The sequence below is a fragment of the Ictidomys tridecemlineatus genome, chromosome 2, assembly GCF_052094955.1.
Source record: "Ictidomys tridecemlineatus isolate mIctTri1 chromosome 2, mIctTri1.hap1, whole genome shotgun sequence".
NCBI lineage: Eukaryota > Metazoa > Chordata > Mammalia > Rodentia > Sciuridae > Ictidomys > Ictidomys tridecemlineatus.
In genome coordinates, this window is record NC_135478.1 from 63,274,627 (window position 1) to 63,418,805 (window position 144,179).

The window sequence follows — 144,179 nt, forward strand, 5'->3', positions numbered from 1 at the left end:
TTATCTCTGTTCCCTTTAGCTAGACTCCCTAGCTGCCGAGACAGTGTCCCCAGCTCCTCCTCCTCAGCGTCTTCTACCTCTTACCCACTTCCGCATGGGGGCGTGCACAGCACACTGAGATCTGGATACAGTCGTCTCCTCCCATTCTCCATGCCCCGCACACTCCCCTCCTCCTGAGACACTTCACTCTCTGTCGTTTCTGACTTTTCTTCATGCAATATTTCTAAAACTTCTTGTCCTTTAGCAAGCGCTTCCCGGCATCTGCCATCTGTAAGGCAACTACGGACCATCTTCCAGAGGGGTATCACTCCACCCTCTAGCATGCCCTGCTCACAAGCAAAATCAAGATCTTTGCCTAATTTATCCCAGCTGGGTGTAGTGAGGCTGCCCGAAAATGCGAACCACAGTACAGCAGTATCCACCCTCTGTAAAAATTTCTCTAAAGTGCTACGTTTCACGTCCAGGCCCTTGGAACGAAAAAGGCCAACTAGGGCCAGAAGAAGTGGACTTGAAGTCACGGCACCCATGACGCAACACAAGAAAACACAGAAAACGAAAGTGAAAATACACAAAAAACAAAACAAAAATACACAGAAAACAAAACGAAAATGGAGAGTGCAATTGCTATGAGATGTAATGCCCTCTCTTTATTTGCAGAGGAGCAATTACCTGTAACGCTCCCTCTTTATTTACAGAGGAGCTTCCGCTTTTTAAGAGCGGGTCCCACCTTACCTGGGACTTACCGGCACGCCTCTCAGGCCCTTGATATTTTTCTAATAATCCTAGGAATCATCCTCAGATGCATCTCCAGGCCTTAATAAAGCACCACGAACCCCAATGCGAAGCTGCCACGTGGACCCTTCTTACAGGGTGCTAGAAAACAACACGCCAACTCTCTCTGATAAGGAGTTGAAAACACGCCAACACTATCTGATACGGCGATGTCCTTCACAGACTACAGCGGAGCCAAGGCATCATGTAATGGCGACCACAGTCCACAGGAACGGCTTACCACAACAAACCATAAAGATAGAACTTGAAACTGCTTTATCGTGTCAAGTTTCAAAGAGCTAGCAAAAACCATGTTTGACTTAGAGTTCCAAATACATATATCTGTATAGGAGAAAACAGAGTGAAACCTAAAAATGAAAACTGTTACTGCAAACGAATGGTTTAACCTGGGAGAACAAAATTTGGTGAGCCAAGTGGGATTGGTTTACTGATCATTACCTGAAAGTATCATTAGGATTGGGTGAAAAAATGTTTGCTGAGATTTCAGGCAACTCGTAGTTTTTTGGAAGCTTGGCAACCACTTTCCATGAAAGTGATGTTCGCAAGTCTCTGCTTAGGACTACATCAACAGGAAACAAACCATAAAGATAGAACTTGAAACTGCTTTATTGTGTCAAGTTTCAAAGAGCTAGCACAAACAGTGTTTGATTTAGAGTTCCAAACACATGTATCCCTATAGGAGAAAACAGAGTGAAACCTAAAAATGAAAACGGTTACTGCAAACCAACAGGTTAACCTACGAGAACAAAATTTGGTGAGCCAAGTGAGATTGGAGTACTGATCATTATCTGAAAGTATCATCAAGATTGGGTGAAAAAAGGATTGCTGGTATTTAAGGCAACTCGTAGTTTTTTAGAAGCTTGGCAAACTTTTTCCATGAAAGTGATTTTCACCAGTCTCTGCTTAGGGCTACATCAACAGAAAACAAACCATAGAGATAGACCTTGAAACTACTCTATTGTGTCAAGTTTCAAAGAGCTAGTACAAACCGTGTTTGACTTAGAGTTCCAAATACATGTATCTGTATAGGAGAAAACAGAGTGAAACCTAAAAATAAAAACGGTTACTGCAAAAGAACGGTTTAACTTGAGAGAATGAAATTTGGTGAACCAAGTGAGATTGGTGTACTGATCATTACCTGAAAGTATCATCAGGATTGGGTGAAAAAATGTTTGCCGAGATTTCAGGAAACTGGTAGTTTTTTGGAAGCTTGGAAACCTCTTTCCATGAAAGTGATTTTCGCCAGTCTCTGCATAGGGCTACATCAACAGGAAAAAAACCAAAACCGTAAAGATAAAACTTGAAACTGCTTTATTGTGTCAAGTTGCAAAGAGATAGCACAAACCGTGTTTGATTTAGAGTTCCAAATACATGTATCCCTATAGGAGAAAACAGAGTGAAACCTAAAAATGAAAACGGTTACTGCAAACGAACGGTTTTACCTAGGAGAACAAAATTTGGTGAGCCAAGTGGGATTGGTGTACTGGTCATTACCTGAAAGTATCATCAAGATTGGTAGAAAAAATGTTTGCCGAGATTTCACACAACTCTAAATTTTTTGGAAGCTTGGCAACCCCTTTTCATGAAAGTGATTTTTGCCAGTCTCTGCGTAGGGCTACATCAACAAGAAACAAACCATAGAGATAGAACTTGAAACTAGTTTATTGTGTCAAGTTTCAAACAGCTAGCACAAACCGTGTTTGATTTAGAGTTCCAAATACATGTATCCATATAGGAGAAAACAGAGTGAAACCTAAAAATTTAAACAGTTACTGCAAACGAATGGTTTAAACTAGGAGAACGAAATTACGTGAGCCAAGTGGGATTGGTGAACTGATCATTATCTGAAAGTATCATCAAGATTTGGTTAAAAAATGTTTGCTGAGATTTCTGGCAACTCATAGTTTTTTAGAAGCTTGGGAACCCCTTTCCATGAAAGTGATTTTCGCCAGTCTCTAGTTGGGGCTACATCTACAGGAAACAAACCATAGAGATAGAACTTGAAACTGCTTTATTGTGTCAAGTTTCAAAGAGCTAGAACAAACCGTGTTTGACTTATAGCTCCAAATACATGTATCTGTATAGGAGAAAACAGAGTGAAACCTAAAAATGAAAACGGTTACTGAAAACTAACGGTTTAACCGGGGAGAACGAAATTTGGTTAGCCAAGTGGGATCGGTGTATTGATCATTACCTGAAAGTATCATCAATATTGGGTAAAAAAATGTTTGCTGAGATTTCAGGCAACTCGTAGTTTTTTGATAGCTTGGCAACCCCTTTTCATGAAAGTGATTTTTGCCAGTTTCTGCTTAGGGCTACATCAACAGAAAACAAACCATAGAGATAGAACTTGAAACTGCTTTATTGTGTCAAGTTTCAAAGAGCTAGAAAATACCGTGTTTGATTTAGAGTTCCAAATGCATGTATCCACATAGGAGAAAACAGAGTAGAACCTAAAAATGAAAACGGTTACTGCAAACGAACAGTTTAACCTAGGAGAACAAAATTTGGTGAGCCAAGTGAGATTGGTGTACTGATCATTACCTGAAAGTTTTATTAAATTTAGTGAAAAAATGTTTGCTGAAATTTCAGGCAACTCGTAGTTTTGGAAGCTTGGCAACCCCTTTCCATGAAAGTCATTTTCGACAGTCTCTGCTTAGGGCTATATCAACAGAAAAGAAACCATAGAGATAGAACTTGAAAGTGCTTTATTGTGTCAAGTTTCCAAGAGCTAGCACAAACCGTGTTTGACTTAGAGTTGCAAAAACATGTATCCGTATAGGAGAAAACAGAGTGAAACTTAAAAATTACAACGGTTACTGCAAACGAACGGTTTAACCTGGGAGAATGAAATTTGGTGAGCCAAGTGGGTTTGGTGTTCTGATCATTACCTGAAAGTATCATCTGGATTGGGTGAAAAAATGTTTGCTGAGATTTCAGGCAACTCGTAGTTTTTTAGAAACTGGCAACCCCTTTTTATGAAAGTGATTTTCCCCAGTCTCTGCTTAGGGCTACATCAACAGGAAACAAACCATAGAGAAAGAACATGAACCTGCTTTATTGCGTCAAGGTTCAAAGAGCTAGCAAAAACCATGTTTGATTTAGAGTTCCAAATACATGTATCCGTATAGGAGAAAACAGAGTGAAACCTAAAAATGAAAACGGTTACTGCAATTGAACGGCTTAACCTAGGAGAGCGAAATTTGGTGAGCCAAGTGGGATTGATATACTGATCATTACCTGAAAGTATCATCAGGATTCGGTGAAAAAATGTTTGCTGAGATTTAAGGCAACTCGTAGTTTTTTGGAAGCTTGGCAACCCTTTTCTATGAAAGTGATTTTCGCAAGTCTCTGCTTAGGGCTACATCAACAAAAAACAAACCATAGAGACTGAACTTGAAACTGCTTTATTGTGTCAAGTTTCAAAGAGCTAGCCCAAACCGTGTTTGATTTAGAGTTCCAAATACATGTATCTCTATAGGAGAAAACAGAGTGAAACGTAAAAATTAAAACGAATACTGCAAACCAACGGTTTAACCTATGAGAACGTAATTTGGTGAGCCAAGTGGGATTGGTGTACTGATCATTCCCTGAAAGTATTATTAAATTTAGTGAAAAAATGTTTGCTGAGATTTCATGCAACTCGTAGTTTTTTGGAAGCTTGGCAACCCTTTTCCATGAAAGTCATTTTTGCCAGTCTCTGCTTAGGGCTATATCGACAGACAACAAACCATAGAGATAGAACTTGAAAGTGATTTATTGTGTCAAGTTTTCAAGAGCTAGCACAAACCGTGTTTGACTTAGAGTTGCAAAAACATGTATCCGTATAGGAGAAAACAGAGTGAAACTTGAAAATTACAACGGTTACTGCAAACGAACGGTTTAACCAGGGAGAATGAAATTTGGTGAGTCAAAAAGGTTTGCTGTTTTGATCATTACCTGAAAGTATCGTAAAGATTGGCTGAAAAAATGTTTGCTGAGATTTCAGGCAACTCGTAGTTTTTTGGAAGCTTGGCAACTCCTTTCCATGTAAGTGATTTTCGCCAGTCTCTGCTTAGGGCTACATCAACAGGAAACCAACCATAGAGATAGAACTTAAAACTGCTTTATTGTGTCAAGTTTCAAAAAGCGAGCACAAACCGTGTTTGATTTAGAGTTCCAAATACATGTATCCATAAGGAGAAAAGTGAGTAAAAACTAAAAATGAAAACGGTTACTGGAAACGAACGGTTTTACCTAGGAGAATGAAATTTGGTGAGCCAAGTGGGTTTGGTGTACTGATCATTACCTGAAAGTATCATCAAGATTGGGTGAAAAAATGTTTGCTGAGATGTCAGGCAACTGGTAGTTTTTTAGAAACTGGCAACCCCTTTCTATGAAAGTGATTTTCCCCAGTCTCTGCTTAGGGCTACATCAACAGGAAACAAACCATAGAGAAAGAACATGAACCTGCTTTATTGTGTCAAGTTTCAAAGAGCTAGCAAAAACCATGTTTGATTTAGAGTTCCAAATACATGTATCCGTATAGGAGAAAACAGAGTGAAACCTAAAAATGAAAACGGTTACTGTAATCGAACGGCTTAACCTAGGAGAGCGAAGTTTGGTGAGCCAAGTGGGATTGATGTGCTGATCATTACCTGAAAGTATCATCAGGATTGGGTGAAAAAATGTTTCCTGAGATTTCAGGCAACTCGTAGTTTTTTTGGAAGCTTGGCAATCTTTTTCTATTAAAGTGATTTTCGCCAGTCTCTGCTTAGGGCTACATCAACAAAAAACAAACCATAGAGACTGAACTTGAAACTGCTTTATTGTGTCAAGTTTCAAAGAGCTAGCCCAAACCGTGTTTGATTTAGAGTTCCAAATACATGTATCTCTATAGGAGAAAACAGAGTGAAACGTAAAAATTAAAAAGGATACTGCAAACCAACGGTTTAACCTATGAGAACATAATTTGGTGAGCCAAGTGGGATTGGTGTACTGATCATTCCCTGAAAGTATCATCAAGATTGGCTGAAAAAATGTTTGCTGAGATTTCATGCAACTCATAGTTTTTTGGAAGCTTGGCAACCCCTTTCCATGAAAGTGATTTTCGCCAGTCTCTGCTTAGGGCTACATCAACAGGAAACAAACCATAGAGCTAGAACTTGAAACTGCTTTATTGTGTCAAGTTTCAAATAGCGAGCACAAACCGTGTTTGATTTAGAGTTCCAAATACATGTATCCGTATAGGAGAAGAGTGAGTAAAACCTAAAAATGAAAACGGCTACTGCAAACGAACGGTTTTACCTAGGAGAACGAAACTTGGTGAGCCAAGTGGGATTGGTGAACTGATCATTATCTGAAAGTATCATCAAGATTTGGTTAAAAAATGTTTGCTGATATTTCTGGCAACTCATAGTTTTTTGGAAGCTTCGGAACCCCTTTCCATTAAAGTGATTTTCGCCATTCTCTGCTTGGGGCTACATATACAGGAAACAATCCATAGAGATAGAACTTGAAACTGCTTTATTGTGTCAAGTTACAAAGAGCTAGCACAACCCGTGTTTGACTTAGAGTTGCAAATACATGTATCTGTATAGGAGAAAACAGAGTGAAACCTAAAAATGACAACGGTTACTGCAAACGAACGGTTTAACCTGGGAGAACGAAATTTGGTTAGCCAAGTGGGATCGGTGTACTGATCATTACCTGAAAGTATCATCAAGATTGGGTGAAAAAATGTTTGCTGAGATTTCAGGCAACTCTCAGTTTTTTGATAGCTTGGCAACCCCTTTTCATGAAAGTGATTTTCACCAGTCTCTGCTTAGGGCTACATCAACAGAAAACAAACCATACAGATAGAACTTGAAACTGCTTTATTGTGTCACGTTTCAAACCGCTAGCAAAAATCGTGTTTGATTTAGAGTTCCAAATTCATGTAACCATATACAAGAAAACAGAGTGGAACCTAAAAATGAAAACAGTTACTGCAAACGAACGGTTTAACCTAGGAGAACGAAATTTGGTGAGCCAAGTGAGATTGGTGTACTGATTATTACCTGAAAGTATTATTAAATTTAGTGAAAAAATGTTTGCTGAGATTTCAGGCAACTCGTATTTTTTTGGAAGCTTGGCAAAGCCTTTCCATGAAAGTGATCTTTGCCAATCTCTGCTTAGGGCTACATTAACAGGAAACAAACCATAGAGATAGAACTTGAAACTGCTTTATTGTGTCAAGTTTCAAAGAGCTAGAACAAACCGTGTTTGATTTACAGTTTCAAATACATGTATCCATATAGAAAACAGAGTGAAACCTAAAAATTTAAAGGGTTACTGCAAACCAACGGTTTAACATAGGAGAACGAAATTTTGTGAGCAAAATTGGAATGGTGTAATGATCATTACCTGAAAGTATCATGAGGATTGGGTGAAAAAATGTTTGCTGAGATTTCAGGCAACTCGTAGTTTTTTGGAAGCTTGGCAACCCCTTGCCAAGAAAGTGATTTTCGCAAATCTCTGCTTAGGGCTACATCAACAGGAAACAAACCATAGAGATAGAACTTGAAACTACTTTATTGTGTCAAGTTTCAAACAGCTAGCATCAACCGTGTTTGATTTAGAGTTCCAAATACGTGTATCTGTATAGGAGAAAACAGAGTGAAACGTAAAAATTAAAACGGATACTGCAAACCAACGGTTTAACCTATGAGAACGAAATTTGGTGAGCCATTTGGGATTGGTGTACTGATCATTCCCTGAAAGTATTATCAAGATTGGGTGAAAAAATGTTTGCTGAGATTTCAGGCAACTCGTAGTTTTTTGGAAGCTTCGCAACCCCTTTCCATGAAAGTGATTTTCGCCAGTCTCTGCTTAGGGCTACATCAACAGGAAACAAACCATAGAGATAGAACTTGAAACTGCTTTATTGTGTCAAGTTTCAAAAAGCGAGCACAAACCGTGTTTGATTTAGAGTTCCAAATACATGTATCCGTATAGGAGAAAAGTTAGTAAAACCTAAAAATGAAAACGGTTGTTGCAAACGAACGGCTTAACCTAGGAGAACAAAATTTTCTGAGCCAAGTGGGTTTGGTGTATTGATCATTACCTGAAAGTATTATCAAGATTGGGTGAAAAAGTTTCCTTAGATTTCAGGCAACTCGTAGTTTTTAAGAAACTGGCAACCCCTTTTTATGAAAGTGATTTTCCCCAGTCTCTGCTTAGGGCTACATCAACAGGAAACAAACCATAGAGAAAGAACATGAACCTGCTTTATTGTGTCAAGTTTCAAAGAGCTAGCAAAAACCGTGTTTGATTTAGAGTTCCAAATACATGTATCCGTATAGGAGAAAACAGAGTGAAACCTCAAAATGAAAACGGTTATTGCAAACGAACGGCTTAACCTAGGAAAATGAAATTGGGTGAGCCAAGTGGGATTGCTGTACTGATCATTACCTGAAAGTATCATCAAGATTGGGTGAAAAAATGTTTGCTGTAATTTCAGGCAACTCGTAGTTTTTTGAAAGCTGGCAACCCCTTTTCATGAAAGTGATTTTTGCCAGTCTCTGCTTAGGGCTACATAAACAAGAAACAAACCGTATACATAGAACTTGAAACTGCTTTATTGTGTCAAGTTTCAAAGAGCTAAAAAACCGTGTTTCATTTAGAGTTTCAAATACATGTATCCACATAGGAGAAAACAGAGTGAAACCTAAAAATAAAAACGGTTACTGCAAACAAATGGCTTAAGCAAGGAGAACAAAATTTGGTGAGCCAAGTGGGATGGGTGTACTGATCATTACCTGAAAGTATCATCAAGATTGGGTGAAAAAATGTTTGTATTAATTTCAGGCAACTCGTAGTTTTTAAGAAGCTGGCAACCCCTTTTCATGAAAGTGATTTTTGCCAGTCTCTACTTAGGGATACATAAACAAGAAACAAACCATAGAGATAGAACTTGAGACTGCTTTATTGTGTCAATTTTCAAACAACCAGCACAAACCGTGTTTCATTTAGAGTTCCAAATACATGTATCTGTATAGGAGAAAACAGAGTGAAACCTAAAAATGACAACGGTTACTACAAACGAACGGTTTCACTTAGAAGAACAAAATTTTGTGAGCCAAGTGAGATTGGTGTACTGATCATTATTTGAATGTATCATCACGATATGGTGAAAAAATGTTTGCTGAGATTTCTTGCAACTCGTAGTATTTTGGAAGCTGGGTAACCTTTTTCTATGAAAGTGATTTTCGCAAGTCTCTGCTTAGGGCTACATCAACAGGAAACAAACCATAGAGTTAGAACTTGAAACTACTTTATTGTGTCAAGTATCAAAGAGCTAGCACAAAGGGTGTTTTACTTAGAGTTCCAAATACATGTATCCATATAGGAGAAAATAGAGTGAAACCTAAAAATGAAAACGGTTACTGCAAACGAACGGTTTACATTGGGAGAACGAAATTTGGTTAGCGAAGTGAGATCAGTGTACTGATCATTACCTGAAAGTATCATCAAGATTGGGTGAAAAAATGTTTGCTGAGATTTCAGGCAACTCGTAGTTTTTTAGAAACTGGCAACCCCTTTCCATGAAAGTGATTTTCGCCAGTCTCTGGTTAGGGCTACATCAACAGGAAACAAACAATATAGAGAAAGAACTTGAACATGCTTTATTGTGTCAAGTTTCAAAGAGCTAGCATAAACCATGTTTTATTTAGAGTTCCAAATACATGTATCCATATAGGAGAAAACAGAGTGAAACCTAAAATAGAAAACGGTTACTGCAAACGAACGGTTTAACCTGGGAGAAGGAAATTTTGTGAGCCAAGTGGGATTTGTGTACTGATCATTACCTGAACGTATCATCAGGATTGGGTGAAAAAATGTTTGCTGAGATTTCAGGCAACTCTTAGTTTTCTGGAAGCTGGTAACCCCTTTTTGTGAAAGTGATTTTTGCAAGTGTCTGCTTAGGGCTACATCAACAATAAACAAACCATAAAGATAGAACTTGAAACTGCTTTATTGTGTCAAGTTTCAAAGAGCTAGCACAAACCGTGTTTGATTTAGAATTCCAAATACATGTATCCATATAGGAGAAAACAGAGTGAAACCTAAAAATGAAAACGGTTTCTACAAACCAACCGTTTAACCTAGGAGAACGAAATTTGGTGAGCCAAGTTGGATTAGAGTACTGATCATTACCTGAAAGTATCATCAAGATTGGGTGAAAAAATGTTCCCTGATGTTTCAGGCATCTCGTAGTTTTTTGGAAGCTTGGAAACCACTTTCCATGGAAGTGATTTTCACCAGTCTCTGCTTAGGGCTACATCAACAGGAAACTAACCTTAGAGACAGAACTTGAAACTGCTTTATTGTGTCAAGTTTCAAAAAGCGAGCACAAACCGTGTTGCATTTAGAGTTCCAAATAAATGTATCCATATAGGAGAAAACAGAGTGAAACCTAAAAATGAAAACGGTTACTGAAAACGAACAGTTTAACCTAGGAGAACGAAATTTGGTCAGCCAAGTGTGATTGGTGTCCTCATTATTACCTGAAAGTATCATCAAGATTGGGTAAAAAAATGTTTGCTGAGATTTCAGGCAAGTCTTAGTTTTTTGGAAGCTGGTAACCCCTTTTTGTGAAAGTGATTTTTGCCAGTGTCTGCTTAGGGCAACATCAACAATAAAAAAAACATAGAGAAAGAACTTGAAACTGCTTTATTGTGTTAAGTTTCAAACAGCTAGCACATACCGTGTTTGATTTAGAGTTCCAAATACATGTATCCATATAGGAGAAAACAGAATGAAACCTAAAAATGAAAATGGTTATTGTAAACCAACGGTTTAACCTAGGAGAACGAAATTTGGAGAGCCAAGTGAGATTGGTGTACTGATCATTACCTGAAAGTATCATCAAGATTGTGTGAAAAAATGTTTGCTGAGATTTCTGGCAACTCGTAGTTTTTTGGAAGCTTGGCAACCTCTTTCCATGAAGTGATTTTTGCCAGTCTCTGCTTAGGGCTACATCAACAGAAAAAAAACGATAGAGATAGAACTTGAAACTGCTTTATTGTGTCAAGGTTCAAAGAGCTAGCACAAACCGTGTTTGATTTAGAGTTCCAAATACATGTATCCATATAGGAGAAAACAGAGTGAAACCTAAAAATGAAAACGGTTACTGCTAACGAATGGTTTAACCTAGGAGAACGAAATTTAGTGAGCCAAGTTGGTTTGGTGTACTGATCGTTACTGAAAGTATCATCAAGACTGGGTGAAAAAATGTTTGCTGAGATTTCTGGCATCTCGTAGATTATTGGAAGCTTGGCAACCCCTTTCCATGAACGTGATTTTCGCCAGTCTCTGCTTTAGGCTAAATCAACAGAAAACAAACCATAGAGATAGAACTTGAAAATGTTATATTGTGTCAATTTTCAAAGAGCTAGCACAAATCTTGTTTGATTTAGAGTTCCAAATACATGTATCCCTATAGGAGAAAACAGAGTGAAACCTAAAAATGAAAACGGTTACTGCAAACGAACAATTTAAACTAGGAGAACGAAATTTGGTGAGACAAGTGGGTTTGGTGAACTGATGGATACCTGAAAGTATCATCAAGACTGGGTTAAAAAAATGTTTCCTGAGATTTCTGGCAACTCGTAGTTTTTTTGAAACTTCGCAACCCCTTTAATTAAAGTGATTTTCGAAAGTCTCTGCTTAGGGCTACATCAAAAGGAAACAAACCATAGAGATAGAACTTAAAGCTGCTTTATTGTGTCAAGTTTCAAAGAGCTAGCACAAACCGTTTTTGATTTAGAGTTCCAAATACATGTATCTCTATAGGGGAAAACAGGGTGAAACCTATAAATGACAACGGTTACTGCAAACAAACGGTTTAACCTAGGAGAATGAAATTTTTGAGCCATGTGCAATTAGTGTACTGATCATTCCCTGAAAGTATCATCAAGATTGGGTGAAAAAATGTTTGCTGAGATTTCAGGCAACTCGTAGTTTTTTGGAAGCCTGGCAACACCTTTCCATGAAAGGGATTTTCACCAGTCTCTGCTTAGGGCTACATCAACAGGAAACAAACCATAGAGACAGAACTTGAAACTTCTTTATTGTGTCAAGTTTCAAAGAACTAGCACAAACCTTGTTTGATTTAGAGTTCCAAATACATGTATCGGTATAGGAGAAAACAAAGTGAAACCTAAAAATGAAAACGGTTACTGCAAACGAACGGTTTAACCTAGAAGAATGAAATTTGGTGAGCCAAGTGGGACTGGTGTACTGATAATTCCCTGAAAGTATAATGAATATTGGGTGAAAAAAATGTTTGCTGAGATTTTAGGCAATTCATAGTTTCTTGGAAACTTGGCAACCCCTTTCCATGAAAGACATTTTCACCATTCTCTGCTAAGGGCTACATCAACAGAAGACAAACCTTAGAGATAGAACTTTAAACTGCTTTATTGTGTCAAGTTTCAAAAAGCTAGCAAAAACCGTGTTTGATTTAGAGTTTCAATATATGTATCCGTTTAGGAGAAAAGAGAGTGAAACCTAAAAATAAAAACGGTTACTGCAAACGAACGGTTTAAACTAGGAAAACGAAATTTGGTGAGCCAAGTGTGATTGGTGTACTAATCATTACTTGAAAGTATCATTAAGATTGGGTGAAAACATGTGTGCTGTGATTTTTGGTAAATCGTAGTTTTCTGGAAGCTTCAAAACCCCTTTCACTGAAAGTGATTTTCGCCAGTCTCAGCTTAGGGCTACATCAACAGGAAACAAACCACAGAGATAGAACATGAAACTGCTTTGTTGTGTCAAGTTTCAAAGAACGAGCCCAAGCAGTATTTGATTTAGATTTCCAAATACATATATCCGTATAGGAGAAAACAGAGTGAAACCTAAAAATAAAAACGGTTCTTGCAAACGAACGGTTTAACCTAGAAGAACGAAATTTGGTGAGCCAAGTGGGATTGGTGTACTTATCATTACCTGAAAGTATCATCAAAATTGGGTAAAAAAATGTTTGCTGAGATATCAGGCAACTCGTAGTTTTTTGGAAGCCTGGCAACCCCTTTCCATGAATGTGATTTTCGCCACTCTCTGCTTAAGGCTACATCAACAGGAAACAAACCATAGAAATAGAAGTTCAAACTTCTTTATTCTGTCAAGTTTCAAAAAGCTAGCACAAACCGTGTTTGATTTAGAGTTCCAAATACATGTATCCATATAGGAGAAAACAGAGTGAAACATAAAAATGAAAACGGTTACTACAAACCAACTATTTAACCTAGGAGAACAAAATTTGGTGTCACAAGTGGCATTGTTGTACTGATCATTACCTGAAAGTATCATCAAAATTGGGTAAAAAAATATTTGCTGAAATTTCTGGCAACTCGTAGTTTTTTGGAAGCTTGGCAACCCCTTTCCATGAAAGTGATTTTCGCAAGTCTCTGCTTAGGGCTATATCAACAGGAAACAAACCATAGTGATAGAACTTGAAACTGCTTTATTGTGTCAAGTTTCAAATAGCTAGCACAAACCGTGTTTGATTTAGTGTTCAAAATACATGTATCCGTATAGGAGAATACAGAGTGAAACCTAAAAATCAAAACGGTAACTGTAAACGAACGGTTTAACCTAGGAGAACGCAATTTGGTGAGCCAAGTTGGATTAGAGTACTGATCATTACCTGAAAGTATCATCAAGAGTGGGTGAAAAAATGTTTGATGTGATTTCAGGCAACTTGTAGTTTTTTAGAAAGTGTCAACCCCTTTCCATGAAAATGATTTTCGCCAGTCTCAGGTTGTGGCTAAGTCCACAAGAAACAAACCATAGAGAAAGAACTTGAACCTGCTTTATTGTGTCAAGTTTAAATGAGCTAGCACAAAACGTGTTTGATTTAGAGTTCCAAATACATGTATCTATATAGGAGAAAACAGAGTGAAACCTAAAAATGAAAACGGTTACTGCAAACAAACGTCTTAACCAAGAAGAAAGAAATTTGGTGAAACAAGTGGGATTGGTGTACTGATCATTACCTGAAAGTATCATCAAGATTGTGTGAAAAAAATGTTTGCTGACATTTCTGGCAACTCGTAGTTTTTTGGAAGCTTGGCAACCCATTTGCATGAAAGTCATTTTCGCCAGTCTCTGCTTAGAGCTATATCAACAGGAAACAAACCATATAGAAAAAACTTGAAACTGCTTTATTGTGTCAAGTTTCAAAAAGCGAGCACAAACAGTGTTTGATTTAGAGTTTCAAATACATGTATCAGTATAGGAGAAAACAGAGTGAAACCTAAAAATGAAAACAGTTACTGCAAAAGAACAGTTTAACCTAGGAGAACGAAATTTGGTGAGCCAAGTGGGTTTGGTGTACTGATCGTTACCTGAAAGTATCATCAAGACTGGGTCAAAAAATATTTTCTGAGATATCAGGGAACTCGTAGTGTTTCGGAAGCTTGGCAATTTCGTTCCATGAAAGTGATTTTTATCAGTCTCTCCTTAGAGCTACATCAACAGGAAACAAACCATAGAGATAGAACTTGAAAGTGCTTTATTGTGTCAAGTTTCAAAGAGCTAGCACGAATTATTTTGACTTAGAGTTCTAATTACATGTATCCGTAAAAGAGAAAAAAGAGTGAAACCTAAAAATGAAAAAGGTTACTGCAAACGAACGGTTTAACCTGGGAAAAAAAAATTTGGTGATCCAGGTGGGATTGGTGTACTGATCATTACCTGAAAGTATCATCAAGATTGGGCGAAAAAATATTTGCTGAGATTTCAGGCAACGCGTAGTTTTTTAGAAGCTTGGCAACCCCTTTCCATGAAAGTGATTTTCTCCAGTCTCTGCTTAGGGCTACATCAACAGGAAACAAACCATAGAGATAGAAATTTAAACTGCTTTATTGTGTCAAGTTTCAAAAAGCTAGCCCAAATCGTATTTGATTTAGAGTTTCAAATACATGTATCCATATAGGAGCAAAAAGAGTGAAACCTAAAAATGAAAACGGTTACTGCAAACCAACGGTTTAACCTAGGAAAACGAAATTTGGTGAGCCAAGTGGGATTGGTGTACTGATCATTACCTGAAAGTATTATCAAGATTGTGTGAAAAAATGTTTGCTGAGATTTCAGGCAACTCAAAGTTTTTTGGAAGCTTGGGAAGCCCTTTTCATGAAAGTTATTTTCGCCAGTCTCTGCTTGGAGCAACATCAACAGAAAACAAACAATAGAGATAGAAATTGAAACTGCTTTATTGTGTCAAGTTTCAGAGAGCTAGCACCAACCGTGTTATATTTAGAGTTCCAAATATATGTATTCGTATATGAGAAAACAGAGTGAAACCTAAAAAAAAAAAAAAAACGGTTACTGCAAACGAACGGTTTGAGCTGGGATAACGAAATTTGGTGAGCCAAGTGGGATTGGTGTACTGATCATTCCCTGAAAGTATCATCAAATTGGGTGAAAAAATGTTTGCTGAAATTTCAGGCAACTCATAGTTTTTTGGAAGCTTGGCAACCCCTTTCCATGAAAGTGATTTTTGCCAGTCTCTGCTTAGGGCTACATCAACAAGAAACAAACCATAGAGATAGAAATTGAAACTTCTTTATTATGTCAAGTTTCAAAGAGCTAGCACAAACCGTGTTTGATTTAAAATTCCAAATACATGTATCTGTATAAGAGAAAACCGAGTTTAACCTAAAATGAAAACGGTTACTGCAAACCAACTGTTTAACCTAGGAGAACGAAATTTGGTGAGCCAAGTGTGATTGGTGTACTGATCATTACCTGAAAGTATAATTAAGATTGGGTGAAAAAATGTTTGCTGAGATTTCAGGAAACTTGTAGTTTATCGAAAACTCGGCATCCCTTATTAATGAAAGTGATTTTCGCCAGTCTCTGCTTATGGCTACATCAACAAGAAACAAACCACAGAGATAGAACTTGAAACTGATTTATTGTGTCAAGTTTCAAAGAGCTAGCACAAACCGTGTTTGATTTAGAGTTCCAAATACATGTATCTGTATAAGAGAAAACAGAGTGGAACCTAAAATGAAAATGATTACTGCAAACGAACGGTTGAACCTAGGAGAACGAAATTTTGTGAGCCAAGTGAAATTGGTGTACTGATCATTCCCTGAAAGTATCATCAAGATTTGGTGAAAAAATGTTTGCTGAGATTTCAGGCAACTCGTAGATTTTTGGAAGCTTGGCAACCCCTTTCCATGAAAGTGATTTTTGCCAGTCTCTGCTTAGGGCTACATAAACAGAAAACAAAACTTAGAGATAGAACTTGAAACTGCTCTATTTTTTCATATTTCAAAGGGCTAGCACAAACCGTGTTTGATTTAGAGTTCCAACTACATGTATCCATATAGGAGAAAACAGAGTGAAACCTAAAAATGTAAACGGTTACTGCAAATGAACAGTTTAGCCTAGGAGAACGAAATTTGGTGAGCCCAGTATGATTGGTGTACTGATCATTACCTGAAAGTATCATCAAGATTGGGTGAAAAAATATTTGCTGAGATTTCAGGCAACTCTTAGTTATTTAGAAGCTGGCAACCCTTTTCCATGAAAGTGATTTTCGCCAGTCTCTGCTTAGGGCTACATCAACAGAAAACAAACCTTAGAGGTAGAATTTGAAACTGCTTTATTGTGTCAAGTTTCAAAGAGCTAGCACAAACCCTGTTTGATTTAGATTTCCAAATACATGTATCCGTATAGGAGAAAATAGAGTGAAACCTAAAAATGAAAACGGTTACTGCAAACCAACGGTTTAACCTAGGAAAACGAAATTTGGTGAGCCAAGTGGGATTGGTGTACTGATCATTACCTGAAAGTATAATTAAGATTGGGTGAAAAAATGTTTGCTGAGATTTCAGGAAACTTGTAGTTTTTTGGAAACTCGGCATCCCTTATTAATGAAAATGATTTTCGCCAGTCTCTGCTTATGGCTATATCAACAGGAAACAAACCACAGAGATAGAACTTGAAACTGATTTATTGTGTCAAGTTTCAAAGAGCTAGCACAAACCGTGTTTGATTTAGAGTTCCAAATACATGTATCCCTATAGGAGAAAACAGAGTGAAACCTAAAAATGAAAACGGTTACTGCAAACGAACGGTTTAACCTAGAAGAACGAAATTTGGTGAGCCATGTGAGATTGGTGTACTGATCATTCCCTGAAAGTATCATCAAATTGGTTGAAGAAATGTTTGCTGAGATTTCAGGCAACTCGTAGTTTTTTGGAAGCTTGGCAACCCCTTTGAATGAAAGTGATTTTTGCCAGTCTCTGCTTAGGGCTACATCAACAAGAAACAAACCATAGAGATAGAAATTGAAACTTCTTTATTGTGTCAAGTTTCAAAGAGCTAGCACAAACCGTGTTTGATTTAGAGTTCCAAATACATGTATCTGTATAAGAGAAAACAGAGTTGAACCTAAAATGAAAACGGTTACTGCAAACCAGCTGTTTAACCTAGGAGAACGAAATTTGGTGAGCCAAGTGTGATTGGTGTACTGATCATTACCTGAAAGTATAATTAAGATTGGGTGAAAAAATGTTTGCTGAGATTTCAGGAAACTTGTAGTTTTTTGGAAACTCGGCATCCCTTATTAATGAAAGTGATTTTCGCCAGTCTCTGCTTACAGCTACATCAACAGGAAACAAACCATAGAGATAGAACTTGAAACTGATTTATTGTGTCAAGTTTCAAAGAGCTAGCACAAACCGTGTTTGATTTAGAGTTCCAAATACATGCATCTGTATAAGAGAAAACAGAGTGGAACCTAAAATGAAAACGGTTACTGCAAATGAACGGTTTAACCTAGGAGAACAAAATTTTTTTGAACCAAGTGGGTTGAGGTACTGATCATTATCTGAAAGTATCATCAAGATTTGGTGAAAAAATGTTTGCTGAGATGTCTTGCAACTCGTAGTTTTTTGGAAGTTCGCAACCTTTTTACATGAAAGTGATTTTCGACTGTCTCTGCTTAGGGCTACATCAAGAGAAAACAAACCATAGAGATAGAACTTGAAACTGCTTTATTGTGTCAGGTTTCAAATAGCTAGCACAAACCGTGTTTGATTTGGAGTTCCAAATAAATGTATCTGTATAGCAGAAAACGGAGTGAAATGAAAAAATGAAAATGGTTACTGCAAACCAACTGTTTAACCTAGGAGAACGAAATTTGGTGAACCAAGTGTGATTGGTGTACTGATCATTACCTGAAAGTATAATTAAGATTGGGTGAAGAAATGTTTGCTGAGATTTCAGGAAACTTATAGTTTTTTGGAAACTCGGCAACCCTTATTAATGAAAGTGATTTTCGCCAGTCTCTGCTTAGGGCTACATCAACAGGAAACAAACCTTAGAGGTAGAATTTGAAACTGCTTTATTGTGTCAAGTTTCAAAGAGCTAGCACAAACCCTGTTTGATTTAGACTTCCAAATAAATGTATCCGTATAGGAGAAAACAGAGTGAAACCTAAAAATTAAAACGTTTACTGCAAACCAACGGTTTAACCTAGGAAAACGAAATTTGGTGAGCCAAGTGGGATTGGTGTACTGATCATTACCTGAAAGTATTATCAAGATTGGGTGAAAAATGTTTGCTGACATTTCTGGCAACTCGTAGTTTTTTGGAAGCTTGGCAACCCCTTTCCATAAAAGTCATTTTCGCCATTCTATGCTTAGGGCTATATCAGCAGGAAACAAACCATAGACATAAAACTTGAAACTGCTTTATTGTGTCAAGTTTCAAAAAGCGAGCACAAACCGTGGTTGATTTAGACTTCCAAATACATGTAACCATATTGGAGAAAACAGAGTAAAAACTAAAAATTAAAACGGTTACTGCAAATGAACAGTTTAACCTTAAGAACGAAATTTGGTGAGCCAAGTAGGTTTTTTGTACTGATCGTTACCTGAAAATATCATCAAGACTGGGTAAAAAATGTTTGGTGAGATTTCTTGCATCTCGTAGTTTTTTGGAAGCTTGGCAATCACTTTCCATGAAAGTGATTTTTGCCAGTCTCTGCTTAGGGCTACATCAACAGAAAACAAACCATAGAGATAGAACTTGAAACTGCTATATTGTGTCTAGTTTCAAAGAGCTGGAACAAATTGTGTTTGATTTAGAGTTCCAAATACATGTATCCGTATAGGAGAAAAGAGAGTGAAACCTAAAAATGAAAACGGTTACTGCAAACGAACAGTTTAACCTAGGAGAACGAAATTTGGTGAGCCAAGTGGGATTGGTGTACTTATCGTTACCTGAAAGTATCATCAAGTTGGGTGAAAAAATGTTTGCTAAGATTCTGGAAACTCGTAGTTTTTTTGAAGCTTGGCAACCCCTTTCCATGAAAGTCATTTTCGCCAGTCTCTGCTTAGGGCTACGTCAACAGGAAACAAACCATAGAGATAGAACTTGAAACTGCTTTATTGTGTCAATTTTCAAAGAGCTAGCACAATCCGTTTTTTATTTAGAGTTCCCAATAAATGTATCCCTATAGGAGAAAACAGAGTGAAACGTAAAAATTAAAACGGTTACTGCAAACGATCGGTTTAACCTAGGAGAACAAAATGTGGTGAGCTAAGTGGGATTAGAGTACTGATCATTACCTGAAAGTATCATCAAGATTGGGTGAAAAAATGATTGCTGAGATTTCAGGCAACTCGTAGTTTTTTGGAAGCTGGTAACCTTTTTGCATGAAAGTGATTTTTGCCAGTGTCTGCTTAGGGCTACATCAACCAGGAACAAACCATAGAGATAGAACTTGAAACTGATTTATTGTGTCAAGTTTCAAAGACCTAGCCAAACCGTGTTTGAATTAGAGTTCCAAATATATGTATCTGTATAAGAGAAAACAGAGTGGAACCTAAAATGAAAATGGTTACTGCAAACGAATGGTTTAACCTAGGAGAACGAAATTTTGTGAGCCACGTGAAATTGGTGTACTGATCATTCTTTGAAAGATTCATCAAGATTGGGTGAAAAAATGTTTGCTGAGATTTCAGGCAACTCGTAGTTTTTTGAAAGCTTGGCAACCCCTTTCCATGAAAGTGATTTTTGCCAGTCTCTGCTAAGGGCTACATAAATAGGAAACAAACCTTAGAGATAGAACTTAAAACTGCTTTATTTTGTCTAGTTTCAAAGAGCTAGCACAAACCGTGTTTGATTTAGAGTTCCAAATACATGTATCCGTATAAGAGAAAACAGAGTGAAACCTAAAAATGAAAACAGTTACTGCAAACGAACGGTTTAACCTAGGAGAACGAAATTTGGTGAACCAAGTGGGATTGAGGTACTGATCATTATCTGAAAGTATCATCAAGATTTGGTGAAAAAATGTTTGCTGAGATGTCTTGCAACTCGTAGTTTTTGGAAGTTCGCATCCTTTTTACATGAAAGTGATTTTCGCCAGTCTCTGCTTAGGGCTACATCAACAGGAAACAAACCATAGAGATAGAATTTGAAAGTGCTTTATTGTGTCAAGTTTCAAAGAGCTAGCACAAATTATGTTTGACTTAGAGTTCTAAATACATGTATCCGTATAGGAGAAAACAAAGTGAAACCTAAAAATGAAAATGGTTACTGCAAACGAACGGTTTATCCTGGGAAACAAAATTTGGTGATCCAAGTGGGATTGGTGTACTGATCATTTCCTGAAACTATCATCAGCATTGGGTGCAAAAAAGTTTGCTGAGATTTCTGGCAACTCGTAGTTTTTTGCAAGCTTGGCAACTCCTTTTAATGACAGTGATTTTCATCAGTCTCTGCTTAGGGCTACAACAAAAGGAAACAAACCATAGAGATAGAACTTGAAAATGCTTTATTGTGTCAAGTTTCAAGGAGCTAGCATAAACCATGTTTGACTTAGAGTTTCAAATACATGTATCCGTATAGGAGAAAACAGAGTGAAACCTAAAAATGAAAATGGTTACTGCAAACGAACGGTTTAACCTGGGAGAATGAAATTTGGTGAGACAACTAGGATTGGTGTACTGATCATTGCCTGAAAGTATTATCAGGATTGGGTGAAAAAATATTTGCTGAGATTTCAGGCAACTGGTAGTTTTTTGGAGGGTTGGCAACCCCTTTTAATGAAAGTGATTTCTGCCAGCCTCTGCTTAGGGCTACATTAACAGGAAACAAACCATAGAGATACAACTTAAAAATGCTTTATTGTGTTAGGTTTCAAAGAGCTAGAACAAACCGTGTTTGATTTAGAGTTCCAAATAAATGTATCTGTATAGGAGAAAACAGAGTGAAATGAAAAAAAGAAAAACGGTTACTGCAAACAAACTGTTTAACCTAGGAGAACGAAATTTGGTGAGCCAAGTGTGATTGGTGTACTGATCATTACCTGAAAGTATGATCATGATTGGGTGAAAAAATGTTTGCTGAGATTTCAGGAAATTTGTAGTTTTTTGGAAACTCAGCATCCCTTATTAATGAAAGTGATTTTCGCCAGTCTCTGATTATGGCTACATCAACAGGAAACAAACCATAGAGATAGAACTTGAAACTGCTTTATTGTGTCAAGTTTCAAAGAGCTAGCACAAACCGTGTTTGATTTAGAGTTCCAAATACATGTATCTGTATAAGAGAAAACACAGTGGAACCTAAAATAAAAACGGTTACTGCAAATGAACGGTTGAACCTAGAAGAACGAAATTTTGTGAGCCAAGTGAAATTGGTGTACTGATGATTCCCTGAAGTATCATCAAGATTTGGTGAAAAAATGTTTGCTGAGATTTCAGGCAACTCATAGATTTTTGGAAGCTTTCCAACCCCTTTTCATGAAAGTGATTTTTGCCAGTCTCTGCTTAGGGCTACATAAACAGGAAACAAACCTTAGCGATAGAACTTTAAACTGCTTTATTTTGTCAAGTTTCAAAGAGCTAGCACAAACCCTGTTTGATTTAGACTTCCAAATAGATGTATCCGTATAGGAGAAAACAGAGTGAAACCTATAAATGAAAACGGTTACTGCAAACCAACGGTTTAACCTAGGAAAACGAAATTTGGTGAGCCAAGTGGGATTGCTGTATTGATCATTACCTGAAAGTATTATCTAGATTGTGTGAAAAAATGTTTGCTGAGATTTCAGGCAACTCATAGTTTTTTGGAAGCTTGGGAACCCCTTTTAATGAAAGTTATTTTCGCCAGTCTCTGCTTGGGGCAACATCAACAGAAAACAAACCATAGAGATAGAACTTGAAACTGCTTTATTGTGTCAAGTTTCAGAGAGCTAGCACCAACCGTGTTATATTTAGAGTTCCAAATATATGTATCCGTATATGAGAAAACAGAGTGAAACCTAAAAATAAAAACGGTTACTGCAAACGAACGGTTTGAGCTGGGATAACGAAATTTGGTGAGCCAAGTGGGATTCGTGTACTGATCATTCCCTGAAAGTATCATCAAATTGGGTGAAAAAATGTTTGCTGAGATTTGAGGCAACTCGTAGTTTTTTGGAAGCTTGGCAACCCCTTTCCATGAAAGTGATTTTTGCCAGTCTCTGCTTAGGGCTACATCAACAAGAAACAAACCATAGAGATAGAAATTGAAACTTCTTTATTGTATCAAGTTTCAAACAGCTAGCACAAACCGTGTTTGATTTAGAGTTCCAAATACATGTATCCGTATAGAAGAAAACAGAGTGAAACCTAAAAAGGAAAACGGTTAGTGCAAACCAACGGTTTAACCAAAAAGAACAAAATTTGGTGAGACAACTGGGATTGGTGTACTGATCATTATCTGAAAGTATCATCAAGATTGTGTGAAAAAATGTTTGCTGACATTTCTGACAACTCGTAGTTTTTTGGAAGCTTGGCAACCCCTTTCCATGAAAGTCATTTTCGCCATTCTCTGCTTTGGGCTATATCAACAGCAAACAAACCATAGAGATATAACTTGAAACTGCTTTATTGTGTCAAGTTTCAAAAAGCGAGCACAAACCGTGTTTGATTTAGACTTCCAAATACATGTATCCATATAGGAGAAAACAGAGTGAAACCTAAAAATGAAAACGGTTACTGCAAATGAACAGTTTAACCTTAAGAACAAAATTTGGTGAGCCAAGTAGGTTTTTTGTACTGATCGTTACCTGAAAATATCATCAAGACTGTGTGAAAAAAATGTTTGATGAGATTTCTTGCATCTCGTAGTTTTTTGGAAGCTTGGCAACCCCTTTCCAGGAAAGTGATTTTCGCCAGTCTCTGCTTAGAGCTACATCAACAGAAAAAAAAACCATAGAGATAGAACTCGAAATGTCTATATTGTGTCAAGTTTCAAAGAGCTAGCACAAATTGTGTTTGATTTAGAGTTCCAAATACATGTATCCGTATAGGAGAAAAGAGAGTGAAACCTAAAAATGAAAACGGTTACTGCAAATGAACGGTTGAACCTAGGAGAACTAAATTTGGTGAGCCAAGTGGGATTGGTGTACTGATCATTTCATCAAAGTATCATCAAGTTGGGTGAAAAAATGTTTGCTAAGATTCTGGAAACTCGTATTTTTTTGGAAGATTGGCAACCACTTTCCATGAAAGTCATTTTCGCCAGTCTCTTCTCAGGGTTACATCTACAGGAAACAAACCATAGAGATAGAACTTGAGACTGCTTTATTGTGTCAATTTTCAAAGAGCTAGCACAAACCGTGTTTTATTTAGAATTCCCAAAAATGTATCCGTATAGGAGAAAACAGAGTGAAACATAAAAATGGAAACGGTTACTGCAAAAGATCCGTTTAACCTAGGAGAACAAAATGTGGTGAGCTAAGTGGGATTAGAATACTGATCATTACCTGAAAGTATCATCAAGATTGGTTGAAAAAATGTTTGCTGAGATTTCAGGAAACTCGTAGTTTTTTGGAAGCTGGTAACCTCTTTCCATGAAAGTGATTTTTGCCAGTGTCTGCTTAGGGCTACATCAACCAGGAACAAACCATAGAGATAGAACTTGAAACTGATTTATTGTGTCAAGTTTCAAAGACCTAGCCAAACCGTGTTTGAATTAAAGTTCCAAATACATGTATCTGTATAAGAGAAAACAGAGTGGAACCTAAAATGAAAACGGTTACTGCAAACGAACGGTTTAACCTAAAAGAACGAAATTTTGTGAGCCAAGTGAAATTGGTGTACTGATCATTCCTTGAAAGTATCATCAAGATTTGGTGAAAAAATGTTTGCTGATATTTCAGGTAACTCGTAGTTTTTTGGAAGCTTTGCAACCCCTTTCCATGAAAGTGATTTTTGCCAGTCTCTGCTTAGGGCTACATAAATAGGAAACAAAGCTTAGAGATAGAACTTAAAACTGCTTTATTTTGTCTAGTTTCAAAGAGCTACCACAAACCGTGTTTGATTTAGAGTTCGAAATACATGTATCCTTATAAGAGAAAACAGAGTGAAACCTAAAAATGACAACGGTTACTGCAAATGAACGGTTTAACCTAGGAGAACGAAATTTTTTTGAACCAAGTGGGATTAAGGTACTGATCATTATCTGAAAGTATCATCAAGATGTGGTGAAAAAATGTTTGCTGAGATGTCTTGCAACTCGTAGTTTTTTGGAAGTTCGCAACCTTTTTACATGAAAGTGATTTTCGACAGTCTCTGCTTAGCGCTACATCAAGAGAAAACAAACAATAGAGATAGAACTTCAAACTGCTTTATTGTGTCATGTTTCAAAGAGCTAGCACAAACCGTGTTTGATTTGGAGTTCCAAATAAATGTATCTGTATAGGAGAAAACAGAGTGAAACGAAAAATTGAAAACGGTTACTGCAAACCAACTGTTTAACCTAGGAGAACGAAATTTGGTGAGCCAAGTGTGATTGGTGTACTGATCATTACCTGAAAGTATAATTAAGATTGGGTGAATAAATGTTTGCTGAGATTCAAGGAAACTTGTAGTTTTTTGGAAACTCGGCATCTCTTATTAATGAAAGTGATTTTCGCCAGTCTCTGCTTACGGCTACATCAACAGGAAACAAACCACAGAGATAGAACTTGAAACTGATTTATTGTGTCTAGTTTCAAAGAGCTAGCACAAACCGTGTTTGATTTAGAGTTCCAAATACATGTATCTGTATAAGAGAAAACAGAGTGGAACCTAAAATGAAAACGGTTACTGCAAATGAACGGTTGAACCTAGGAGAACGAAATTTTGTGAGCCAAGTGAAATTGGTGTACTGATCATTTCCTGAAAGTATCATCAAGATTTGGTGAAAAAATGTTTGCTGAGATTTCAGGCAACTCGTAGATTTTTGGAAGCTTGGCAACCCCTTTCCATGAAAGTGATTTTTGCCAGTCTCTGCTTAGGGCTACATAAACAGGAAACAAACCTTAGAGACAGAACTGGAAACTGCTTTATATTTTCAAGTTTCAAAGAGCTAGCACAATCCGTGTTTGATTTAGAGTTCCAACTACATGTATCCGTATAGGAGAAAACAGAGTGAAACCTAAAAATGAAAACGGTTACTGCAAATGAACGGTTTAGCCTAGGAGAACGAAATTTGTTGAGCCAAGTGTGATTGGTGTACTGATCATTACCTGAAAGTATCATCAAGATTGGGTGAAAAAAATATTTGCTGAGATTTCAGGCAACTCTTAGTTTTTTAGAAGCTGGCAACCCTTTTCCATGAAAGTGATTTTCGCCAGTCTCTGCTTAAGACTACATCAACAGGAAACAAACCTTTGAGGTAGAATTTGAAACTGCTTTATTGTGTCAAGTTTCAAAGAGCTAGCACAAACCGTGTTTGATTTAGAGTTCCAAATACAACTATCCATAGAGGAGAAAACAGAGTGAAACCTAAAGATGAAAACGGTTACTGCAAACGAACGGTTCAACCTAGGAGAACAAAATTTGGTGAGCCAAGTGGGATTGGTGTACTTATCATTACCTGAAAGTATCATCAAGATTGGGTGAAAAACTGTTTGCTGAGATTTCACGTAACTCGTAGTTTTTAGAAAGCTTGGCAACCCCTTTCCATGAAAGTGATTTTCGCCTGTCTCTGCTTAGGGCTACATCAACAGAAAACAACCCATAGAGATAGAATTTGAAACTGCTATACTGTGTCAAGTTTCAAAGAGATAGCACAAACCGTGTTTGATTTAGAGTTCCAAATACATGTATACATATAGGAGCAAAAAGAGTGAAACCTAAAAATGAAAACGTTTAATAAAAACGAACGGTTTAAACTAGAAGAATGAAATTTGGTGAGCCAAGTGGGATTGGTGTACTGATATTCCCTGAAAGTATCAACAAGATTTGGTAAAAAAAAATTTTTGCTGAGATTTCAGGCAACTCGTAGTTTTCTGGAAGCTTGGCAACCCCTTTCTATGAAAGTGATTTTCGCCAGTCTCTGCTTAGTGCTACACCAACAGGAAACAAACCATAGAGATACAACTTGAGACTGCTTTATTCTGTGAAGTTTCAAAAAGCTAGCACAAACCGTGTTTTATTTAGAGTTCCAAATACATGTAATCGTATAGGAAAAAACAGAGTGAAACCTAAAAATGAAAACGGTTACTCCAAACGAACGGTTTAACCTAGAAGAACACAATTTGGTGAGCCAAGTGGGATTGGTGTCCTGTTCATTACCTGAAAGTATCATCAAGATTGGGTAAAAAATCATTTGCTGAGATTTAAGGAGATTTGTAGTTTTTTAGAAGCTGGGCAAGCCTTTCAATTAAAGTGATTTTCAAAAGTCTCTGTATTTGGCTACATCAATAGCAAACAAACGATAGAGATAGAACTTGGAACTACTTTATTGTGCCAAGTTTCAAAGAGCTAGCACAAACCGTATTTGATTTAGAGTTCCAACTACATGTATCCATATAGGAGAAAACAGAGTGAAACCTCAAAATAAAAACAGTTACTGCAAACGAACGGTTTCACCTAGAAGAACGAAATTTGATGAGCCAAGTGTGACTGCTGTACTGATCATGACCTGAAAGTATCATCAAGATTAGGTGAAAAAAATTTGCTGAGATTTCAAGAGATTCGTAGTTTTTTGGAAGGTCGGCAAGCCCATTCAATGAAAGTGATTTTCGCCAGTCTCTGCTTTGGGCTACATCAATAGCAAACAAACAAGATAGAACTTTGAACTACTCTATTGTGCTAAGTTTCAAAGAGCTAGCACAAACCGTGTTTGATTTAGAGTTCCAACTACATGTATCCATATAGGAGAAAACAGAGTGAAACCTCAAAATGAAAACGGTTACTGTAAACGAACGGATTAACCTAGAAAAACGAAATTTGTTGAGCCAAGTGGGACTGGGGTACTGATCATGGCCTGAAACTATCATCAAGATTGGGTGAAAATACATTTGCTGAGATGTAGGAGATTCATTGTTTTTTGGAAGCTGGGCAAGCCGTTTCAATGAAATTGATTTTCGCCAGTCCCTGCTTTGGGTTACATCAATAGCAATGAAACCATAGAGATAGAACTTGGAAGTACTTTATTGTGCCAATTTTCAAAGAGCTAACACAAACCGTGTTATATTTAGAGTTCCAACTACATTTATCCATATAGGAGAAAACAGAGTGAAACCTGGAAATGAAAATGGTTACTGCAAACGAACGGTTTAACCTAGAAGAACGATGTTTGGTGAGCAAAGTGGGATTCTTCTATTGATCATTACCTAAAACTATCATCAAGATTGGGTTAAAAACATTATCTGAGATTTCACAAGATTCGTAGTTTTTTGGAAGCTGGGTAGCCCTTTCAATGAAAGTGATTTTTGCCAGTCTCTGCCTTAGGTACATCAATAGCAAGCAAACCATAGAGATAGAACTTGGAATAACTTTATTGTGCCAAGTTTGAAAGAGCTATGACAAACCGTGTTTGATTTAGAGTTCCAACTACATGTATCCATATAGGAGAAAACAGAGTGAAAGCTCAAAATTGAAACAGTTACTGCAAACGAACGGTTTAACTTGGAAGAACGAAATTTGGTGAGCCAAGTGAAACTGATGTACTGATCATTACCTGAAAGTATCATGAAGATTGGGTGAAAAAATATTTGCTGCAGTTACAGGAGATTCATAGTTTTTTGGAAGCTTGGCAAGCCTTTTCAAAGAAAGTGATTTTCGACAATCTCTGCATTGGGCTACATCAATAGCAAACAAACCATATAGAACTTTGAACTACGCTATTGTGCCAAGTTTCAAAGAACTAGCACAAACCGTGTTTGATTTAGAGTTCCAACTACATGTATCCATATAGGAGAAAACAGAGTGAAACCTCAAAATAAAAACGGTAACTGCTAACGAACGGTTTAACCTAGAAGAACGAAATTTGGTGAGCCAAGTGGAACTGGTGTACTGATCATTATCTGAAAGTATCATGAAAATTGGGTGAAAAAACATTTGCTGAGATTCCAGGAGATTCCTAGTGTTTTTGAAGCTGGGCCAGCCCTTTTAATGAAAGTGATTTTCGCCATTTTCTGCTTTGGGCTACATCAATAGCAAAGAAACCATAGAGATAGAACTTAGAACTACTTTATTTTGCCAAGTTTCAAAGACCTAGCACAAACGGTTTTTGATTTAGAGTTCCAACTACATATATCCATATAGGAGAAAACAGAGTGAAACCTGAAAATTATAACAGTTACTGCAAACGAATGGTTTAACCTAGAAGAACGAAATTAGGTGAGCCAAGTAAAATTTGTGTCTTGATCATTACCTGAAAGTATCATCAAGATTGGGTGAAAAAACATTTGCTGAGATTCCAGGAGATTCGTAGTTTTTTGGAAGCTGGGCAAGCCCTTTCAAAGGAAAGTGATTTTCGCCATTTCTGCTTTGAGCTACATCAATAGCAAACAAAAGATAGAGATAGTACTTTGAACTACTTTATTGTGTTTATATAGGAGAAAACAGAGTGAAACCTCAAAATGAAAACGGTTACTGCAAATGAACGGTTTAACCTAGAAAAACGTCATTTGGTGAGCAAGTGGGACTAGTGTACTGATCATTACCTGAAAGTATCATGAACATTGGGTGAAAAAACATTTGCTGAGATTCCAGGAGATTCGTAGTTTTTTGGAAGCTGGGCAAGTTATTTAAATGAAAGTGAATTTTGCTAGTCTCTGCTTTGGGCTACACCAATAACAAACAAGCCATAAAGATAGAACTTGGAACTTCTTTATTGTGCCAAGTTTCAAAGAGCTAGCACAAACCGTGTTTGATTTAGAGATCCAACTACATGTATCAATATAGGAGAAAACAGAGTGAAACCTCAAAATGAAAACGGTTACTGCAAATGAACGGTTTAACCTAGAAGAACAAAATTTGGTGAGCCAAGTAAGATTGTTGTCCTGATCATTACCTGAAATTATCATCAAGACTGGGTGAAAAAACATTTGCTGAGATTCCGGAAGATTCGTAGTTTTTTGGAAGCTGGGCAAGCCCTTTCAAGGAAAGTGATTTTCGCCAGTCTCTGCTTTGGACTACATCAATAGCAAACAAACCATAGAGACAGAACTCGGAACTGCTTTATTGTGCCAAGTTTAAAAGAGCTAGCACAAACCGTGTTTGATTTAGAGTTCCAACTACATGTATCCATATAGGAGAAAACAGAGTGAAACCTAAAAATGAAAACGGTTACTGCAAATGAACGGATTAACCTAGAAGAACGAAATTTGGTGAGCCATTGGGACTGGTGTACTCATCATTACGTGAAAGTATCATGAAGATTGGGGGAAAAAACATTTGCTGAGATTCCAGGAGATTCGTAGTTTTTTAGAAGCTGGGAAAGCCCTTTCAATGAAAGTGATTTTCGCCAGTCTTTGCCTTTGGCTACATTAATAAAAAAAAAAAAAAACTATAGAGATAGAACTTGGAACTACTTTATTGTGTCAAGTTTCAAAGGCCTAGCACAAACCGTGTTTGGTTTAGAGTTCCAACTACATGTATTCATATAGGAGAAAACAGAGTGAAACCTCAAAATGAAAACGGTTACTGCAAACGAACAGTTTAACCTAGAAGAACGAAATTTGTTGAGCCAAGTGGGACTGGTGTACTGATCATTACCTGAAAGAATCATCAAGATTAGGTGAAAAAACATTTGCTGAGATTCTAGGAGATTCATAGTTTTTTAGAATGTGGGCAAGCCCTTTCAATGAAAGTGATTTTCGCCAGTCTTTGTTTTGGGCCACATCAATAAGAAACAAAGTATAGAGATCGAACTTGGAACTCCTTTATTGTGCCAAGTTTCAAAGAGCTAGCACAAACCGTGTTTGATTTAAAATTTCAACTACATGTATCCATATAGGAAAAAACAGAGTGAAACATCAAAATGAAAACGGTTACTGCAAACGAACAGTTTAACATAGAAGAACGAAATTTGGTGAGCCAAGTGGGACTCGTGTCCCGATCATTACCTGAAAGTATTATCAAGATTGGGTGAAAAAACTTTTGCTGAGATTCCAGGAGATTTGTATTTTTTTGGGAGCTGGGAAGCCCGTTGAATGAAAGTGATTTTTGCCAGTCTCTGCTTTGGGCTACATTAATAGCAAAAAAAAACATAGAGATAGAACTTGGAACGACTTCATGGTCCCAAGTTTCAAAGAGGTAGCACAAACCGTTTTTGTTTTATAGTTCTCACTACATGTATCCATATAGGAGAAAACAGAGTGAAACCTCAAAATGAAAACGGTTATTGCAAACGAATGGTTTAACCTAGAAGAACGAAATTTGGTGAGCCAAGTGTGACTGGTGTACTGATCATTACCTGAAAGTATCATCAACATTAGGTGAAAAAACATTTTTTGAGATTCCAGGAGATTCGTAGTTTTCTAGAATCTGGGCAAGTCCTTTCAATGAAAGTGATTTTAACCAGTCTTTCTTTTGGGCCACATCAATAAGAAACAAACTATAGAGATCGAACTTGGAACTACTTTATTGTTCCAAGTTTCAAAGAGCTGGCACAAACCGTGTTTGATTTAGAATTACAACTACATGTATCCATATAGGAGAAAACAGAGTGAAAAATCAAAATGAAAACGGTTACTGCAAACGAACGGTTTAACCTAGAAGAACGAAATTTGGTTAGCCATGTGAGACTGGTGTACTGAGCATTACCTGAAAGTATCATGAAGTTTGGGTGAAAAAACATTTGATGAGATTCCAAGAAATTCGTAGATTTTGGAAGCTGGGCAAGCCCGTTCAATGTAAGTGATTTTCACCAGTCTCTGCTTTGTGCTACATCAAAAGCAAACAAACCATAGAGATAGAACTTGGAACTACTTTATTGTGCCAAGTTTCAAAGAGCTAGCACAAACCGTGTTTGATTTAGAGTTTCAACTACATGTATCCATATAGAGGAAAACAGAGTTAAACCTCAAAATAAAAACGGTTACTGCAAACGAACGGTTTAATCTAGAAAAACGAAATTTGGTGAGCCAAGTGGGACTGGTGTACTTATCATTACCTGAAAGGGTCATCAAGATTGGGTGAAAAAACATTTGCTGAGATACCAAGAGATTCGTAGTTTTTTGGAATATGGGAAAGCCTTTTCAATGAAAGTGATGTTCACCAGTCTCTGCTTTGGCCTACATAATAACAAACAAACCATAGAGATAGATCTTGGAACTACTTTATTGTGAAAGGTTTCAAAGAGCTAGTACAAACCATGTTTGATTTAGAGTTCCAACTACATGTATCCATATAGGAGAAAACAGATTGAAACCTCAAAATGAAAATGGTTACTGCAAACGAACGGTTTAACCTAGAAGAATGAAATTTAGTGAGCCAAGTGGGAACTGAGTACTGATCATTTCCTGAAAGTATCATTAAGATTGGTTGAAAAAACATTTGCTGAGATTCCAGGAGATTCGTAGTTTTTTGGAAGCTAGGCAAGCCCTTTAAATGAAAGTGATTTTCGCCAATCTCTGCTTTGGCTACATCAATAGCAAAAAAACCATAGAGATAGAACTTAGAACTACTTTATTGTGCCAGGTTTTAAAGAGCTAGCACAAACCGTGTTTGATTTAGAGTTCCAACTAGATGTATCCATATAGGAGAAAACAGAGTGAAACTCAAAAATGAAAAAAATACTGCAAACGAACGGTTTAACCTAGAAGACTGCAATCTGGTGAGCCATGTGGGACTGGTGTACTGATCATTACCTTAAAGTATCATCAAGAATAGGTGAAAAAACATTAGCTGATATTTCTGGAGATTCGTAGTTTTTTGGAAGCTGGAAAAGCCCTTTCAATTAAAGTGATTTTCGCCAGTCTCTGCTTTCGGCTACATCAATATCAAACAAACCATAGAGATAGAACTTGGAATTACTTTATTGTGCCATGTTTAAAACAGCTAGCACAAACCGTGTTTGATTTAGTGTTCCAACTACATGTATTTATATAGGAGTAAACAGAGTGAAACCTCAAAATGAAACGGTTACTGCAAACGAACGGTTTAACCTAGAAGAACGAAATTTCGTGAGCAAAGTGGTATTCTCGTACTGATCAATTTTTGAAAGTATCATGAATATTGGGTGAAAAAACATTTGCTGAGATTCCAGGAGATTCGTAGTTTTTTGGAAGCTGGGCAAGCCCTTTCAATGAAAGTGAATTTTCGCCAGTCTCTGCTTTGGGCTACATCAATAGCAAACAAACTATAGAGAAAGAACTTAAAACTACATTATTGTGCCATGTTTCAAAGAAGTAGCACAAACCATGTTTGATTTAGTGTTTCAACTACATGTATTCATACAGGAGAAAAGAGAGTGAAACCTCAAAATGAAAACGATTACTGCAAACGAACGGTTTAACGTAGAACAACGAAATTTGGTGAGCAAAGTAAGAATCTTGTACTGATCATTGCCTGCAACTATCATCAAGATTGGGTGAAAAACATTAGCTGAGATTCCAGGAGATTCGTGGTTTTTTGAGAGCTGGGCAAGCCCTTTAAATGAAAGTGATTCTCGCCAGTCTCTGCTTAGGGCTACATCAATAACAAACAAACCATAGAGATAGAACTTGGAACTACTTTATTGTGCCAAGTTTCAAATACCTAGCAGAAACCGTGTTTGATTTAGACTTCCAACTTCATGTATCCTTATAGGAGAAAACAGTGTGAAACCTCAAAATGAAAACGGTTACTGAAAACGAACGGTTTAACCCAAAAGAACGAAATTTGGTGAGCCAAGTAAAATTAGTTTCCTGATCATTACCTGAAAGTATCATCAAGATTGGGTAAAAAAACATTTGCTGAGATTCCAGGAGATTCGTAGTTTTTTGGAAGCAGGACAAGCCTTTTCAATGAAAGTGATTTTCGTCAATCTCTCCTTGGCTACATCAATAGCAAAAAAACCATAAAGATAGAACTTGGAACTACTTTATTGTGCCAAGTTTCAAAAGCTAGCACAAACGGTGTTTGATTTAGAGTTCCAACTACATGTATCCATATACGAGAAAACAGAGTGAAACCTCAAAATAAGAACAATTACTGCAAATGAACGGTTTAACCTAGAAGAACGAAATTTGGTGAGCCAAGTGGGTCTGCTGTACTGATCATTACCTGAAAGTATCATCAAGATTGGTTTAAAAAACATTTGCTGAGATTTCAGGAGATTCGTAGTTTTTTGAAAGCTGGGAAAGCCCTTTCAATGAAAGTGATTTTCGCCAGTCTCTGCTTTTGGCTACATCAATAGCAAACAAACCATAGAGATAGAACTTGGAACTACTTTATTGTGAAAGGTTTGAAAGAGCTAGCACAAACCATGTTTGACGTAGAGTTCCAACTACATGTATCCGTATAGGAGAAAACAGAGTGAAACCTAAAAATGAAAACGGTTACTGCAAACGAACAGTGTAACCTAGAAGAACAAAATTTGGTGAGCCAAGTGGGACTGGTGTACTGATCATTACCTGAAAGTATCATCAAGATTGGGTGAAAAAACATTTGCTCAGATTTCAGGAGATTCGTAGTTTTTTGGAAGCTTGAAAAGCCCTTTCAATGAAAGTGATTTTCGCCAGTCTCTGCTTTCGGCTACATCAATAGCAAACAAACCATAGAGATAGAACTTTGAATAACTTTATTGTGCCATGTTTAAAACAGCTAGCACAAACCGTGTTTGATTTAGTGTTCCAACTACATGTATTTATATAGGAGTAAACAGAGTGAAACCTCAAAATGAAAACGGTTACTGCAAACGAACGGTTTTACCTAGAAGAATGAAATTTCGTGAGCAAAGTGGTATTCTCGTACTGATCAATTTCTGAAAGTATCATGAAGATTGGGTGAAAAAACATTAGCTGATATTTTAGGAGATTCGGAGTTTTTTGGAAGCTGGGCAAGCCCTTTCAATGAAAGTGATTTTCGAAAGTCTCTCCTTCGGGCTACATCAATAGCAAACATACCATAGAGATAGAACATGAATCTACTGTATTGTGCCAAGTTTCAAAGCGCTAGAACAAACCATGTTTGATTTAGAGTTCCAACTACATGTATCCATATAGGAGAAAATAGAGTGAAACCTCAAAATTAAAATGGTTACTGCAAACGAACGGTTTAACCTAGAAGAAGTAAATTTCGTGAGCAAAGTGGTATTCTTCTACTGATCAATTTCTAAAAATATCATGAAGATTAGGTGAAAAAATAATAGCTGAGATTTCAGGAGATTTGTAGTTTTTTGGAAGCTGGGCAAGCCCTTTCAATGAAAGTGATTTTCGACAGTCTCTGCATTGGGCTATATCAATAGCAAACAAACCATAGAGAAAGAACTTGGAACTACTTTATTGTGCCAAGTTTAAAAGAGCTAGCACAAACTGTGTTTGGTTTAGAGTTCCAAATACATGTATCCATATAGGAGAAAAGAGAGTGAAACCTCAAAATGAAAACGGTTACTGCAAACGAACGGTTTAACCTAGAAGAACGAAATTTGGTGAGCAAAGTGGGATTCTTGTACTGATCATTATGTGAAACTATCATCAAGATCGGGTGAAAAAACATTAGCTGAGATTTCAGGAGATTCATAGTTTTTTGGAAGCTGGGCAAGCCCTTTCAATGAAAGTTATTTTCACCAGTAGCTGCTTCGGGCTACATCAATAGCAAACAAAATATAGAGAAAGAACTTGGAACTACATTATTGTGCCAAGTTTCAAAGAGCTAGCACAAACCATGTTTGATTTAGAGTTCCAACTGCCTGTATCCATATAGGAGGAAACAGAGTGAAACCTCAAAATGAAAACGGTTACTGACAACGAACGGTTTAACCTAGAATAACGAAATATGGTGAGCCAAGTGGGACTGTTGTACTGATCATTACCTGAAAGTATCATCAAGATTGGGTGAAAAAACATTTGCTGAGATTTCTGGAAATTCCTGGTTTTTGGAAGCTAGGCACGCCCTTTCAATGAAAGTGATTTTCGCCAGTCTCTGCTTTGGGCTACATCAATAGCAAACAAACCATAGAGATAGAACGTGGAACTACTTTATTGTCCTAACTTTTAAAGAGCTACCACAAACCGTGCTTGATTTAGTTTTTCAACTACATGTATCCATATAAGAGAAAAGAGAGTGAAACCTCAAAATGAAAACGCTTACTGCAAACGAACGGTTTAACCTAGAAAAACGTTATTTGTTGAGCAAACTGGGACTCTTGTACTGAACATTACCTGAAACTATCATCAAGATTGGGTGAAAAAACATTAGCTGAGATTTCAGGAGATTCGTAATTTTTTTGGAAGCTGTGCAAGCCCTTTCAATGAAAGTGATTTTTGCGATTCTCTGCTTTGGGCTACATCAATAGCAAAAAAAAAACCACAGAGTTAGAACTTTTAACTACTTTATTGTGCCAAGTTTCAAAGAGCTAGCACAAACCATGTTTGATTTAGAGTTCCAAATACATGTATCCATATAGGAGAAGAGTGAATCCTCAAAATGAAAACGGTTACTGCAAACGAATGGTTTAACCTTGAAAAACGAAATTTAGTGCGCCAAGTGGGACATGTGTACTGATCATTACCTGAAACTATCATCAAGATTGGGTGAAAAAACTTTTGCTGAGATTTCCGGAGATTCGTAGTTTTTTGTTAGCTGGGCAAGCCCTTTCAATGAAAGTGATTCTCGCCAGTCTCTGCTTTGGGCTACATCAATAGCAAACAAACCATAGAGATAGAACTTGGAACTACTTTATTGTGCCATGTTTAAAACAGCTAGCACAAATCATGTTTGAGTTAGTGTTCCAACTACATAAATCCATACAGGAGTAAACAGAGTGAAACTTCAAAATGAAAACGGTTACTGCAAACGAACGGTTTAACCTAGAAGAACTAAATTTCGTGAGCAAAGTGGTATTTTTGTAGTGATTAATTTTTGAAAATATCATGAAGATTGGGTGAAAAAACATTAGATGAGATTTCAGGAGATTTGTAGTTTTTTGGAAGCTGGGCAAGACCTTTCAATGAAAGTGATTTTTGACAGTCTCTGCTTTGGGCTACATCAATAGCAAACAAACCATAGAGATAGAACTTGTAACTACTTTATTTTGCCAAGTTTCAAAGAGCTAGCACAAACCTTTTTTGATTTAGAGTTTCAACTACATGTATCCATATAGGAGAAAAGAGAATGAAACCTCAAAATGAAAAGGGTTACTGCAAATGAACGGTTTAACCAAGAAGAACAAAATTTGGTGAGCAAAGTTGGATTCTTGTCCTGATAATTACCTGAAACTATCATCAAGATTGGGTGAAAAAACATTAGGTGAGATTTCCGGACATTCGTAGTTTTTGGGAAGCTGTGAACGCCCTTTCAATGAAAGTGATTTTCGCCAGTCTCTGCTTTGCGCTACATCAATAGCAAATAAACCATAGAGATAGAACTGGGAACTACTTTATTGTGCCAAGTTTCAAAGAGCTAGCACAAACCGTGTTTGATTTAGAGTTCCAACTATGTGTATCCATATAGGAGCAAACAGAGTGAAACCTCAAAATGAAAACGGGTACTGCAAACGAACGGATTAACCTAGAAGAACGAAATTTGGTGAGCCAAGTTGGATTGGTGTAGTGATCATTACCTGAAAGTATCATCAAGATTGGGTGAAAAAACATTTGCTGTTATTCTTGGAGATTCGTAGTTTTTTTTTTTAAACTGGGCAAGCCCTTTCAATGAAAGTGATTTTCGCCAGTCTCTGCTTTGGGCTACATCAATAGCAAACAAACCATAAAGATACAACTTGGAACTACTTTATTGTTCCAAGTTTCAAAGAGCTAGCACAAATCGTGTTTGATTTAGAGTTCCAACTACATGTATCCATATAGGAGAAAACAGAGTGAAACCTCAAAATGAAAACGGTGACTGCAAACGAACGGAATAACCTAGAAGAACGAACTTTGTTGAGCCAAGTGGGACTTGTGTACTGATCATTACCTGAAAGTATCATCAAGATTGGGTGAAAAAACATTATCTGAGGTTTCAGGAGATTTGTACTTTTTTTGAAGTTGGGCAAGCCCTTTTCATGAAAGTGATTTTTGCCAATCTCTGCTTTGGGCTACAGCAATAGCAAACAAACCATAGAAACAGAACTTGGAACTAATTTATTGTGCCAAGTTTCAAAGAGCTAGCCCAAACTGTGTTTGATTTAGAGTTCCAACTACATGTATCCATATAGGAGAAAACAGAGTGAAACCTCAAAATAAAAACGGTTATTGCAAACCAACAGATTAACCTAGAAGAACGAAATTTCGTGAGCAAAGTGAGATTCTTGTCCTGATCATTACCTGAAACTATCATCAAGATTGGGTTAAAAAAACATTAGCTTAGATTTCAGGAGGTTCGTAGATTTCGGGAAGCTGAGAACGCCCTTTCAATGAAAGTGATTTTCATCAGTCTCTGCTTTGGGCTACTTCAATAACAAACAAACCATAGAGATAGAATTTGGAACTATTTTATTGTGCCAAGTTTCAAAGAGCTAGCACAAACCGTGTTTGATTTAGAGTTCCAACTACATGTATTTATATAGGAGAAAACAGAGTGAAACCTCAAAATGAAAACGGTTACTGCAAACGAACTGATTAACTTAGAAAAACGAAATTTGGTGAGCCAAGTGGGATTGGTGTACTGATCATTACCTGAAAGTATCATCAAGATTGCATGAAAAAACTATTGCTGAGATTCCAGGAGATTCGTAGTTTTTTGGAAGCTGGGCAAGCTCTTTAAATGAAAGTGATTTTTGCCAGTCTCTGCTTTGGGCTACATCAATAGCAAACAAACCAGAGAGGTAGAACTTGAAACTACTTTATGGTGCCAAGTTTAAAAAAGCTAGCACAAGCCGTGTTTTATTTAGAGTTCCAACTACTTGTATCCTTATAGAAGAAAACAAAGTGAAACCTCAAAATGAAAACAGTTATTGCAAACGAACAGATTAACCTAAAAGAACGAAATTTGGTGAGCAAAGTGAGATATTGTCCTGATCATTACCTGAAACTATCATCAAGATTGGGTGAAAAAACATTAGCTGAGATTTCAGGATTTTCGTAGATTTTGGGAAGCTGGGAACGCCCTTTCAATGAAAGAATTTTCACCAGTCTCTGCTTTGGGCTACATCAATAGCAAACAAACATAGAGATAGAACTTGGAACTACTTTATTGTGCCACGTTACAAAGAGCTAGCACAAACTGTGTTTTATTTAGCATTCCAACTACATGTATACATATATGAGAAAACAGAGTGAAACCTCAAAATAAAAACGGTTACTGCAAACGAACGGTTTAACCTAGAATGACAAAATTGGGTGAGCCAAGTGAGACTGGTGTACTGATCATTACCTTAAAGTATCATCAATATTGGGGGAAAATCATTTGCTGAGATTTTAGGAGATTCCTAGTTTTTTGGAAGTTGGGCAAGCTTTTTCAACTAAAGTGATTTTCAAAAGTCCCTACTTTGGGCTACACCAATAGCAAACAAACTATAGATATAGAACTTGGAACTACTTCATTGTGCCAAGTTTCAAAGAGCTAGCACAAACTGTGTTTTATTTAGAGTTCCAACTACATGTATCCATATAGGAGAAAACAGAGTGAAACCTCAAAATGAAAACGGTTATTGCAATCGAACAGATTAACCTAGAAGAACGAAATTTCGTGAGCAAAGTGAGATTCTTGTCCTGATAATTACCTGAAACTCTCATCAAGATTGGGTGAAAAAACATTAGCTGAGATTTCAAGAGATTCGTAGATTTTGGGAAGCTGGGAACGCCCTTTCAATGAAAGTGATTTTCACCAGTCTCTGCTTTGGGCTACATCAAAAGCAAACAAACCATAGAGATAGAATTTGGAACCATTTTATTGTGCCAAGTTTCAAAGAGCTAGCACAAACCGTGTTTGATTTAGAGTTCCAACTACAGTTATCCATATAGGAGAAAACAGAGTGAAACCTCAAAATGAAAACGGTTACTGCAAATGAACTGTTTAATTTTTAGAAGAACGAAATTTGGTGAGCCAAGTGGGATTGGTGTACTGATCATTACCTGAAAGTATCATCAAGATTGCATGAAAAATCTATTGCTGAGATTCCAGGAGATTCCTAGATTTTGGAAGCTTGGCAAGCTTTTTCAATGAAAGTGATTTTTGCCAGTCTCTGCTTTGGGCTACATCAATAGCAAACAAACCAGAGAGGTAGAACTTGGAACTACTTTATTGTGCAAAGTTTAAAAAAGCTACCACAAACCGTGTTTTATTTAGAGTTCTAACTATTTTTATCCTTATAGGAGAAAACAAAGTGAAACCTCAAAATGAAAACAGTTATTGCAAACGAACAGATTAACCTAGAAGAACGAAATTTGGTGAGCAAAGTGAGATCTTGTCCTGATCATTACCTGAAACTATCATCAAGATTGGGTGAAAAAACATTAGCTGAGATTTCAAGAGTTTCGTAGATTTTGGGAAGCTGGGAATGCCCTTTCAATGAAAGTGATTTTCACCAGTCTCTGCTTTGGGCTACATCAATAGCAAACAAAGCATCGAGATAGAACTTTGAACTACTTTATTGTGCCATGTTTCAAAGAGCTAGCACACACCGTGTTTGATTTTGCGTTTCAACTACATGTATCCATATATGAGAAAACAGACAGAAACCTCAAAATAAAAACGGTTACTACAAACGAACGGTTTAACCTAGAAGAACGAAATTTGGTGAGCCAAGTGGGACTGATGTAGGAATCATTACCTGAAAGTATCACCAAGATTGGGTGAAAAAACACATGCTGAGATTTTAGGAGATTCGTAGTTTTTTGGAAGCTGGGCAAGCCCTTTCAATGAAAGTGATTTTTGCCAGTCTCTGCTTTCGGCTATCAATAGCAAAAAAATCATAGAGATAGAACTTGGAACTACTTTATTGTGCCAAGTTTCAAAGAGCTAGCACAAACCGTGTTTGATTTAGAGTTCCAACTACATGTATCCATATAGGAGAAAACTGAGTGAAACCTCAAAATGAAAACGGTTACTGCAAAGAAACGGTTTAACCTAGAAGAACGAAATTTGGTGAGCAAAGTTTAATTCTTGTACTGATCATTACCTGAAAGTATCATCAAGTGTCGGAGACCAGGTCCAACATGGGGTCTCAGGAGACCAACGGATGGTGAGGAGTCGGCGAAAGAGGGGGTGGAGAAACAACACAGACACCAAAGTGAAGGTGTTGATCCCGATCTTTACTTTTGAATTTAATCATATATACTTTTCGTTTTGGCAGGCTTACAGTACTTTGTCGTTACAAAACACGAATCATTATTCAAACAAAACAAAATATTACATAGCTACAATTAGAATAGAAGAATGTATCTTGGCTTATGTATAAGCAAGCATTTGTACTTTCAGTTCGAGTTTTTCTTTGAGCTGTTCTGCTTAGTTAACTTTTAATAATAGTTACAAATGTCCCAAACTATTGGACTATACCTTGACTATTCTTTCTTGACTTACTGACTGGAACCGGTGCCATGGTTACGGCAAGTAGTTGATTTGTTATTAATTTTAATCAAACAAAAGTAAGAGCACAAACCATTGTGCACAGGAACAAGAAAGAGTTGCCCAGTACTAAGCACTAATCTATCTTCTTAACATTAATTTTTCTTCTCTAGATTTTAATTTAATTTCTCAAAAACTTCCTTGACAGGAATACAGGGAGTTTTTCTTTAGACATTAACAATTTACACTCCACAGCTGAATCATTGCATTTAGAGCAAACAGATCTATGCTTTAGAAGTAGTTACATTAATTGGGAAAGTCATGATTTTTCCTTTATACTTAATGGTCATATAAGAAATCAAAACTCTACTTATTAAAGGAATACAAAAACAAATCAGCCCATTCCCAGAAACATAATGCGCTCTTCCAGAGGATGGATGCCTTGTGCCATCCACCTCAGTAGGGCCTTGCCATTGCCTGAGTCAGGGGAGGGGCGCAGCATTTCTCCCTTTTTTATTTTTTAATTTGAGATGTTCGATTTGGACGGAGATGCTTCTGATTGATTTCCAGACAAGTCTAAAGAGGACTGGAAGAATGAGTCAAACAAGAACAGTGAATAAAAAGTCAAAACTAATATTAATCATATATGACCACCTAGTACTATTGGAAATAGTTTTTTGTACATTTTTGTATAAGTCTGCAGCAAGTTCAGCTGTAGAGTCAGTAGATAAATAAGCCTTACTTATATATTTTACTTGTTGTTGTAAATCTTGTATATTGGGGCCTATTTCAGTTTTATTCCCAATCTTTAATAAATGAGTTTGTACTTGATTCCGTCCGTATTTAGTTTGATTATATTTTAAGGGAGTAACACAGATCCATTTGAAATTAGCATGACATTTGGTTGTCATTTGAGTTTTTATATTTTGAATCTGCTTTCCTACATATAATAAAGCTTCCTCTAAGGCATTAATTCGGGCCTCCAATTTCTTATCTATTTTTTCTTGAATAGCCAATGCTAATGAAACATTATGAGATAAATCATTAACATGATGAGCAGTATGAATTTCTTTAACTAAAGCTGTAGTAGATAAAGCTAAAGAAGTAATACTTCCTATTAATGCTGTAATTCCTAAAATTAATGTTGCAACAAATCTCTTAGGTCTAATTAATTCATTAAATTTTTTAAGAATTTGTGACCCTTCATCATCATACCAATCATCATTAAGAAGGACATGAATCATTACATAGGAAGGCAGATGTATAATTATAAAAGTAGTATAGTTTTTGGAAGATTAGCATGCATACAATTAGTTAACATACATTGATCACAGGAAATAGAATAAACACTATTGTTACGATTAATTGTCAAGGTATTATTATTACCTACTAAAATAGCATGAGGAGCATTAATGCAAGTACGAATATTGAAAGGTTCTGGAGTTTTACCAGGTCTGGTTAAAAGAACCATATTAGTAGCTGCAATTAATCTAAAGAGATCTGGGAAGTATGAAACCTTTCCATTAGGGAGCTCACTCTGAAATATGGGAGTGACCCAACCAGGTGAGAACCATTAATGAATAGGAAAATTTGTATACATTTCTTTAGTATAATTAAATTTTTGAGACTTAGTCTTAAAATAATTTTTATAATCAAAATGAGGGGCAGAAGCAGACCAATCATAGATCTTAACATCTGAAGACTTAGGCTGAAAGACTTGTGCCCTTTGCATAAATCCACATTGAAACCAATGAGGAAATTCTTCCCAAGGATCAATCATATTATTCCAATAAAAATCTTTTTTGTTATTCTTTAATCCACATGGATCAATGGCTTCAGGTAATGTCTTATTAACATAGGTTTCATTAACTATATAATATCCTAAAGAAACCATTTCGAGGAGCCAAAGGCTCCTCTTTTTATTATCCATGTATGGGAAGCCAGAAGGGCAATCAGTAAAATATTGTCTATAATTGATAGGCATACATCCTTGAGGGATAAATTTATTATCAGTAGCAAAGCAAATAAGAGTCTCTTCTATTAAACCCTTGAAATTAATATTATAGGACATCTTATGAGGAATAAGGGAATCAGAAATCCCTCCAAACAAATCAGGATTTTCAGTAAACACCTTAATATTAAGTTTTCCCCAATCAGTAACTCTTAAAAGAGGAGGATCAGGAAAATAAGCCCAATAAGATTGATTAGCAGAAATCAGTGATACCTGACAGGATAAGAGTGCTAGCATAGCAAGAAACACTTTTTCAGGAGAGGCAGAGGCAACTTGGCTAACAACCAAGTTTTGTGCCTGACTGGTCAGATGTTTTATTTGACCCCAGGAAGGTAATTTTGATGTCAGTGTTGTTCGTGCCTGTCGAGGGGAATGAAGGTGACGATTATTCGTGTACTTGGCAAGTTCTTCATCCTGGGTCGATGGCATCCTTGGGTATGGCTTGGGGAGGAACCTCCACCTGCGATATGGGTAAGTCATAATGTCTGATGAGTCGATCTGGAATCCACAAAGGTGAAGTAGCATCCTGTGGAAACACACAAGCATATCCTCTCCCCGATGTTAAGAGAATATCAGGTCCTTTCCACTGTCCAGTAAGAAGATCTTTCCATTTAACTAAAGGTTTTTGAGTTACTGTTTGCTCAGACCAATGACGTTTCATTGGAGTTAATTTAGAATCATTTACATTTAAATGATTAATGACAAATAGAGCATGTTAAAGAATTTGATGAGGAGAGCTATAATGTAGTTCTCCCTCTTTTAATTTATTAATTTGAGATTTTAAGGTCTGATGAGCTCTTTCCACTATGGCTTGTCCTTGTGGGTTATGGGGGATGCCTGTGGAATGAAGTATGTTAAGTGTCTGACACAGGTGTTTAAAGGATTTTGAAATATAAGCAGGAGCATTGTCTGTCTTAATATTAAGAGGTAATCCCATATATGCCAAGGAGGCAAAGAGATGTTGGGCAATACCCTTATAAGCTTCTCCAGTACGGGCTGTAGCAAAAATAACATGTGAGAAAGTATCCACACAAACATGAACAACAGATAACTTTCCAAACTCTTGAATATGAGTAACATCCATCTGCCACAATTTGTTGTGTAATAAACCCCTAGGGTTGACACCCATCTGTGGAGAAGGAAAGTGAGTAGGACAGATTTGACATTGTTTAACAATTTGTCTAGCTTGTTCTTTAGTTATATGAAACTGTGCTCTAAGAGCAGCAGAATTTTGATGATGTAATTGATGATCTTTAGTAGCTTGTTAAATAACGTTATAAACAGTCCTAGTTAATAAGTCAGCTTTAGCATTTCCTGCCACTAAAGATCCAGGTAAGTAAGAATGTCCTCTAATATGTCCAATAAAAATTTATAGGATCTCTGTAATATTAATTTTTGTAACTTTTGTAATATATTAACAATTGATGAATGAGAGGACAAAGAAGATGTTTCTATGGCTGGAAAGAGATTAACTATATATTGGAAATCAGTATAAAGATTAAAAGGCTGTGTAACCTTTTCAAAAGCAGTTATACTAGCAATTAATTCTGTCCTTTGAGCAAAGGTTTCAGTTGTTTGTTGGACTATTGGCTCTTGGTCATCTATAATAGTAACAGCTATTCCATTAGAGGATCCATCTGTAAAAATTAGAGAAGCCTGATCGAGGGGCACATGAGAAAAGTTTTTAGGAAAAATAGTATTTACCTTAGTCATAAAATGTAGTAATGGGTGGTTAGGCAAATGAAACAATATTTCTCCATAGAATCCCTGTAATTCTATAGGCCATTCATCATTAACATTTAATAAGAAATCTAATTGTTCCTTTTTATATGGAATAATAATGGAGGATGTATCTCATCCAAAGAGCTCTTTACTTCGAAGTCTACCTTTACAAATTAATGATGACACCTGGGTGGGATATGAAATATTAATCTTTTTTTGGTTAGAAGGCACATGAATCCATTCTAAAGGATCATCCTGCCATAGGCATCCAGTAGGAGTGTTTGAAGTCTGTAAGATTATTAACATCCAGGGCTTATTATAGTCTATTTGTTGTAAATAATGATCTGAAATAGCCTTCTCCACCTTAAATAAAGCCTTCTTTCCCTCAGATAATTGTCTAGGTGAATTTGGATTTGAATCTCCCTGTAAAATTTCAAATTAAGGTTTAAGGTCAGCAGTGGTTAATTTTAAGTAAGGCCTAATCCAATTAATATCCCCAAGAAGTTTTTGAAAATCATTTAAATTACATAAAGAATCAACCCTAATCTGTATTTTTTGAGAAGTTATATTGTTGGAATTAATCAATCTTCCTAGGTAAGGAGCCTGAGTTTGAATTTTATCAGGAGCAATTTTTAATCCCCAGTCTTTTAAACTTGTAATCATAAAATTAAGCATTTGCTGGAGTATCAAATAATCAGCATGAGCTAATAAAATATCATCCATATGATGAATTATATATCCAGATGGAAACTTATTTCTCGTGGAGACTAAGGCTGCATCAACAAACTTTTGACATAAGGTGGGGCTATTTTTCATTCCCTGAGGCAAAATTTTCCATTGAAATCTTTGATAAGGTCTTTGTAAATTTGGGGAAAGCAGACTAAAAGCAAAACCTTTACAATCTTGTTTGGCTAAAGGAATTGTAAACAAGCAATCTTGTCTATCACCACTATGTTACGATCTTTAGATATAGCAGTAGGAGATGGGAGACCCAGTTGTAAGGCTCCCATAGTTTCCATAGTTTTATTTAAAGCTCTAAGGAGGCTCTGAAGACACAGAAACTAACAAATTTGGTGGCCAATCAGAGTTATGATATCGAGCTGCAGCCTAAGTCCTCCTTATCTTGAGGAGAAAGTTGTTCGTCCTCCTCTTCATCCCCTTGTTCATCATCAGATTGTGTCACGACCCCCTTGCCCACAAGGAAGACGCGACTCAGGAATCTTCTTTCAGCAGTTTATTCAGGCCCTTGATATTTTTCTAATAATCCTCGGAATAATCCTCGGATGCCCCTCCCAGCCTTAATAAAGCACCGCAAACCCCAATGCGAAGCTGCCACGTGGACCCTTCTCACAGGGTGCTAGAAAACAACACTCCAACTCTCTCTGATAAGAAGTTGACAACACACCAACTCTCTCTGATACGGAGTTGTCCTTCACAGACCACAGCAGAGCCAGCGCCATCATGTAATGGCGACCACAGTCCGCAGGAACGGCTCACCACAGCTCCCCCTTTTTGTTTTACTAAGACAATACAGGTGAGAGTAGAGGTTCTATCCCACTGTGCAGAAGTGGCTGCATAGTATGGCCCAGCCCTAGGGGGCGCCTTCTCCAGATCTGACACCATATCAGCCGATGCCTTTTTTCGTGGAGCGGGGCGGAGACACGTTAAACCCGCATGCAATAGGACATGCTCCCCTTGAGGTCCCTCTTTTCAATGGATCACTCAAGTGCAGTGCCTTGCCTCGCATCCTGTATCGTGACGATGGTGAGTAAGAGGGAATAGCTGAGTTTGAACTGTGGCTGTCTAGAAGTACAACTACAAACAAGTTGGCAGCACCCTGAAAGAAAGGCACGGACTGTAAGGCAATAGATAAGCACTAGCGTGGAAACCCATCTGCGTGCAATGGCAGCAAGACAGGCAGAGTGCAAGGGCTTTCCAACACTAAAAGAATAATGAGGAAAGACATGTCAATTCCAGTGCAATGTTATAATAACTTGGGGTGCAATGACCATGTCAAAGATTTACTGTTTAAGATGCGCAAGCCAGACTTGAGGTGAGTTGCCATTTTCTAAAGCTGCAAGAGCTTGTATGATCATAGCCTTATCTTGAGCACTACGAGCTTTAAGGCGACAGAGAAACCAGAAACAGAGGAACATACCAAAACAACACAGTGCACCAAAAATGCCTACTCCCACCCACTCCTTAAAAAAGGAAAAAGCAGAAGATATCCAATTGGTGAATTGACCCAGAGTCACAGGATTGACACAAGTACTATTCAAGACAGCTATCTGGGTTAGTTGAGACTGGATCATGTCTTCCGCTTCCATGGACCAATTCCCGGCCAAATATCCACCAATGATGTGGGAAGCATTCCTGGAATCATTAAATCTGACAGAGGTTATACATAAATGTGCACGTTGGTCAATGCAGCCTAAAAGTACTAGGTCAGCCAATTCCTCTACCTGAGCTTGAAGAAAATCTATTCTTTGGTTGGCAGCTAAAATCCCTGACAAAATATGTTGATTAATCGCATTTTGTGATTCAAGTATAGTGGACGTTTGTTGAACAACTTGATTAATGGTGGCAGCAATTTGTACTTGACTGGCCATGGCTATTCCGGCCGTAACTGCTGCAGCAGCAGATGCCGCCACGGCTGTCACTATAGCTGCTGTGATTCCTAAATCTCTGTGGACTCTAAGTAGCTCTACAATAGGAAATTTATCTGGATCTGCAGTGACTGGGATTGGGACAAAAGTTGGAATTTTCATAATCACTGCTACAGTCCAAGAACCATTCCAACACTCAGATAAGAAACAGGTAATATTAGAACAATCCAGCATCCCCGATGAGGTGTTATTAGCTAAAAGGAACAAGAACGAGGATTGGATACAGACCATTGCAGGAGGCAATGTGGCATAATGTAACAGAGAGTTGAACGAAACAGATGTAAGCCTATTACCTCGTTCACTCTCCTTTGTAGTGCCAGAAACATTAGCCAGCCAACTTTGGCTCCTAGTAATTGAGCCAATGCAGAAATATTGGCTGAAGCCCCCCTTCTCGTTGGAAATGAGCCATTAAAACCAGGAACAACCTGTTCCTGTAGAGGAGTTGGCATTGTTGTTAAAGTTGTAAACATATCTCTTAAGAGGGGGGGGAAAGGAGAAACCTTTAGCAACTTGATGTTTCTCCCAAGAATGATCCTGACAAGGCATAAATGTTGGGGGAAAACCAAAATTAGGGGTACAGTAAGGAGAGGCCTTGAAATGAGTGCCATTGCAAGTACTATTAGAAGAAGGAGGCATTGGGATTAGTACCTCGGTGATAATAGCTAAAGTAGTTATGTTTAAAACAGAGCTAGTTGCAGGGGTCCTTGAGCCTGATTGCTTCCCTGAAACTACTTGGCTCAATACAGCACTGAGAATGCTCCCTGAGACTCGACTGGATCACAATGGGTCCTCCCAGTTAGTCAAATTTTTGGTCTTAAGGCTAATACAATTAGTGTTCCCAAGGGTGAAACAAAAAACTCCTGTGAGATTAACTTGAGACTGATTAAAAATATTTTCCATGTCCCCTCTAGGAGAGGTACAAGGAGCAGACATCTCACATGAGGTAGAAAAAAGAGTGGAGAGGACACTAGAATTACTATGAACTGGCATTGGCATTGGCCATGCCCGTGCCACTGCCCACCACTGCATTGGTGTCATCTGTACCATTGGCACCAGCATCAGAGCCAGAGCACTCATCAGAATGAAGCTCCTCATCATGGGACTGTTGTGGCACCTCCTGCTGCTGGTTAGTAGATCTCGAGACTCTTCTTGTCAGGCGTTCAGGGATCCACAGCGGCTCCGTGCGATCCTGGGGGAAAACACATACAGATCCTCGTGCCCATGTCAGCACGGGGTCAGGGCCGTTCCATTGGCCCATAAGAACATCCTTCCACTTAACATAGCCAGTCACAGAGGGCTGAGGGTACACATGTCTATCGGCCGCAGAGCGGCCATGAATACCCAAATTCAAAAAATTAATGGTAAAAAGAGCTAAGGACAGGCGTTCTTTAGGAGTGTGGTCAACTCCTATTCCGCCTTTTTGTTTTTCTAAGGTTTCTTTTAAGGTGCGGTGGGCACGTTCAACAATGCCTTGCCCTTGAGGATTGTAAGGCAACCCATGAGCAAGTTGGACTCTCATAGTAGAACAAAAAGATGTAAACTGTCTGCCAGTATAAGCAGGTCCATTATCAGTTTTAAGGGATGCAGGTGCACCCCATGCTGCCCATGCCTCTAAGCAATTAGTAATGACATTATGTGCCTTTTCTCCCAATAAAGCAGAAGCATGAATAATTCCAGAGTATGTGTCAATAGAAACATGTACATATTTGCGGTTACCAAAGTCAGGCACGTGAGTTACGTCCATTTGCCAGACAAGCAATGGCTTCAATCCTCGTGGGTTTACACCATAAGTAGGAGGATGAAGAAATGTGACACAATGGGGACATTGTAATACTATCTGATGAGCATCCACTCTTGAGATGGAAAAACGTCTACGCAGTGTCATAGCATTGACATGAAAGTTGTGATGAAAGAATTTAGCTTCTTCTAAGGAGGAGGCCAAGCATACCAACTGGCTTCTAGTTGCCGAGTCAGCACAGGCATTACCCTGTGATAACGGGCCAGGAAGAGAGGTGTGAGCCTGAATGTGCATTGGATAGAAAGGGGCAGTACGGCTACGGATAAGCTGTTGAATCTGATTAAAGTAAGCAGATACATTATGGGTGTCACTAATAGCTCCTACAGCCTCCAGAATTTTGAGCGCCTGCACCACATCGATGGAGTCCAAAATGAGATTGAAAGGAAAAGAACACTGTTTAAAAACTTCAATGACAATTTGCAGTTCTACCCATTGTGGATTTCCAGGAGCAAATTGATGCTGGACAGGGGGAGAGTCATTAATCACATAAGCTCCCATTCCAGACTTAGAGCCATCAGTAAATATGTTAACAGCCCCCGGAATTGGAGTGGGTGAAGTAACTTTAGGGAAAATGATGAGATGTTCTTTAACAAAATGGAGTAATGGATGAGAAGGGTAATGATTATCAATATCCCCTTGAAACGAGCAACATAGAATGGCCCAGTTGTCTAGAGTAGCACACAAAACATTAAGTTGAACTTTAGAATAGGGTATGAAAAGAGAAGAAGGTGCTTGTACGAAAAATTGAATGCTCTGTTGAATCCCTCTAAGTGCTAAGGCTGCAACAGCATCAGGATAGTATTCTAAAGATTTTCCTGGGGATACATGTGGGTGGATCCATAGTAAAGGCCCATCTTGCCACATTACTCCAGTAGGCTGCCGCATAGTGGCAAGCACACATAACTGGAAAGGTTTATCACTCTGGAGCCTGCATAGAGTAGCATGTTGTATAGCTTCTTCTACTTTTATAAGGGCCGCTCTGGCCTCCTTAGTGAGGGTATGAGGGGAAGTAAGATCTTGATCACCCTTAAGAATAGCATACAAAGGCTAAAGCATGATATTAGGAATATGTAAATAACCTCTTATCCAATTAATATCTCCCAACAGTTTTTGAAAATCATTTAGAGTTCAAAGATCCTGAGTTCTTATAGTAACTTTTTGTGGTTTTAATCTGTCATATCCAATCGTCACTCCCAAATACTTAATAGAATCCCCTGTTTGAACCTTTTCAGGTGCAATATGTAATCCATATTGAGCTAACAACTTCACCAGGTCTTTATAGGCCTCATTAACTGACTGCTCTAATTTGGCTGCCAATAATACATCATCCATATAATGAATAATCTTGATGTAAGGATATTTTTGTCTGAGAGGTGTGAGTGCCTTCCTTACATACATCTGACAAATCGTGGGACTGTTAGACATTCCCTGTGGTAAAACAACCCACTCAAACCTTTGATCTGGTTCCTCGTGATTACACGAGGGAAGGGTCAAGGCAAAACGCTGTGAGTCTTTAGGATGCAAAGGGATAGAAAAGAAACAGTCCTTAATGTCAATAGCAATGATATGCCAGCCCTGAGGAACAGAGGAAAGCAGTGGCAGCCCTCTTTGAATGGGCCCCATGAGTTGCATTTGAGCATTAACTGCTTGTAAATCATGCAGTAGGCGCCACTTCCCTGATTTTTTCTTAATGACAAATATGGGAGTATTCCATGGAGAAGTAGAATGTTGAATGTTGCCCAAGTCAAGTTGTTCTTTAACTAGGTCATGGGCTGCTGCCAGTTTAGCCGAGGGAAGGGGCCACTGAGGCACCCATACAGGCTCCTCGGTGAGCCAAGTTATGGGTATTTGAGCCCCAGCGGCCCCTATGAAAAACCCAGACCGAATCTGTCAAGTTTTTGACGACCTTGTACAGGGTGAGTACGCCCCTGTAGATGTTTTCCTAGTCCTAGACCTGGCCTATACCCCATATTTTGCATAATCTGTTTAGACATTAGGGAATAGTCATTACTAAGGGTGAACCCCATGTCTTTCATCAGATCACGCCCCCATAAAGAAACAGGTAAATCAAGCACATAAGGTTGAAAGGTACCACTGTGTCTCTCTGGGTTCTTCCAGGATAAATGTCTGCAGATAATTTGAGGAGCTTGGGCATATCCAAGTCCTCTTAAGAATTGATCAGAAGTCTGTACTGGCCATCCCTTAGACCAGTCTTTAAGGGCTATAATACTATGATCTGCTCCTGTATCCAGCAGTCCCACAATAGATTTACCCTCTATGATTAATTCCAAAGTGGGGTGGTTGCTCATACCCAGTGACAAATAGACACAATTCCCTCCAGTGCTACCAATCTCACTTCCCATCCGTGACCGTGAGTCAGCTGGGAAGTGGTTATGTAAACTAGGCAAAATTAGTAATTGAGCAATTCAATCCCCTGGGGAGATAGACACAATGCCTTTTGGAGCTTCCACCATGACTTTTACTGTCCCCACAGTATCAGGGCTTATGACTCCGGGAAAAACATGAAGACCTTGTAAAATAGAGGAAGCACGTCCAATCAATAAGCCCACAGTGCCAGGTGGTAAAGGCCCTTTGAACTCAGTTTCTACCAACTGGACTCCCATCTTAGGTGTTAATACGAGTCTGGAGGTGGAACAGAGGTTCAATCCTGCTGCACCTGTAGTGGCTCTCCGCGTCTCATGGGATGGCGTAGAGATGGCCATGTCTTGGGTTCGGGTGTGACATTCTCTATTGCCCCATATATTTGTAGGCCCTGGGGTCGAGGGCCCCTTCGGCCGTTTTTTGGCCCAGTTAAAATAGGCTGCCTATGGATGTCCCTCACTGATCTACACTCTTTTGCCCAATGCTTCCCCTTTTGACATCTTGGACACAACCCCGGTAAACGAGGGCCATTAGAAAAGCCACCATGGGGAGGTCCATTGAAATTGTCTTTTTTGGGACATTCACGCTTGAGATGACCAGGCTGACCACAACGGAAGCATGTTCCGGCACCAGAACCGCCCCTTTTTGTAATCCGAAGGATAGCAGCTGCAAGACTTCCATTAGTTAAAGGTCCTCCAAGCTCTGTACACACCTTCATCCATGCTTCTATGCCTTCATTTTTATAAGGAGTAATCGCCGCTTTACATTCTTTGGTGCATTGCTCAAAAACCAATTGCTTGATAAGGGGCATGGCTCTATCAGGATCTCCAAAAATCGTTCCAGCAGCATCCACCATCCTTGCTACAAAATCTGAAAAGGGTTCTGTAGGGCCTTGTATAATTTTAGTCAGGTTACCAGACACCTCTCCTCTATTTGCAAGTGATTTCCATGCCCGAATGCAAATATTATTAATCTGGTCATATGCTTCAAGAGGAAATCCTGTCTGTTGATTAGCAAATCTCCCTTGTCCCAAAAGCATGTCTTTGTCCCAATGGGGGTGTCCTGCTGCATGATTTTGGGCGGCCTTCTCTGCTGCGCCCTCTAGCACAAATGCTCTCCACTTCAAATATTTGCCTGGGGAGACGCAAGCCCAAACGAGGCTAGCCCAATCAGAGGGAGTCATGCAGTATCTAGACGGATTCTCCACCTGAGTTTGTGTAAAAATGGCATCGAACCCATAAGTGCGCACAGACTCAGCCAGGGTCTTTACCATTTTGAAATCCAAAGGCTCATGAAATCTTCCCCTATTATCATCCTGAAAAACTGGATAAGCAAGACCCATCTCAACGTTAACAGCCCTCCATGTTTAGGCGTGGAAACTTCGTCGCGTACCACCCCCGCCATACGAAGGCGGATCGGGAGGCCGTCCTTTCTTGAGCCCTTGCTTATCTCTGTTCCCTTTAGCTACACTCCCTAACTGCGGAGACAGCGTCCCCAGATCCTCCTCCTCATCTTCTACCTCTGACCCACTTTCGCATGGGGGCGTGCGCAGCACACTGAGATCTGGATACAGTCGTCTCTTCCCGTTCTCCACGCCCCGCACACTCCCCTCCTCCTGAGACACTTCGCTCTCTGTCGTTTCTGACTTTTCCTCATGCAATTGTTCTAAAACTTCCTGCCCTTTAACAAGCGCTTCTTGGCATCTGCCATCTGTAAGGCAACTACAGACCATCTTCCAGAGGGGTATCACCCCACCCTCTAACATGCCCTGCTCACGAGCAAAATCAAGATCTTTGCCTAATTTATCCCAGCTGGGTGTAGTGAGGCTGCCCGAAAATGCGAACCACATTGCGGCAGTATCCACCCTCTGTAAAAATTTCTCTAAAGTGCAACGTTTCACCTCCAGTCCCTTGGAACGTAAAAGGCCATCTAGGGCCTGAAGAAGTGGACTTGAAGTCACGGAACCCATGACGCAACACAAGAAAACACAGAAAACGAGAGTGAAAATACACAAAAAACAAAACAAAAATACACAGAAAACAAAACGAAAATACAGAGTGCAATTGCTATGAGATGTAACGCCCTCTCTTTATTTACAGAGGAGCAGTTACCTTTTAACGCTCCCTCTTTACATATAGAGGAGCTTCCCGCTTTTTAACAGCGGGTCCCCCTTTACCTGGGACTTACCGGCGTGCCTCCCTGGCTGCTGAAATTTCTGGTTCCTGGTTTTTTCTTTTTTTTTTTCTCTCCCGGGTTTAGGCACCACTTGTCACGACCCCCTTGCCCGCAAGGAAGACATGACTCAGGAATCTTCTTTCAGCAGTTTATACAGGCCCTTGATATTTTTCTAATAATCCTCGGAATAATCCTCGGGTGCCCCTCCCAGCCTTAATAAAGCACCGCGAACCCCAATGCGAAGCTGTCACGTGGACCCTTCTCACAGGTTGCTAGAAAAGAACACAACAACTCTCTCTGATAAGGAGTTGACAACACGCCAACTCTCTCTGATACGGAGTTGTCCTTCACAGACCACAGCAAAGCCAGCGCCATCATGTAATGACGACCACAGTCCACAGGAACGGCTCACCACAAGATTGAGACTGTTTTTGAGGGGATGTAGTTTTATAAAATCTAGATGTAGCAGCAGCCTTAATTAAGGGGGTCTGTTCAGACTCAGTCACTTGACGAGCCAAACAAACTGCCTCATGGGTCGGATCCAAAGCATCTTTAAAAACATTCCATAATGCAAAAGCATCTACAGGAATCTTTTCTGGCCCATGATGATCATAATAAACCTTTATCTCTTTACATAGTTTTTTCCATGTTTCTAAATTCAAGGTTCCTTCCTCAGGGAACCAAGGAGAGCATTCTTGAATAAAATCTAAGAAAATGTCTTAACTGCTTAGAAGAAACTGAAATGCCCCGTTTATGGAGCATATGCTTATCTATATCAATAAAAAGTCCTCTTTTTTTAGACTCTTTATGGCCCATGACTTCTCAAAATAAGTTCTCTGATTACTTACCCTTCACTTACTTAGCACCTTGCTAAGGGGTCTGCAGTACCCTAGGTAAGATCCTATCCTCACCTGAAAACTTCACAATAAAATGAATGCATCAGACTTACAGATTACCGATCATCCCTGTTTGGGGGGTGCCAGATGTCGGAGACCAGCTCCAACAGGGGGTCTCAGGAGACGAACGGATGGTGAGGAGTTGGTGAAAGAGAGGGTGGAGAAACAACACAGACACCAAAGTGAAGGTGTTGATCCCGATCTTTACTTTTGAAGTTGATCATATATACTTTTCATTTTGGCAGGCTTACAGTACTTTGTGGTTACAAAACACGAATCATTATTCAAACAAAACAAAATATTACATAGCTACTATTAGAATAGAAGAATGTATCTTGGCTTATGCATAAGCAAGCATTTGTACTTTCAGTTTGAGTTTTGCTTTGAGCTGTTCTGCTTAGTTAACTTTTAATAATAGTTACAAATGTCCCAAACTATTGGCCTATACCTTGACTATTCTTTCTTGACTTACTGACTGAAACCGGTGCCATGGTTACGGCAAGTAGTTGATTTGTTATTAATTTTAATCAAACAAAAGTAAGAGCACAAACCATTGTGCACAGGAACAAGAAAGAGTTGCCCATTACTAAGCACTAATCTATCCTCTTAATATTAATTTTTCTTCTCTAGATTTTAATTTAATTTCTCAAAAACTTCCTTGACAGGAATACAGGGAGTTTTTCTTTAGACATTAACAATTTACACTCCACAGCTGAATCATTGCATTTAGAGCAAACAGATCTATGCTTTAGAAGTAGTTACATTAATTGGAAAACCCATGATTTTTCCTTTATACTTAATGGTCATATGAGAAATAAAAACTATACATATTGAAGGAAAACAAAAACAAATCAGCCATTCCCAGAAACATAATGCACTCCTCCAGAGGATGGACGCCTTGCGCCATCCACCTCAGTAGGGCCTTGCCATTGCCTGAGTCAGGGGAGGGGCGCAGCAATCAAGATTGGGTGAAAAAACATTTGCTGAGATTTCAGGAGATACGTAGTTTTTTGGAAGCTGGGCAAGCCCTTTCAATGAAAGTGATTTTTGTCAGTCTCTGATTTGGGCTGCATCAATAGCAAACAAACCATAGAGATAGAACTTGGAACTACTTTATAGTGCCAAGTTTCAAAGAGCTAGCACAAACCGTGTTTGATTTAGAGTTCCATCTACATGTATCCATATAGAAGAAAACAGAGTGAAACCTCAAAATGAAAACGGTTACTGCAAACGAACAATTTAACCTAGAAGAACGAAATTTGGTGAGGCAAGTGGGATTGGTGTACTGATCATTACCTGAAAGTATCATCAAGATTGGGTGAAAAACCATTAGCTGAGATTTCAAGAGATTCGTAGTTTTTTGGAAGCTGGGCAAGCTATTTCAACGAAAGTAGTTTTCAAAAATCTCTGCTTTGGGCTACATCAATAGCAAACAAACCATAGAGATAGAACTTGGAACTACTTTATTGTGCCAAGTTTCAAAGAGCTAGCACAAACCGTGTTTGATTTAGAGTTCCAACTACATGTATCCAGATAGGAGAAAACAGAGTGAAACCTCAAAATGAAAACGGTTTCTGCAAACGAATGGTTTAACCTAGAAGAACGAAATTTGGTGAGCTAAGTGGGCTTGCTGTACTGATGATTACCTTAAAGTTTCATCAAGATTGGGTGAAAAACATTTGCTGAGATTCCAGGAGATTCGTAGTTTTTTGGAAGCTGGGCAAGCCCTTTCAATGAAAGTGATTTTCGCCAGTCTCTGCTTTGGCCTACATCAATAGGAAACAAACCATAGAGATAGAACTTGGAACTGCTTTATTGTGCCAAGTTTCAAAGAGCTACCACAAACCGTGTTTGATTTAGAGTTCCAACTACATGTATCCATATAGGAGAAACCAGAGTGAAACCTCAAAAAGAACACGGTTACTGCAAACGAACGGTTTAACCTTGAAGAACGAAATTTGGTGAGCCAAGTGGGACTGGTTTACTGATCATTACCTGAAAGCATCATGAATATTGGGTAAAAAAACATTTACTGAGATTCCAGGAGATTCGTAGTAGTTTTTTTGGAAGCTGGGCAAGCCCTTTCAATGAAAGTGATTTTCGCCAGTCTCTGCTTTGGGCTAAATTAATAGCAAACAAACCATAGAGATAGAACTTGGAACTACTTTATTGAGTGAAGTTTCAAAGAGCTAGCACAAACCGTGTTTGATTTAGAAGCCAACTACATGTATCCATATAGGAGAAAACAGAGTGGAACCTCAATATGAAAACGGTTACTGCAAACGAACGGTTTAACCTAGAAGAACGAAATTTGTTGAGCCAAATGGGACTGGTGTACTAATAATTAACTGAAAGTATCATCAAGATTGGTTAAAAGAAAAAAAAAACATTTGCTGAGATTCCAAGAGATTCGTAGTTTTTTGGAAGCTGTGTAAGCCTTTTCAATGAAAGTGATTTTCGCCAGTTTCTGCTTTGGGCTACATCAATAGTAAACAAACCATAGAGAAAGAACTTTGAACTACTTTATTGTCCAAGTTTCAAAGAGCTAGCACAAACCGTGTTTTATTTAGAGTTCCAACTACATGTATCCATATAGGAGAAAACAGAGTGAAACCTCAAAATGAAAACGGTTACTGCAAAGTAACTGTTTTACCTAAAAGAACGAAATTTGGTGAGCCACGTGGGACTGGTGTACTGATCATTACCTGAAAGTATCATCAAGACTGGGTTAAAAAACATTTGCTGAGATTCTACGAGATTCGTAGTTTTTGGGAAGCTGGGCAAGCACTTTCAATGAAAGTGATTTTTGCCAGTCTCTGCTTTGGGTTACATCAATAGCAAACAAACCATAGAGATAGAACTTGGAACTACTTTTTTGTGCCAAGTTTCAAAGAGCTAGCACAAACCGTGTTTGATTTAGAGTTTCAAATACATGTATCTATATAGGAGAAAACAGAGTGAAACCTCAAAATGAAAACGGTTACTGCAACGAAACGGTTTAACCTAGAAGAACGAAATTTTGTGAGCCAAGTCACACTCGTGTACTGATCTTTACCTGAAACTATCATCAAGTTTGGGTGAAAAATCATTAGTTGAGATTTCAGGAGATTCGTAGTTTTTTGGAAACTGGGCAAGCCCTTTCAATGAAAGTGATTTTCGCGGGTCTCTGCTTTGGGCTACATCAATAGCAAACAAACCATAGAGATACAACTTGGAACTACTTTATTGTGCTGAGTTTCAAAGAACTAGCACAAACCGAGTTTGATTTAGAGTTCCAACTACATGTATCCATATAGGAGAAAACAGAGTGAAACCTCAAAATGAAAATGGTTACTGCAAACGAACGGTTTAACCTAGAAGAACGAAATTTGGTGACTCAAGTTAGACTGCTGTACTCTTAATTACCTGAAAGTATCATCAAGATTGGGTGAAAAAATTTGCTGGGATTAAAGGAGATTCGTAGTTATTTGGAAGCTGGGCAAGCCCTTTCAATGAAAGTGATTTTCGCGGGTCTCTGCTTTGGGCTACATCAATAGCAAACAAACCATAGAGATAGAACTTTGAACTACTTTATTGTGCAAAGTTTTAAAGAGATAGCACAAACTGTGTTTGATTTAGAGTTCCAACTACATGTATCCATATAGGAGAAAATAGAGTGAAACCTCAAAATGAAAACGGTTACTGCAAACGAACGGTTTAACCTAGAAGAACGAAATTAAAAGAGCCAAGTGGGACTTGTGCACTGATCATTACCTGAAAGTATCATGAAGATTGGTTGAAAAAACATTAGCTGAGATTTCAGGATATTCGTAGTTTTGGGAAGCTGGGAACACCCTCTCAATGAAAGTGATTTTCGCCAGTCTCTGCTTTGGGCTACATCAATAGCAAACAGACCATAGAGATGGAACTTGAAACTATTTTATTGTGCCAAGTTTCAAAGAGCTAGCACAAACCGTGTTTGATTTAGAGTTCCAACAACATGTATCCATATAGGAGAAAACAGAGTGAAATCTCAAAATGAAAACGGTTACTGCAAACGAACGGTTTAACCTAGAAAAACAATATTTGGTGAGCAAAGTGCAATACTTGTACTGATCATTACCGGAAACTATCATCAAGATTGGGTGAAAAACATTAGCTGAGATTTCAGGAGATTCGTACTTTTTTTGGAAGCTGGGCAAGCCCTTTCAATGAAAGTGATTTTTGCCAGTCTCTGCTTTGGGTACATCAATAGAAAACAAACCATAGAGATAGAACTTGGAACTATTTTATTGTGCCAAGTTTCAAAAAGCTAGCACAAACCGTGTTTGATTTAGGGTTCCAACTACATGTATCCATATAGGAGAAAACAGAGTGAAATTTCATAATGAAAACGGTTACTGCAAACGAACGGATTAACCTAGAAGAACGAAATTTGGTGAGCCAAGTGGGAATGGTGTACTGATAATTAACTGAAAGTATCATCAAGATTGGGTGAAAAAACCTTTGCTGAGATTTCAGGAGATTCGTATTTTTTTTTAAGCTTCGCAAGCCCTTATAATGAAAGTGTTTTTCGAAAGTCTCTGCTTTGGGCTACATCAATAGCAAACCAACCATAGAAACAGAATATGGAACTACTTTATTGTGCCAAGTTACAAAGAGCTAGCACAAACCGGATTTGATTTAGAGTTCCAACTACATGTATCCATTTAGGGGAAAAGAGAGTGAAACCTCGAAACTAAAACAGTTACTGCAAACGAATGGGTTAACCTAGAAAAACAATATTTGGTGAGCAAAGTGCAATACTTGTACTGATCATTACCGGAAACTATCATCAAGATTGGGTGAAAAACATTAGCTAAGATTTCAGGAGATTCGTACTTTTTTTGGAAGCTGGGCAAGCCCTTTCAATGAAAGTGATTTTTGCCAGTCTCTGCTTTGGGTACATCAATAGAAAACAAAACATAGAGATAGAACTTGGAACTACTTTATTGTGCCAAGTTTCAAAAAGCTAGCACAAACCGTGTTTGATTTAGGGTTCCAACTACATGTATCCATATAGCAGAAAACAGAGTGAAATTTCATAATAAAAACGGTTACTGCAAACGAACGGATTAACCTAGAAGAACGAAATTTGGTGAGCCAAGTGGGAATGGTGTACTGATAATTACCTGAAAGTATCATCAAGATTGGGTGAAAAAACCTTTGCTGAGATTTCAGGAGATTCGTATTTTTTTTTAAGCTTCGCAAGCCTTTATAATGAAAGTGTTTTTCGAAAGTCTCTGCTTTGGGCTACATCAATAGCAAACCAACCATAGAGATAGAATATGGAACTACTTTATTGTGCCAAGTTTCAAAGAGCTAGCAGAAACCGTATTTGATTTAGAGTTCCAACTACATGTATCCATTTAAAAGAAAAGAGAGTGAAACCTCGAAACTAAAACAGTTACTGCAAACGAATGGGTTAACCTAGAGAAACGAAATTTGGTGAGCAAAGTGGGATTCTTGTACTGATCATTACCTGAAACTATCATCAAGATTGGGTGAATAAACATTAGCTGAGATTTAAGGAGATTCGTAGTTTTTTGGAAGCTGGGAATGCCCTTTAAATGAAAGTGATTTTTGCCAGTCCCTGCTTTGGGCTACATCAATAGCAAACAAACTATGGTGATAGAACATGGAACTACTTTATTGTGCCAAGTTTCAAAGAGCTAGCACAATCCGTGTTTTATTTAGAGTTAAATAGACATGTATCCATATAGAAGAAAACAGAGTGAAACCTGAAAATCAAAACGGTTACTTCAAAAGAACAGTTTAACCTAGAAGAACGAAATTTGGTGAGCCAAGTGGGACTGGTGTACTGATCATTACCTGAATGTATCATGAAGATTGGGTAAAAAAAATTTTCTGAGATTTCAGTAGATTCGTAGTTTTTCGAAAGCTGGGAAAGCCCTTTCAATGAACGTGATTTTCGCTAGTCTCTCCTTTGGGCTACATCAATAGCAGCCAAACCATAGAGAAAGAACTTGGAACTTCTTTATTGTGCCACGTTTCAAAGAGCTAACACAAACCGTGTTTCATTTAGAGTTCCAAATACATGTATCCATATAGGAGAAAACAGAGTGAAACCTCAAAATGTAAACGGTTACTGCAAACGAACGGTTTAACCTAGAAGAACGAAATTTGGTGAGACAAGTGGGACTGGTTTACTGATCATTACCTGAAAGTATCAAGAAAATTGGGTGAAAAAAATTTTTCTGAGATTCCAAGAGATTCGTTGTTTTTTGGAAGCTGTGCAAGCTCTTTCAATGAAAGTGATTTTCTCAAATCTCTGCTTTGGGCTACATCAATAGGAAACAAACCATAGAGATAGAACGTGGAACTACTTTATTGTGCCACGTTTCAAAGAGGTAGCACAAACCGTGTTTGATTTAGAGTTCCAACTACATGTATTCATATAGGAGAAAAGAGAGTGAAACCTCAAAATTAAAACGGTTAATGCAAACGAACGGTTTAACCTAGAAAAACGATATTTAGTGAGCAAAGTGCAATTCTTGTACTGATCATTACCGGAAACTATCATCAAGATTGGGTAAAAAAACATTAGCTGAGTTTTCAGGACATTCGTAGTTTTATTGGAAGCTGGGCAAGCCCTTTCAATGAAAGTGATTTTTGCCAGTCTCTGCTTTGGGTACATCAATAGCAAACAAACCATGGAGATAGAACTTGGAACTACTTTATTGTGCCAAGTTTCAAAGAGATAGCAAATTCCGTGTTTTATTTAGAGTTCCAAATACATGTATCCATATAGAAGAAAACAGAGTGAAACCTCAAAATGAAAACGGTTACTGCAAACGAATGGTTTAACCTAGTAGAACGAATTTTGGTGAGCAAAGTGGGATTCTTGTACTGATCATTACCTGAAACTATCATCAATATTGGGTGGAAAAACATTAGCTGACATTTTAGGAGATTCATAGTTTTTTGGAAGCTGGGCAAGCCATTTCAATGAAAGTGATTTTTGCCAGTCTCTGCTTTGGGCTACATCAATAGCAAACAAACCATAGAGATAGAATTTGGAACTACTTTATTGTGCCAAGTTTCAAAAAGCTAGCACAAACCGTGTTTGATTTAGAGTTCCAACTACATGTATCCATATAGGAGAAACCAGAGTGAAACCTCAAAAAGAACACGGTTACTGCAAACGAACGGTTTAACCTAGAAGAACGAAATTTGGTGAGCCAAGTGGGACTGGTGTACTGATCATTACCTGAAATTATCATTAAGATTGGGTGACAAAACATTTGCTGTGATTCCAGGAGATTCGTAGTGTTTTGGAAGCGGGGCAAGCCCTTTCAATGAAAGTGATTTTTGCCAGTCTCTGCTTTTGGCTATATTAATAGCAAACAAACCAAAGAGAAAGAACGTGGAATTACTTTATTGTGCCAAGTTTCAAAGAGCTAGCACAAACCGTGTTTGATTTACAGTTCCAACTACATGTATCCATATAGGAGAAAATAGAGTGAAACCTCAAAATAAAAACGGTTACTGAAAACGAAGGGATTAACCAAGAAAAACGAAATTTGGTGAGTCAAGTGAGACTTGTGTACTGATCATTACCTGAAACTATCATCGAGATTCTGTGAAAAAACATTAGCTGAGATTTTAGGAGATTCATAGTTTTTTGGAAGCTGGGCAAGTTCTTTTAATTAAAGTGATTTTTGCAAGTCTCTGCTTTGGGCTACATAAACAGCAAACAAACCATAGAGATAGAACTTGGAACTACTTTATAGTGCCAAGTTTCAAAGAGCTAGCACAAACCGTGTTTGATTTAGAGTTCCATCTACATGTATCCATATAGAAGAAAACAGAGTGAAACCTCAAAATAAAAACGGTTACTGCAAACGAACAGTTTAACCTAGAAGAATGAAATTTGGTGAGGCAAGTGGGATTGGTGTACTGATCATTACCTGAAAGTATCATCAAGATTGGGTGAAAAACTATTAGCTGAGATTTCAAGAGATTCGTAGTTTTTTGGAAGCTGGACAAGCTATTTCAACGAAAGTAGTTTTCAAAAGTCTCTGCTTTGGGCTCCATCAATAGCAAACAAACCATAGAGATAGAACATGGAACTAATTTATTGTGCCAAGTGTCAAAGAGCTAGCACAAACCGTGTTTGATTTAGATTTCCAAATACATGTATCCAGATAGGAGAAAACAGAGTGAAACCTCAAAATGAAAACGGTTACTGAAAACGAATGGTTTAACCTAGAAGAACGAAATTTGGTGAGCTAAGTGGGCTTGCTGTACTGATGATTACCTTAAAGTTTCATCAAGATTGGGTGAAAAACATTTGCTGAGATTCCAGGAGATTCGTAGTTTTTTGGAAGCTGGGCAAGCCCTTTCAATGAAAGTGATTTTCGCCAGTCTCTGCTTTGGCCTACATCAATAGGAAACAAACCATAGAGATAGAACTTGGAACTGCTTTATTGTGCCAAGTTTCAAAGAGCTACCACAAACCGTGTTTGATTTAGAGTTCCAACTACATGTATCCATATAGAAGAAACCAGAGTGAAACCTTAAAATGAACACGGTTACTGCAAACGAGCGGTTTAACCTTGAAGAACGAAATTTGGTGAGCCAAGTGGGACTGGTTTACTGATCATTACCTGAAAGCATCATGAATATTGGGTAAAAAAACATTTACTGAGATTCCAGGAGATTCGTAGTAGTTTTTTGGAAGCTGGGCAAGCCCTTTCAATGAAAGTGATTTTCGCCAGTCTCTGCTTTGGGCTAAATCAATAGCAAACAAACCATAGAGATAGAACTTGGAACTACTTTATTGAGTGAAGTTTCAAAGAGCTAGCACAAACCGTGTTTGATTTAGAAGCCAACTACATGTATCCATATAGGAGAAAACAGAGTGGAACCTCAATATGAAAACGGTTACTGCAAACGAACGGTTTAACCTAGAAGAACGAAATTTGTTGAGCCAAATGGGACTGGTGTACTAATAATTAACTGAAAGTATCATCAAGATTGGTTAAAAAAAAAAAAACATTTGCTGAGAATCCAAGAGATTCGTAGTTTTTTGGAAGCTGTGTAAGCCTTTTCAATGAAAGTGATTTTCGCCAGTTTCTGCTTTGGGCTACATCAATAGCAAACAAACCATAGAGAAAGAACTTTGAACTACTTTATTGTCCAAGTTTCAAAGAGCTAGCACAAACCGTGTTTTATTTAGAGTTCCAACTACATGTATCCATATAGGAGAAAACAGAGTGAAACCTCAAAATGAAAACGGTTACTGCAAAGTAACTGTTTTACCTAAAAGAACGAAATTTGGTGAGCCACGTGGGACTGGTGTACTGATCATTACCTGAAAGTATCATCAAGACTGGGATAAAAAACATTTGCTGAGATTCTACGAGATTCGTAGTTTTTGGGAAGCTGGGCAAGCACTTTCAATGAAAGTGATTTTTGCCAGTCTCTGCTTTGGGTTACATCAATAGCAAACAAACCATAGAGATAGAACTTGGAACTACTTTTTTGTGCCAAGTTTCAAAGAGCTAGCACAAACCGTGTTTGATTTAGAGTTTCAAATACATGTATCTATATAGGAGAAAACAGAGTGAAACCTCAAAATGAAAACGGTTACTGCAACGAAACGGTTTAACCTAGAAGAACGAAATTTTGTGAGCCAAGTCACACTCGTGTACTGATCTTTACCTGAAAGTATCATCAAGATTGGGTAAAAAAATATTTGCTGAGATTTCAGGAGATTCGTAGTTTTTGTAAGCTGGGAAAGTCCTTTCAATGAAAGTGATTTTTGCCAGTCTCTGCTTTGGGTTACATCAATAGCAAACAATCCATAGAGATAGAACTTGGAACTACTTTTTTGTGCCAAGTTTCAAAGAGCTAGCACAAACCCTTTTTGATTTAGAGTTCCAACTACATGTATCCATATAGAAGAAAACAGAGTGAAACCTCAAAATAAAAACGGTTACTGCAAATGAAAGGTTTAACCTAGAAGAACAAAATTTGGTGAGCCAAGTGAGACAGGTGTACTGATCATTACCTGAAAGTATCATCAATATTGGGTTAAAAAACATTTGCTGAGATTCCAAGAGATGCATAGTTTTTTGGAAGCTAGGCAAGCCTTTTCAATGAAAGTGATTTTCGCCACTTTCTGCTTTGGGCTACATCAATAGCAAACAAACCATAGAGAAAGAACTTTGAACTACTTTATTGTCCAAGTTTCAAAGAGCTAGCACAAACCGTGTTTGATTTAGAGTTCCAACTACATGTATTCATATAGGAGAAAACAGAGTGAAACCTCAAAATTAAAAAAAGTTACTGCAAACTAACAGTTTAATCTAGAAGAACGAAATTTGGAGAGCCAAGTTGGACTGGTGTACTGTTCATTACCTGAAACTATCATAAAGATTGGGTGAAGAAACATTTCCTGAGATTCCAGGAGATTCGTAGTTTTTGGAAGCTGCGCAAGCCCTTTCAATGAAAGTGATTTTCGCCCGTCTCTGCTTTGGGCTACATCAATAGCAAATATACCATAGAGATAGAACTTGAAAGTACTTTTTTGTGCCAAGTTTTAAAGTTCTAGCACAAACCGTGTTTGATTTAGAGTTCTAGCTACTTTTATCAATATAGGAGAAAACAGGGTGAAACCTCAAAATGAAAACGGTTTCTGCAAACGAACGGTTTAAACTATAAGAACGAAATTTGGTGAACAAAGTGGAATTCTTGTACTGATCATTACCTGAAACTATCATCAAGTTTGGGTGAAAAATCATTAGTTGAGATTTCAGGAGATTCGTAGTTTTTTGGAAACTGGGCAAGCCCTTTCAATGAAAGTGATTTTCGCGGGTCTCTGCTTTGGACTACATCAATAGCAAACAAACCATAGAGATACAACTTGGAACTACTTTATTGTGCTGAGTTTCAAAGAACTAGCACAAACCGAGTTTGATTTAGAGTTCCAACTACATGTATCCATATAGGAGAAAACAGAGTGAAACCTCAAAATGAAAATGGTTACTGCAAACGAACGGTTTAACCTAGAAGAACGAAATTTGGTGACTCAAGTTAGACTGCTGTACTGTTCATTACCTGAAAGTATCATCAAGATTGGGTGAAAAAATTTGCTGGGATTAAAGGAGATTCGTAGTTATTTGGAAGCTGGGCAAGCCCTTTCAATGAAAGTGATTTTCGCCAGTCTCTGCTTTGGGCTACATCAATAGCAAACAAACCATAGAGATAGAACTTTGAACTACTTTATTGTGCAAAGTTTTAAAGAGATAGCACAAACTGTGTTTGATTTAGAGTTCCAACTACATGTATCCATATAGGAGAAAACAGAGTGAAACCTCAAAATGAAAACGGTTACTGCAAACGAACGGTTTAACCTAGAAGATAGAAATTTGGTGACACAAGTGGGATTTGTGTACTGATCATTACCTCAAAGTATTATCAAGATTGGGTGAAAAATAATTTTCTGATATTCCAGGAGATTCGTAGTTCTTTGGAAGCTGGGCAAGCCCTTTAAATGAAAGTTATTTTCGCCAGACTCTGCTTTAAGCTACATCAATAGCAAACAAACCATAGAGATAGAACTTGGAACTACTTTACTGTGCCAAGATTCAAAGAGCTAGCACAAACCGTGTTTGATTTAGATTTCAAACTACATGTATTCATATAGGAGAAAACAGAGTGAAACCTCAAAATGAAAACGGTTATTGCAAACAAACGGTTTAACCAAGAAAAACGAAATTTTGTGAGCCAAGTGGGACTGGAGTACTGATCGTGACCCGAAAGTATCATGAAAATTGGGTGAAAAAACATTTGCTGAGATTCCAGAAGATTCTTAGTTTTTTGGAAGCTGGGCAAGCCATTTCAATAAAAGTGATTTTTGCCAGTCTCTGCTTTGGGCTACATCAATAGCAAACAAACCATGGAGATAGAACTTGGAACTACTTTATTGTGCCAAGTTCCAAAGAGCTAGACCAAACTGTGTTTGATTTAGAGTTCCAACTATATGTATCCATATAGGAGAAAACAGAGTGAAACCTCAAAATGAAAACGGGTTACTGCAAAATGATTTAACCTAAAAAACGGAATTTGGTGAGCCAAGTGAGACTGGTGTACTGATCATGACCTGAAAGTATCATGAAGATTGGGTGAAAAAACATCTGCTGAGATTCCAGAAGATTCGTAGTTTTTTTAAAAGCTCGGCAAGCCCTTTCAATGAATGTGATTTTTGCCAGTCTCTGCTTTGGGCTACATCAATAGCAAACAAACCATGGAGATAGAACTTAAAACTACTTTATTGTTTTAAGTTTCAAAGAGCTAGAACAAACCGTGTTTGATTTAGACTTCCAACTACATGTATCCATATAGAAGAAAACAGAGTGAAACCTCAAAATGAAAATGGTTACTGCAAACGAACGGTTTAACCTAGAAGAACTAAATTTGGTGAGCCAAGTTGGGACTGGTGTACTGATCATTACCTGAAAGTATTATGAAGATTGGGTGAAGAAACATTTCCTGAGATTCCAGGAGATTCATAGTTTTTGAAAGCTGGGCAAGCTCATTCAATGAAATTGATTTTCGCCAGTCTCTTCTTTGGGCTACATCAATAGCAAACAAACCTTAGTGATAGAACTTGGAACTTCTTTATTGTGCCAAGTTTCAAAGAGCTAGCAAAAACCGTGTTTGATTTAGAGTTCCAACTACATGTATCCATATAGGAGAAAACAGAGTGTAACCTCAAAATGAAAACGGTTACTGCAAACGAACGGTTTAACCTAGAACAAATAAATTTGGTGAGCCAGGTGGGATTGGTGTACTGATCATTACCTGAAACTATCATCAAGATTGGGTGAAAAGACATTTGCTGAGATTCCAGGAGATTCGTAGTATTTTGGAAGCTGGGCAAGCCCTTTAAATGAAAGTGATTTTCGCCAGTCTCTGATTTGGGCTACATCAATAACAAACAAACTTTAGAGCTAGAACTTGGAACTACTTTATTGTGCCAGGATTCAAAGAGCTAGAAAAAAACCGTGTTTGATTTAGAGTTTCAACTACATGTATCTATATAGAAGAAAACAGAGTGAAACCTCAAAATGAAAACAATAACTGCAAATGAATGGTTTAACCTAGAAGAACTAAATTTGGTGAGCCAAGTGGGAAAGGTGTACTGATCATTACCTGAAATTATCATCAAGATTGGGTGAGAAAACATTTGCTCAGATTCCAAAAGATTCGTAGTTTTTTAGAAGCTCGCAAGCTTTTTTAGTGAAAGTGATTTTCGCCAGTCTCTGCTTTAAGCAACATCAATAGAAAAAAAAACATAGAGATAGAACTTGGAACTACTTTATTGTGCCAAGTTTCAAAGAGCTAGCAAAAATTGTGTTTGATTTAGAGTTCCAAATACATGTATCCATATAGGAGAAAACAGAGTGAAACCTCAAAATGTAAATGGTTACTGCAAATGAACAGTTTAACCTAGTAAAACAAAATTTGGTGAGCAAAGTGGGATTCTTGTACTGTTCATTACCTTAAACTATCCTCAAGATTTGGTGAAAAAACATTAGCTGAGATTTAAGGAGATTCGTAGTTTTTTGGAAGCTGGGAAAGCTCTTTTAATGAAAGTGATTTTTGCCAGTGTCTGCTTTGGGCTACATCAATAGCAAACAAACCATAGAAATAGAACTTGGAACTACTTTATTGTGCCAAGTTTCAAAGAGCAAGCACAAACCATGTTCGATTTAGAGTTCCAACTACATGTATCCATATAGGAGAAAAGAGAGTGAAACCTCAAAATGAAAACGGTACTGCAAACGAACGGTTTAACATAGAAAAACTAAATTTGGTGAGCAAAGTTGGATTCTTGAACTGATCATAACCTGACACTATCATCAAGATTGGGTGAAAAAAAATTAGCTGAGATTTCAGGAGATTTGTATTTTTGGGGAAGCTGGGAACGCCCTTTAATGAAAGTGATTTTCTCCCTTCTCTGTTTTGGGCTACATCAATAGCAAACAAACAATAGAGATAGAACTTTAAACTACTTTATTGTGCCAAGATTCAAAGAGCTACCACAAACTGTGTTTGATATAGAGTTCCAACTACATGTATCCATATAGGAGAAAACAGAGTGAAACCTCAAAATGTAATGGTTACTGCAAACGAACGGTTTAAACTAGAGGAACGAAATTTGGTGAGCAAAGTGGGATTCTTGTACTGTTCATTACCTTAAACTATCCTCAAGATTTCGTGAAAAAATATTAGCTGAGATTTCATGAGATTCGTAGTTTTTCAGAAGCTGGGCAAGCTCTTTTAATGAAAGTGAGTTTTGCCAGTCTCTGATTTGGGCTACATTAATAGCAAACAAACCATATAGACAGAACTTGGAACTACTTTATTATGCCAAGTTTCAAAGATCTTGCACTAACCGTGTTGGATTTATAGTTCCAACTACATGTATCCATATAGAAGAAAACAGAGTGTAACCTCAAAATGAAAACAGTACTGCAAACGAACGGTTTAACCTAGAAGAACGAAATTTGGTGAGCAAAGTTGGATTCTTGAACTGACCATTCCCTGAAACTATCATCAATATTTGGTGAAAAAACATTAGCTGAGAATTCAGGAGATTTGTATTTTTTGGGAAGCTGGGAACGCACTTAAATGAAAGTGATTTTCGCCAGTCTCTCCTTTGGGCTACATCAATTGTAAACAATCCATAGAGATAAAACTTGGAACTACTTTATTTTGCCAAGTTTCAAAGAGGTAGCACAAACCGTGTTTGATTTAGAGTTCCAACTACCTGTATCCATATAGGAGAAAATAGAGTGAAACCTCAAAATGAAAACAGTTACTGCAAACGAACGGTTTAACCTAAAAGAACGAAATTTGGTGAGCAAAGTTGGATTCTTCTATTGATCATTACCTGAAACTATAATGAAGATTGGGTGAAAAAAACATTAGCTGAGATTTCAGGAGATTCGTAGTTTTTTGGAAGCTGGGCAAGCCTTTTCAACGAATGTAACTTTCAAAGGTCTCAGCTTTGTGCTACATCAATACCAAACAAACCATAGAGATAGAACTTGGAACTACTTTATTGTGTTAAGTTGCAAAGAGGTACCATAAAAAGTGTTTGATTTAGAGTTCCAACTACATGTATCCATAAAGGAGAAAAGAGAGGGAAACCTCAAAATGAAAACGGTTACTGCAAACAAATGGTTTAACCTAGAAGAACAAAATTTGGTGAGCCATGTGGAACTTCTGTACTGATCATTACCTGAAAATATCATCAAGATTGGGTGAAAAAACATTTGCTGAAATTCCAAAAGATTCGTAGTTTTTTGGAATCTGGGCAAGCCCTTTCAATAAAAGTGATTTTCTGCAGTCTCTGCTTAGGGTTACATCAATAGCAAAAAACCATAGAGATAGAACTTGAAACTACTTTATTGTGCAAAGTGTCAAAGAGCTAGCACAAACCGTGTTGGATTTAGAGTTCCAAATACATGTATCCCTATAGGAGAAAACAGAGTGAAACCTCAAAATGAAACCGGTTACTGCCAACGAACGGTTTAACCTAGAAGAACGAAATTTGGCGTGCCAAGTGGGCTTGGTGTACTGATCATTACCTGAAAATATCATCAAGATTGGGTGAAAAAGTGTTTGCTGAGATTTCAGGCAACTCGTAGTTTTTTGGAAGCTTGGCAGGCCCTTTCCATGAAAGTGATTCTCGCCAGTCTCTGCTTAGGGCTACATCAACAGCAAACAAACCATAGAGATAGAACTTGAAACTGCTTTATTGTGTCAAGTTTCAAAGAGCTAGCACAAACCGTGTTTGATTTAGAGTTCCAAATACATGTATCCCTATAGGAGAAAACAGAGTGAAACCTCAAAATGAAACCGGTTACTGCCAACGAACGGTTTAACCTAGAAGAACAAAATTTGGCGAGCCAAGTGGGCTTGGTGTACTGATCATTACATGAAAGTATCATCAAGATTGGGTGAAAAAGTGTTTGCTGAGATTTCAGGCAACTCGTAGTTTTTTGGAAGCTTGGCAGGCCCTTTCCATGAAAGTGATTCTCGCCAGTCTCTGCTTAGGGCTACATCAACAGCAAACAAACCATAGAGATAGAACTGGAACTACTTTATTGTGCCAAGTTTCAAAGAGCTAGCACAAACCGTGTTTTATTTAGGCTTCCAAATACATGTATCCATTTAGGAGAAAACAGAGTGAAACCTTAAAATGAAAACGGTTCCTGAAAACGAACGGTTTAACCTAGAAAACGAAATTTTGTGAGCCAAGTGAGACTGGTGTACTGATAATTACCTGAAAGTATCATCAAGATTGGGTGGAAAAACATTTGCTGAGATTTCAGGAGATTTGTAGTTTTTTGGAAGCTAGGCAAGCCCTTTCAATGAAAGTGATTTTCGCCAATCTCTGCCCTGGGCTACATCAATAGCAAACAAACAATAGAGATAGAACTTGGAACTACTTTATTGTGCCAAGTTTTAAAGCGCTAGCACAAATCGTGTTTGATTTAGAGTTCCAACTACATGTATCCGTATAGGAGAAAACTGAGTGAAACCTCAAAATGAAAACGGTTACTAAAAATGAACGGTTTAACCTAGAAGAACGAAATTTGGTGAGCAAAGTGGAATTCTTCTACTGATCATTACCTGAAACTATCATCAAGATTGGGTCAAAAAACATTAGCTGAGAATTCAGGAGATTCGTAGTTTTTTAGAAGCTGGGCAAGCCCTTTCAATGAAAGTAATTTTTGCCAGTCTCTGCATTGGGCTACATCAATAGCAAACAAACCTTAGAGATAGAACTTGGAATTACTTTATTGTGCCAAGTTTCAAAGAGCTAGCACAAACCGTGCTTGATTTAGAGTTCAAACTACATGTATACATATAGGAGAATAGAGAGTAAAACCTCGAAATAAAAACGGTTACTGCAAACGAACGGTTTAACCTAGAAGAACGAACTTTGGAGAGCTAAGTTGGATTCTTGTACTGATCATTACCTGAAACTATCATCAAGATTGGGTAAAAAAAACATTAGCTGAGATTTCAGGAGATAAGTAGTTTTTTGGAGCTAGGCAAGCCATTTCAATGAAAGTAATTTTCGAAAGTCTCTGCTTTGGGTTACAACAATAGCAAACAAACCATAGAGAGAGAACTTGGAACTACTTAATTGTGCCAAGTTTGAAAGAGCTAGTACAAACCGTGTTTGATTTAGAGTTCCAACTACATGCATCCATATAGGAGAAAAGAGAGTGAAAACTCAAAATGAAAACGGTGACTGCAAACGAACGGTTTATCCTAGAAGAACGAAATTTGGTGAGCAAAGGGGGATTCTTGTACTGATCATTACCTGAAACTATCCTCAATATTGGGTGAAAAAACATTAGCTGAGATTTAAGGAGATTCATAGTCTTTGGGAAGCTGCGAACGCAGTTTCAATGAAAGTGATTTTCACCAGTCTCTACTTTGGGCTACATCAATAGCAAACAAACCATAGAGATAGAACTTGGAACTATTTTATTGTGCCAAGTTTCAAAGAGCTAGCACAAACCGTGTTTGATTTATAGTTCCAACTACATGTATCCATCTAGGAGAAAACAGAGTGAAAACTCAAAATGAAAACGGTGACTGCGAACGAACGGTTTATCCTAGAAGAACGAAATTTGGTGAGCAAAGGGGGATTCTTGTACTGATCATTACCTTAAACTATCCTCAAGATTTGGTGAAAAATATTAGCTGAGATTTCAGGAGATTCGTAGTTTTTTAGAAGCTGGGATAGCTCTTTTAATGAAAGTGATTTTTGCCAGTGTCTGATTTGGGCTACATCAATAGCAAACAAACCATAAAAATAGAACTTGGAACTACTTTATTGTGCCAAGTTTCAAAGAGCTAGCACAAACCGTGTTCGATTTAGAGTTCCAACTACATGTATCCATATAGGAGAAAAGAGAGTGAATCCTCAAAATGAAAACGGTACTGCAAACGAACGGTTTAACCTAGAAAACGAAATTTCGTGAGCAAAGTTGGATTCTTGAACTGATCATAACCTGAAACTATCATCAAGATTGGGTGAAAAAAAAATTAGCTGAGATTTTAGAAGATTTGTATTTTTTGGGAAGCTGGGAACGCCCTTAAATGAAAGTGATTTTCGCCCGTCTCTGCTTTGGGCTACATCAATTGCAAAAAAAACCATAGAGAGAGTACTTGGAACTACTTTATGTGCCAAGTTTCAAAGAGCTAGCACAAACCGTGTTTGATTTAGAGTTCCAACTACATGTATCCATATAGGAGACAACAGAGTGAAACCTCATAATGAAAACTGTTACTGCAAACGAATGGTTTAACCTAGAAGAACGAAATTTGGTGAGCTATGTTAGACTGTTGTACTGATCATTACCTGAAAGTATTATGAAGATTGGTTGAAAAAACATTTTCTGAGATTCCAGGATATTCGAAGTTTTTTGGAAGCTGGAAAAGCCCTCTCAATTAAAGTGATTTTCGCCAGTCTCTGCTTTCTGTTACATGAATACGAAACAAACCATAGAGATAGAAGTTGGAACTACTTTATAGTGCCACGTTTCAAAGAGCTAGCACACACCGTGTTTGATTTAGAGTTCCAACTACATGTATCCATATAGGAGAAAAGAGAGTGAAACCTCAAAATGAAAACGGTTACTGCCAATGAACGGTTTAACCTAGAAGAACGAAATTGGGTGAGCAAAGTGGGATTCTTGTACTGATCATTACCTGAAACTATCACCAAGATTGGTTGAAAAAACTTTATATGAAATTTCAGGAGATTAATAGTTTTTTGGAAGCTGAAAAGCCCTTTCAATGAAAGTGATTTTTGCCAGTCTCTGCTTTGGGCTACAGCAATAGCAAACAAACCTTTGAGAAAGAACTTGAAACTTCTTTATTGTGCCAAGTTTCAAAGAGCTAGCACAAACCGTGTTTGATTTAGAGATCAAACTACATGTATCCATATGGAGAAAACACAGTGAAACCTCAAAATGAAAACGAATACTGCAAACGAACGGTTAACCTAGAAGAACGAAATTTGGTGAGCCAAGTGGGACTGGTGTACTGATAATTACCTGAAAGTATCATCAAGATTAGGTGAAAAAACATTTACTGAGATTCCAGGAGATTCCTAGATTTTGAAAGCTGGGCAAACACTTTCAATGAAAGTGATTTTCGCCAGTCTCTGCTTTGGGCTACATAAATTGCAAACAAACCATAGAGATAGAACTTGGAACTACTTTATTTTCCCAAGTTTCAAAGAGCTAGCACAAACTGTGTTTGATTTAGAGTTCCAAACATGTATCCATATAGGAGAAAACAGAGTGAAACATCAAAATAAAAACGGTTACTGCAAACAAACGGTTTAACCTAGAAGAACAAAATTTGGTGAGGCAAGTAAGATTGGTGTCCTGATTATTGCCTCAAAGTATCATCAATATTGTGTGAAAAAACATTTGCTGAGATTCCAGCAGATTCGTAGTTATTTGGAAGCTGGGCAAGCCCTTTCAATGAAAGTGATTTTCGAAAGTCTCTCCTTTGGGCTACATCAATAGCAAACAAACCATGGAGATAGAACTTGGAACTACTTTATAGTGTCAAGTTTCAAAGAGCTAGCACAAACCGTCTTTGATTTAGAGTTCCAACTACATGTATCCATATAGTAGAAAACAGAGTGAAACCTCAAAATGAAAACGGATAGTACAAACGAACGGTTTAACCTAGAAGAATGAAATTTGGTGAGCCAAGTAAGACAGGTGTACTGATCATTACGTGAACGTATCATCAAGGTTGGGTGAAAAAACATTTGCTGAGATTCCAGGAGATTCTTAGTTTTTAAAAGCTGGGCAAGCCCTTTCAATTACACTGATTTTGGCCAGTCTCTGCTTTTGGCTACATCAATACCAAACAAACCATAGAGATAGAACTTGGAACTACTTTATTGTTCCATGTTCCAAAGAGCTAACACAAACCGTGTTTGATTTAGAGTTCCAACTACATGTATCCATAGAGAAGAAAACGGAGTGAAAACTCAAAATGAAAACGGTTACTGCAAACGAACGGTTTAACCTACAAGAACAAAATTTGGTGAGCCAAGTGAGACTGGTGTACTGATCATTACCTGAAAGTATCATCAAGATTGGTTGAAAAAACATTTGCTGAGATTCCAGGAGATTCGTAGTTTTTTGGAAGCTGGGAAAGCCCTTTCAATGAAAGTGATTTTTTCAAGTCTCTGCTTTGGGCTACATCAATAGCAAACAAACCATAAAAATAGAACTTGGAACTACTTTATTGTGCCAAGTTTCAAAAATATAGCACAAACCGTGTTTGATTTACAGCTCCAACTACATGTATCCATATAGGAGAAAACAGAGTGAAACCTCAAAATGAAAATGGTTACTGCAAAGGAATGGTTTAACCTAGAAGAACGAAATTTGGTGAGCCAAGTGGGATTCTTGTATTGATCATTACCTGAAACTATCATCAAGATTGTGTGAAAAAACATTAGCTGAGATTTCAGGAGATTCTTAGTTTTTGAAAGCTGGGCAAGCCGTTTCAATGAAAGTGATTTTCGCCAGTCTCTGCTTTGGGCTACATCAATACAAAACAAACCATAGAGATAGAACTTGCAAATACTTTATTATGCAAAGTTTCAAAGAGCTAGAACAAACCGTGTTTGATATAGAGTTCCAAATACATGTATCCATATAGGAGAAAACAGAGTGAAACCTGAAAATGAAAACAGTTTCTTCAAACAAACGGTTTAACCTAGAAGAATAAAATTTGGTGAGCCAAGTGGGACTGGTGTACTGTTCATTATCTGAAAGCATCATGAAGATTGGGTGAAAAAAACCTTTCCTGAGATTCCAGAAGTTTCATAGTTTTTTAAAAACTGGGAAAGCCCTTTCAATAAAAGTGATTTTCGCCAGTCTCTGCTTTGGGCTACATGAATAGCAAACAAACCATAGAGATAGAACTTAGATCTACTTTATTGTGCCAAGTTTCAAAGAGCTAGAACAAACCGTGTTTGATTTAGAGTTCCAAATACATTTATCCATATTGGAAAAAACAGAGTGAAACCTCAAAATGAAAACGGTTACTGCAAACGAACGGTGTAACCTAGAAGAACAAAATTTGGTGAGCCAAGTAAGATTTGTGTCCTGATCATTACCTGAAAGTATCATCAAATTTTGTGAAAAAACCTTTGCTGAGATTTCCGAAGATTCGTAGTTTTTTGGAAGCTGGGCATTCCCTTTCAATGAAAGTGATTTTCGCCAGTCTCTGCTTTGGGCTACATCATTGCAAACAAACCATAGAGATAGAACTTGGAACTACTTTATTGTGCAAAGTTTAAAAGAGCAAGCACAAACCGTGTTTGATTTAGACTTCCAAATACATGTATCCATATCGGAGAAAACAGAGTGAAACCTCAAAATGAAAACAGTTACTGCAAACGAACGGTTTAACCAAGAAGAACGAAATTTCGTGAGCCAAGTGGGATTCTTGTACTGATCCTTACCTGAAACTATCATCAAGATTTTATGAAAAAACATTAGCTTAGATTTCAAGAGATTCGCAGTTTTTTGAAAGCTGGGCAAGCCCTGTCAAAGAAAGTGATTTCGCCAGTCTCTGCTTTGGGCTACATCAATAGCCAACAAACCATAGAGATAGAACTGGGAACTACTTTATTGTGCCATGTTTCAAAGAGGTAGCACAAACTGTATTTGATTTAGTGTTCCAACTACATGTATCCATATAGGAGAAAACAGAGTGAAACCTCAAAATGGAAACGGTTACTGCAAACGAACGGTTTAACCTAGAAGAACGAAATTTGGTGAGCCAAGTGGGACTGTGTACTCATCATTACCTGAAAGTATCATCAAGATTGGGTGAAAAAACATTTGCTGCATTTCAGGAGATTCGTAGTTTTTGGAAGCTGGGCAAGCCCTTTCAATGAAAGTGATTTTCGCCAGTCTCTGCTTTGGGCTACATCAATAGCCAAGAAACCATAGAGATAGATCTTGGAACTACTTCATTTTGCCAAGTGTCAAAGAGCTAGTGGAAACCGTGTTTGATTTAGAGTTCCAATACATGTATCCATAGAGGAGAAAACAGAGTGAAACCTCAAAATGAAAACGGTTACTGCAAACGAACGGCTAAACCTAGAAGAACGAAATTTGGTGAGCCAAGTAAGATTGGTGTCCTGATCAATACCTGCAAGTATCATAAGATTGGGTGAAAAAACATTTGCTGAGATTCCAGGATATTCATAGTTTTTTAGAATGTGGGCAAGCCCTTTCAATGAAAGTGATTTTCGCCAATTTTTGCTTTGGGCTACATCAATAGCAAACAAACCATAGAGATAGAACTTGGAACTTCTTTATTGTGCGAAGTTTCAAAGAGCTAGCACAAACCGTGTTTGATTTAGAGTTTCAACTACGTGTATCCATATAGGAGAAAACAGAGTGAAACCTCATAATGAAAACTGTTACTGCCAACAAACGGTTAAACCTAGAAGAACGAAATTTGGTGAGCCAAGTGGGACTGGTGTACTGATCATTACTTGAAAGTATCATAAGATTGGTGAAAAAACATTTGCTGAGATTCCAGGAGATTCGTATTTTTTGAAGCTGGGCAATCCCTTACAATGAACGTGATTTTCGCCAGTCTCTTCTTTGGGCTACATCAATAGCAAACCAACCATAGAGATAGAACTTGGAACTACTTTATTGTACCAAGTTTCAAAGAGCTAGCACAAACCGTGTTTGATTTAGAGTTTCAACTACATGTATCCATATAGGAGAAAACAGAGTGAAACCTCATAATGAAAACTGTTACTGCCAAAAAACGGTTAAACCTAGAAGAACGAAATTTGGTGAGCCAAGTGGGACTGGTGTACTATTCATTACTGAAAGTATCATAAGATTGGGTGAAAAAACATTTGCTGAGATTCCAGGAGATTCGTAATTTTTTGGAAGCTGGGCAATCCCTTACAATGAACGTGATTTTCGCCAGTCTCTTCTTTGGGCTACATCAATAGCAAACCAACCATAGAGATTGAACTTGGAACTACTTTATTGTACCAAGTTTCAAAGAGCTAGCACAAACCGTGATTGATTTAGAGTTCCAACTACATGTATCCATATAGGAGAAAACAGAGTGAAACCTCAAAATGAAAACTGTAACTGCACACGAACGGTTTAACCTAAAAGAATGAAATTTGGTGAGCTAAGTGGGACTGGTGTAATGATCATTACCCGAAAGTATCAGGTAGTTTGGGTGAAATAACATTTGCTGAGATTCCAGGAGATTCGTAGTTTTTTGTAAGCTGGGCAAGCCCTGTCAATGAAAGTGATTTATGCCAGTCTCTGCTTTGGGCTACATCAATAGTCAACAAACCACAGAGATACAACTTGGAACTACTTTATTGTGCCACGTTTCAAAGAGGTAGCACTAACCGTATTTGATTTAGAGTTCCAACTACATGTATCCATATAGGAGAAAACAGAGTGAAACCTCAAAATGAAAACGGATACTGCAAATGAAACGTTTAACATAGAAGAACGAAATTTGGTGAGCCAAGTGGGACTGGTGTACTCATCATTACCTGGAAAGTATCATCACGATGGGTGAAATAACATTTGCTGACATTCAGGAGATTCGTAGTTTTTTTGGAAGCTGGGAGAGCCCTTTCAATGAAAGTGATTTTCGCCAGTCTCTGCTTTGGGCTACATCAAAGGCCAAGAAACCATAGAGATAGAACTTGGAACTACTTTATTGTGCCAAGTTTGAAAGAGCTAACAGAAACCGTGTTTTTATTTAGCGTTCCAAATACATTTATCCGTATAGGAGAAAACAGAGTGAAACCTCAAAATGAAAACGGTTACTGCAAAGGAACGGCTTAACCTAGAAGAACGAAATTTGGTGAGCCAAGTAAGATTGGTGTCCTGATCATTACCTGCAAGTATCATAAAGATTGGTGAAAAAACATTGCTGACATTCCAGGAGATTCGTAGATTTTGGAAGCTGGGAAAGCCCTTTTAATGAAAGTGATTTTCGCCAATCATTGCTTTGGCTACATCAATAGCAAATAAACCATAGAGATAGAACTTGGAACTTCTTCATTGTGCCAAGTTTCAAAGAGCTAGCACAAACCGTGTTTGATTTAGAGTTTCAACTACATGTATCCATATACTAGAATACAAAGTGAAACCTCATAATGAAAACTTTTACTGCAAACAAACGGTTTAACCTAGAAGAAAGAAATTTGGTTAGCCAAGTGGGACTGGTGTACTGATCATTACCTGAAAGTATCATAAGATTGGGTGAAATAACATTTGCTGAGATTCCAGGAGATTCAAAATTTTTTGGAAGCTGGGCACACCCTTTCAATGACCGTGATCTTCGCCAGTCTCTGCTTTAGGCTACATCAATAGCAAACAAAACATAGAGATAGAAATGGAACTTCTTTATTGTACCAAGGTTCAAAGAGCTGCACAAACCGTGTTTGTTTTTAAAGTTCCAACTACATGTATCCATATAGAAGAAAACAGAGTGAAACCTCAAAATGAAAACGGTTACTGCAAACGAACGGTTTAACCTAGAAGAATGAAATTTGGTGAGCCAAGTGGGACTGGTGTACTGATAATTACCGAAAGTATCATGAAGATTGGGTGTAAAAACATTTGCTGAGATTCTAGGAGAATCGTAGTTTTTTGGAAGCTGGGCAAGCCATTTAAATTAAAGGGTTTTTCGCCAGTCTCTGCTTTGGGCTATATCAATAGCAAACAAACCATAGAGATAGAACTTAGAACTACTTTATTGTGCAAAGTTTCAAAAAGCTAGCACAAACCGTGTTTAATTTAGAGTTCCAAATACATTTATCCATATAGGAAAAAAACAGCGTGAAACCTCAAAATGAAAACGGTTACTGCAAACGAACGGTGTAACCTAGAAGAACAACATTTGGTGAGCCAAGTAAGATTGGTGTCCTGATCATTACCGGAAAGTATCATCAGGATTGGGTGAAAAAACATTTGCTGAGATTTCAGAAGATTTTTAGTTTTTTGGAAGCTGGGCATGCCCTTTCAATGAAAGTGACTTTCGCTTGTCTCTGCTTTGGGATATATCATTGCAAACAAACCATAGAGATAGAACTTGGAACTACTTTATTGTGCCAAGTTTCAAAGAGCAAGCACAAACCGTGTTTGATTTAGACTTCCAAATACATGTATCCATATCGGAGACAACAGTGTGAAACCTCAAAATGAAAACGGTTACTGCAAATGAACGGTTTAACCTAGAAGAACGAAATTTGGTAAGCCAAGTGGGATTCTTGTACTGATCATTACCTGAAACTATCATCAAAATTGTGTGAAAAAACATTAGCTTAGATTTGAAGTGATTCGTAGTTTTTTGGAAGCTCGGCAAGCCCTGTCAATTAAAGTGATTTTAGCCAGTCTCTGCTTTGGGCTACATCAATAGCCAACAAACTATAGAGATAGAACTTGGACTACTTTATTGTGCCACCTTTCAGAGAGGTAGCACAAACCGTATTTGATTTAGAGTTCCAACTACATGTATCCATATAGGAGAAAACAGAGTGAAACCTCAAAATAAAAATGGTTACTGCAAACGAATGGTTTAACCTAAAAGAACGAAATTTGGTGAGCCAAGTGAGACTGGTGTACTCATCATTAACTGAAAGTATCATCAAGATTGGATGAAAAAACATTTGCTGCCATTTCAGGAGATTCGTAGTTTTTTGGAAGCTGGGCAAGCCCTTTAAATGAAAGTGATTTTCGCCAGTCTCTTCTTTGGGCTACATCAATAGCCAAGAAACCATAGAGAGAGAACTTGGAACTAGTTTATTGTGCCAAGTTTCAAAGAGCTAGCAGAAACCGTGTTTGATTTAGAGTTCCAAATACATGTATCCATATAGGAGAAAACAGATTGAAACCTCAAAATGAAAACGGTTACTGCAAACGAACGGAATAACCTAGAACATCGAAATTTGGTGAGCCAAGTAAGATTGGTGTCCTGATCATTACCTGCAAGTATCATAAGATTGGGTGAAAAAACTTTTGCTGAGATTCCAGGAGATTCTTTGTTTTTTGGAAGCTGGGCAAGCCCTTTCAATGAAAGTGATTTTCGCCAATCTTTGCTTTGGGCTACATCAATAGCAATCAAACCATAGAGATAGAACTTGCAACTACTTTATTGTGCCAAGTTTCAAAGAGCTAGCACAAACCGTGTTTGATTTAGCGTTTCAAATACATGTATCCATATAGGAGAAAAGAGAGTGAAACCTCAAAATGAAAACGGTTACTGCAAACGAACGGTTCTACCTAAAAGAACGAAATTGGGTGAGCCAAGTGGGACTGATGTACTGATCATTACCTGAAAGTATCATCAAGATAGGGTGAAAAAACATTAGCTGAGATTTCAGGACATTCGTAGTTTTGTGGAAGCTGGGCTAGCCCTTTCAATGAAAGTGATTTTCGAAAGTCTCTGCTTTGGGCTACATCAATAGCAAACAAACCATAAAGATAGAACGTGGAACTACTTTATTATGCCAAGTTTCAAAAAGCTAGCACCAACCGTGTTTGATTTAGTGTTCCAACTACTTTTATCCATATAGGAGAAAACAGATTGAAACTTCAAAATGAAAATGGTTACTGCATACGAACGGTTTAACCTAGAAAAATTAAATTTTGTGAGCAAAGTGGGATTCTTGTACCGATCATTACCGGAAAGTATCATAAAGATTGGGTGAAAAACCTTTTGCTGAGATTTCAGGAGATTCGTGGTTTTTTGAAAGCTGGGCAAGCCTTTCAATGAAAGAGATATTCCCCAGTCTCTCCTTTGGGCTACATCAATAGCAAAAAAACCATAGAGATAGAACTTGGAACTACTTTATTGTGCCAAGTTTCAAAGAGCTAGCACAAACCGTGTTTGATTTAGAGTTCCAATTACATGTATCCATATAGGACAAAACAGAGTGAAACCTCAAAATGAAAATGGTTAATACAAACGAACGGTTTAACCTAGAAGAACGATATATGGTGAGCCAAGTTAAACTGGTGTACTGATCATTATCTGAAAGTATCATAAAGTTTGTTTGAAAAAAGTTTTGTTGAGATTCCAGGCGATTCGTAGTCTTTTGCAAGCTGGGCAATCTTTTCAATGAAAGTGATTTTCGCCAGTCTTTGCTTTGGGCTACATCAGTAGCAAACAAACCAAAAAGATATATTTTGGAAACTTTATTGTGCCAAGTTTCAAAGAGCTAGCACAAACTTTGTTTGATTTAGAGTTCCAACTACAAGTATCCATATAGGAGAAAACAGACTTAAACCTCAAAATGAAAGCGGTAACTGCAAACGAACGGATTAACATAGAAGACCGAAATTTAGTCAGCAAAGTGGGACTGGTGTACTGATCATTACCGGAAAGTATCAGCAATATTGGGTGAAAAAACATTTGCTGAGATTTCAGGAGATTCGTAGTTTTTTGGAAGCTGGGCAAGCTCTTTCAATGAAAGTGATTTTCGCCAGTCTCTGCTTTGGGCTACATCAATTGCAAAAGAACCATAGAGATACAACTTGGAACTAATTTATTGTGAAAAATTTCAGAGAGCTAGCACAAACCGTGTTTGATTTAGAGTTCCAACTACATGTATGCATATAGGAGAAAACAGAGTGAAATCTCAAAATGAAAACGGTTTCATAATACGAACAGTTTTACCTAGAAGAACGAAATTTGGTGAGCCAGATGGGACTCGTTTACTGATCATTACCTGAAATTATCATCAAGATTGGTTGAAAAAACTTTTGTTGAGATTCCAGGAGATTCGTAGTCTTTTGCAAGCTGTGCAATCCTTTCAATGAAAGTGATTTTCGCCAGTCTCTGCTTTGGGCTACATCAGTAGCAAACAAACCAAAGAGATATATCTTGGAAACTTTATTGTGCCAAGTTTCAAAGAGCTAGCACAAACTTTGTTTGATTTAGAGTTCCAACTACATGTATCCATATAGGAGAAAACAGACTGAAACCTCAAAATGAAAACGGTTACTGCAAACGAACGGATTAACATAGAAGAACGAAATTTCGTCAGCAAAGTAGGACTGGGGTACTGATCATTACTGGAAAGTATCAGCAATATTGGGTGAAAAAACATTTGCTGAGATTTCAGGAGATTCGTAGTTTTTAGTAAGCTGGGCAAGCCCTTTCAATGAAAGTGATTTTCCCCAGTCTCTGCTTTGGGCTACATCAATGGCAAAAGAACCATAGAGATAAAACTTGGAACTACTTTATTGTGAAAAGTTTCAGAGAGCTAGCACAAACCGTCTTTGATTTAGAGTTCAAACTACATGTATCCATATAGGAGAAAACAGAGTGAAATCTCAAAATGAAAACGGTTTCATAATACGAACGGTTTTACCTAGAAGAACGAAATTTGGTGAGCCACGTGGGACTCGTTTACTGATCATTACCTGAAATTATCATCAAGATTGGTTGAAAAAACTTTTGTTGAGATTCCAGGAGAATTGCAGTTTTTTGCAAGCTGGGCAATCCTTTCAATGAAAGTGATTTTCGCCAGTCTCTACTTTGGACTACATCAGTAGCAAACAAACCAAAGAGATATATCTTGGAAACTTTATTGTGCCAAGTTTCAAAGAGCTAGCACAAAACGTGTTTGATTTAGAGTTCCAACTACATGTATCTATATAGGAGAAAACAGAGTGAAACCTCAAAATGAAAACAATTACTGCAAACGAACGGATTAACTTAGAAGAACGAAATTTCGTCAGCAAAGTTTGACTGGGGTACTGATCATTACCTGAAAGTATCATCAATTTTGGGTGAAAAAACATTTGCTGAGATTCCAAGAGATTCGTAGTTTTTTGGAAGTTCGGCAAGCTTTTCCAATGAAAGAGATTTTCGCCATTTTCTACATTGGGCTACATCAATTGCAAACAAACCATAGAGATACAACTTGGAACTTCTTTATTGTGAAAAGTTTCAAAGAGCTAGAACAAACCTGGTTTGATTTAGAGTTCCAACTACATGTATCTATATAGGAGAAAACAGACTGAAACCTCAAAATGAAAACGGTTCCATAATACGAACGATTTTACCTAGAAGAACGAAATTTGGTGAGCCAAGTGGGACTGGTGTACTGATCATTACCTGAAAGTATCATCAAGATTGGGTGAAAAAACTTTGGTGAGATTCCAGGAGATTCATAGTTTTTTGGAAGCTCCTCAAGCCTTTCAATGTAACTGATTTTCGCCAGTCTCTGCTTTGGGCTACATCAATAGCAAACAAACCATAGAGATAGATCTTGGAACTACTTTATTGTGCCAAGTTTCAAAGAGCTAGCACAAACCGTGTTTGATTTAGACTTGCAAACACTTGTATCCATATAGGAGAAAACAGAGTGAAACCTCAAAATCAAAATGGTTACTGCAAACGAACGGTTTAACCTAGAAGAACGAAATTTGGTGAGCCAAGTGGGATTGGTGTACTTATCATTACCTGAATGTATCATCAAGATTGGGTGAAAAGACATTTGCTGAGATTCCAGGAGATTCGTAGTTTTTTGTAAGCTGGACAAGCCCTTTCAATGAAAGTGATTTTCGCCAGTCTCTGCTTTGGGCTACATCAATAGCAAACAAACCATAGAGATAGAACTTGGAACTACTTTATTGTGCGGAATTTCAAAGAGCTATTACAAACCGTGTTTGATTTAGAGTTCCAACTACATGTATCCATATAGGAGAAAACAGAGTGAAACCTCAAAATGAAAACGGTTACTGCAAACGAAAGGTTTAACCTAGAAAAACGAAATTTGGTGAGCCAAGTGGGACTGGTGTACTGATCATTACCTGAAAGTATCATCAAGATTGGTTAAATAATTTTTTGCTGAGATTCCAGGAGATTGGTAGTTTTTTGGAAGTTGGGAAAGCCCTTTCATTGAAAGTAATTTTTGCCAGTTTCTGCTTTGGGTAACATAAATAACAAAAAAACCATAGAGATAGTACTTGGAACTACTTTAATGAGCCAAGGATCGAAGAGCTAGCACAAACCGTGTTTGATTTAGAGTTCAAACTACATATATCCATATAAGAGAAAACACAGTGAAACCTCAAAATGAAAACGGTTACTGCAAATGAACGGTTTAACCTAGAAGAACAAAATATGGTGAGTTAAGTGGGACTGGTGTACTGATCATTACCAGAAAGTTTTATCAAGTTTGGGTACATTAACATTTGCTGAGATTTCAGGAGATTAGTAGTTTTCTGAAAGCTGGGCAAGCCCTTTCAATGAAAGTGATTTTCGCCAGTCTCTGCTTTGGGCTACATCAATAGCAAACAAACCATAGAGATAGAACTTGGAACTACTTTATTGTGCCAAGTTTCAAAGAGCTAGCACAAACCGTGTTTGATTTAGAGTTCCAACTACATGTATTCATATAGGAGAAAACAGAGTGAAACCTCAAAATGAAAACTGTTACTGCAAACGAACGGTTTAACCAAGAAAAACAAAATTTGGTGAGCCAAGTGGGACTGGTGTACTGATCATTACCTGAAAGTATCATCAAGATTGGGTGAAAAAACATTTGCTGAGATTCCAGGAAATTCATATTTTTTTTGAAAGCTGGGCAAGCACTTTCAATGAAAGTGATTTTTGAAAGTCTCTGCTTTGGGCTACATCAATAGCAAACAATCCATAGAGAGAGAACTTGGAACTACTTTATTGTTTCAAGTTTCAAAGAGCTAGCACAAACCGTGTTTGATTTAGAGTTCCAACTACATGTATCCATATAGGAGAAAACAGAGTGAAACCTGAAAATGAAAACGGTTACTGCAAACGAAAGGTTTAACCTAGAAGAACGAAATTTGTTGAGCCAAGTGGGACTGGTGTACTTATCATTACCTGAAAGTATCATAAATATTGGGTGAAATAACTTTTGCTGAGATTCCAGGAGATTCGTGGTTTTTTGAAAGCTGGGCAAGCCTTTCCATGAAAGAGATTTTTCCCAGTCTCTCCTTTGGGCTACATCAATACCAAACAAACCATAGAGATAGAACTTGGAACTACTTTATTGTGCCATGTTTCAAAGAGCTAGCACAAACCGTGTTTGATTTAGAGATCCAACTACATGTAACCATACAGGAGAAAACAGAGTGAAACCTCAAAATGAAAACGGTTACTGCAAACGAACGGTTTAACCTAGAAGAACGAAATATGGTGAGAAAAGTGGGACTGGTGTACTGATCATTACCTGAATGTATCATCAAGATTGGTTGAAAAAACTTTTGTTGAGATTCCAGGAGATTCGTAGTATTTTCCAAGCTGGGCTATCCTTTCAACTAAAGTGATTTTCGCCAGTCTCTTCTTTGGGCTACATCAGTAGCAAACAAACCAAAGAAATATAACTTGGAACTACTTTATTGTGCCAAGTTTCAATAAGCTAGCACAAACCGTGTTTGATTTTGAGTTCGAACTACATGTATCCATATAGGATAAAACACAGTGAAACCTCAAAATAAAAATGATTACTGCAAAAGAACGGATTAACCTAGAAGAACGAAATTTCGTCAGCAAACTGGGATTCGGGTATTAATCATTACCTGAAAGTATCATCAAGATTGGGTGAAAAAACATTTGCGGAGATTCCAGAAGATTCGTAGTTTTTTGGAAGCCTGGCAAGCCCTTTCACTGAAAGAGATTTTCGCCAGTCTCTGCTTTGGGCTACATCAATAACAAACAAACCATAAAGAGAGAACTTGGAACTACTTTACTCAGCCAAGTTTCGAAGAGCTAGAACAAACCGTGTTTGATTTAGAGTTTAAACTACATGTATCCATATAAATGAAAAAAGAGTGAAACCTCAAAATGAAAACTGTTACTGCAAACGAACGGTTTAACCAAAAAAAACCAAATTTGGTGAGCGAAGTGGGACTGGGGTACTGATAATTACCTGAAAGTATCATCAAGATTGGGTAAATAAATATTTGATGAGATTCCAGGAGATTAGTAGTTTTTTGAAAGCTGGGCAAGTCCTTTCAATGAAAGTGATTATCGCCAGTCTCTGCTTTGGGCTACATCAATAGCAAACAAACCATAGAGATAGAACATGGAACTACTTTATTGTGCCAAGTTTCAAAGAGCTAGCACAAACCGTGTTTGATTTAGAGATCCAACTACATGTATCCATATAGGAGAAAACAGAGTGAAACCTCAAAATAAAAACGGTTACTGCAAACGAATGGTTAAACCTAGAAGAACGATATTTGGTGAGCCAAGTGGGACTGATGTCCTGATCATTACCTGAAAGTATCATCAAGATAGGATGAAATACCATTTGCTGAGATATCAGGAGATTTGTAGTTTTTTGGAAGCTGGGCAATCTTTTTTAATGAAAGTGATTTTCGCCAGTCTCTGCTTTGGGCTACATCAATAGCAAACAAAGCATAGAGAAAGAACTTGGAACTACTTATTTGTACAAAGTTTCAAACAGCTAGCAAAAACCGTGTTTGATTTAGTGTTCCAACTACATGTATCCATATAGGAGTAAACAGAGTGAAACCTCAAAATGAATACGATTGCTGCAAACGAACAGTTTAACCTAGAAGAACGAAATTTCGTGAGCAAAGTGGTATTCTTGTACTGATCAATTTCTGAAAGTATCATGAAGATTGAATGAAAAAAACATTAGCTGAGATTTCAGGAGATTCATAGTTTTTTGGGGGCTTGGCAAGCTCTTTCAATAAAACTGATTTTCGCCACTCTCTCTTTTGGGCTACATCAATAACAAAGAAACCACAGAGAGAGAACTTGGAACTACTTTATTGTGCCAACTTTCAAAGGTCTAGCAAAAACCGTGTTTGATTTAGAGTTTCAACTACATGTATCCATATTGGAGAGAACAGAGTGAAACCTCAAAATTAAAACGGTTACTGCAAACAAACAGTTTATCTTAGAGGAACGAAATTTGGTGAGCCAAGTGGGAATGGTGTACTGATAATTACCTGAAAGTATCATGAAGATTTGGTGAAAAAATATTTGCTGAGATTTAACGAGATTCGTAGTTTTTTTGAAGCTGAGCAAGCCCTTTCAATGAAAGTGATTTTCACCAGTCTCTGCTTTGTGCTACAACATTAACAAACAAACCATATAGATAGAACTTGGAATTACTTTATTGTGAAAGGTTTCAAAGAGCTAGCACAAACCGTGTTTGATTTAGAGTTCCAACTACATGTATCCATATAAGAGAAAATAGAGTGAAACCTCAAAATGAAAATGGTTTCTGCAAACGAATTGTTTAACCTAGAATAACGAAATTTGTTGAGCCTAGTGGGAATGGTGTACTGATCATTACCTGAAAGTATCATCAAGATTGGGTGAAAAAACATTTGCTGAGATTCCAGGAGATTCGTAGTTTTTTCAAGCTGGGCAAGCCTTTTCAATGAAAGTGATTTTCGCCAATCTCTGCTTTGGGCTACATCAATAGCAACCAATCATAGAGATAGAACTTGGAACAGCTTTATTGTGCCAAGTTTCAAAGAGCTAGCATAAACCGTGTTTCATTTAGAATTCCAACTACATGTATTCATATAGGAGAAAACAGAGTGAAACCTCAAAATGAAAACGGTTACTGCAAACGAACGGTTGAACCTGGAAGAACGAAATTTGGTGAGCCAAGTGGGACTGGTGTACTGATCATTTCCTGAAAGTATTATCAAGATAGGATGAAAAACCATTTGCTGAGATTTCAGAAGATTCGTAGTTTTTTGGAAGCTGGGCAAGCTTTTTCAATGAAAGTGATTTTCGCCAGTCTCTGCTTTGGGCTACATCAATAGCAAACAAACAACAGAGAAATAACTTGGAACTACTTATTTGTACAAAGTTTCAAACAGCTAGCACAAACCGTGCTTGATTTAGTGTTCCCACTACATGTATCCATATAGGAATAAACAGAGTGAAACCTCAAAATGAAAACGATTGCTGCAAACGAATGGTTTAACATAGAAGAACGAAATTTCGTGAGCAAAGTGGTATTCTTCTACTGATCAATTTCTGAAAGTATCATGAAGATTGGGTAAAACAAAAATAAGCTGAGATTTTAGGAGATTCGTAGTTTTTTGGGGGCTGGGCAAGCCCTTTCAATGAAACTGATTTTCGCCAGTCTCTCCTTTGGGCTACATCATTAGCAAACAAACCATAGAGAGAGAACTTGGAACTTATTTATTGTGCCAAGTTTCATAACGCTAGCACAAACCGTGTTTGATTTAGAGTTCCAACTACATGTATCCATATAGGAGAAAACAGAGTGAAACCTCAAAATGAAAACAATTACTGCAAACGAACGGATTAACCTAGAAGAACAAAATTTGGTGAGCCAATTGGCACTGGTGTACTGATCATTAGCTGAAAGTATCATTAAGATAACATGAAAAACCATTTGCTGAGATTTCAGGAGATTCGTAGTTTTTTGGAATCTGGGAAAGCCCTTTCAATGAAAGTGATTTTCGCCAGTCTCTGCTTTGGGCTACATCAATAGCAAACAAACCATAGAGATAGACCTTGGAACTACTCTATTGTGCAAAGTTTCAAAGAGCTAACACAAACCGTGTTTGATTTTTAGTTCAAACTACATGTATCCATATAGGAGAAATAAGAGTGAAACCTCAAAATTAAAATGGTTACTGCAAACTAACGGTTTAATCTAGAAGAACGAAATTTGGTGAGCCAAGTGGGACTGGTTTACTTATAATTACCTGAACGTATCATCAAGATTGGGTTAAAAAACTTTTGCTGAGTTTCCAGGAGATTCGTAGTTTTTTAGAAGCTGCGCAAGCCCTTTCAATGAATATGATTTTTGCCAGTCTCTGCTTTGGGCAACATCAATAGCAAAAAAACCATAGAGATAGAACTGGAAACTACTTTATTGTGCCAAGTTTCAAAGAGCTTTCAAAAATCGTGTTTGATTTAGAGTTCCAACTACATGTATCCATATAGGAGAAAACAGAGTGAAACCTCAAAATGAAAATGGTTACTGCAAACGAACAATTTACCCTAAAAAAACGAAATTTGGTGAGCCAAGTGGGACTGGTGTACTGATAATTACCTGAAAGTATCATGAAGATTTTGTGAAAAAACATTTGCTGAGATTCCAGAAGATTCGTAGTTTTTGGAAGCTGGGCAAGCCCTTTCAATGAAAGTGATTTTCACCAGTCTCTGCTTTGTGCTACATCAATAACAATCAAACCATAGAGATAGAAACTTGAAACTACTTTATTGTGCCAACTTTCAAAGGGCTAGCACAAACCGTGTTTGATTTAGAGTTTCAACTACATGTATCCATATTGGAGAAAACAGAGTGAAACCTCTAAATTAAAACGTTACTGAAAACAAAAGGTTTGTCTTAGAAGAACGAAATTTGGTGAGCCAAGTGGAACTACTTTATTGTGCCAACTTCAAAGAGCTATCACTAACCGTGTTTGATTTAGATTTCCAACTACTTGTATCCATAGAGGTGTACTAATAATTACCTGAAAGAATCATGAAGATTTGGTGAAAAAATATTTGCTGAGATTCAAGGAGATTCATAGTTTTTTTGAAGCTGGGCAAGCCCTTTCAATGAAAGTGATTTTCACCAGTCCCTGCTTTGGGCTACATCAATAACAAACAAACCATATAGATAGAACTTGGAATTACTTTATTGTGAAAGGTTTCAAAGAGCTAGCACAAACCGTGTTTGATTTAGAGTTCCAAATACATGTATCCATATAGGAGAAAACAGAGTAAAACCTCAAAATGAAAAAGGTTACTGCAAACGAACGGTTTAACCTAGAATAACGAAATTTGGTGAGCCAAGTGGGAATGGTGTTCTGATCATTACCTGAAAGTATCATCAAGATTGGGTGAAAAAACATTTGCTGAGATTCCAGGAGATTCGTAGTTTTTTGCAAGCTGGGCAAGCCCTTTCAATGAAAGTGATTTTCGCCAGTCTCTGCTTTGGGCTACATCAATAGCAAACAGACCATATATAACTTGGAACTACTTTATTGTGCCAACTTTCAAAGAGCTAGCACTAACCGTGTTTGATTTAGATTTCCAACTACTTGTATCCATAGAGGAGAAAACAAAGTGAAACCTCAATATGAAAACGGATACTACAAACGAACGGTTTAAATAGAAGAATGAAATTTGGTAAGCCAAGTGGGACTGGTGTACTGATGATTACATGAAAGTATCATAAAGATTGGGTGAAAAAACATTTGCTGAGATTCCATGAAATTCGTAGTTTTTTGGAAGCTGGGCAAGCCCTTTTAATGAAAGTGATATTTGCCAGTCTCTGCTTTCGGCTATATGAATAGCAAACAAACAATAGAGATAGAACTCGGAACTACTTCATTGTGCCAGGTTTTAAACATCTAGCACAAATCGTGTTTGATTTAGAGTTCCAACTACATGTATCCAAATAGGAGAAAACAGAGTGAAACCTGAAAATGAAAACGGTTACTGCAAACAAACGGTTTAACTTAGAAGAACGAAATTTGGTGAGCAAAGTGGGATTCTTGTACTGATCATTACCTGAAACTATTATTAAGATTCGGTAAAAAAACATTAGCTGAGATTTCAGAAGATTCGTAGTTTTTTGGAAGCTGGGAAAGCATTTCAATGAAAGTGGTTTTTGCCACTCTCCGCTTTGGGCTACATCAATAGTAAACAAACCATAGAGATAGAACTTGGAAGTACTTTATTGTGCCAAGTTTCAAAAAGCTAGCATAAACCGTGTTTGATTTAGAGTTTGAATTACATGTATCCATATAGTAGAAAACAGAGTGAAACCTAAAAATGAAAACGGTTACCGCAAATGAATGGTTCAACCTCGAAAAACGAAATTTGGTGAGCCAAGTGAAACTGGTGTACTGATCATTAACTGAAAGAATCATCAAGATTGGGTGAAAAAACATTTGCTGAGATTTCAGGAGATTCGTAGTTTTTTGGAAGCTTGGCAAGTCGTTTAAATGAAAGAAATTTTCGCCAGTCTGTGCTTTGGGCTACATCAATCAAACAAATCATAATGATAGAACTTGGAACTACTTTATTGTGCCAAGTTTCAAATAGCTAGCAAAAACCCTGTTTGATTTAGAGTTCCAACTACATATATACATATAGAAGAAAACAGAGTGAAACCTCAAAATGGAAACGGTAACTGCAAACGAATGAACGGTTTAACCTAGAAGAACGAAATTTGGTGATCAAAATGGGATTCTTGTACTGATCATTACCTGAAACTATCATCAAGTTTGTGTGAAAAAACATTAGCTTAGATTTCAGGAGATTCATAGTTTTTTAGAAGCTGGGCAAGCTTTTTCAATGAAAGTGATTTTTGCCAGTCTCTGCTTTGGGCTACATCAATAGTTAACAAACCATAGAGATAGAACTTGGACCTACTATATTGTGCCAAGTTTCAAAGAGCTAGCTAAAACCTTGTTTGATTTAGAGTTCCAACTACATGTATTTATATAAAACAAAACAGAGTGAAACCTCAAAATGAAAACGGTTACTGCAACCGAACGGTTTAACCTAGAAGAACAAAATTTCGTTAGCCAAGTGAAACTCGTGTACTGATCATTACCTGAAAGTATCATCAATATTGGGTGAAAAAACATTTGCTGAGATTTCAGGAGATTCGTAGTTTTTTGGAAGCTGGGCAAGCCCTTTCAATGAAAGTGATTTTCCAAAGTCTCCCCTTTGGGCTACATCAATAGCAAACAAACCATAGAGATAGAACTTGAAAGTACTTTATTGTGCCAAGTTTCAAAGAGCTAGCACAAACCGTGTTATATTTAGAGTTCCAACAAGATGTATTCATATAGGAGAAAACAGTGTGAAACCTCAAAATGAAAACGGTTACTGAAAACGAACGGATTAACATTGTAGAATGAAATTTGGTGAGCCAAGTGGGACTGTTGTACTGATCATTACCTAATGTATCATCAAGATTGGTTGAAAAAACATTTGCTGAGATTTCAGAAGATTCGTAGTTTTTTGGAAGCTGGGCAAGCCCTTTCAATTAAAGTGATTTTCGAAAGTCTCTCCTTTTGGCTACATCAATACCAAACAAACAATAGAGATAGAGCATTGAACTACTTTATTTTGCAACGTTTCAAAGAGCTTGCACAAACCGAGTTTTATTTAGAGTTCCAAATACATGTATCCATATAGAAGAAAACAGAGTGAAACCTCAAAATGAAAACGGTTACTGCAAACGAACGGTTTAACCTAGAAGAACGAAATTTGGTGAGCAAAGTGGGATTCTTGTACTGATCATTACCTGAAAGTATCATCAAGATTGTGTGAAAATACATTTTCTGAAATTTCAGGAGATTCGTAGTATTTGAAAGCTGGGCAAGCCCTTTCAATGAATTTCGCCAGTTATTTTCGCCAGTCTCTCTTTTGGGCTACATCAATAGCAAACAAACCATAGAAATAGAACATAGAACTACTTTATTGTGACAAGTTTCAAAGAGCTACCAAAAACCATGTTTGATTTAGAGTTCCAACAACATGTATCCATATAGGAGAAAACAGAGTAAAACCTCAAAATGAAAACGGTTACTGCAAACGAACGGTTTAACCTAGAAGAACGAAATTCGTGAGCCATGTAGAACTGGTGTGCTCATCATTTCCTGAAAGTATCATCAAGATTGGTTGAATAAACATTTGCTGAGATTTCAGGAGATTTGTATTTTTTGGAAGCCGGCCAGCACTTTCAATGAAAGTGATTTTCGAAAGTCTCTCCTTTGGACTAAATAAATAACAAACAAACCATATATATAGAACATGGAACTATTTTATTCTGCCAAGTTTCAAAGAGCTAGCACAAACCGTGTTTGATTTAGAGTTTCAACTGCATGTATCCATATAGGAGAAAACAGAGTGAAACCTCAAAATGAAAACGGTTACTGCAAACCAACGGTGGTTTAACCTAGAAGAACGAAATTTGGTGAGTCTAGTGGGACTGGTCTACTGATCATTACCGGAAAGTATCATCAAAATTGGGTGAAAAAACATTTGCTGAGAGTCCAGGAGATTCGTAGTTTATTAGAAGCTGGGCAATCCCTTTAAATGAAAGTAATTTTCGCCAATCTCTGCTTAGGGCTACATCAATAGGAAACAAACCATAGAGATAGAACTTGAAACTGCTTGATTGTGCCATGTTTCAAAGAGCTAGCACAAACCGTGTTTTATTTAGAGATCCAACAACATATATCCATATAGCAGAGAAAACAGAGTGAAACCTCAAAATGAAAATGGTTACTGCAAACGAACTGTTTAACCTAGAAGAACGAAATTTGGTGAGACAAGTGGGACTGGTGTACTGATCATTTCCTGAAAGTATCATCAAGATTGGTTGAAAAAACCTTTGCTGAGATTTCAGGAGATTCGTAGTTTTTTGGAAGCTGGCAAGCCTTTCAATGAAAGTGATTTTGAAAAGTCTCTCCTTTGGGCTACATCAATAGCAAAAAAACCATAGATACTGACCATGGAACTAATTTATTGTGCCAAGTTTTAAAGAGCTAGCACAAACCGTGTTTGATTTAGAGTTCCAACTACATGTATCCATATAGGAGAAAACAGAGTGAAACCTCAAAATAAAAACGGTTACTGCAAACGAACGGTTTAACCTAGAAGAACAAAATTTGGTGAGCCTAGTGGGACTGGTCTACTGATCATTACCGGAAAGTATCATCAAAATTGGGTGAAAAAACATTTGCTGAGAGTCCAGGAGATTCGTAGTTTATTAGAAGCTCGGCAATCCCTTTAATTGAAAGTAATTTTCGCCAATCTCTGCTTTGGGCTACATCAATAGGAAACAAACCATAGAGATAGAACGTGAAACTGCTTGATTGTGCCATGTTTCAAAAAGCTAGCACAAACCGTGTTTTATTTAGAGATCCAACAACATATATCCATATAGGAGAGAAAACAGAGTGAAACCTCAAAATGAAAATGGTTACTGCAAACGAACTGTTTAACCTAGAAAAACGAAATTTGGTGAGACAAGTGGAACTGGTGTACTGATCATTTCCTGAAAGTATCATCAAGATTGGTTGAAAAAACCTTTGCTGAGATTTCAGGAGATTCGTAGTTTTTTGGAAGCTGGCAAGCCTTTCAATGAAAGTGATTTTGAAAAGTCTCTCCTTTGGGCTACATCAATAGCAAAAAAACCATAGATACAGACCATGGAACTAATTTATTGTGCCAAGTTTTAAAGAGCTAGCACAAACCGTGTTTGATTTAGAGTTCCAACTACATGTATCCATATAGGAGAAAACAGAGTGAAACCTCAAAATAAAAACGGTTACTGCAAACGAACGGTTTAACCTAGAAGAACGAAATTTGGTGAGCAAATTGAGATTCTTTTACTGATCCTTACCTGAAACTATCTTCAAGATTGGAAGAAAAATCATTAGCTGAGATTTCAGGAGATTCGTACATTTTTGAAAGCTGGGCAAGCCCTTTCAATGAAAGTGATTTTTGCCAGTCTCTGCTTTGGGCTACATCAATACAAAACAGATCATAGAGACAGAACTTGGAACTACTTTATTGTGCCAAGTTTCAAAGAGCTAACAACAACCTTGTTTGATTTAGAGTTTCAAATACATGTATCCATATCGGAGAAAACAGAGTGAAACCTCAAAATGAAAACGGTTACTGCAAATGAACGGTTTAACATAGAAGAACGAAATTTGGTGAGCAAAGTTGGACTGGTGTACTGATCATTACCTGAAAGTATCATCAATATTGGGTGAAAAAACATTTCCTGAGATTTAGGAGATTCGTAGTTTTTTGGAAGCTGGGCAAGCCCTTTCAATGAAAGTGATTTTCCAAAGTCTCTCCTTTTGGCTACATCAATAGCAAAGAAACCATAGAGATAGAACATAGAACTAATAATTGTGCCAAGTTTCAATGAGAGAGCACAAACCGAATTTGATTAAGAGTTCCAACTACATGTAACCATATAGGAGAAAACAGAGTGAAACCTCAAAATAAAAACGGTTACTGAAAACGAACGGTTTATTCTAGAAGAACGAATTTTGGTGAGCAATGTGGGATTCTTGTACTGATCACTCCCTGAAACTATCATCAAGATTGGGTGAAAAAACAGTAGCTGAGATTTCAGGAGATTTGTAGATTTTGAAAGCTGGGAAAGCCCTTTCAATGAAAGTGATTTTTGCCAGTGTCTGCTTTGGGCTAATTCAATAGCAAACAAACCATAGGATAGAACTTGAAACTACTTTATTGTGCCAATTTTCAAAGAGCTAGCACAAACCGTTTTTGATTTGGAGTTCCAACTACATGTACTTATATAGGAGAAAACAGAGTGAAACTTCAAAATTAAAACGGTTACTGCAAACGAACGGCTTAACATAGAAGAACGAAATTTGGAGAGAAATTGGGATTCTTGTACTGATCATTACCTGAAAGTATCATCAAGATTGGGTGAAAAAACATTTGCTGAGATTCAAGGAGATTTGTAGTTTCTTGGAAGCTCGGCAAGCCCTTTCAATGAAAATTATTTTCGCCAGCCTCTGCTTTGTGCTATATCAATAGCAAACGAACCATAGAGATAGAACTTGGAACGACTTTATTGTGCCAAGTTTCAAAGAGCTAGAACAAACCGTGTTGATTTAGAGTTCCAACTGCATGTATACATATAGCAAAAAAACAGAGTGAAACCTCAAAATGAAAACAGATACTGCAAACGAACCGTTTAACCTAGCAGAACGAAATTTGGTGAGCCAAGTGGGAATGGTGTACTGATCATTATATGAAAATATCATCAAGATTGGGTGAAAAAACTTTTGCTCAGTTTTCAGGAGATTCATAGTTTTTTTGAAGCTGGGCAAGCCCTTTCAATTAAAGTGATTTTCGCCAGTCTCTGCTTTGGGCTACATCAAGAGCAAACAAACTATAGAGATAGAACTTGGAACTACTTTATTTTGCCTTGTTTCAAAGAGCTAGTACAAATTCTGTTTGATTTAGAGTTCCAACTACCTGTATCCATATAGGAGAAAACAGAGTGAAACCTCAAAATGAAAACGGTTAATGCAAAGGAACAATTTAACCTAAAAGAACGAAATTTGGTGAGCCAAGTGGGATTGGGGTACTGATAACTACCTGAAAGTATCTTCAAGATTGGGTGAAAAAACTTTTGCTGAGATTCCAAAAGATTCTTAGTTTTTTAAGGTGGAAAACCTTACAATGAAAGTGATTTTCGCCAGTCTCTGCTTTGGGCTACATCAATAGAAAACAAAGCATAGAGATAGAACTTGGAACTACTTTATTGTGCCAAGTTTCAAAGAGCTGCCAAAAACGGTGTTTGATATAGACTTCCAAATACATGTATCCATATAGGAGAAAACAGAGTGAAACCTCAAAATGCAAACGGTTACTGCAAATGAATGGTTGAACCTAGAAGAACGAAATTTGGTGAGCCAAGTGGGACTGCTGTACTCATCGTTACTTGAAAGTATCATCAAGATTGGGTAAAAAATCATATGCTGAGATTCCAGGAGATTTGTAGTTTTTTGGAACCTGGGCAAGCGCTTTCAATAAAAGTGATTTTCGTCAGTCTTGGCTTTGGGCTACATCAATAGCAAATAAACCATAGATATAGAACTTGGATCTACTTTATAGTTCCACGTTTCAAAGATCTAGTACAAACCGTGTTTGATATAGAGTTCCAACTACATGTATCCATGAAAAAAAAAAACAGAATGAAACCTCAAAATGCAAACGGTTACTGAAAATGAATGGTTGAACATAGAAGAACGAAATTTGGTGAGCCAAGTGGGACTGGTGTATTGATGATTACCTGACAGTATCATCACGATTGGGTGAAAAATCATATGCTGAGATTCCAGGAGATTTGTAGTTTTTTGGAAACTGGGCAAGCTCTTTCAATGAAAGTGATTTTTGCCAGTCTCTGATTTGGGCTACATCAAGGCAAACAAACCATAGAGATAGAACTTGGAACTACTTTATTGTTCCAAGTTGCAAAGAGGTAGCACAAACTGCGTTTGATTTAGACTTCCAACTACATTTATCCATATAGGAGAAAACAGAGTGAAACCTCAAAATAAAAACGGTTACTGCAAACGAACGGTTTAACCGAGAAAAACGAAATTTGGGGAGCCAAGTGGGATTGGTGTACTGATTATTACTTGAAATTATCATAAAGATTGGGTGAAAAAACTTTTGCTGAGATTCCAAGAGTTTCGTAGGTTTTGGAAGCTGGGCAAGCCCTTTCATTGAAAGTGATTTTCACCAGTCTCTGTTTTTGGCTACATCAATAGCAAAGAAAACATAGAGATAGACCTTGGAACTACTTTATTGTGCCATGTTTCAAAGAGCTAGCACAAACCGAGTTTGATATAGAGTTCCAACTACATGTTTCCATATAGGAGAAAACAGAGTGAAACGTCAAAATGAAAACAGTTACTGCAAACGAAAGGTTTAACCTAGAAAAACGAAATTTGGTGAGCCAAGTGGGACTGGTGTACTGATCATTACTTGAAAGTATCATCAAGATTTGGTGAAAAATCATATGCTGAGATTCCAGGAGATTCGTAGTTTTTGGAAGCTGGGCAAGCCCTTTCAATGAAAGTAATTTTTGCCAGTCTCTGATTTGGGCTACATAAAGAGCAAACAAACCATAGAGATAGAACTTGGAACTTTTTTATTGTGCCAAGTTTCAAAGAGCTAGCACAAACCGTGTTTGATTTAGAGTTCCAACTACATGTATCCATATAGGAGAAAACAGAGTGAAACCTCAAAATGAAAACGGTTACTGCAAATGAACGGTTAAACCGAGAAAAATGAAATTCGGTGAGCCAAGTGGGATTGGTGTACTGATCATTACCTGAAAGTATCATCAAGATTGGGTTAAAAAACTTTTCCTGGGATTCCATGAGATTCGTAGGTTTTGGAAGCTGGGCAAGCCCTTTCATTGAAAGTGATTTTCACCAGTCTCTGCTTTTGGCTACATCAATAGCAAAGAAACCATAGAGATAGACCTTTATTGTGCCATGTTTCAAAGAGCTAGCACAAACCGAGTTTGATATAGAGTTCCAAATACATGTTTCCATATAGGAGAAAACAGAGTGAAATGTCAAAATGAAAACAGTTACTGCAAACGAAAGGTTTAACCTAGAAAAACGAAATTTGGTGAGCCAAGTGGGACTGGTGTACTGATCATTACTTGAAAGTATCATCAAGATTGGGTGAAAAATCATATGCTGAGATTCCAGGAGATTCGTAGTTTTTTGGAAGCTGGGCAAGCTCTTTCAATGAAAGTAATTTTTGCCAGTCTCTGATTTGGGCTACATCAAGAGCAAACAAACCATAGAGATAGAACTTGGAACTTTTTTATTGTGCCAAGTTTCAAAGAGCTAGCACAAACCGTGTTTGATTTAGAGTTCCAAATACATGTATCCATGTAGGAGAAAACAGAGTGAAACCTCAAAATGAAAACGGTTACTGCAAACGAACGGTTAAACCGAGAAAAACGAAATTCGGTTAGCCAAGTGGGATTGGTGTACTGATAATTACCTGAAAGTATCATCAAGATTGGGTTAAAAAACTTTTCCTGAGATTCCATGAGATTCGTAGGTTTTGGAAGCTGGGCAAGCCCTTTCAATGAAAGTGATTTTTGCCAGTCTCTGCTTTGGGCTAACTCAATAGCAAATAAATTATAACGATAGAACTTGGAATTACTTTATTGTGCCAAGTTTCAAAGAGCTACCACAAACCGAGATTGATATAGAGTTCCAACTACATGTGTCCATATAGGAGAAAACAAAGTGAAACCTCAAAATGAAAAGGGTTACTACATACGAACGGTTTAACCTAGAAGAACAAATTTGGTGAGCCAAGTAAGATTGTTTTCCTGATCATTACCTGAAAGTATCATCAAGATTGGGTGAAAAAACATTTGCTGAGATTTCAGGAGATTCGTAGTTTTTTATAAAATGGGCAAGCCCTTTCAATGAAAGTGATTTTCGTCAGTCTCTGCTTTGGCCTACATCAATATCAAACAAACCATAGAGATAGAACTTGGAAATGCTTTATTGTGCCAAGTTTCCAAGAGGTATCAAAAACCGTGTTTGATTTAGAGTTCCAAGTACATGATCCATATAGGAGAAAACAGAGTGAAACCTCATAATGAAAAGGGTTACTGCAAACGAACGGTTTAAACTAGAAGAACGAAATTTGGTGAACCAAGTGGGACTTGTGTACTGATCATTACCTGAAAGTATCATCAAGATTGGGTGAAAAAACTTTTGCTGAGATTTCAGGAGATTCGTAGTTTTTTGGAAGCTGGGCAAGCCCTTTCAGTGAAAGTGATTTTTGCCAATCTCTGATTTGGGCTATATCAAGAGCAAACAAACAATAGAGATAGAACTTGGAACTACTTTATTGTGCCAAGTTCAAAGAGCTAGCACAAACCGTGTTTGATATAGAGTTCCAACTACATGTATCCATAAAGGAGAAAACAGAGTGAAACCTCAAAATGAAAACGGTTACTACAAACGAACGGTTTAACCTAGAAGAACTAAATTTGTTTAGCCAAGTGGGATTGGTGTACTAATCATTACCTGAAAGTATCATCAAGATTGGGTGACAAAACTTTTGCTGAGATTCCAGGAGATTCGTAGTTTTTTGGAAGCTGAGCAAGCCCTTTCAATGAGAGTGATTTTGGCAAGTCTCTGCTTTGGGCTACATCAATAACAAACAAACCATAGAGATAGAACTTGGAACTACTTTATTGTGCCAAGTTTCAAAGAGCTAGCACAAACCGTGTTTGAATTAGAGTTCCAACTACATGTATCCATATAGGAGAAAACAGAGTAAAACCTCAAAATGAAATAAGTTACTGCAAACGAACGGTTTAACATAGAAGAACGAAATTTGGTGAGCCAAGTGGGACTGGAGTACTGATCATTACCTGAAACTATCATCAAGATTGAGTGAAAAAACATTTCCTGGGATTTCCGAGGATTCGTAGTTTTTTGGAAGCTGGGCGAGCCCTTTCAACGAAAGTGATTTTAGAAAGTCTCTACTTTGGGCTACATCAGTAGCAAAGAAACCATAGAGATAGAACTTGGAACTACTTTATTGTGCCAAGTTCAAAGAGCTAGCACAAACCGTGTTTTATTTAGAGTTTCAACTACATGTATCCATATAGAAGAAAAGAGAGTGAAACCTCAATATGAAAACGGTTAATGCACTCGAACGGTTTAACCTAGAAGAACAAAATTTTGTGAGCCAAGTGGGACTGGTGTACTGATCATTACCCGATAGTATCATCAAGATTGGGTGAAAAAACATTTGCTGAGATTTTAGAACATTCGTAGTTTTTTGGAAGCTGGACAAGCCCTTTCAATGAAAGTGATTTTTGCCAGTCTCTCCTTGGGCTACATCAGTAGCAAACAAACCATGTAGAGAAAACTTGGAACTACTGTATTGTGCAAAGTTCAAAGAGCTAGCACAAACCGTGTTTGATTTAGAGTTCCAACTGCATGTATCCATATAGGAGAAAACAGAGTGAAACCTCAAAATGAAAACGGTTACTACAAACGAACGGTTAAACCTTGAAGAACGAAATTTGTTGAGCTAAGTGGTACTGGTGTACTGATCATTACCTGAAAGTATCATCAAGATTGGGTGAGAAAACATTTGCTCAGATTCCAGGAAATTCGTAGTTTTTTGGAAGCTGGGCAAGCCCTTTCAATGAAAGTGATTTTAGAAAGTCTCTATTTTGGGCTACATAAGGAGCATACAAACCATAGAGATAAAACTTGGAACTACTTTATTGTGCCAAGATTGAAAGAGCTGTCACAAACCGTTTTTGATTTAGAGTTCCAAATACATGTATCCATATAGGAGAAAACAGAGTGAAACCTCAAAATGAAAACGGTTACTGCAAACGAACGGTTTATCTCAGAAGAACGAAATTTGGTGAGCAAACGGGGATTCTTGTACTGATCATTACCTAAAACTCTCATCAAGATTGGGTGAAAAACATTACCTGAAATTTCAGGAGTTTCGTAGTTTTGGGGAAGCTGGGAACGCCATTTCAATGAAAGTGATTTTCGCCAGTCTCTACTTTGGGCTACATCAATAGCAAACAAACCATAGAGATAGAACTTGGAACTATTTTATTGTGGCAAGATTCAAAGAGCTAGCACAAACCGTGTTTGATTTAGAGTTCCAACTACATGTATCCATATAGGAGAAAACATAGTGAAACGTCAAAATGAAAACGTTACTGCAAACGAACGGTTAAACCTAGAAGAACGAATTTTGGTGAGCCAAGTGAGACTGGTGTACTGATCATTTCCTGAAAGTATCATCAAGATTGGGTGAAAAAACATTTGCTGAGACTCCAGGAGATTCGTATTTTTTTGGAAGCTGGGCAAGCCCTTTCAATGAAAGTGATTTTTGCCAGTCTCTGCCTAGGGGTACATCAATAACAAACAAAGCATAGAGATAGAACATGGAACTACTTTATTTTGCCAAGTTTCATAGAGCTAGCACAAACCGTGTTTGATTTAGATTTCCAAGTACATGTATCCATATAGGAGAAAACAGAGTGAAACCACAAAATAAAAACTTTTACTGCAAATGAACGGTTTAAACTAGAAGAACGCAATTTGGTGTGCAAAGTGGGATTCTTGTACTGATCCTTACCTGAAACTCTCATCAGGATTGGGTGAAAAAGGAATAGCTGAGATTTCAGAAAATTCGTATTTTTTTGGAAGCTGGGCAAGCCCTTTCTATGTAAGTGATTTTTGCCAGTCTCTGCTTTGGGCTACATCAATAGCAAAGAAACCATAGAGATAGAACATGGAACTACTTTATTGTGCCAAGTTTCAAAGAGCTAGCAAAAACCGTGTTTGATTTAGAGTTCCAACTACATGTATCCATATAGAAGAAATGAGAGTGAAACCTCAAAATGAAAACGGTACTGCAAATGAATGGTTTAACCTAGAAGAAGGAAATTTGGTGAGCAAAGTTGGATTCTTGTACTGATCATTACCTGAAACTATCATCAAGATTGGGTGAAAAAACATTAGCTGAGATTTCAGGAGATTTGTAGTTTTTGGGAAGCTGGGAACGCACTTAAATAAAAGTGATTTTCGCCTGTCTCTGCTTTGGGCTACATCAATTCCAAACAAACCATAAAGATAGAACTTGGAACTACTTTATTGTGCCAAGTTTCAAGGAGCTAGCACAAACCATGTTTGATTTAGGCTTCCAAATACATGTATCCATATAGATGAAAACAGAGTGAAACCTCAAAATGAAAACGGTTCCTGAAAACTAACGGTTTAACTTAGAAGAACGAAATTTTGTGAGCCATGAGACTGGTGTACTGATCATGACCTGAAAGTATCATCAAGATTGGGAGGAAAAACATTTGCTGAGATTTCAGGAGATTCGTAGTTTTTTTGGAAGCTAGGCAGGCCCTTTCAATGAAAGTGATTTTCGCCAATCTCTGCCCTGGGCTACATCAAAAGCAAACAAACCATAGAGATAGAACTTGGAACTACTTTATTGTGCCAAGTTTCAAAGAGCTAGCATAAACCGAGTTTGATTTAGAGTTCCAACAACATGTATTTATATAGGAGAAAAGAGAGTGAAACCTCAAAATGAAAACAGTACTGCAAATGAACGGTTTAACCTAGAAGAACGAAATTTGGTGAGCAAAGTGGAATTCTTGTACGGATCATTATCTGATAGTATCATGTGGATTGGGTGAAAAAACATTTGCTGAGATTCCAGGAGATTTGTAGTTTTTTAGAAGCTGGGCAAGCCCTTTCAATGAAAGTGAATTTCGCAAGTCTCTGCTTTGGGCTACATCAATAGCAAACAAACCATAGAGATAGAACTTGGAACTACGTTATTGTGCCAAGCTTCAAAGAGCTAGCACAAACCGTGTTTGATTTAGAGTTCCAAATACATGTATCCATATAGGAGAAAACACAGTGAAACCTCAAAATGAAAACGGTTACTGCAAACGAACGGATTAACCTAAAAGAACGAAATTTGGTGAGCCAAGTGAGATTTGTGTCCTGATCATTACCTGAAAGTATCATCAAGTTTGGGTGAAAAAACATTAGCTGAGATTTCAGAAAATTCGTAATATTTAGGAATCTGGGCAAGCCCGTTCAATGAAAGTGATTTTCGCCAGTCTCTGCTTTGTGCTACATCAATAGCGAACAAACCATAGAGATACAACTTGGAACTACTTTATTGTGCCAAGTTTCAAAGAGTTAGCACAAACAATGTTTGATTTAGAGTTCCAACTACATGTATCCATATTAGAGAAATAAGAGTGAAACCTTAAAGTGAAAACTGTTCCTGCAAACGAACGGTTTAACCTAGAAGAACGAAATTTGGTGAGCCAAGTGGGACTGATCTACTGATCATTACTTTAAAGTATCATCAATATTGGGTGAAAAAACATTTTTTGAGATTTTAGGAGATTCGTAGTTTTTTGGAAGCTCGGCAAGCCCTTTCAATGAAAGTGATTTTCTCCAGTTTCTGCTTTGCGCTAAATCAATAGCAAACAAACCATAAAGATAGAACTTGGAACTACTTTATTGTGCCAAGATTCAAAGAGCTAGCACAAACCGTGTTTGATTTAGAGTTCCAACCACATGTATCCATATGGCAGAAAACAGAGTGAAACCTCAAAATGAAAACGGATACTACAAACGAACGGTTTAACCTAGAATAAAGAAAATTTGGTGAGCCAAGTGGGAAGGTGTACTGATCATTACCTGAAAGTATCATGATGATTGGGTGAAAAAACATTTGCTGAGATTCCAGGAGATTCGTAGTTTTTTGAAAGCTGGGCAAGCCCTTTCAATGAAAGTGATTTTCGCCAGTCTCTGCTTTGGGCTACATCAATAACAAACAAACCATAGAGAGAGAACTTGGAACTACTTTATTGTGCCAAATTTCAAAGAGGTAACAAATACCGTGTTTGATTTAGAGTTCCAACGACATGTATCAATACAGGAGAAAACAGATTTAAACCTCAAAATGAACACAGTTACTGAAAATGAACTGTTTAACGTAGAAGAACGAAATTTGGTGAGCAAAGTGGGACTGGTGTACTGATCATTACCTGAAAGTATCATCAAGTTTGGGTGAAAAAACATTTGCTGAGATTCCAGGAGATTCATAGTTTTTTGGAAGCTGGGCAAGCCCTTTAAATGTAAGTGATTTTTGCCAATCTCTTCGTTGGGCTACATCAATAGCAAACAAACCATAGAGATAGAACTTGGAACTACTTTATTGTGCCAAGTTTCAAAGAGCAAGCACAAACCGTGTTTGATTTAGACTTCCAAATACATGTATCCATATGGGAGACAACAGAGTGAAACCTCAAAATGAAAACGGTTACTGCAAATGAACGGGTTTCACCTAGAATAACGAAATTTGGTAAGCCAAGCGGGATTATTGTACTGATCATTACCTGAAACTATCATCAAGATTGTGTGAAAAAACATTAGCTTAGATTTCAAGAGATTCGTAGTTTTTTGGAAGCTGGGCAAGCCCTGTCAATGAAAGAGATTTTCGTCAGTCTCTGCTTTGGGCTACATCTATAGCCAACAAACTATAGAGATAGAACTTGGAACTACTTTATTGTGCCACGTTTTAAAGAGGTAGCACAAACCGTATTTGATTTAGAGTTCCACCTACATGTATCCATATAGGAGAAAACAGAGTGAAACCTCAAAATGAAAATGGTTACTGCAAACGAATGGTTTAACCTAGAAGAAGAAAATTTGGTGAGCCAAGTGGGACTGGTGTACTCATCATTACCTGAAAGTATCATCAAGATTGGGTGAAAAAACATTTGCTGCCATTTCAGGAGATTCATAGTTTTTTGGAAGCTGGGCAAGCCCTTTCAATGAAAGTGATTTTCGCCAGTCTCTGCTTTGGGCTACATCAGTAGCCAAGAAACCATAGAGAGAGAACTTGGAACTAGTTTATTGTGCCAAGATTCAAAGAGCTAGCAGAAACCGTGTTTGATTTAGAGTTCCAAATACATGTATCAATATAGGAGAAAACAGAGTGAAACCTCAAAAAGTAAACGGTTACTGAAAACGAACGGCTTAACCTAGAAGATCGAAATTTGGTGAGCCAAGTAAGACTGGTGTCCTGATCATTACCTCTAAGTATCATAAGATTGGGTGAAAAAACATTTGCAGAAATTCCAGGAGATTCGTTGTTTTTTGAAAGCTTGGCAAGCCCTTTCAATGAAAGTGATTTTCGCCAAGCTTTGTTTTGGGCTACATCAATAGCAATCAAACCATAGAGATAGAACTTGGAACTTCTTTATTGTGCCAAGTTTAAAAGAGCTAGCACAAACTGTGTTTGATTTAGAGTTTCAACTACATGTATCCATATAGGATAAAACAGAGTGAAAGCTCATAATGAAAACTGTTACTGCAAACAAACGGTTTAACCTAGAAGAACGAAATTTGGTGAGCCAAGTGGGACTGGTGTACTGATCATTACCTGAAAGTATCATAAGATTGTGTAAAAAAACATTTGCTGAGATTCCAGGAGATTTGTAGTTTTTTGGAAGCTGGGCAAGCCCTTTCAATTAAAGTGATTTTCGCAAGTCTCTTCTTTGGGCTACATCAATAACAAACAAACCATAGAGATAGAACTTGGAACTACTTTATTGTGCCACGTTTCAAAGAGGCAGCACAAACCATGTTTGATTTAGAGTTCCAACTACATGTATCCATATAGCAGTAAACAGAGTGAAATATCAAAATGAAAATGGTTACTGCAAATGAACGGTTTAACCTAGAAGAACAAAATTTGGTGAGCCAAGTCCGACTGGTGTAGTGATCATTACCTAAAAGTATCATGAAGATTGGGTGAAAAAACATTAGCTGAGATTTCAGGAGATTCGTGGTTTTTTGGAAGCTGGGCAAGCCCTTTTAATGAAAGTGATTTTCGCCAGTATCTGCTTTGGGCTACATCAACAGCTAACAAACCATAGAAATAGAACTTGGAACTCCTTTATTGTGCCACGTTTCAAAGAGCTAGCACAAACCGTGTTTGATTTAGAGTTCCAACTACATGTATCCATATAGGAGAAAACAGAGTAAAACCTCACAATGAAAACGGTTATTGCAAACGAAAGGTTTAACCTAGAAGAACGAAATTTGATGAGCCAAGTGGGACTGGTGTACTGATCATTACCTGATAGTATCATGAAGATTGGGTGAAAAAAAAACTTGCTGAGATTCAAGGAGATTTGTTGTTTTTTGGAAGCTGGGCAAGCCTTTTCAATGAAAGTGATTTTCTCCAATCTCTGCTTTGGGCTACATCAATAGCAAACAAACCATAGAGATAGAACTTGGAACTACTTTATTGTGCCAAGTTTCAAAGAGCTAGCACAAACCGTGTTTGATTTAGAGTTCCAACTACATGTGTCTATATAGGAGAAAACAGAGTGAAACCTCAAAATGAAAACGGTTACTGCAAACGAACGGTTTAACCTACAAGAACGAAGTTTGGTGAGCCAAGTGGGACTGGTGTACTGATCATTACCTGAAAGTATCTTCAAGATTGGGTGAAAATTTTCCTCTTAAAACTGCTTTTATTGTGTCTCATAGAATTCAATATGTTGTGTCTGTATTTTCATTTATCTCTACAAATTGTTTGATTTCTTCCTTTATGTCTTCTGTAACCCATTGAACATTCAGTAACATATTGTTCATTTTCCATGTGATGTATGATTTTTTTCCTTTTTTTATCATTGATTTCCAGTTTCATTCCATTATGATCAGATAAAATGCATGGTATTATCTCCACCCCTTTATATTTACTGAGGGTTGCCCTGTGGCATGATATATAGTCTATTTTTGAGAAGGATTCATGTGCTGCTGAGAAAAAAGTATATCCATTTGATGATGGTTGATATATTCTATATATGTCAGTTAAGTCTAGGTTATTGATTGTGGTATTGAGTTCTATAGTTTTTTTTATTTTACCTTTGTTTTGAGGATCTGTCCAATGGTGAGAGAGGTGTGTTGAAGTCACCCATAATTATTGTGTTGTTGTCTATTTGATTCTTGAACTTGAGGAGAATTTGTTTTATGAATGTCACAGCGCCATTATTTGGTGCATAAATATTGATAATTGTTATGTCTTGTTGGTGAATGGTTCCTTTTAACAGTATTTAATGTCCTTCTTCATCCCTTTTGATTAACTTAGTCTTGAAGTCGATTTTATTCAATATGAGGATGGCCACCCTGCTTGCTTATGAGGACTGTGTGCGTGGTATATTTTTTCCCATCCTTTCACCTTCAGCCTGTGTATGTCTTTTCCAATCAGATTCATCACCTGGTGGTCATTCCTCAAAAAAAGAAAAAAACCAACAAATAAATGAGCTCACACTTTATCTCAAAGACCTAGAAAAGGAAGAGCAAAACAACAGCAAATGTAGCAGAAGGCAAGAAATAATTAAAATCAGAGAGGAAATTAATGAAATTGAAACAACAGAAACTATTGAAAAAATTAATAGAAAAGAAAAGTTGGTTCTTTGAAAAAATAAATAAGATCGACAGACCTTTAGCCATGCTAACAAAGAGAAGAAGAGAGAGAACTCAAATTACTAACATACGGGATGAAAAAGGCAATATCACAACAGATGCTACAGAAATACAGAAGACAATTAGAAATTATTTTGAAAAACTATATTCCAATAAAATAGAAGATAGTGAAGACATCGATAAATTTTTTAAGTCATATGATTTGCCCAGACTGAGTCAGGAGGATACACACAATTTGAACAGACCAATATCAATGGATGAAATTGAAGAAGCCATCAAATAACTACCAACCAAGAAAAGCCCAGGACCGGATGGGTATACAGCGGAGTTTTACAAAACCTTTAAAGAAGAATTAATACCAATACTTTTCAAGTTATTTCAGGAAATAGAAAAAGAGGGAGCTCTTCCAAATTCATTCTATGAGGCCAACATCACCCTGATTCCGAAACCAGACAAAGACACCTCAAAGAAAGAAAACTACAGACCAATATCTCTAATGAACCTAGATGCAAAAATCTTCAATAAAATTCTGGCGAATCGAATACAAAAACACATCAAAAAAATTGTGCACCATGATCAAGTAGGATTCATCCCTGGTATGCAAGGCTGGTTCAATATACGGAAATCAATAAATGTTATTCACCACATCAATAGACTTAAAGATAAGAACCGTATGATCATCTCAATAGACGCAGAGAAAGCATTCGACAAAGTACAGCATCCATTTATGTTCAAAACACTTGAAAAACTAGGGATAACAGGAACGAACCTTGACATTGTAAAAGCTATCTATGTTAAGCCTCAGGCTAGCATCATTCTGAATGGACAAAAGTTGAAGGCATTCCCTCTAAAATCTGGAACAAGAAATGGATGCCCTCTATCACCACTTCTATTCAATATAGTTCTCGAAACACTGGCCAGAGCAATAAGACAGACGAAAGAAATTAAAAGCATAAAAATAGGAAAAGAAGAACTTAAATAATCACTATTTGCAGATGACATGATTCTATACTTAGAAGACCCAAAAGGGTCTACAAAGAAACTACTAGAACTAATAAATGAATTCAGCAAAGTGGCAGGATATAAAATCAACATGCATAAATCAAAGGCATTTCTGTATATCAGCGACAAAACTTCTGAAATGGAAATGAGAAAAAACACTCCATTCACAATATCCTCAAAAAAAATAAAATACTTGGGAATCAACCTAACAAAAGAGATGAAAGATTTATAAAATGAAAACTACAGAACCCTAAAAAGGGAAATAGAGGAAGATCTTAGAAGATGGAAAAATATACCCTGTTCATGGATAGGCAGAACTAACATTATCAAATGGCTATATTACCAAAAGTTCTCTATAGATTTAATGCAATGCCAATCAAAATCCCAATGGCATTTCTTGTAGAAATAGATAAAACAATCATGAAATTCATATGGAAAAATAAAAGACCCAGAATAGCAAAAGCAATTTTAAGCAGGAAGTGTGAATCAGGCCGTATAGCGATACCAGATTTCAAACTATATTACAGAGCAATAGTGACAAAAACAGCATGGTACTGGTACCAAAACAGGCGAGTGGACCAATGGTATAGAATAGAGGACACAGAGACTAAACCACAAAGTTACAACTATCTTATATTTGATAAAGGGGCTAAAAGCATGCAATGGAGGAAGGATAGCATCTTCAACAAATGGTGTTGGAAAAACTGGAAATCCATATGCAAAAAAATGAAACTGAATCCCTTCCTCTCGCCATGCACAAAAGTTAACACTGAATGGATCAAGGAGCTTGATATCAAATCAGAGACTCTGCGTCTGATAGAAGAAAAGTTGGCTCCCATCTACATATTGTGGGGTCGGGCTCCAAATTCCTTAATAGGACACCCTTAGCACAAGAGTTAATAACAAGAATCAACAAATGGGACTTACTTAAACTAAAAAGTTTTTTCTCAGCAAGAGAAACAATAAGAGAGGTAAATAGGGAGCCTACATCCTGGGAACAAATTTTTACTCCTCACACTTCAGATAGAGCCCTAATATCCAGAGTATACAAAGAACTCAATAAATTAGACAATAAGATAACAAATAACCCAATCAACAAATGGGCCAAGGATCTGAACAGACACTTCTCAGAGGAGGACATACAATCAATCAACAAGTACATGAAAAAATGCTCACCATCTCTAGCAGTCAGAGAAATTCAAATCAAAACCACCCTAAGATACCATCTCACTCCAGTAAGATTGGCAGCCACTATGAAGTCAAACAACAACAAGTGCTGGTGAGGATGTGAAGAAAACGGTACTCTTGTACATTGCTAGTGGGACTGCAAATTGGTGCGGCCAATTTGGAAAGAAGTTTGGAGATTCCTGGGAAAGCTGGGAATGGAACCACAATTTGACCCTGCTATTGCCCTTCTCGGACTATTCCCTGAAGACCTTAAAAGAGCATGCTACAGGGATGCTGCCATATCGATGTTCATATCAGCACAATTCACAATAGCTAGACTGTGGAACCAACCCAGATGCCCTTCAATAGATGAATGGATAAAAGAAAATGTGGCATCTATAAACAATGGAGTACTATGCAACAATAAAAAATGACAAAATCAGAATTTGCAGGGAAATGGATGGCACTAGAGCAGATTATGCTTAGTGAAGCTAGTCAATCCCTAAAAAACAAATACCAAATGTCTTCTTTGATATAATGAGAGCAACTATGAACAGAGCAAGGAGGAAGAGCAGGAAGAAAAGACTAAGATTTAACAGAGTCATGAGATGGGAGGGAAAGGGAGAGAAAAGGGAAATTGCATGAAAATGAAGAGAGACCCTCATTGCTATACAAAATTACATATAAGAGGTTGTACGGGGAATGGGAAAATAAACAAGGAGAGTAATGAATTACAGTAGATGGGATAGAGAGAAAAGATGAGAGGGGAGGACAGGGGAGATAGTAGGGGATAGGAAAGGCAGCAGAATACAACAATTACTAATTGGGCATTATGCAAAATTGTGGATGTGTAACCGACCTGATTCTGCAAACTGCATTTGGGGTAAAATTGGGAGTTCATAACCCACTTCAATCTAATGTATGAAATATGATATGTCAAAAGCTTTGTAATGTTGTGAACAACCGATAAATAAAATTAAAAATTAAAAAAAAATGGGTGAAAAACATTTGCTGAGATTTCAGGAGATTTGTAGTTTATTGGAAGCTGGGCAAGCCCTTTCAATGAAAGTGATTTTCGCCAGTCTCTGCTTTGGGCTACATCAATAGCAAACAAACCATAGAGATAGAACTTGGAACTACTTTATTGTGCCAAGTTTCAAAGAGCTAGCACAAACTGTGTTTGATTTATAGTTCAAACTACATGTATCCATATAAAAGAAAACAGAGTGAAACCTCAAAATGAAAACGGTTACTGGAAACGAACAGTTTTACGTAGAAGAACCAAATTTGGTGAGCCAAGTAAGATTGGTGTCCTGATCATTACGTGAAAGTATTATCAAGATTGGGTGAAAAAACATTTGCTGAGATTTCAGGAGATTCTTAGTTTTTTGGAAGCTGGGCAAGTCCTTTCAATGAAAGTGATTTTCGCCAGTCTCTGCTTTGTGCTACATCAATAGCAAACAAACTCTAGAGATAGAACTTGGAACTACTTTATTGTGCCAAGTTTCAAAGAGCTAGCACAAACCGAGTTTGATTTAGAGTTCCAACTACATGTATCCATATAAAAGAAAACAGAGTGAAACCTCAAAATGGAAACGGTTACTGCAAACGAATGGTTTAACCTAGAAGAACGAAATTTGGTGAGCCAAGTGGGATTCTTGTACTGATTATTACCTGAAACTATCATCAAGATTGTGTGAAAAAACATTAGCTGAGATTTCAAAAGATTCGTAGTTTTTTGGAAGCTGGGCAAGCCCTTTCAATGAAAGTGATTTTCGCCAGTCTCTGCTTTGGCCTACATCAATAGCAAACAAACCATAGAGATAGAACTTGGAACTACTTTATTGTGCCAAATTTTAAGAGCTAGCAAAAACCGTATTTGATGTAGAGTTCCAACTACATGTATTCATATAGGAGAAAACAAAGTGAAACATAAACATAAAAACGTTTCTTGCAAATGAACGGTTTCACTTAGAATAACGAAATTTGGTGAGCCAAGTGGGACTGGTGCACTGATCATTACCTGAAAGTTTCATCAAGATTGGGTGAAAAAACATTTGCTGAGATTCCAGATGATTCGTAATTTTTTGGAAGCAGGGCAAGCCCTTTCAATGAAAGTGATTTTCGCCAGTCTCTGCTTTGGGCTACATCAATAGCAAACAAACCATAGAGATAGAACTTGGAACTACTTTATTCTGCCAAGTTTCAAAGAGGTAGCACAAAGCATGTTTGATTAGATTTCCAACTACATGTATCCATATAAGAGAAAACAGAGTGAAACCACAAAATGCAAACGGTTACTGCAAACGAGCGGTTTAACCTAAAAGAACAAAATTTGGTTTGCCAAGTAAGATTGGTGTCCTGATCATTACCTGAAAGTATCATCAAGATTGGGTGAGAAAATATTTGCTGAGATTTGAAGAGATTCGTAGTTTTTTGGAAGCTGTGCAAGCCCTTTCAATGAAAGAGATTTTCTCGAGTCTCTGCTTTGGGCTACATCAGTAGCAAACAAACCATAGAGATAGAACTTGAAACTACTTTATTGTGTCAAGTTTTAAAGAGCTAGCACAAACCGTGTTTGATTTAGTGTTACAACTACATGTATTTATATAGGAGATAACAGAGTAAAACCTCAAAATGAAAACGTTTACTGCAAACTAAGGGTTTAACCTAGAAGAACGAAATTTGGTCAGCCAAGTTTTACTGGTGTACTGATCATGACCTGAAAGTATCATCAAGATTGGGTGAAAAAGCATTTGCTGAGATTCGAGGAGATTCGTAGTTTTTTGGAAACTGGGAAAGCCCTTTCAATGAAAGTGATTTTTCCCAGTCTCTTCTTTGGGCTATATTAATAGCAAACAAACGATAGAGATAGAACTTGGAACTACTTTATTGTGCCAAGTTTCAAAGAGCTAGCACAAACCATGTTTGATTTAGAGTTCCAACAACATGTATTTATATAGGACCAAACCGAGTGAAACCTCAAAATGAAAACGGTTCCTGAAAAGGAATGATTAACCTAGAAGAACAAAATTTGGTGAGCTAATTGGGACTGGTGTACTGATCATTACCTGAAAGTATCATCAAGATTGGTTGAAAAAACATTTGCTGGGATTCCAGGAGATTTGTAGTTTTTTGAAAGCTGTGCAAGCCCTTTTAAGAAAAGTGATTTTCGCCAGTCTCTGCTTTGGGCTACATCAATAGCAAACAATCCATAGAGATAAAACTTGGAACTACTGTATTGTGCCAAGTTTCAAAGAGCCAGCTATAACCGTGTTTGATTTAGAGATCCAACTACATGTATCCATATAGGAGAAAACAGAGTGAAACCTCAAAATGAAAACGGTTACTGCAAACGAACGATTTTAACTAGAAGAACAAAATTTGGTGAGCCAAGTTGGACTGGTGTACTGATCATTACCTGAAAGTATCATCAAGATTGTGAGAAGTAACATTTGCTGAGATTTCAGGAGATTCTTAGTTTTTTGGAAGGTGGGCAAGCCCTTTCAATGAAAGTGATTTTCGCCAGTCTTGTTTTGCACTACATCAATAGCAAACGAATCATGAAGATAGAACTTGGAACTACTTTATTGTGCCAAGTTTCAAAGAGCTAGCACAAACCGTGTTTGATTTAGAGTTCCAACTACATGTATCTATATAGGAGAAAACAGAGTGAAACCTCAAAATGAAAACGGTTACTGCAAACGAACGGTTGAACCTAGAAGAACGAAATTTGGTGAGCCAAGTGGGATTGGTGTACTGATCATTACCTGAAAGTATCATCAATATTGGGTGAAAAGTCATTTTCTGAGATTCCAGGAGATTCATAGTTTTTTGGAAGCTGGGCAAACTTTTTCAATGAAAGTGATTTTAACAAGTCTCTGCTTGGGGCTACATGAATAACAAACAAACCATAGAGATAGAACTTGGAACTACTTTATTGTTCCATGTTTTTAAGAGAGAGCAAAAACCGTGTTTGATTTAGAGTTCCAATTACATGTTTCCATACAGAAGAAGACAGAGTGAAAACTCAAAAAGTAAACGGTTAATGCAAACGAACGATTTAACCTAGAAGAACGAAATTTGGTGAGCCAAGTGGGACTAGTGTACTGATCAATACCTGAAAGTATCATTAAGATTGGATTGAAAAACATTTGCTAAGATCCCAGGAGATTCGTAGTTTTATGGAAGCTGGGCAGGCCCTTTCAATGAAAGTGATTTTTGCCATTCTCTGATTTGGGCTACATCAAAAGCAAACAAACCATAGGGATAGAACTTGGAACTACTTTATTTTGCCAAGTTTCAAAAAGCTAGCATAAACCGAGTTTGATTTAGAGTTCCAACTACATGTATCCATACAGCAGAAAAAAGAGTGAAACCTCAAAATGAAAACGGTTACTGCAAACGAACAATTTAACCCTAAAGAACAAAATTTTGTCAGCCAAGTGGGTTTGGTGTACTGATAATTACCAGAAAGTATCATCAAGATTTGGTGAAAAAACATTTGCTGAGATTTCAGGAGATTCCTATTTTTTGGAAGGTGGGCAAGCCCTTTCAATGAAAGTGATTTTCGCCAGTCTCTGCTTAAGGCTACATCAATAGCAAACAAACCATAGAGATAGAACTTGAAACTACTTTATCGTGCCAAGTTTTAAAGAGCTAGCACAAACCGTGTTTTATTTAGAGTTGCAACTACATGTATCCATATAGGAGAAAACAAAGTGAAACCTCAAAATGAAAACGGTTACTGCAAACGAACGGTTTAACCTAGAAGAACGTAATTTGGTGAGCCAAGTAGGACTGGTGTACTGATCATTACCTGAAAGTATCATCATTATTGGGTGAAAAAAACATTTGCTGAGATTCCATGAGATTCGTAGTATTTTGGAAGCTGGGAAAGCCCTTTCAATTAAAGTGATTTTCGCCAGTCTCTGCATTGGGATATATCAATAGCAAACTAACCATAGAGAGAGAACTAGGAACTACTTTATTTTTCCACATTTCAAAGAGCTAGCACAAACCGTGTTTGATGTAGAGTCCCAACTACATGTATCCATATAGGAGAAAACAGAGTGAAACCTCAAAATGAAAACGGTTAGTGCAAACGAACGGTTTAACCTAGAAGAATGAAATTTGGTGAGCCAAGTGGGACTGGTGTACTGATTATTACCTGAAAGTATCATCAAGATTTGGTAAAAAAACTTTTGCTGATATTCCAGGAGATTCGTAGGTTTTGAAAGCTGGGCAAGCCCTTTCAATGAAAGTGATTTTCGCCAGTCTCTGATTTGGGCTATATCAAGAGTAAACAAACCATAGAGAGAGAACTTGGAACTACTTTAGTTTGCCAAGATTCAAAGAGCGAGAACAAATCGTGTTTGATTTAGAGTTCCAACTACATGTATCCATATAGGAGAAAACAGAGTGAAACCTCAAAATGAAAACGGTTACTGCAAACGAAGGGTTTAACCTAGAAGAACGAAATTTGGTGAGCCAAGTAAGATTGGTGTCCTGATCATTACCTGAAAGTATCATCAAGATTGGGAGAAAAAACATTTGCTGAGATTCCAGGAGATTTGTAGTTTTTTGGAACCTGGGAAAGCCTTTTCAATGAAAGTGATTTTCGTCAGTCTCTGCTTTGGGCTACATCAATAGCAAACAAACCAGAGAGATAGAAAGTGGAACTACTTTATTGTGCTACGTTTCAAAGATCTAGCACAAACCGTGTTTGATTTAGAGTTCCAACTACATGTATCCATATAGGAGAAAACAGAGTGAAACCTCAAAATGAAAACGGTTACTGCAAACGACGGTTGAACATAGAGAATGAAATTTGGTGAGCCATGTGGGAATGGTGTTCTGATCATTACCTGAAAGTATCATCAAGATTGGGTGGAAAAACTGTTGCTGAGATTCCAGGAGATTCATAGTTTTTTGGAAGCTGGGCAACCCATTTCAATGAAAGTGATTTTTGCAAGTCTCTGATTTGGGGTACATCAAGAGAAAACAAACCATAGAGATAGAATTTGGAACTACTTTATTGTGCCAAGTTTCAAAGAGCTAGCACAAACCGTGTTAGATTTAGAGTTCCAACGACATGTATCCATATAGGAGAAAACAGAGTGAAACCTCAAAATGAAAACGGTTACTGCAAACGAACGGATGAACCTAGAAGAACGAAATTTGGTGAACCAAGTGGGACTCCTGTACTGATAATTACCTGAAAGTAATATCAAGATATGGTGAAAAAACATTTGCTGAGATTTCAGGAGATTCGTAGATTTTTGGAAGCTGGGCAAGCCCTGTCAATGAAAGTGATTTTTGCCAGTCTGTGATTTCGGCTACATCAAGAGCAAACAAACCATAGAGATAGAACTTGGAACTAATTTATTGTGCCAAGTATCAAAAAGCTAGCACAAACCGTGTTTGATTTAGCGTTCCAACTACATGTATCCGTACTGGAGAAAACAGAGTGAAACCTCAAAATGAAAACGGTTACTGCAAACGAACGGTTTCACCTAGAAGAACGAAATTTGGTGAGCCAAGTGGGACTGGTGTACTAATCAAACATGAAAGTATCATCAAGGTTCGGTGAAAAAACTTTTGCTGATATTCCAGGAGATTCGTAGTTTTTAGGAAGCTGGGCAAGGCCTTTCAATGAAAGTGATTTTCGCCAGTCTCTGATTTCGGCTACATCAATAGCAAACACACCATAGAGAGAGAACTTGGAACTAATTTATTGTGCCAAGTTTCAAAGAGCTAGCACTAACTGTGTTTTATTTAGAGTTCCAACTACATGTATCCATATAGTAGAAAACAGAGTGAAACCTCAAAATGTAAACGGTTACTGCAAACGAACGGTTTAACCTAGAAGAACGAAATTTGGTGAGCCAAGTGAAATTTGTGTACTAATCATTACCTAAAAGTATCATCAAGATTGGGTTAAAAAACTTACGCTGAGATTCCAAAAGATTCGTAGGTTTTGGAAGCTGGGCAAGCCCTTTCAATGATAGTGATTTTTGCCATTCTCTGCTTTGCGCTACGTCAATACCAAACAAATTATAGAGATAGAACTTGGAACTACTTTATTGTGCCAAGTTTCAAAGAGCTAGCACAAACTGTGTTTGGTTTAGAGTTCCAACTACATGTATCCATAGAGGAGAAAACAGAGTTAAACCTCAAAATGAAAACGGTTACTGCAAACGAACAGTTGAACCTAGAAGAATGAAATTTGGTGAGCCAAGTGGGATCGTGTACTGATCATTACCTGAATGTATCATCAAGATTGGATGAAAAAACATTTGCTGAGATTCCAGGAGATTCGTAGTTTTTTGAACCTGGGCAAGCCCTTTCAATGAAAGTGATTTTCTCTAGTCTCTGTTTGGGCTACATCAATAAAACAAACCACAGAGATAGAACTTGGAACTACTTTATTGCGCCAAGTTTCAAAGAGGTAGCACAAACCATGTTTGATTTAGAGTTCGCAGTACATGTATCCATATAGGAGAAAACAGAGTGAAACCTCAAAATGAAAACGGTTACTGCAAACGAACGGTTTAACCTAGAAAAACGAAATTTGGTGAGCCAAGTGGGACTGGTGTACTGATCATTACCTGAAAGTATCATGAAGATTGGGTGAAAAACTTTTGCTGAGATTCAAGGAGATTCGTAGGTTTTGGAAGCTGGGCAAGCCCTTTCAATGAAAGTGATTTTCGCCAGTCTCTGCTTTGGGCTACATCAATAGCAAACAAACTGTAGAGATAGAACGTGGAACTACTTTATTGTGCCAAGTATAAAAGAGCTAGCACAAACCGTGTTTGATTTAGAGTTCCAAGTACATGTATCTATACAGGAGAAAACAGAGTGAAACCTCAAAACGAAAACGGTTACTGCAAACAAACGGTTTTACCTAGAAGAACGAAATTTGGTCAGCCAAGTGAAACTGGTGTACTTATCATTACCTGAAAGTATCATCAAGATTGGATGAAAAAATTTTGCTAAGATTCCAGGAGATTCGTAGTTTTTTGGTATCTGGGCAAACCCTTTCAATGAAAGTGATTTTTGCCAGTCTCTGATTTGGGCTACATCAAGAGCAAACAATCCATAGAGAGAGAACTTGGAACTACTTTATTTTGCCAAGTTTCAAAGAGCTAGCACAAACCGTGTTTGATTTAGAGTTCCAACTACATGTATCCATATAGGAGAAAACAGAGTGAAATCTCAAATTTGAAACGGTTACTGGAAATGAACGGTTTCACCTAGAAGAACGAAATCTGGTGAGCCTAGTGGGAATGGTGTACGGATCATTACCTAAAAGTATCATCAAGATTGGGTGAAAAAACATTTGCTGAGATTCCAGAAGATTCGTAGTGTTTTGGAAGCTGGGCAAGCCCTTTCAATGAAAGTGATTTTCGCCAATCTTTGCTTTGGGCTACATCAATAGCAATCAAACCATAGAGATAGAACTTGCAACTACTTTATTGTGCCAAGTTTCAAAGAGCTAGCACAAACCGTGTTTGATTTAGAGTTTCAACTACATATATCCATATAGGAGAAAACAGAGTGAAACCTCAAAATGACAATGGTTACTGCAAACGAACGGTTTAACCTAGAAGAACAAATTTGCTGAGCCAAGTGGGACTGGTGTACTGATCATTACCTCAAAGTATCATCAAGATTGGGTGAAAAAATCATTTGCTGAGATTTCAGGAGATTCGTAGATTTTGGAAGCTGGGCAAGCCCTTTAAATGAAAGTTATTTTCGCCAGTCTCTGCTTTGGGCTACATAAGTAGCAAAAATAACCATAGAAATAGAACTTGGAACTACTTTATTTTGCCATGTTTCAGAGAGCTAGCACAAACCATATTTCATTTAGAGTTTCAACTATATGTATCTATATAGGAGAAAACAGAGTGAAACCTCAAAATGAAAACGGTTACTGCAAACGAATGGTTTAACCTAGAAGAACGAAATTTGGTGAGCCAAGTGGGACTGGTGTACTGATCATTACCTGAAAGTATCATCACGATTGGGTAAAAGAACTTTTGCTGAGATTCCAGGAGATTCGTCGGTTTTGGAAGCTGGGCAAGCCCCTTCAATGAAAGTGATTTTCGCCAGTCTCTGATTTTGGCTACATCAATAGCAAACAAACCATAGAGATAGAACTTGGAACTACTTTATTGTGCCAAGTTTCAAAAAGCTTTCATAAACCGGGTTTACTTTAGAGTTTCAACTACATGTATCTATATAGGAGAAAACAGAGTGAAACCTCAAATTGAAAACGGTTACAGCAAATGAACGGTTTAACCTAGAAGAACAAAATTTGGTGAGCCAAGTGGGATTGGTGTACTAATCATTACCTTAAAGTATCATCAAGATTGGGTGAATAAACTTTTGCTGAGATTCCAAAAGATTCGTAGGTTTTGGAAGCTGGGCAAGCCCTTTCAATTATAGTGATTTTCGCCATTCTCTGCTTTGGGCTACATCAATAGCAAACAAACCACAGAGATAGAACTTGGAACTACTTTATTGTGCCAAGTTTCAAAGAGCTAGCACAAACCGTGTTTGATTTAGAGTTCCAACTACATGTATCCATATAGGATAAAACAGAGTGAAACATCAACATGAAAACGGTTACTGCAAACCCACGGATTAAACTTGAAGAACGAAATTTGGTGAACTAAGTAGGACTTGTGTACTGATCATTACCTGAAAGTATCATCAAGATTGGGTAAAAAAAAACAGTTGCTGAGATTCTAGGAGATTCGTAGTTTTTTCGAAGCTGAGCAAGCCCTTTAAATGAATGTGATTTTCGCCAGTCTCGGCTTTGGGCTACATCAATAGCAAACGAACCATAGAGAAAGAACTTGGAACTTCTTTATTGTGCCAAGTTTCAAAGAGCTAGCACAAACCGTGTTTGATTTAGAATTCCAACTACATATATCCATGCAGGAGAAAACAGAGTGAAACCTCAAAATGAAAACGGTTACTGCAAACGAACGGTTTAACCTAGAAGAACGAAATTCGGTGAGCCAAGTTAGACTAATGTACTGATCATTACCTGAAAGTATCATCAAGATTGGGTGAAAAAACATTTGCTGAGATTCCAGGAAAATCATAGATTTTGGAAGCTTGGCAAGCCCTTTCAAAGAAAGTGATTTTCGCCAGTTTCTTATTTGGGCTACATCAATAGCAAACAAACCATAGAGATAGAACTTGGAACTACTTTATTGTGCCTCGTTTCAAAGAGCTAGCACAAACAGTGTTTGATTTAGAGTTCCAAATACATGTATCCATATAGGAGAAAACAGAGTGAAACCTCAAAATGACAATGGTTACTGCAAAGGAACGGTTCAACCTAGAAAAACAAAATTTGGTGAGCCAAGTGAGATTGGTGTACTGATCATTACCTGAAATTATCATCAAGATTGGGTGAAGAAACTTTTGCTGAGATTTCAGAAGTTTCGTAGGTTTTGGAAGCTGGGCAAGTTCTTTCAATGAAAGTGATTTTCGCCAGTCTCTGCTTTGGGCTACATCAATAGCAAACAAACCATAGAGTTAGAACTTGGAACTACTTTATTGTGCTAAGTTTTAAGGAGCTAGCACAAACCTTGTTTGTTTTAGAATTCCAACTACATGTATCCATGCAGGAGAAAACAGAGTGAAACCTCAAAATTAAAACGGTTACTGCAAACGAACGGTTTAAACTTGAAGAATGAAATTTGGTGAACTAAGTGGGACTTGTGTACTGATCATTACCTGAAAGTATCATCAAGATTGGGTGAAAAAACAGTTGCTGAGTTTTTAGGAGATTCGAAGTTTTTTCGAAGCTGGGCAAGGCCTTTAAATGAAAGTGATTTTCGCCAGTCTCGGAATTGGGCTACATCAATATCAAACAAACCATAGAGAAAGAACTTGGAACTTCTTTATTGTGCCAAGTTTCAAAGAGCAAGCACAAACCTTGTTTGATTTAGAATTCCAACTACATGTATCCATTTAGGAGAAAACAGAGTGAAACCTCAAAATGAAAACGGTTACTGCAAACAAACGGTTTAACCTAGAAGAACGAAATTTGGTGAGCCATGTTGGACTGGTGTATTGATCATTACCTGAAAGTATCATCAAGATTGGGTGAAAAAACATTTGCTGAGATTCCAGAAGATTCGTAGTGTTTTGGAAGCTGGGCAAGCCCTTTCAATGAAAGTGATTTTCGCCAGTCTCTGTTTGGGCTACATCAATAGCAAAAAAACCATAGAGAGAGAACTTGAAAGTTCTTTATTTTTCCATATTTCAATGAGCTAACACAAACCGTGTTTGATTTAGAGTTCCAAGTACATGTATCCATATAGGAGAAAACAGAGTGAAACCTCAAATGACAATGGTTACTGCAAACGAACGGTTTAACCTAGAAGAACAAATTTGCTGAGCCAAGTGGGACTGGTGTACTGATCATTACCTGAAAGTATCATCAAGATTGGGTGAAAAAATCATTTGCTGAGATTTCAGGAGATTCGTAGATTTTGGAAGCTGGGCAAGCCCTTTAAATGAAAGTTATTTTCGCCAGTCTCTGCTTTGGGCTACATAAGTAGCAAAAATAACCATAGAAATAGAACTTGGAACTACTTTATTTTGCCATGTTTCAGAGAGCTAGCACAAACCATATTTCATTTAGAGTTTCAACTATATGTATCTATATAGGAGAAAACAGAGTGAAACCTCAAAATGAAAACGGTTACTGCAAACGAATGGTTTAACCTAGAAGAACGAAATTTGGTGAGCCAAGTGGGACTGGTGTACTGATCATTACCTGAAAGTATCATCACGATTGGGTAAAAGAACTTTTGCTGAGATTCCAGGAGATTCGTCGGTTTTGGAAGCTGGGCAAGCCCCTTCAATGAAAGTGATTTTCGCCAGTCTCTGATTTTGGCTACATCAATAGCAAACAAACCATAGAGATAGAACTTGGAACTACTTTATTGTGCCAAGTTTCAAAAAGCTTTCATAAACCGGGTTTACTTTAGAGTTTCAACTACATGTATCTATATAGGAGAAAACAGAGTGAAACCTCAAATTGAAAACGGTTACAGCAAATGAACGGTTTAACCTAGAAGAACAAAATTTGGTGAGCCAAGTGGGATTGGTGTACTAATCATTACCTTAAAGTATCATCAAGATTGGGTGAATAAACTTTTGCTGAGATTCCAAAAGATTCGTAGGTTTTGGAAGCTGGGCAAGCCCTTTCAATTATAGTGATTTTCGCCATTCTCTGCTTTGGGCTACATCAATAGCAAACAAACCACAGAGATAGAACTTGGAACTACTTTATTGTGCCAAGTTTCAAAGAGCTAGCACAAACCGTGTTTGATTTAGAGTTCCAACTACATGTATCCATATAGGATAAAACAGAGTGAAACATCAACATGAAAACGGTTACTGCAAACCCACGGATTAAACTTGAAGAACGAAATTTGGTGAACTAAGTAGGACTTGTGTACTGATCATTACCTGAAAGTATCATCAAGATTGGGTAAAAAAAAACAGTTGCTGAGATTCTAGGAGATTCGTAGTTTTTTCGAAGCTGAGCAAGCCCTTTAAATGAATGTGATTTTCGCCAGTCTCGGCTTTGGGCTACATCAATAGCAAACGAACCATAGAGAAAGAACTTGGAACTTCTTTATTGTGCCAAGTTTCAAAGAGCTAGCACAAACCGTGTTTGATTTAGAATTCCAACTACATATATCCATGCAGGAGAAAACAGAGTGAAACCTCAAAATGAAAACGGTTACTGCAAACGAACGGTTTAACCTAGAAGAACGAAATTCGGTGAGCCAAGTTAGACTAATGTACTGATCATTACCTGAAAGTATCATCAAGATTGGGTGAAAAAACATTTGCTGAGATTCCAGGAAAATCATAGATTTTGGAAGCTTGGCAAGCCCTTTCAAAGAAAGTGATTTTCGCCAGTTTCTTATTTGGGCTACATCAATAGCAAACAAACCATAGAGATAGAACTTGGAACTACTTTATTGTGCCTCGTTTCAAAGAGCTAGCACAAACAGTGTTTGATTTAGAGTTCCAAATACATGTATCCATATAGGAGAAAACAGAGTGAAACCTCAAAATGACAATGGTTACTGCAAAGGAACGGTTCAACCTAGAAAAACAAAATTTGGTGAGCCAAGTGAGATTGGTGTACTGATCATTACCTGAAATTATCATCAAGATTGGGTGAAGAAACTTTTGCTGAGATTTCAGAAGTTTCGTAGGTTTTGGAAGCTGGGCAAGTTCTTTCAATGAAAGTGATTTTCGCCAGTCTCTGCTTTGGGCTACATCAATAGCAAACAAACCATAGAGTTAGAACTTGGAACTACTTTATTGTGCTAAGTTTTAAGGAGCTAGCACAAACCTTGTTTGTTTTAGAATTCCAACTACATGTATCCATGCAGGAGAAAACAGAGTGAAACCTCAAAATTAAAACGGTTACTGCAAACGAACGGTTTAAACTTGAAGAATGAAATTTGGTGAACTAAGTGGGACTTGTGTACTGATCATTACCTGAAAGTATCATCAAGATTGGGTGAAAAAACAGTTGCTGAGTTTTTAGGAGATTCGAAGTTTTTTCGAAGCTGGGCAAGGCCTTTAAATGAAAGTGATTTTCGCCAGTCTCGGAATTGGGCTACATCAATATCAAACAAACCATAGAGAAAGAACTTGGAACTTCTTTATTGTGCCAAGTTTCAAAGAGCAAGCACAAACCTTGTTTGATTTAGAATTCCAACTACATGTATCCATTTAGGAGAAAACAGAGTGAAACCTCAAAATGAAAACGGTTACTGCAAACAAACGGTTTAACCTAGAAGAACGAAATTTGGTGAGCCATGTTGGACTGGTGTATTGATCATTACCTGAAAGTATCATCAAGATTGGGTGAAAAAACATTTGCTGAGATTCCAGAAGATTCGTAGTGTTTTGGAAGCTGGGCAAGCCCTTTCAATGAAAGTGATTTTCGCCAGTCTCTGTTTGGGCTACATCAATAGCAAAAAAACCATAGAGAGAGAACTTGAAAGTTCTTTATTTTTCCATATTTCAATGAGCTAACACAAACCGTGTTTGATTTAGAGTTCCAAGTACATGTATCCATATAGGAGAAAACAGAGTGAAACCTCAAATGACAATGGTTACTGCAAACGAACGGTTTAACCTAGAAGAACAAATTTGCTGAGCCAAGTGGGACTGGTGTACTGATCATTACCTGAAAGTATCATCAAGATTGGGTGAAAAAATCATTTGCTGAGATTTCAGGAGATTCGTAGATTTTGGAAGCTGGGCAAGCCCTTTAAATGAAAGTTATTTTCGCCAGTCTCTGCTTTGGGCTACATAAGTAGCAAAAATAACCATAGAAATAGGACTTGGAACTACTTTATTTTGCCATGTTTCAGAGAGCTAGCACAAACCATATTTCATTTAGAGTTTCAACTATATGTATCTATATAGGAGAAAACAGAGTGAAACCTCAAAATGAAAACGATTACTGCAAACGAATGGTTTAAACTAGAAGAACGAAATTTGGTGAGCCAAGTGGGACTGGTGTACTGATCATTACCTGAAAGTATCATCACGATTGGGTAAAAGAACTTTTGCTGAGATTCCAGGAGATTCGTCGGTTTTGGAAGCTGGGCAAGCCCCTTCAATGAAAGTGATTTTCGCCAGTCTCTGATTTTGGCTACATCAATAGCAAACAAACCATAGAGATAGAACTTGGAACTACTTTATTGTGCCAAGTTTCGAAAAGCTTTCATAAACCGGGTTTACTTTAGAGTTTCAACTACATGTATCTATATAGGAGAAAACAGAGTGAAACCTCAAATTGAAAACGGTTACAGCAAATGAACGGTTTAACCTAGAATAACGAAATTTGGTGAGCCAAGTAGGATTGGTGTACTAATCATTACCTTAAAGTATCATCAAGATTGGGTTAATAAACTTTTGCTGAGATTCCAAAAGATTCGTAGGTTTTGGAAGCTGGGCAAGCCCTTTCAATTATAGTGATTTTCGCCATTCTCTGCTCTGGGCTACATCAATAGCAAACAAACCACAGAGATAGAACTTGGAACTACTTTATTGTGCCAAGTTTCAAAGAGCTAGCACAAACCGTGTTTGATTTAGAGTTCCAACTACATGTATCCATATAGGATAAAACAGAGTGAAACATCAACATGAAAACGGTTACTGCAAACCCACGGATTAAACTTGAAGAACGAAATTTGGTGAACTAAGTAGGACTTGTGTACTGATCATTACCTGAAAGTATCATCAAGATTGGGTAAAAAAAACAGTTGCTGAGATTCTAGGAGATTCCTAGTTTTTTCGAAGCTGAGCAAGCCCTTTAAATGAATGTGATTTTCGCCAGTCTCGGCTTTGGGCTACATCAATAGCAAACGAACCATAGAGAAAGAACTTGGAACTTCTTTATTGTGCCAAGTTTCAAAGAGCTAGCACAAACCGTGTTTGATTTAGAATTCCAACTACATGTATCCATGCAGGAGAAAACAGAGTGAAACCTCAAAATGAAAACGGTTACTGCAAACGAACGGTTTAACCTAGAAGAACGAAATTCGGTGAGCCAAGTTAGACTAATGTACTGATCATTACCTGAAAGTATCATCAAGATTGGGTGAAAAAACATTTGCTGAGATTCCAGGAAAATCATAGATTTTGGAAGCTTGGCAAGCCCTTTCAAAGAAAGTGATTTTCGCCAGTTTCTTATTTGGGCTACATCAATAGCAAACAAACCATAGAGATAGAACTTGGAACTACTTTATTGTGCCTCGTTTCAAAGAGCTAGCACAAACAGTGTTTGATTTAGAGTTCCAAATACATGTATCCATATAGGAGAAAACAGAGTGAAACCTCAAAATGACAATGGTTACTGCAAAGGAACGGTTCAACCTAGAAAAACAAAATTTGGTGAGCCAAGTGAGACTGGTGTACTGATCATTACCTGAAAGTATCATCAAGATTGGGTGAAGAAACTTTTGCTGAGATTTCAGAAGTTTCGTAGGTTTTGGAAGCTGGGCAATTTCTTTCAATGAAAGTGATTTTCGCCAGTCTCTGCTTTGGGCTACATCAATAGCAAACAAACCATAGAGGTAGAACTTGGAACTACTTTATTATGTCAAGTTTCAAAGAGCTAGCACAAACCGTTATGGATTAAGAGTTCCAAATACATTTATCCCTATAGGAGAAAACAGAGTGAAACCTAAAAATGAAAACGGTTACTGCAAACGAACCGTTTAACCCAGAGGAACAAAATTTGGTGAGCCAAGTGGGATTGGTGTACTGATCATTACCTGAAAGTATCATCAAGATTGGGTGAAAAAATGTTTGCTGAGATTTCTGGAAAATCGTAGTTTTTGGGAAGCTTTGCAACCCCTTTCCCAGAAAGTGATTTTCGCCAATCTCTGCTTAGTGCTACATCAACAGCAAACAAACCTTAGAGATAGAACTTGAAACTGCTTTATTTTATTAAGTTTCAAAGAGCTAGCAAAAACCGTGTTTGATTTAGAGTTCCAAATACATGTATCCGTATAGGAAAAAACAGAGTGAAACCTAAAAATGAAAACGGTTACTGCAAACGAACTGTTTAACGAAGTAGAACGAAATTTGGTGAGCCAAGTGGATTTTAGTACTGATCATTACCTGAAAGTGTCATCAAGATTGGGTGAAAAAATATTTGCTGAGATTTCAGGAAATTCGTACTTTTTTGGAAGCTTGGCAACCCCTTTCCAGGAAAGTGATTTTCGCCAGTCTCTGCTTAGGGCTACATCAACAGAAAACAAACCATTGAAACAGAACATGAAACTGCTTTATTGTGTCAAGTTTCAAAGAGCTAGTACAAACCGTGTTTGATTTAGAGTTCCAAATACATGTATCCTTATAAGAGAAAACAGAGTGAAACCTAAAAATGAAAACGGTTACTACAAACGAACGGTTTAAACTAGAATAACGAAATTTGGTGAGCCAAGTGAGATTGGTGTACTCATCACTACCTCTAAGTATCATCAAGATTGGGTGAAAAAATGTTTGCTGAGATTTCAGGCCAATCGTAGTTTTTTGTAAACTTGGCAACCCCTCTCCAGGAAAGTGATTTTCGCCAGTCTCTGATTAGGACTACATCAACAGTAAACAAACCATAGAGAAAGAACTTGAAACTGCTTTATTCTGTCAAGTTTCAAAGAGCTAGGACAAACCGTGTTTCATTTAGAGTTCCAAATACATGTATCCATATAGGAGAAAACAGAGTGAAACCTAAAAATGAAAACGGTTACTGCAAACGAACGGTTTAATCTAGTAGAACGAAATTTGGTGTGCCAAGTGGGATTGGTGTACTGATCATTACCTCAAAGTATCATCAAGATAGGGTGAAAAAATATTCTTGAGATTTCAGGAACTCGTATTTTTTTGGAAGCTTGGCAACCCCTCTTCAGGAAAGTGATTTTCGCCAGTCTCTGCTTAGGGCTACATCGACAGCAAACAAACCATAGACATAGAAGTTGAAACTGCTTTATTCTGTCAAGTTTCTAAGAGCTAGCACAAACCGTGTTTCATTTAGATTTCCAAATACATGTATCCATATATGAGAAAAGAGAGTGAAACCTAAAAATGAAAACGGTTACTGCAAACGAACGGTTTAACCTAGAAGAACGAAATTTGGTGAGCCAAGTGGGATTGTTGTACTGATCATTACCTGAAAGTATCACCAAGTTTGGGTGAAAAAATGTTTGCTTAAATTTCAGGCCGATCGTAGTTTTTCGGAAGCTTGGCAACCCCTCTCCAACAAAGTGATTTTTGCCACTCTCTGCTTAGGGATACATCAACAGCAAACAAACCATAAATATAGAACTTGAAACTGCTTTATTCTGTCAAGTTTCAAAGAGCTAGCACAAACCGTGTTTGATTTGGAGTTCCAAATACATGTATCCGTATAGGAGAAAAGAGAGTGAAACCTAAAAATGAAAACGTTTACTGCAAACGAACGGTTTAACCTAGAAGAACGAAATTTTGTGAGCCAAGTGGGATTGGTGTCCTGATCATTACCTGAAAGTATCATCAAGATTGGGTAAAAAAAATGTTTGCTGAGATTTCAGGAAAATCGTAGTTTTTTGGAAGCTTGGCAACCCCTCTCCAGGAAACTCATTTTCGCCAGCCTCTGCTTAGGGCTACATCAGCAGCAAACAAAGCATAAATATAGAACTTGAAAATGCTTTATTGGTTCAAGTTTCAAAAAGCTAGCACAAACCGTGTTTGATTTAGAGTTCCAAATACATGCATCAGTATAGGAGAAAAAAGAGTGAAATCTGAAAATGAAAACGGTTACTGCAAACAAACGGTTTAACCTAGAAGAACGTAATTTGGTGAGCCAAGTGGGATTGGTGTACTGATCATTTCCTGAAAGTGTCATCAAGATTGGGTGAAAAAATGTTTCCTGAGATTTCAGGCCAATCGTAGTTTTTTGGAAGCTTGGCAACCCCTTTTCATGAAAGTGATTTTCGTCAGTCTCTGCTTAGGGCTACATCAACCGCAAACAAACCATAGAGATAGAACTTGAAACTGATTTATTGTGTCAAGTTTAAAGAGCTAGCACAAACCGTGTTTGATTTAGAGTTCCAAATACATGTATCCATATAGTAGAAAACAAAGTGAAACCTGAAAATGAAAACGGTTACTGCAAACGAACGGTTTAACCTAGAAGTAAAAATTTGGTGAGCCAAGGTGGATTGGTGTACTGATCATTACGTGAAAGTATCATCAAGATTGGGTGAAAATATGTTTGCTGAGAATTCAGGAAAATCATAATATTTTAGATGCTTTGCAACCCCTCTCCAGGAAAGTGATTTTCGCCAGTCTCTGCTTAGGGCTACATCAACAGCAAACAAACCATAGAAAAAGAACTTGAAACTGCTTTATTGTGTCAAGTTTCAAAGAGCTAGCACAAACCATGTTTGATTTACAGTTCCAAATACATGTATCCGTATAGGAGAAAACAGAGTGAAACTAAAAATGAAAAAGTTTACTGCAAACGAACAGTTTAACCTAGAAGAACGAAATTTGTTGAGCTAAGTGGGATTGGTGTACAGATCATTACCTGAAAGTATCATCAAGATTGGGTGAACAAATGTTTGCTGAGATTTCATGAAAATCGTACTTTTTTGGAAGCTTGGCAACCCCTTTCCAGAAAAGTGATATTCGCCACTCTCTGCTTAGGGCTACATCAACAGCAAACAAACCAAAGATATAGAACTTGAAACTGCTTTATTGTGTCAAATTTCAAAGAGCTAGCACAAACCGTGTTTGATTTAGTGTTCCAAATACATGTATCCGTATAGGAGAAAACAGAGTGAAACCTAAAAATGAAAACGGTTACTACAAACAAACGGTTTAACCTAGAAGAACGAAATTTGGTGAGCAAAGTGGGATTGGTGAACTGATCATTACGTGAAAGTATCATCAAGATTTGGTGATAAAATGTTTGCTGAGATTTCAATGAAAATGTAGTTTTTGAAAGCTTGGCAACCCCTTTCCAGGAAAGTGATTTTCGCCAGTCTCTTCTTAGGCCTACATCAACAGCAAACAAACCATAGAGACAGAACTTGAAACTGCTTTATTGTGTCAAGTTTCAAAGATCTAGCACAAACCGTGTTTGATTTAGATATCCAAATACATGTATCCGTATAGGAGAAAAGAGAGTGAAACCTAAAAATGAAAACGATTACTGTAAACTAACGGTTTAACCTAGAAGAACGAAATTTGGTGAGCCAAGTGGAATTGGTGTACTGATCATTACCTGAAAGTATCATCAAGATTGGGTGAAAAAATGTTTCCTGAGATTTCAGGCCCATCGTAGTTTTTTGCAAGCTTGGCAACCCCTATCCAGGAAAGTGATTTTTGCCAGTCTCTGCTTAGAGCTACATCAACAGCAAACAAACCATAGAGATAGAACTTGAAAATGCTTTATTGTGTCAAGTTTCAAAGAGCTAGCACAAACCGTGTTTGATTTAGAGTTCCAAATACATGTATCCATATAGGAGAAAACAGAGTGAAACCTAAAAATGAAAACGGTTACTGCAAACGAAAGGTTTAATCTAGAAGAACAAAATTGGTGAGCCAAGTGGGATTGGTGTAATGACCATTACCTGAAAGTATCATTAAGATTGGGTGAAAAAAGGTTTCCTGTGATTTCAGGCCACTCGTATTTTTTTGGAAGCTTGGCAACCCATCTTGAGTAAAGACATTTTCGCCAGTTTCTTCTTAGGGCTACATCAACAGCAAACAAACCATAGTGATAGAACTTGAAACTGCTGAATTCTGTCAAGTTTCAAAGAGCTAGCACTAACCGTGTTTGATTTAGAGTTCCAAATACATGTATCCCTATAGGAGAAAACAGAGTGAAACCTAAAAATGTAAACGGTTTCTGCCAACGAATGGTTTAACCTAGAATAACGAAATTTGGTGAGCCAAGTGGGATTTGTGTACTGATGATTACCTGAAAGTATCATCAAGATTGGGTGGAAAAATGTTTACTGAGATTTCAGGCCAATCGTAGTTTTTTGGAAGCTTGGCAACCCCTCTCCAGGAAAGTGATTTTCACAAGTCTCTGCTTAGGGATACATCAACAGAAAACTAACCATACAGATAGAATTTGAAACTGCTTTATTGTGTCAAGTTTCAAAGAGCTAGCACAAACCGTGTTTGATTTAGAGTTCCAAATACATTATCCGTATAGGAGAAAACAGAGTTAAACCTAAAAATGAAAACGGTTACTGCAAACGAACGGTTTAACCTAGAAGAAAGAAATTTGGTGAGCCAAGTGGGATTGGTGTACTGATCATTACCTGAAAGTATCATCAAGATTGGGTGAAAAAATGGTTGCTGAGATTTCAGGAGAAACATAGTTTTATGAAAGTTTGGCAACCCCTCTCAAGGAAAGTGATATTCGCCAGTCTCTGCTTAGGGATACATCAACAGCAAACAAACCATAGAGATAGAACTTTAAACTGCTTTATTGTGTCAAGTTTCAAAGAGCTAGCACAAACCGTGTTTGATTTAGAGTTCCAAATACATGTATCCATATAGGAGAAAACAGAGTGAAACATAAAAATGAAAACGGTTACTGCAAACGAACGGTTTAACCTAGAAGAACGAAATTTGGTGAGCCAAGTGGGATTGGTGTACTGATCATTACTTGAAAGTATCATCAAGATTGGGTGAAAAAATGTTTGCTGAGATTTCAGGAAATTCGTACTTTTTTTGAAGCTTGGCAACCCATCTAGAGGAAAGTGATTTTCGCCAGTCTCTGCTTAGGGCTACATCAACAGCAAACAAACCATAGAGATAGTACTTGAAACTGCTTTATTGTGTCAAGTTTCAAAGAGCTAGCACAAACCGTGTTTGATTTAGAGTACCAAATATATGTATCCCTATAGGAGAAAACAGAGTGAAACCAAAAAATGAAAACCGTTACTGCAAACGAACGGTTCAACCTAGATGAACGAAATTTGGTGAGCCAAGTGGGAATGGTGTACTGATCATTACCTGGAAGTATCATCAAGATTGGGTGAAAAAATGTTTCCTGAGATTTCAGGCCACTCATAGTTTTTTGGAAGCTTGGCAATCCCTCTCCAGGAAAGTAATTTTTGCCAGTCTCTGCTTAGGGCTACATCAACAGCAAACAAACCATAGAGATAGAACTTGAAACTGCTTTATTGTGTCAAGTTTAAAAGAGCTAGCACAAACCGTGTTTGATTTAGAGTTCCAAATACATGTATCCGTATTGGAGAAAACAGAGTGAAACCTAAAAATGAAAACGGTTACTGCAAACGAATGGATTAACCTAGAAGAACGAAATTTGGTGAGCCAAGTGGGATTGGTGTACTGATAATTGCCTGAAAGTATCATCAAGATTGGGTGAAAAAATGTTTTTTGAGATTTCAGGCCAATCGTAGTTTTTTAGAAACTTGGCAACCCCTTTTCAGGTATGTGATTATCGCCAGTCTCTGCTTAGGGCTACATCAACAGCAAACAAACCATAGAGATAAAACTTTAAACTGCTTTATTGTGTCAAGTTTCAAAGAGCTAGCACAAATCGTGTTTGATTTAGAGTTCCAAATACATGTATCCGTATAGGAGAAAACAGAGTGAAAACTAAAAATGAAAACGGTTAATGCAAACGAAAGGTTTAACCTAGAAAAACGAAATGTGGTGAGCCAAGTGGGATTGGTGTACTGATCATTACCGGAAAGTATCATCAAGATTGGGTGAAAAAATGTTTGCTGAGATTTCAGGCAAATCGTACTTTTTGGAAGCTTGGCAACCCCTCTCAAGGAAAGTGATTTTCGCCAGTCTCTGCTTAGGGCTACATCAACAGCAAGCAAACCATAGAGATAGAACTTGAAACTGCTTTATTGTGTCAAGTTTCAAAGAGCTAGCACAAACCGTGTTTGATTTAGAGTTCCAAATACAAGGATTCGTATAGGAGAAAACAGAGTGAAACCTTAAAATGAAAATGGTTACTACAAACAAACGGTTTAACCTAGAAGAACGAAATTTGGTTAGCCAAGTGGGATTGGAGTACTGATCATTACCTGAAAGTATCATCAAGATGAGGTGAAAAAATGTTTCCTGAGATTTCAGGCCAATCTTAGTTTTTTGGAAGCTTGGCAACCCCTCTCCACGAAAGTGATTTTAGCCAGTCTCTGCTTAGGGCTACATCAACAGCAAACAAACCATAGAGATAGAACTTGAAACTGCTTTATTCTGTCAAGTTAGAAAGAGCTAGCACAAACCGTGATTGATTTAGAGTTCCAAATATATGTATCCGTTTGGAGAAAAGAGAGTGAAACCTAAAAATGAAAACGGTTACTGCAAACGAACGGTTTAACCTAGAAGAACGAAATTTGGTGAGCCAAGAGGGATTGTTGTACTGATCATTACCTGAAAGTATCATCAAGATTGGGTGAAAAAATGTTTGCTGGGATTTCAGGAAATTCGTACTTTTTTGGAAGCTTGGCAACCCCTTTTCAGAAAAGTGATTTTCGCCAGTCTCTGCTTAGGGCTACATCAACAGCAAACCAACCATAGAGAAAGAACTTGAAACTTCTTTATTGTGTCAAGTTTCAAAGAGCTAGCACAAACCATGTTTGATTTAGAGTTCCAAATACATGTATCCGTATAGGAGAAAACAGAGTGAATACTAAAAATGAAAACGGTTACTGCAAACGAACGATATAATCAAGAAGAATGAAATTTGGTGAGCCAAGTGGGATTGGTGTACAGATCATTACCTGAAAGTATCATCAAGATTGGGTGAAAAAATGTTTCCTGAGATTTCAGACCAATCGTACTTTTTTGGAAGCTTGACAACCTCTCTCCAGGAAAGTGATTTTCACCAGTCTCTGCTTAGGGCTACATCAACAGCAAACTAACCATAGAGATAGAACTTGAAACTGCTTTATTGTGTCAAGTTTCAAAGAGCTAGCACAAACCGTGTTTGATTTAGAGTTCCAAATATATGTATCCGTATAGGAGAAAAGAGAGTGAAACCTAAAAATGAAAACGGGTACTGCAAAGGAACGGTTTAACCTAGAAGAACGAAATTTGGTGAACCAAGTGGGATTGGTGTACTGATCATTACCTGAAAGTATCATCAAGATTGGGTTAATTAATATTTGCTGAGACTTCAGGTAAATCGTACTTTTTGGAAGCTTGGCAACCCCTCTTCAGGAAAGTGATTTTCGCCAGTCTCTGCTTAGGGATACATCAACAGCAAACCAACCATAGAGATAGAACTTGAAACTGCTTTATTGTGTCAAGTTTCAAAGAGCTAGCACAAACCGTGTTTGATTAAGAGATCCAAATACATGTATTTGGGTAAGAGAAAACAGAGAAAAACCTAAAAATGAAAACGGTTACTGCAACCTTCTGTTTAAACTAGAAGAACGAAATTTGGTGAGCCAAAGGGGATTGGTGTACTGATCATTTCCTGAAAGTATAATCAAGATTGGGTGAAAAAATGTTTCTTGTGATTTCATGCCAATCGTAATTTTTTGGAAGCTTGGCAACCCCTCTCCAGGAAAGTGATTTTCGCCAGTCTCTGCTTAGGGCTACTTCAACAGCAAACAAACCATAGAGATAGAACTTGAAATTGCTTCATGGTGTCAAGTTTAAAAAGCTAGCACAAACCGTGTTTGATTTAGAGTTCCAAATACATGTATCCGTATAGGAGAAAAGAGAGTGAAACCTAAAAATGAAAACAGTTACTGCAAACGAACGGTTTAACCTAGAAGAACGAAATTTGGTGAGCCAAGTGGAATTGGTGTACTGATCATTACCCAGAAGTATCATCAAGATTGGGTGAAAAAATGTTTGCTGAGATTTTATGAAAATTGTAGTTTTTTGGAAGCTTGGCAACCCCTCTCCAGGAAAGTGATTTTCGCCAGTCTCTGTTTAGGGCTACATCAACAGCAAACAAACCATAGAGATAGAACTTGAAACTGCATTATGGTGCCAAGTTTCAAAGAGCTAGCAAAAACCGCATTTGATTTAGAGTTCAAAACACATGTATCCATATAGGAGAAAAGAGAGTGAAACCTAAAAATGAAAACGATTACTGCAAACGAACGGTTTAACCTAGAAGAATGAAATTAGGTGAGCGAAGTGGGATTGGTGTACTGATCATTACCTGAAAGTATCATCAAGATTGGGTGAAAAAATGTTTGCTGAGATTTCAGAAAAATCGTACTTTTTTGGAAGCTTGGCAACCCCTTTTCAGTAAAGTGATTTTCGCCAGTCTCTGCTTAGGGCTACATCAACAGCAAACAAACCATAGGGATAGAACTTGAAACTGCTTTATTGTGTAAAGTTTCGAAGAGCTAGCACAAACCGTGTTTGATTTAGAGTTCCAAATACATGTATCCGTATAGGAGAAAAGTGAGTGAAACCTAAAAATGAAAACGGTTACTGCAAAGTTCGGTTTAACCTAGAAGAACGAAATTTGGTGAGCCAAGTGAGATTGGTGTACTGATCATTACCTGAAAGTATCATCAAGAATTGGTGAAAAAATGTTTCCTGAGATTTCAGGCCAATCGTACTTTTTTGGAAGCTTGGCAACCCCTCTCCAGGAAAGTGGTTTTCGCCAGTATCTGCTTAGGGCTACATGAACAGCAAACTAACCATAAAGATGGAACTTGAAACTGCTTTATTGTGTCAAGTTTCAAAGAGCTAGCACAAACCGTGTTTGACTTAGAGTTCCAAATACATGTATCTGTATAGGAGAAAAGAGAGTGAAACCTAAAACTGAAAACGGTTACTGCAAACGAACGGTTTAACCTAGAGAACGACATTTGTTGAGCCAAGTGTAATTGGTGTACTGATCATTACCTGAAAGTATCATCAAGATTGGGTGAACAAATTTTTGCTGAGATTTCAGGAAAATCTTACTTTTTTGGAAGCTTGGCAACCCCTTTTCAGGTAAGTGATTTTCGCCAGTCTCTGCTTAGGGCTACATCAACAGCAAACAAACCATAGAGATAGAACTTGAAACTGCTTTATTCTGTCAAGTTTCAAAGAACTAGCACAAACCGTGTTTGATTTAGAGTTCCAAATACATGTATCCCTATAGGAATAAACACAATGAAACCTAAAAATGAAAACGGTTACTGCAAACAAACGGTTTAACCTTGAAGAAGGAAATGTGTTGAGCCATTATGACTGGTGTACTGATCATTACCAGAAAGTATCATCACATTGGGTGAAAAAATGTTTGCTGAGATTTCAGGCAAATCGTAGTTTCTTGGAAGCTTGGCAACCCCTTTTCAGGAAAGCGATTTTCCCCAGTCTCTGTTTAAGGCTTCATCAACAGCAAACAAACCATAGAGAAAGAACTTGAAACTGCTTTATTGTGTCAAGTTTCAAAGAGCTAGCAAAAAACATGTTTGATTTAGAGTTCCAAATACATGTATCCGGATAGGAGAAAAAAGAGTGAAACCTAAAAATGAAAACGGTTACTGCAAAAAAACGGTTTAACCTAGAAGTTCGAAATTTGGTGAGCCAAGTGGGATTGGTGTACTGATCATTACCTGAAAGTATCATCAAGATTGGGTGAAAAAATGTTTGCTGAGATTTCAGGCCACTCGTAGTTTTTTGGAAGATTGGCAACCACTCTCCAGGTAAGTAATTTTCGCCAGTCTCTGATTAGGGCTACATCAACAGCAAACAAACCATAGAGATAGAACTTGAAACTGCTTTATTGTGTCAAGTTTCAAAGAGCTAGCACAAACCGTGTTTGATTTAGAGTTCAAAATACATGTATCCGTATAGGAGAAAACAGAGTGAAACCTAAAAAGGAAAACGGTTACTGCAAACATACGGTTTAACCTAGAAGAATGAAATTTGGTGAGCCAAGTGGGATTGGTGTACTGATCATTACCTGAAAGTATCATCAAGATTGGGTGAAAAAATGTTTGCTGAGATTTCAGGCCACTCGTAGTTTTTTGGAAGATTGGCAACCCCTCTCTAGGAAAGTGATTTTCGCCAGTCTCTGCTTAGGGCTACATCAACAGCAAACAAACCATAGAGAAAGAACTTGAAACTGCTTTATTCTGTCAAGTTTTAAAGAGCTAACGCAAACCGTGTTTGATTTAGAGTTCCAAATACATGTATCCGTATAGGAAAAAACAGAATGAAACCTAAAAATAAAAACGGTTACTGCAAACAAACGGTTTAACCTAGAAGAACCAAATGTGGTGAGCCAAGTGTGACTGGTGTACTGATGATTACCAGAAAGTATCATCACACTGGGTAAAAAAATGTTTGCTGAGATTTCAAGAAAATCGTAGTTTTTTGGAAGCTTGGCAACCCATCTCCAGGAAAGTGATTTTCGCCAGTCTCTGATTAGGGATACATCAACAGCAAACAAACCATAGAGATAGAACTTGAAACTGCTTTATTGTGTCAAGTTTCAAAGAGCTAGCACAAACCGTGTTTGATTTAGTGTTCCAAATACATGTATCTGTATAGGAGAAAACAGAGTGAAATCTAAAAATGAAAACGGTTACTGCAAACGAATGGTTTAACCTAGAAGAACGAAATTTGGTGAGCCAAGTGGGATTGGTGTACTGATCATTGCCTGAAAGTATCATCAAGATTGGGTGAAAAAATGTTTGCTGAGATTTCACACAAATCGTAGTTTTTTGGAAGCTTGGCAATCCCTTTTCAGAAAAGTGATTTTCGCCACTCTCTGCTTAGGGCTACATCAGCAGCAAACAAACCATAGAGTTTGAACTTGAAAGTGCTTTATTGTGTCAAGTTTCAAAGAGCTAGCAAAACCCGTGTTTGATTTAGAGTTCCAAATACATGTATCCTTATAGGAGAAAACAGAGTGAAACCTAAAAATGAAAACGGTTACTGCAAAAAAACGGTTTAACCTAGAAGAACGAAATTTGGTGAGCCAAGTGGGATTGGTGTACTGATCATTACCTGAAAGTATCATCAAGATTGGGTGAAAAAATGTTTGCTGAGATTTCAGGACAATCGTAGTTTTTTAGAAGCTTGGCAACCCATCTCCAGGAAAGTGATTTTTGCCAGTCTCTGCTTAGAGCTACAAAGACAGGAAACAACCATAGAGAAAGAACATGAAACTGCTTTATTCTGTCAAGTTTCAAAGAGCTAGCACAAACCGTGTTTGATTTAGGGTTCCAAATGCATGTATCCGTATAGGAGAAAACAGAGTGAAACCTTAAAATGAAAACGGTTACTGCAAAAGAACGGTTTAACCTAGAAGAACGAAATTTGGTAAGCAAAGTGGAATTAGTGTACTGATCATTACCTGAACGTATCATCAAGATTGGGTGAAAAAAATGTTTCCTGAGATTTCAGGCCAATCGTATTTTTTTGGAAGCTTGGCAACCCCTTTCCAGGAAAGCGATTTTCGCCAGTCTCTGCTTAGGGCTACATCAACAGCAAACAAACCATAAAGAAAGAACTTGAAACTGCTTTATTGTGTCAAGTTTCAAAGAGCTAGCACAAACCCTGTTTGATTTAGAGTTCCAAATACATGTATCCGTATAGGAGAAAACAGAGTGAAACCTAAAAATGAAAATGGTTACTGCAAAGGAACGGTTTAACCTAGAAGAACGAAATGTGGTGAGCCAACTGTGAATGGTGTACTCATCATTACCAGAAAGCATTATCAAGATTGGGTGAAAAAATGTTTGCTGATATTTCAGGAAATTCGTAGTTTTTTGGAAGCTTGGCAACCCCTCTCCAGGAAAGTGATTTTCGCCAGTCTCTGCTTAGGGCTACATCAACAGCAAACAAACCATAGAGATAGAACTTGAAACTGCTTTATTGTGTCAAGTTTCAAAGAGCTAGCACAAACCGTGTTTGATTTAGAATTCCAAATACATGTATCCATATAGGAGAAAACATTGTGAAACCTAAAAATGAAAACGATTACTGCAAACAAACGGTTTAACCTAGAAAAAGGAAATTTGGTGTGCCAATGAGAGTGGTGTACTGATCATTACCTGAAAGTATCATCAAGATTGGGTGAAAAAATGTTTGCTGAGATTTCAGGCCAATTGTAGTTTTTTGGAAGCTTGGCAACCCCTCTCCAGGGAAATGATTTTCGCCAGTCTCTTCTCAGGGCTACATCAACAGCAAACAAACCATAGAGATAGAACTTGAAACAGCTTTATTGTATCAAGTTTCAAAGAGCTTGCATAAACCTTGTTTGATTTAGAGTTCCAAATACATGTATCTGTATAGGAGAAAACAGAGTGAAACATAAAAATGAAAATGGTTACTACAAAGGTCCGGTTTAACCTAGGAGAACGAAATTTGGTGAGCCAAATGGGATTCGTGTACTGATCATTACCTGAAAGTATCATCAAGATTGGGTGAAAAAATGTTTGCTGAGATTTCAGGCAAATCGTAGTTTTTTGGAGGCTTGGCAACCCCTTTTCAGGAAAGTGATTTTCGCCAGTCTCTGCTTAGGGCTACATCAACAGCAAACAAACCATAGAGAAAGATCTTGAAACTGCTTTATTCTGTCAACTTTTAAAGAGCTAACGCAAACCATGTTTGATTTAGAGTTCCAAATACATGTATTTGTATAGGAAAAAACAGAATGAAACCTAAAAATGAAAACGGTTACTGCAAATAAACGGTTAAACCTAGAAGCACGAAATGTGGTGAGTCAAGTTTGATTGGTGTACTGACCATTACCAGAAAGTATCATCAAGATTGGGTGAAAAAATGTGTGCTGAGATATCAGGAAAATCGTAGTTTTTTGGAAGCTTGGCAACCCCTTTTCAGAAAAGTGATTTTCGCCAGTCCCTGCTTAGGGCTACATCAACAGCAAACAAATCATAGAGATAGAACTAGAAACTGCTTTATTGTGTCAAGTTTAAAAGAGCCAGCACAAACCGTGTTTAACTTAGAGTTCCAAATACATGTATCTGTATAGGACTAAACAGAGTGAAACCTAAAAATGAAAACGGTTACTGCAAAAGAACGGTTTAAACTAGAAGAATGAAATTTGGTGAGCCAAGTGGGATTGATGTACTGATCATTACCTGAAACTATCATCAAGATTGGCTGAAAAAATGTTTGCTGAGATTTCAGGCAAATCATAGTTTTGTGGAAGCTTGGCAACCCCTCTCCAGGAAAGTGATTTTCGCCAGTCTCTGCTTAGGGCTACATCAACAGCAAACAAACCAGAGAGATAGAACTTGAAACTGCTTTATTGTGTCAAGTTTCAAAGAGCTAGCACAAACAGTTTTTGATTTAGAGTTCCAAATACATGTATCCGTATAGGAGAAAACAGAGTGAAACCTAAAAATGAAAACGGTTAGTGCAAACGAACAGTTTAGCCCAGAAGAACGAAATTTGGTGAGCCAAGTGGGACTGGTGTACTGATCTTTACCTTAAAGTATCATCAAGATTGGGTGAAAAAATGTTTGCTGAGATTTCAGGCAAATCGTAGTTTTTTTGATGCTTGGCAACCGCTTTCCCAGAAAGTGATTTTCGTGAGTCTCTGCATAGGGTTACATCAACAGCAAACAAACCATAGAGATAGAACTTGAAACTGCTTTATTCTGTCAAGTGTCAAAGAGCTAGCAAAAAACCGTGTTTGATTTAGAGTTCCAAATACATGTATCCGTATAGGAGAAAACAGAGTGAAACCTAAAAATGAAAACGGTTACTGCTAAAAAACGGTTTAACATAGAAGAACGAAATTTGATGAGCCAAGTGGGATTGGTGTACTGATCATTACCTGAAAGTATCATCGAGATTGGGTGAAAAAATGTTTCCTGAGATTTCTGGCCAATCGTAGTTTTTTGGAAGCTTGGCAACCCCTCTCAAGGAACGTGATTTTTGCCAGTCTCTGCTTAGGGCTACATCAACAGCAAACAAACCATAGAGATAGAACTTGAAACTGCTTTATTGTGTCAAGTTTCAAAGAGCTAGCACAAACCATGTTTGATTTAGAGTTCCAAATACATGTATCCGTATAGGAGAAAACAGAGTGAAACCTAGAAATGAAAACGGTAACTGCAAACGAACGGTTTAACGAAGAAGAACGAAATTTTGTGAGCCAAGTGGGATTGGTGTACTGATCATTACCTGAAAGTATCATCAAGTTTGGGTGAAAAAATGTTTGCTGAGATTTCAGGAAATTCGTAATTTTTTGGAAGCTTTGCAACCCCTTTCCAGGAAAGTGATTTTCACCAGTCTCTGCTTAGGGCTACATCAACAGCAAACAAACCATAGAGAAAGAACTTGAAACTGCTTTATTCTGTAAAGTTTAAAAGAGCTAGCACAAACCGTGTTTGATTTAGAGTTCCAAATACATGTATTCCTATAGGAGAAAACAGACTGAAACCTAAAAATGAAAATGTTTACTGCAAACGAACGGTTTAACCTAGAAGTACGAAATTTGTTGAGCCAAGTGGGATTGGTGTACTGATCAATACCTGAAAGTATCATCAAGATTGGGTGAAAAAATGTTTCCTGAGATTTCAGGCCATCGTAGTTTTTTGAAAACTTTGGAAACCCTCTCCAGGAAAGTGATTTTCGCCAGTCTCTGCTTAGGGCTACATCAACAGGAAACAAACCATAGAGATAGAACTTTAAACTGCTTTATTGTGTCAAGTTTCAAAGAGCTAGCACAAACCGTGTTAGATTTAGAGTTCAAAATACATGATTCCATATAGGAGAAAACAGATTAAAACCTAAAAATGAAAATGGTTACTGCAAACGAACGGTTTAACCTAGAAGTACGAAATTTGTTGAGCCAAGTGGGATTGGTGTACTGATCAATACCTGAAAGTATCATCAAGATTGGGTGAAAAAATATTTGCTGAGATTTTAGGCCATCGTAGTTTTTTGGAAGCTTTGGAAACCCTCTCCAGGGAAGTGATTTTCGCCAGTCTCTGCTTAGGCCTCCATCAACAGCAAACAAACCATAGAGATAGAACTTGAAACTGCTTTATTGTGTCAAGTTTCAAAGAGCTAGCACAAACCGTGTTTGATTTAGAGTTCCAAATACATGTATCCGTATAGGAGAAAACAGAGTGAAACCTAAAAATGAAAACGGTTAGTGCAAACGAACAGTTTAGCCCAGAAGAACGAAATTTGGTGAGCCAAGTGGGATTGGTGTACTGATCTTTACCTTAAAGTATCATCAAGATTGGGTGAAAAAATGTTTGCTCAGATTTCAGGCAAATCGTAGTTTTTTTGATGCTTGGCAACCGCTTTCCCAGAAAGTGATTTTCGCGAGTCTCTGCATAGGGTTACATCAACAGCAAACAAACCATAGAGATAGAACTTGAAACTGCTTTATTCTTTCAAGTGTCAAAGAGCTAGCAAAAAGCCGTGTTTGATTTAGAGTTCCAAATACATGTATCCGTATAGGAGAAAACAGAGTGAAACCTAAAAATGAAAACGGTTACTGCTAAAAAACGGTTTAACATAGAAGAACGAAATTTGATGAGCCAAGTGGGATTGGTGTACTGATCATTACCTGAAAGTATCATCGAGATTGGGTGAAAAAATGTTTCCTGAGATTTCTGGCCAATCGTAGTTTTTTGGAAGCTTGGCAACCCCTCTCAAGGAACGTGATTTTTGCCAGTCTCTGCTTAGGGCTACATCAACAGCAAACAAACCATAGAGATAGAACTTGAAACTGCTTTATTGTGTCAAGTTTCAAAGAGCTAGCACAAACCGTGTTTGATTTAGAGTTCCAAATATATGTATCCCTTAGGAGAGAAGAGAGTGAAACCTAAAAATGAAAACGGTTACTGCAAACTAACGGTTTAACCTAGAAGAACGAAATTTGGTGAGCCAAGTGGGATTGGTGTACTGATCTTTACCTGAAAGTATCATCAAGATTGGGTAAAAAAATTTTTCCTGAGATTACCTGCCAATCGTACTTTTTTGGAAGCTTGGCAACCCCTCTCCAGGAAAGTGATTTTCGCCAGTCTCTGCTTAGGGCTACATCAACAGCAAAGAAACCATAGAGATAGAAGTTGAAACTGCTTTATTGTGTCAAGTTTCGAAGAGCTAGCACAAACCGTGTTTGATTTAGAGTTCCAAATACATGTATCCTTATAGGAGAAAAGAGAGTGAAACCTAAAAATGAAAACAGTTACTGATAACGAACGGTTTAACCTAGAAGAATGAAATTTGGTGAGCCAAGTAGGATTGGTGTCCTGATCATTACCTGAAAGTATCATCAAGATTAGCTCAAAAAATGTTTCCTGAGATTTCAGGAAAATCGTAGTTTTTTGGAAGCTTGGCAACCCCTTTTCAGGAAAGTGATTTTCGCCAGTCTCTGCTTAGGGCTACATCAACAGCAAACAAACCATAGAGATAGAACTTGAAACTGCTTTATTGTGCCAAGTTTCAAAGAGCTAGCACAAACCGTGTTTGATTTACAGTTCCAAACACATGTATCCATATAGGAGAAAACAGAGTGAAACCTAAAAATGAAAACGGTTACTGCAAACGAACGGTTTAACCTAGAAGAACGAAATTTGGTGAGCCTAGTGGGATTGGTGTACTCATCAATACCTGAAAGTATCATCAAGATTGGGTGAAAAAATGTTTGCTGAGGTTTCAGGTAAATCGTAATTTTTGGAAGCTTGGCAACCCCTCTCCAGAAAAGTGATTTTCGCCAGTCTCTTCTTCGGGCTACATCAACAGCTAACAAACCATAAAGATAGAACTTGAAACTGCTTTATTGTGTCAAGTTTCAAAGAGCTAGCACAAACCGTGTTTAATTTAGAGTTGCAAATACATGTATCCGTATAGGAGAAAACAGAGTGAAACCTAAAAATGAAAACGGTTACTGCAAACGAACGGTTTAACCTAGCAGAACGAAATTTGGTGATCCAAGTGGGATTGGTGTACTGATCATTACCTGAAAGTATCATCAAGATTGAGTGAAAAAATATTTCCTGAGATTTCAGGCCAATCATAGTTTTTTGGAAGCTTGGCAACTCCTCTCCAGGAAAGTGATTTTTGCCAGTCTCTGCTTAGGGTTACATCAACAGCAAACAAACCATAGAGATAGAACTTGAAACTGCATTATTGTGTCTACTTTCAATGACCTAGCACAAATGGTGTTTGATTTAGAGTTCCAAATACATGTATCTGTATAGGGGAACACAGAGTAAAACCTAAAAATGAAAACGGTTACTGCAAACGAACGGTTTAACATAGAAGAACGAAATTTGGTGAGCCAAGTGCGATTGGTGTACTGATCATTACCTGAAAGTATCATCAAGATTGGGTGAAAAAATGTTTCCTGAGATTTCAAGCCAATTGTAGTTTTTTGTAAGCTTGGCAACCCCTCTCCAGGAAA